The sequence below is a fragment of the Callionymus lyra genome, chromosome 2, assembly GCF_982586985.1.
Source record: "Callionymus lyra chromosome 2, fCalLyr1.hap1.1, whole genome shotgun sequence".
Taxonomy (NCBI): domain Eukaryota; kingdom Metazoa; phylum Chordata; class Actinopteri; order Syngnathiformes; family Callionymidae; genus Callionymus; species Callionymus lyra.
In genome coordinates this window covers 5,579,881-5,703,017 of record NC_141819.1, presented here as the reverse complement: position 1 = coordinate 5,703,017, position 123,137 = coordinate 5,579,881, and the positions used below count along the sequence as shown (strand labels likewise).

At 40.2% G+C, this 123,137-nt stretch overlaps 5 protein-coding genes and 1 long non-coding RNA gene across 6 annotated transcripts; 2 read left to right on the top strand and 4 right to left on the bottom strand.

The window, feature by feature from the left end:
• Positions 1-4,997: 4,997 nt before the first annotated feature.
• Positions 4,998-16,549, top strand: LOC148085155 (telomerase reverse transcriptase-like). The gene is made up of 16 exons (XM_087781602.1): positions 4,998-5,218; positions 6,894-8,088; positions 9,116-9,305; positions 9,947-10,100; positions 10,185-10,352; positions 11,438-11,593; positions 11,719-11,820; positions 11,944-12,029; positions 12,296-12,412; positions 12,507-12,578; positions 12,642-12,823; positions 12,970-13,056; positions 14,393-14,446; positions 14,582-14,723; positions 15,298-15,411; positions 16,489-16,549. Exons 1-16 carry the CDS (start codon positions 5,003-5,005, stop codon positions 16,547-16,549), a joined length of 3,096 nt encoding a protein of 1,031 aa, XP_087637728.1. The 5' UTR covers positions 4,998-5,002.
• Positions 16,550-17,645: 1,096 nt separating this feature from the next.
• On the bottom strand, positions 17,646-19,019 carry LOC148085154 (uncharacterized). Its single transcript, XR_015710486.1, has 2 exons — positions 18,510-19,019; positions 17,646-17,911 (listed from the first exon to the last, which is right to left on the bottom strand). It is a non-coding gene; the product is annotated as an uncharacterized LOC148085154 (long non-coding RNA).
• A 1,991-nt stretch (positions 19,020-21,010) lies between these two features.
• On the bottom strand, positions 21,011-79,805 carry LOC148085152 (NLR family CARD domain-containing protein 3-like). Its single transcript, XM_087781594.1, has 3 exons — positions 79,786-79,805; positions 67,460-68,974; positions 21,011-21,227 (listed from the first exon to the last, which is right to left on the bottom strand). The coding sequence occupies exons 1-3, from the start codon at positions 79,803-79,805 to the stop codon at positions 21,011-21,013; spliced, it is 1,752 nt and encodes a 583-aa protein (XP_087637720.1).
• Positions 50,058-56,313, top strand: LOC148085153 (telomerase reverse transcriptase-like). Its single transcript, XM_087785522.1, has 11 exons — positions 50,058-50,131; positions 50,211-50,306; positions 50,949-51,102; positions 52,423-52,578; positions 52,704-52,805; positions 52,929-53,014; positions 53,281-53,397; positions 53,492-53,563; positions 53,627-53,809; positions 53,983-54,044; positions 56,291-56,313. The coding sequence occupies exons 1-11, from the start codon at positions 50,058-50,060 to the stop codon at positions 56,311-56,313; spliced, it is 1,125 nt and encodes a 374-aa protein (XP_087641648.1).
• A 9,118-nt stretch (positions 79,806-88,923) lies between the features above and the next one.
• Positions 88,924-102,376, bottom strand: LOC148085151 (NLR family CARD domain-containing protein 3-like). Its single transcript, XM_087781582.1, has 5 exons — positions 102,373-102,376; positions 100,111-101,983; positions 95,602-95,778; positions 92,211-92,384; positions 88,924-88,972 (listed from the first exon to the last, which is right to left on the bottom strand). Exons 1-5 carry the CDS (start codon positions 102,374-102,376, stop codon positions 88,924-88,926), a joined length of 2,277 nt encoding a protein of 758 aa, XP_087637708.1.
• Positions 102,377-103,283: 907 nt separating this feature from the next.
• Positions 103,284-111,830, bottom strand: LOC148085150 (uncharacterized). Its single transcript, XM_087781571.1, has 5 exons — positions 111,751-111,830; positions 105,938-106,028; positions 105,786-105,869; positions 103,723-103,792; positions 103,284-103,301 (listed from the first exon to the last, which is right to left on the bottom strand). The coding sequence occupies exons 1-5, from the start codon at positions 111,788-111,790 to the stop codon at positions 103,284-103,286; spliced, it is 303 nt and encodes a 100-aa protein (XP_087637697.1). The 5' UTR covers positions 111,791-111,830.
• Positions 111,831-123,137: the final 11,307 nt, after the last annotated feature.

Genomic DNA, 123,137 nt, shown 5'->3' with positions numbered 1-123,137 from the left:
CTTCACAACAACACACACACTGATGATACAATAGAGTCACACAACACAACAACACACACACACTGATACAATAGAGTCACATGTCACAACAACACACACACACTAATGATACAATAGAGGGACACATCACAACAACACACACACTGATGATACAATAGAGTCAAACGTCACAACACACACACACACTGAACATACAATAGAGTCACACGTCACGACAACACACACACACTGATGATACAATAGAGTCACACGTCACAACACACACACACACTGATGATACAATAGAGTCACACATCACAATAACACACACACACTGATGATACACTAGAGTCACACATCACAACAACACACACACACTGATGATACAATAGACTCACACATCACAACAACACACACACACTGATGATACAATAGAGTCACACATCACAACAACACACACACACTGATGATACAATAGAATCAAATGTCACAACACACACATACACTGATGATACAATAGAGTCACACGTCACAACAATACACACACACACTGATGATACAAAAGAGACACAACAACATACACACTGATGATACAATAGAGTCACACCTCACAACAACACATACACACTGATGATACAATAGTCACAACACACACACACTGATGATACAATAGAGTCACACTTCACAACAACACACACACTGATGATACAATAGAGTCACAACAAAACACACACTGATGATACAATATAGTCACACTTCACAACAACACACACACTGATGATACAATAGAGTCACAACAACACACACACTGATGATACAATAGAGTCACACATCACAACAACACACACACACTGATGATACAATAGAGTCACACATCACAACAACACACACACACTGATGATACAATAGAGTCACACATCACAACAACACACACACACTGTGTGTCACACACTAATGATACAATAGAGTCACACATCACAACAATGGACGATGGACTACCTCACCAACAGGCCGCAGTATGTGAGGCTGCAGGACTGCAGGTCTGAGGTGACCATCTGCAGCACCGGGGTGCCTCAAGGGACAGTGCTGTCACCTTTCCTTTTTTCCCTCTACACGGCGGACTTTACCTATGACTCCAGCAGCTGTCACCTCCAGAAGTTTTCTGACGACTCGGCCATTGTGGGCTGCGTGTCTGGGGGGGGCGAGCTGGAGTACAGGTCAGTCATTAAGGACTTTGTTGACTGGTGTGAGAGCAACTACCTTTGCTTAAACACCGGTAAGACAAGGGAGATGGTGATTGACTTCAGGAAAAAGTCTCCACCACATCAACCGGTGAGCATCCAGGGCTCGGACATTGAGCTGGTGGACAGCTTCAAATACCTGGGTGTTCACCTCAACAATAAACTGTCCCGGTCCACACACATCAACGCCGTGTATAAGAAGGGCCGAAGTCGCCTCCACCTCCTGGGGAGACTGAGGTCCTTCGGAGTGTGCAGACCACTTTTAAGGACCTTTTATGACTCCGTGGTAGCCTCTGCTATCCACTACGCTGTGGTCTGCTGGGGAGCAGGCAGCACGGACCGGGACAGGAAGAGACTGAACAGGCTGGTCACGAGGGCCGGCTCTGTCCTGGGCCGCTCGCTGGACTCGGTGGAGGAGGTGGGAGAGAGGAGGACACTCTCCAGACTATCCTCCATCAAGGACAACGCTCTTCACCCACTGCACCTGACCGTGGAGGAGCAGCTCCTTCAGTGGCTCAGGCACCCCCAGTGTAGGACGGAGCGTTATAGAACGTCCTTCATCCCAACTGGTGTCAGGATATTTAACTCTCTACTTTAGATATCCTGATGCTAATCCGTAGCGTGTTTTTCTTCTTGTGTGTTTTTTTTTTTTTTTTTTTTTCCCGTTTTTATTTCTATTTCTATTTTATTTTATTCTATTTTATTTTGTTAATAGTGTTACATTTCTAATTTTTGTAAATAATTGCATATTCTTAAGATCGTTTTTATTTTATTTTGTATTATCTCTTTTATTATTTATTTTTCCTTGCACTTTATTTTTTTAAGCTGCGCTGTTGTGAAAGTGTGTTTCCCCTCTGGATGAATAAAGCTTTTCTATTCTATAACACACACACACTGTGTGTCACACACAGATGATACAATAGGGTCACACATCACAACAACACACACACACACACTAATGATACAATAGAGTCACACATCACACACACTGATGATACAATAGAGTCACACATCACAACAACACATCACACACACTGATGATACAATAGAGTCACACATCACAACAACACACACACACTGATGATACAATAGAGTCACACGTCACAACAACACACACAAACTGATGATACAATAGAGTCACACATCACAACAACACACACACACTGATGATACAATAGAGTCACACATCCCAACAACACACACACACTGATGATACAATAGAGTCACACATCACAACAACACACACACTGATGATACAATAGAGTCACACATCACAACAACACACACACTGATGATACAATAGAGTCACACGTCACAACAATACACACACTGACGATACAATAGAGTCACACGTCACAACAATACACACACACTGATGATACAATAGAGTCACACATCACAACAACACACACACACTGATGATACAATAGAGTCACACATCACAACAACACACACACTGATGATACAATAGAGTCACACATCACAACAACACACACACTGATGTTACAATAGAGTCACACGTCACAACAATACACACATCACATCAACACATAAGTTGACCTTCAAACATTAACAGTTTCTTACTCTTAGTTTCTCTAGACAAAGATACAAAAGTTTAACTCAAATATTTCTCTATGCTGACTAAACAGGTTTGTGAACTTCCGGGACAACCCTCTGACGCTGGACGTGACTCTGCCAGTTGGCAAGACGAAAGCTGAAGATGACGATGAGGAGGAGGAGGGAGAAGAAGAGGAAGACGACCGAGAGATGTTCGGCCGAGAGTTCATGCAGATGTACATCCGGGAGGCCAGGAAGAGATCGTACGCTGTTCTCAACATGCACCGTTCCAGTCGTTAGTATCAGCGTGTTTGTTGAAGAGCATGCTGTGTTCCAATGCTTCCAACACTCTTCAGCGAACACGTGTTATCAAGAAACCTTCCATTAGATTCTGCTACTGTCATGGTTGACGTCACATTATGTTGGTTCCAAAGCTCACAAAGTGTACGCTGACGGAGTGTGACGCGAGGAGGTTGAAAATGCTTAATTGGAATTTGATGTGTTAAAACTAGAATTTTGCAACTTAAACACACAGCTTTTGTTTGTTTTTTTTGGACTTAAGGTTGATCCATAGATTAAAGAACTTGATAACACGGTACATATACTGTATATATCGAGCTAGCACTGCCATGCTAGTGGCTACATTGATAATTCCATCAGAGTACATTGTTTATTTGCTCTTTACTTTTGTTCCCGATAAATGAAAAACATCCCAATTATTTATGAAACTTCACATCATAACATGACAAAACTGAACAGGATTACTATAAATGATCTTCATAATGTATGTTTATACTGTATATAGATACAATATATATCCATATTTTAACTTTTATATACGACATTTTCCTAATAATATATAACTTGTTGTACATTTTTGTTGTTGGTTGGTTGTCCTGCTAAAAGATTGAGTGTTTCTTTGGTTGGAAACTGGCTCTTTATGTAAAAGTTATTCTTTAATATGGTCAACATTGATCGTCTTAGTTTACATGAATAACACACAAGTAACTACAACTAGAACTTGAGACTTCATGCTGAGTGGTACATAACTTAACTCAAAGCATCACTGACTGTCACCTTAACCTGTGTTCATGTAAAAAGACTCAAATCAATATCATGGGTTGAATTAACCTGAAATAATATAAATGGCTCTAAATTAAAAAATAAGATTAATTTTCTTCTCGATGTTCCAGAGTCGACTGATTAAAGAAAATTCATTCTGTCCTGATTTTATTCTTACGCTGATTCTCTGGATGGATGGAAAGTTTTTGGTCTGTCGACAACCGATCCACACTAAGTCAAGACCTTTTTGTTCAAGAGGAAAATAATATAATCAGTATAACGTTACTTCTTGTTGTCATGGTAACAGCTCTATTTTTTTTTTACCAAAGTGAATCCTGCAGCTGCCCAGCACCGAGAGTGTCAGGTGGTCACACATCTGCCATGGTTGAGATGTTTTCACGACTTGGAAGATACTTTGTTCTATTTTTTTTTAAGAAATAAAATAGTGAAGTTAAGAAGCGACTGCTTGGTTTTAATGGAAGCATGTTGTCTAAACCCACACATATTGTTTTGATAGTTTAAGCGCTTTGTGACCCTGGTCTGGAAAAGCACTATACAAATACAAATGACTTACTTACTTGCATGGTTGAAAAAGTCTTTTTTTTTCACCCACTTTCTCTAAACTTGTTGAGCTACTGTGTGAATGACTCTTCAGGCAACAAAACAATAAGTTTGGAGTCATTTTAACACAAATACACACGTTTTTTTCAAAAGATACATTATTAAATTCATGTAATTAATTTTTCATATTTTTTTCTATGACGTCAGCAAGATTAAGCTTTTTTTTGTTGCATTTTTAAACATTAATTCAAGAACATGTAAAAATTATCTACTTTTTAAATTTGTATTACAAATTATGTTAGTTATCCAATAAAACAATGATTTAAGTAAATTTATATCTATTTCGAAATCTTTACTTTCCTCGGCTTTTTGATTAAACGCGACATATAAGAAATGCGTCATATTGATTCATATTAGTTTAAAGTATTAATAACAAACACAATCAACAAACGATAATAAAATAATAAAAACCGACTGACTTCGCCTGTTAGTATTAAGACTCCTGATTGGACGCTTTTCAGTAAGCGACACGCTCATTGGTTAATGATACGGCGGGTGATTTAGACGTCACCGGCGTCTGCAGAGCATTCTCTGCGGTAAACATGTCTTCTCCAGATCTGTCTCCAGCCCTCGACGTTCTCCGCGCCTTGTATCCTCACGTGGAGACTCTCGAGGAGTTCTCGAAGAGGATCAGGTTCTCGGAGGGACACGAACCGTCGCTCGTCCAGGACTTGGACTCGCGCAGCTTCAGAACCTTCGTTGAAAACATTTTCGTTTGTTTCGACGAGATTCCAGTCGAGACACCGAGCTGTGAGCAGGTGATGTACCTGTTCAGTCCAGGACTCGTTTGAAGAGCGACACCTATCGTCACGAATAGTGTTCGGATGGTTCGAGTACAACCTTTCAGCAAAACTAATTCAATTTGATATAAAGTTTCTTATGACAAAGTTAACTCGACACATGTTGTCGTTTAAGTCAGACTATAGTGGAGAAAAGAAAACTTCCTTTTAGAAGGCAGAAACCTAAAGCAGAACCAGACTCGTGCTGTGTCTCAAATCGCATACTTCTCTTAGTATACTAGAAGTTAGTATGCATCAGGATAGTGTACGTACTAACTAGTAACTAATCCTCCACAGATAGTAATGCTGTGTCTGAAATCGCATACTTGCGTACTCAAAGTTAGTATTTTTAGTGCATTAGTGCGTCTCAATTCTTATTATGCGAAATTTAGTGCGCCATGCACACTAAATTGGCGTACTAACACGCCCACAAAACTGAGTATAGTTCGATGGACACTATCCACCCTAAACGGCTCCATCTTAATGACGTTTTAAACGGAAGTTACGTCATATATATTCATATATATTCATATACTTATAGGTGTATTTTCAGCAGCAGTAGGAGGATAAACACGTCTTCGCTGCTGATACCAGCTTAAATATCTAGCGAATATTTATTTTCTCATATTTTTTCTTTATTTCATTTTCCAATCTTGCAAAACGTGCTGCCAGCAGGTGGCGATAGTGTTCAAACAGCTGGTTGAAATCATCGTTAAATAGTAGTAGAAGAAGAAGCTGTCGCGTCATTTCCTGTTAGTGTGTAGCAGCAGAGTTTAGGGTGGTTAGTGTCCATCGATCAATACTCAGTTTTGTGGGCGTGTTAGTACGCCAATTTAGTGTGCATGGCGCACTAAATTTCGCATACTAAGAATTGAGACGCACTAAAAATACTAACTTTGAGTACGCAAGTATGCGATTTGAGACACAGCATATGTTGACGGCCTCCTGCCATAAACGTAAGGAAGGATAGAACCAACAAATTGACAAACTAAAAGGAAGATGTCAACATGTCAACTGTATTCATAACACACACCAAACAGATACAACAAAACAACCTCCATGAATAAAGAACTGTCTTCACTCGCATAAAAAGATGTAATAATAAAGTGAAGACGCCATTTAAAAAAACATCAAATGTAGTTGTATGACAAGCATTACAACGTCTCCATGTTTTACCAGATAGTCGTTTATGTGAAGTGTTAGTTCAGCCAAAATTTAAATTTCACTCATTTGACTTTAACTTCTCAACCGAAAAAAAAAGATGGATATATCTATATTTTAATTTGTTGTAGAAGCTTCTAGTCTCTCAGCGCCAGCTATAGGTTAATCCTCATAAGCGCATTTAAAAACACTTTCTAAGGTCGAGGCTTCAATGCACGAAGATGAAGGCGAAGACAACTGAGCTCCAGCCGCTACATTAAAATGAACAAACATTTTTGTCTGTAACTCTAAAAAGAACAGATGACTCTGAAAATTATCCCAACATTAGTCGACATGAGGTCGAGTAGAAAGTGAGTGAATTTAATTTTTACTTTAAGTGAAAGTAAAAGGCAAAAAAGCGTTTATTATTATTTATTTTTTAATAAAAATGACATGCAAGTATATAAACATTGAAATGTAAATGTTATAACGATGTTGCTTATTGATTTCATAGATCTGTTCCCCATCTGAACTCCTGGCTTTCACCCTGAACACTTTGAAGAAGAAACAAAAGAGAAACGTCTTGACATTAGGCTATAGTATTGACGGCTCCACTCAGGGAGACCACACTATTGATCGCTTTCATTTCCAAAGTCATTTGTATCAAAATGCTGCCTATATCCGTTCTAGTGACCTGTGGATGAAGATCATTAACCGTCTGGGTTCTGATCTGTCGCGGTATCTGCTGGAGAACTGCTCCTTATTCATGGCCGTCCCCCCAACATGTCTCTTTCAAGTTTGTGGTGCACCCATCGATGAACTAGTTCCCACCCCAGAGACCAGCTCCAGGTTCTTTCCCCAGTCCTGGTCCAGGACAAAGAACAAGAAAAATTCAAAAACACCTTCAGCTCTAAGAAAGAAACCATGCACCAAAAATCCTCCAAGAACTAAAAACGATGGCAGATCTGCTCCCGACAAGAGAAAATTGTGTCGAATGAATGACGATGAAGTTACAAGACGTCCCGGAAAGAGGAGGCGATTGTGTGAAGTCTCCAGTTTAGAACCAGAGATAGTAACTGATTCAACATCTCTTGACGCCACACGTTTGGTTCCGGACCAAGAAAACGCCTCAAAATCGCCTCACGAAACTGTGCCTCCAGCACAAACTTTCATCCGCTCGCTGCAGTTTGCATACGGAGGCACCGGAATCCAAGGGTTCATCCTCAACAGGAAGAGGAGGACCGGGGATGTTTCCAGAGGATTAACTGGCGAAGATTTGGTCAGGATGGTTTTCCTCAGTGGTCCAAAGTGTCTCAAAGAACTGGGGAAAGACGAGAGGGAGTTGCCCAGGCGCTGGTTGTACATGGTCCCGTTGTTCAGCCAGCTGCTGAGACGGCACCAGAGATGTTCCTACACCAGATTCCTGCACAGACTGTGTCCACGAGTGAGGAGGGCGAGGGATGGGCGCGAGGACTTGAACCTCCTCCTTCGCCAGTGCTGTGCAGCTCACCGCGTCTCTCTGTTCGCGAGGAAGTGCCTCGACGCCGTCATACCCTCGGAGCTCTGGGGCTCGGAGGACAACCGACGACACGTCTACGTCAGAGTCGGACGCTTCCTGCGCAGTGGCAGGTTTGAGAAGATATCAGTCGAGGAAGTGATGTTGAAGATGAAAGTCAACGATTGCAACTGGTTGCAGTTCAACAAGACAGGTAATGAGAACAATTGAATAGTATAAGTTAAAAGAAAAACATGACGCTACTTCTTTAACTCATCGTATAAAAACAACCTGAGAATACAATCTTGCATGTTCCTTAAAGTATTAGATTTATCTCTCCTTTATCGTCATGGATTCATCAATCACAAGTTGAATCAATCCAAATTCCTTTTTGGCGTATTAGCTGCAGTAAAGATTTCTCACCTTTTAATAGCATCACGACCATGTTTTCAACTCATTACTTTATAAAGCTGCTCTGAGATCTGGGCGAACGAGAGGTTACAAGAGTCCATTATGACGTAATAATGGCACCACTCCTCCAGCGGTAGACACGCCCCGCTTTGTTTATACAACGAGTCCCTTGGAGCGAGTATTCTGGGGATTGATGATGCGCGGTGACAAACCTCCATGCTTGACCAATCACAGCAGAGTGGACGTCGTTATAGTCAACAAGATTTAATTTACAGAAGAAATATGCTCTTTAACACAAATAGTTTCTTGCAGAGAATCAGTGACTTTTAATGATGTTAGTAATAATCTCCCGATTGTTTGGATAACATGCGTATTTATATTACGTTTATGGAATAAAAGTGTTTCCTGTTTACATACATATAGTCATCATGTGATACTGAACGTGTGTTTTTCAAGGAGATGCTCAGATCACATGAGGAAAACCTGCTCTTGCTGAGCTTCAATTCAAACCTGTTCAGCTTCTGGTGGATCATTTTAATATGTTATCAAAACAAGCCTATATTTTCTGACACATTTTTCTAAATTGTCTAAAATAACTGATGAACACACGTGTATAAAACTCATCATGTTGTCGTAAATGAACAAGAATCATCAGTGTGTAGAAAGAGAAACATGTGTGTGAATACTTTAATATCCAGACATGTAACAACAAACATTGTTGATGCGTCTCTGATGTGAACTTCTCAGTGTGTACATTTTTAGTGTAAGTACATGAGGCCCCTGATGGTCGTCCTACCAGCTCTCATGCTGTCTTCACTCTTCCTGGACAGGAAGGATTCCCCCCAGTGAGCTGGCATATCGCACACGCCTGCTGGGTCACTTCCTGGCCTGGCTTCTTGGCTGTTACGTGACTGGCTTGGTCAGATCCTGCTTCTACGCCACTGAGAGAGTCGGACGGAAGAAAACTCTCAAGTTCTATCGCTACGATGTCTGGGCTGAATTACAGAACTTGGCTTTCAGGTGAACACAAGTGAAGGAACATTGCTGATGACGTCACAACTACAGTGTCCTGTACACGAGGACCGACATGAAAGTCATTCAATTATCTCAAGATTTAAAGGCTTGAAGTCTTGAGTCTGTGCTCGTTGTGTTCAATCAATCGACCACTGATCATAATCAGCAGATATCTGGGAACTGGGGTTTGTTTCAGATCAAAATAAATGATGACTGGCGGCTCATACTTTACCTCTTCCCACCTGCACAGGCTCTGCACAGGTGCACGGGAACAAACGACAACAAACATGTCTGCTGTGTAAAGGTTTTAAACTGTGTGTGAGAACTATGTGAAGTTCACTTGCTGCTCATGGAAACGTAAAAATACCTCGAGGAGGAAGCATTTTAAAATGATCCTGAAAGAAACTGGCAGCCAATGAAGAGTTTAAGAATCAGAGAAATGTGAGTTCTTCTACTAGAGCGGCTCAGAATTCTCGCTGCAGAGTTTTGATTTAACTGCAGGCGAGACAGATGCTTCTTAAAATGTTGAACATGTCTGTGGGTTATTTTTCCTCTTCTTCTTTTGCTTCCTTTTTCTTCAGCCTGAAGTCTTTTATAACGTTCTCCACTCAACAACTCTAAGTCTCATGTGTTTGTGCGACTTTTAGAAATCACGTTTCTAAATGCCAGCTGGAAGAGTTGAGTGCAGACGAGGTCGCGTCCCTCCCCAGTACAAGCGTCGTCTCCCGCCTTCGCTTCGTTCCAGAGACGGGTGGAATGAGAGCGATCACTGGGGTCATGGGGGTGAAGGTCAAAACACAGGTACAAATGTGTTTCACCTCTTGTTGATCCTCACTTGCACACATGGATGTGATGTTTATTGTTGGTCTCATCCTTCATGTCCAGTTTCACAGGATGCGTCTTCACGACTTACATGCAGTCTTGCTCGCCCTCGTGCGAGAGTCTCCGTCTCTCCTCGGCTCCACAGTTTGGGGAAAGAGCGACATTCACCGAGTTCTGTCCTCCTTCCTGCCATTGAAGGACAACAGAGCCGAACCCTTTTACTTTGTTAAGGTATCTTTGCTACACCTGGAGACATTGACTTAAAACATTATTTAAAGAGATCATTGGTAGATATCGGCTTATTAACTTGTATTTTTGGTACTAACAAATACATTTTTATTTCTAAATATATCATTTTCATTTGCAAGACTTGTAAATGAGTCTTTGTTATTGCATCTGACATGTGAATGTAATTTCACACACAGAATTTCAAGGTTTACCATTTACATTTTTTTTTCAAATGATATACAGTATATAAAAGTAAAAATGTATTTGTAAATGCCAAAATACAAGTTAGAAATATTAAATCGCTCGTACAACCATTAAATATTTTCAGATCACCCTCTGTGCATGTACACATAATTATGAGACAAAAATAAGCCCATAGTTACTAAGTATATATATATCATCAGTGTTGGGAGTAAAGGTTTGCTGTAACAAAAGCGTCTTTTTACTTCTATTTTTTATGAGATGCTTTTTATATCCATACATGATAGAAAGTTAGAACTCTATGTTATTACTTTAAAAGTGAATGAAGAATGGATACGTGAGTTGAACATCTGCATCTGCCACAAAAATGACCGTCAGTGCATTTAATCTTTTATTTCTATTTGTTTTTTTCTTTTATTGTTCTTACCTTTTTGTGTGATTTGTTTAATCACAGCATCCAAACTTACACTGACCCGTACACTTGTACAAATGTTTCTCTCTTACAAAAACTTTCCCTATTAAAAAGTAAAGAAACTGGGTTGTTTTTGAAAGAAGTAACTAGTAATTGTAACTAAGTTACTATTTTAAAGTAAGTCGCCCAACACTATTCATGATGTTACATTTGAGAGAAATTATTAATTTGTTTGTAACGAGGGACAAACATTCTGACTGTTTCCTGTGTGTAAATATAACATGATTATAATCAATATAACTTTATTGATTTTAGTGATGTTTGTCTATTAAAACAAGGCGTGTTTAAGATGTTTTTACATGACATTTATAACCAAATATTTATGGATTTGAAAATGAGCACAAAAGAGAAAAAAAGCTTCAACATTAGATTATTTTTTAACCTTTAACTCTGTTTGTGTTTTCACCTGAACAAGGCGGTTGTTAGTGGAGGTCACGACCCTCACGAGAAGCTTCAAGAGGTCATAGGTCAAGTGCTTTCATCAGTCGAGGACATGGTTTTCAACGTACGAACTTTTGCCAAAATCTGGGCCGACTCGGAAGAAGGTCTTCGGAAGACTTTTGTGCGAGAGGTGAGTTTACTGATCACAGAAACACAATGAAGTCAGAACTACATTAAATAAACATTAAATGTTCTTTTTATTTTCGTGTTGTGTCGTTGTGTATCTGAAGCGACTCATTTGTGTTGTGGAAACAGGCGACTATCATCCACGGAGCTGCAGGAACAGCCAACATGAAGAACTTTGTTGCGTCGCTGCAGAAAAGCAAGAAAGCTCATCACACTGTTCTGGTAGAGAAGGTAAGAATGACCTTGAAAGTATTTTCTTCATCGTAGTTTTCATTTTCTCCGGCTGTTACGCTGCATTTATCTGGAAACTATACAACAAGTCTGTGTTCGTCACTTCATCTTTATTTCTTCCAGCATTTCTCCACAGACGATTGTGTGAAAGAGCAGCTGGACTTCTTCACTGGGTTGTTGTCTGGGACCATCGTTGAGTACAGGAGGAGGTTAGTGTTCATTTTTAACTTTTCTTTCTGCTCAGACAGATTCAGTATCGACGGATGTGAGAGAAGCAGACGTGGACAGAAGAATGTTCTTGTCATTGTTGGACAGATGTTGAATTTTAACCTTAAATAATTCTCTTTATTTCAATAAATGCTTGGTCAAGAATCACTGACGTGTTCTGAGGGGATGTTTGTAGCCTCCATGTTTTCTGGCTTGATTTTCTCATCTTTACTTTACAACCTAAGATCAGATCTTTTTTGTCCTCCAGAATGTACCGTCAAGGTCAAGGTATTCCTCGAGGCTCTGTGGTGTCTAGTCTGCTCCGCTGCCTCTACTATGGTCACATGGAGAACACGCTGTTTCAAGATCTTCCTAAAAACAAAGTGTCCGTTTGTCGTGAAGTTGACAGATGTCATTGTGTCGTGTCGCCAGCAGGGGGAGCCAGTTCCGTATAACAACCTTTCTTTCTGTGTCTGCAGATGTTTGATGAGGCTGGTCGATGATTTCCTGTTGATTACAACAGACAAATGTCGAGCAAAGTCTTTTCTAACGTGAGTTTGACTTTTTACATCAACCATTTGAGCCAAATATAAACTTCTCATCTTTTTCACCAGGACTTTGCTCTCCGGGGTGCAGGAGTACGGACTTGTCGTCGACCACCAGAACATGACCAACTTCCAAACGTCACCAGGTCCCCATCCTACCATTGACGCCCTGCCCCGTCTCTGTCTCTTCCCCTGGTGTGGTTTGCTGCTGGACACTCAGTCGCTGCACGTGCACAGGGATTATTCAAGGTGTGGCTTCGACTATTTTCACTTCTACGATTCATAAAGTGTGTTTGAAGAAACATTCTGCTGAGTAACTGTGTGTGTTCAAAAAAGAGAACGAACCTGCTCAGCTCATACATTAGTGTGTAAGGTTGAAATATATTTGTTCTCACAGTTACAGATCTTCGTCTCTGCTACAGCCCCACACTGGGCTCTGACACATCAGCAACAGAGGAGAAGAAACTGATGATCGTCCTCACAGGTGATTGTATCTCTTCATGGACGTCAAGGTTTGGAAAGATCACTTCAGACACATGTAGCTCTGTGAGGTTAAAGCTCACTTCAGACACATGTAGCTCTGTGAGGTTAAAGTTCACTTCAGACACATGTAGCTCTGTGAGGTTAAAGTTCACTTCAGACACATGTAGCTCTGTGAAGTTAAAGTTCACTTCAGACACATGTAGCTCTGTGAGGTTAAAGTTCACTTCAGACACATGTAGCTCTGTGAGGTTAAAGTTCACTTCAGACACATGTAGCTCTGTGAGGTTAAAGTTCACTTCAGACACATGTAGCTCTGTGAGGTTAAAGTTCACTTCAGACACATGTAGCTCTGTGAGGTTAAAGTTCACTTCAGACACATGTAACTCTGTGAGGTTAAAGTTCACTTCAGACACATGTAGCTCTGTGAGGTTAAAGTTCACTTCAGACACATGTAGCTCTGTGAGGTTAAAGTTCAGTTCAGGGGGATTATTTTTCACAGTAATCTGTTCTTTAGAATTATAGGTTTGGAACTGAATTTCGGTTCTTTTGTGGCTCGACTGAAATAGTAGCGATTATCAAAACATGCTTCATATTTTTCGGCTCCTATGTGAGATAAAAACTTAATTCTGTGTGGATTTCTCTGAAGAAAATCTGAGGAAGACAAAGGCAGTGAACATTCATTTGTTACTTGTTAGCAAGTCTTTGTTTGAAATAGAAATTGTTTGTTTCTTCACAGAACTATCTTGAAGTGGACGTTACCTAAGATGAAAAATAAAGATTTGTACTATGTGTGATGTCATTTCCTTTCTGTTAGAATTGATCTTAAAATGGAACAATTGTATCGTGAAAAGAAGAAGAATAAATAGAAGAAGAATAACGAGCTTAAAATACAGATTCTTTTTTTTTAACAATCTTTTATGTCGAGGTTTCAATACCAGGTGGACCTCGTAAGAATACGAGTCAGAGGTCAAATATTGCATCAACTGTCGTAAATAATTCAACATCTTTTATCTCATCATTTAAAGGTAAATGTAAGAAATATAAACTTGTCTCAAAGAAAATATTAAAGTTTATTTCTTTGAGTCTTAAATAATGTATGTTATGTGTTTTTTAGAATGTTTCTAACTGTTAAAATTCTTATGAACATATACAAATAATTAAATGAATGCTAAAAGATGATCAAATATAAAGTAAGAGAATAATAAAGTATACTCTGCTTGATGCTAAGAACTTTTGTTCCTGCACACAATCAACATTCATGCAAACTGATTACTGAGACCAGCTCAACTCAGGTTAGAGTCAAATCACCGGTAGAATAAACATTTGTGTCTGTCTAGCAACCACACCTGAAGATGTGCACAAAAGGACCAACGGAGCCGGTGAGACCCCAGGTTGGAAGTGAAGACCGGAACCAACGCCCATGAGTGTGAGCTCCGCCCGTGAACATTTGAATTATTAGATTAAATGAGACAACAGGCAACTGTTCCAGCGGGACACCGCTTCATTGTCCTGCGCTGATTCGCTAGCTAAACCTAGCACTCAACCAATAGGATTGACCATTGAGTCAGACTCCCGCCTCCAGACTGAACGCTTGCACCCGCCTCTCTCTTCGTCCGACGAGGACGCCGACTCCCGACTGGGGAATACACACCAAAGGGACTCTATTCGGTTAAAAAAACGTTTTTGCTTGTGATTTTCATATCAAAAGTTTTTTAAGAAATAATTTAGGATATTATAACATAAGTATTCAGGCTTGACGAGGTGAGCACAAAGAGTGTGTTCATTGCGTTGGTGTTGGTAAAGTCCATTGGACTGATAAAAAATAAAAATATCAGGGTGATCTATGAGATGCCCAGACAACAGTAGCCCAAAGGACAGGTAACATAAACAAGAGCTTATGTGTCCTCTAGGGGAGGTTGATGTATGAATGGAATGAATGAACAGTGGACAGGATTGGTGACAATGATGTTCATCATTTGGGGATTCTTGGTACCATGTCCTGTTGTAAGAATGGGGGATGCCCCGATAACCGACACCGGAGGATATAAAAAAATCAAGTTAAGGGAATGTCCTGACCTGGATGAGTAGACAGACGTACACAAAAGATAAGTTTCATCAAACACATTCCCCTATCCGAAGAAACACACACGGATCAATACATGGGGAAAATCCCCATTTCTTTTTACCTTAATAAAATATTCATGGTCAGAGCTACTCCTGAATGAAGGTTATTTGTGTGTAGGTTGAAGAAGATGGACCTGGAGGACGTTGGAGAAGATGGACTGGGCTTGGGACATGGACGAAGAGGACCAACTGGAATACGAGGAGGAACAGTCGGACAGACTGAGGAGGAACAGTCAGAACGACTGAAGATGACGAGGATGGACTGGACTACTGAGCACGACGAGGGAAAGATGAATGACTACTTCAGAATGGGGCCCGAATCTTATGTCGCACAATAAAAAAAATCATATTGCAGGCAGACTATTATAGTTTCGGTCATACATATAGCGTGTGCAGGTGCATGATAATGATGTGTTGTTTGTAAGATGATGAATATTTGATAAAAGGGGTTATTGATAAAATGTTGCTGCGGAACAACCACTAATTAAAAAAATTGTGGAGTTGTTAGATTAAAATTGTTATAAACATATACGCCATACTTAAATGAATGCTAAAAGGATAATCAAATATAAAGTAAGACAATAATAAAATATACTCATGCATACTGATTACTGAGTGGAGACCAGCTCAACTCAGGTTAGAGTCAAATCACTGGTAGAATACCACACCTGCCTGGCAACCACACCTGAAGATGTGCACAAAAGGTCAAGGACAAACTGACCCCAGGTTGGAAGTGAAGACAGGAACCAACGCATAGCGAGTGTGACCTCCGCCTGGGAACATTTGAATTATTAGATTACAGGAGACAACAGGCAAGCTCTCCCAGCGGGACACCGGGAATCAGAACTTGAAAGAAAGATACGGCCGGAAGACCCGAACCCCTGGTCGGGGAAATGGATGTAAATAGCGCAAGCTTCCCGTAGCTCGACGGTATTCTGTTCTGGACTGTCAATTTGTTGAGTCGCAAGAAGAAGGACGCCTGGTCGATCGTGAAGGAAGCTTGTATTTCTTTTGCTTGGAAGTGGTAAATAGACAACCTGAACATACTCTGGATTGTTCCTTTCCTCCACAAATCGAAGTATAACACCTGGGACGGGAGTGACCGGTGTCTGTGCGCAGACTTCATGCTTGACTTTAAACAACAAAACTGAACTCGGTTTTTATACAAGCACACATCTACAATCAAAGTATTGACGTCAGAGCTAGATTATATGTACGAGAGTGGGGAGTTCTAGTGAATCCAGCTCGAGTACATGCTCTGTTGATTCAAGACATAGAGTTGCGGCTCATGTTCGTCCTTTCGTTATAGGCCCGTCCCGGGACAGTCACGTGGCGGGCCGAGGGACACCCCGACGTTCATTCGGTTCTGACAGAACATTATTCGGCTTGGAGTCGCCTGGTATTACTTCATTCCAGATGGCAGAGGGAAGTAATCAGGTGGGGCTATGCGCTCTAAACATGTTTTACATCTTTCATCTTTTTTTGTTACAAAAGAAACTTTGTTATACTTAACTTGTTATAAATATTAATTTCTCATAAATTACTCTTGTCAACTAATATGTAGTCTATAGAGAGAAGCTAGTTATCATCAAAGTCATTGACTTCTTTATTTCCTATAAATAGTCATTAAATGGGGTGTTGTTCAGAATAATCCTCATTATTATCACGTTACTAAAGGTAGAAAATAGTCACAATGAAATAGCTACACTAGCGCCACCAAGTGGCCACTGCTGCGAATAGATATAGAGAGTGTGTGCGTGCATGTGTAGGTGTGTGTGTGTGAATTATTTTGGACAGAAGATGAACAAAAATAAAGTGACCAAACCAGTGGATTTATTTGAAAACAAGATCAGGGAACATCAAAGTGAAGAGAGTGAGTGAACAGAATGTTCAAACTTTATTTAAATGTTCATTTTCACTAATTGTTTAGGCTTTCTTCAGCTGCCGATATGGAATTATCTCACCCTTTAATTCTAGAGTTCAGGTTAGCAAAAGTACAATTAATTTGTTTAAATACATGATGTTTATTAGTTTTGTTGAGAGATTTTCCTTCTTTGGTCTCAAAAGTTTCTCTTTGATTCACTGCTTCATAGCAAAAGCGTGACTACCCTCTAGTGGACAAGAGAAGTAAAATAACATTCTTGTGGCTTCCTCTTTTATAAAGCGATACTTGTGGAAAAAACATTGTAGTTTTACATTGAACTTTAACATCTAAATGATGAGTTTCCATGCTTTACTTTTAAAATCAGGATCTAAAAAGTGATTTCAAGACTTTACTGCAGGAATCCACAACTTTCTTTGCATAAGGATCAGTTCAATGTGGAAACTGTTGTCATGGAACGACTTCAGAAAACAACTATTAAAAATATATAATCACATGAGCAGCAAAACAATGAAGTATTAGTTGTATCTTTGAAATAGATTGTTCCTCTTCAGGTCAGGATGTTTCAAGAATGAGTCGAGCTGTAAAAATATAATCATGTATTGAAGTCATTTGAAGTTGATCAAACAGTCTGGAAGGAACATCTTAACATTCATCTTCTTGCTTGATCTGTAATTCTCTTCAAGTTATTTCCCTCTGTTTCTTCTGAGAGTCACTGTGGTAGTCACTCCTCAGTCGCAGCTTTTCAAATCTGTCAGGATGATCCAGATAATCCTGATCCTCCATCAAGTTCCTGTTGTCGTTGGACAGTAGGAGGCGCTGCTGTGTGTGAGTCCAGTGAGAGTGAAGACTGAGAGAAGAAGAGACATGAGGTGATGATGGTGGAAGAACGTTGTCTTGACGATCATATACTGATCCAAACTGAGACGAGTCAATGTTCTGTCAACATTCTTCTGAGAACTTGAGAGAAGAACCATGTGACTGAAACATCCCAGAATCATCTTGAATGTCAGATTTGAAGATGAAGTCAGCAGCTAAACTAGCATGTAGCTAACATGAGTCTAGTCTAGTTGTGATGAAGATGTTCAAGTGAACACATGATTCAATATGAAGTGATTCATGTGTGAAATGATGTTTAAAGTGACTCAACATTGTGAGTTGATGATCAAACTCACGTCTGATTTCAAATATTTGACAGAAATATTTCTTTGTTCTCCACTGACAGTCAAACTGAAACAATGTTGATGTTGAAGCTCCTGAAGAGTTTTGAGCTGAAGGACTTGAAGATTTGGAATCAGAGCTTCACTTGATACTGTAACTGTGAGTCTTTAACATCTGCACGTTTGTTCTGGAATCTTCTTCATCAAGTCCATGTCCACAAAGACCTTCAACTGCTGTGTCAGCAGATGAGCTTTGATGTTGAAGTCAATCCATGGAATCAAACTTACCATTCATGGATGAAGGTTTAACATATCTGGTCCACAGTCATCCAGCCTTGAGGAAGAAAGAGTCAGAAGATCAGATTCATTTGATTCAGATGTTTCATGAATATTGTTTCATTCTCAGTGGACGACTCAGTCATGACTGTTGATGACAACAAAGATGGATCTATAAACAGGCTGCTCAGTCTCAACTGTCTCCTTCATGCTTCCACTGGTGTCCAGCAGGAGAACATGGAGGAACTCAGAGTTTGGATTCATGTGCTCAGTTCAGATGAAGAGTCTGAGCATCAAATGTCTGAAGATCTTTGGAGTTCAGTCAGTGAGTTCTGCTGCTCTGTTCATACCTGAGAGTCTCCAGTCTCCAGTCTGGACTCTTCAGTCCAGCAGACAGCAGCTCCAGTCCTGGTCCTCCTGGATGATTCCTGCTCAGGTCCAGTTCTCTCAGGTGGGATGGGTTCAATGTCAGAGCTGAGGCCAGAGAAGAACAACCTCTCTCTGAGATCTGACACCATGACAGACTGAAATGAAGGAGAAACACTTTTAGAAACTTATCAGAACCAAGAGAAGATGATGTTCTGACCTGAGAGTCTCCAGGTGACAGTGTGGACTCTTCAGTCCAGCAGACAGCAGCTCCACTCCTGGATCCTGCAGCTTGTTGTGACTCAGGTCCAGTAGAGTCAGACTAGAGGACGGAGAGCTGAGGACTGAGGACAGAAGTGAACAACTTCTCTCTGACAGTTGACAGAAGCTCAGCCTGTGAAAGAGACGAGTTTCATCAACAAGTGACTTTTTCAATTTTCTATTTAAAAACAATCAACTATTTACTTTCATAAGATCATGGTCACATGTTTGTTTGAATATTTATCAGGTTGGTATAAATGAGGGTGAAATGTTGAACATGATGACAGAAACACAAACATGAAGAAGGAGTAACAACAATGTTGAGGTTGTGGTTTGTTGTTAAATATTTACTTTAGAAAAACAGACTTTCCTACAAACTAGTGAGACATCATTGATTTATGCTGAATTGTTGGAACATGAACAAGTATTTCAGTGAATGTTTTCATGTGATCAACTTGATCTTGATTAATCAAATTAAATTAAATAAAGTGTTTTTCAACATTCAGTTCATGAGCTGAAAATAAATAATACTTCAACAGGAAGTGACATTTATCAACACATCGTCTGCGAACAAGGAAATCTGGCTCAGTTGCTTCATCAACCAGGAAACAAGAGCTGAGACGACACTCGTCTAGTTTCTCTCCAGATATTAGAAACATGACATTTATTTCTATCTTCATTTCTCCTGAGAGACAAGAAACCAGATGAACTGTGGACCAGACATGAAGAGAGAAGATGATGTTCTGACCTGAGAGTCTCCAGGTGACAGTGTGGACTCTTCAGTCCAGCAGACAGCAGCTCCACTCCTGGATCCTGCAGCTTGTTGTTACTCAGGTCCAGTAGAGTCAGACTAGAGGACGGAGAGCTGAGGACTGAGGACAGAAGTGAACAACTTCTCTCTGACAGTAGACAGAAGCTCAGCCTGTGAAAGAGACGAGTTTCATCAACAAGTGACTTTTTCAATTTTCTATTTGACAAGAATTGAAAGAGTTTATTTATAGTTTAATATTGTTATTTTAGTAATAAATAAAATGAAAAAAAAAATAAAGAATCAATATTTTTAACAAGTGGCTTTTTTAATTGAATATACAAATGTGAAAGTGTTTAAAATCCAATATATAATATATTTTCAAATTATTTAATAAAATGATTCAGAAAATATTTCTATGGTTAAAAAAATACAACATTTTAATCAAAATTAAATGTTAAATTCAATCCTTCAATTCTCTGATGACACTGATCTACTTGCATAAGAAACAAAGCAAATGTTTTTCAATATTCAGTTCATGAGCTGAAAATAGATTCAACTGCTCCAACAGGAAGTGACATTTATACTGACGTGTACAAAATACTTATTAAGTGAACAAAGATCTGCAGTTTTTTTGTTTATGTTTTAAGTCTCCGTTGATGGTTGTTTTGACTCTGTTGGTTTGGACTGTTGCTGAATGAATTGGAGTCTCAGTAAAAGACATGACAAACAAAACTTATTGGCTTCAATGAACATTTATGAACATATTTAGCTTCAAAAGAAGCTTAAAGTAATTAAAGTAAGAGAAGAACAGAGACAACAACGGTGGAAAAAACAAACAATGAAAACAAATCAAAGACAAACCTCAAGATTCCACTCTAAAGTGTTTTGTCTTCTACGAGACAGATGACGCGAGAACACTGGATAAAGAATATGAAGGACTGTTGTTTTGATTATTATTCATTTTCATTTAAAGTTGACGCTTGTTTGTTTATCATTACAATGATTTATTAAGATGATATTTTTATAAACTACGTAACATCTTTACCTGCTACACAAACATACAAATGTATCTATGAGCTGCTTCACTGAAGAACAAAGTGATGACAGACTTTGACTCGTGTTTCCAGCTCTGACTTTACATTTGAGCTTTGATGATGTAGAAAAGATGATGTTCTGACCTGAGAGTCTCCAGGTGACAGTGTGGACTCTTCAGTCCAGCAGACAGCAGCTCCACTCCTGGATCCTGCAGGTTGTTGTTAGTCAGGTCCAGTAGAGTCAGACTAGAGGACGGAGAGCTGAGGACTGAGGACAGAAGTGAACAACTTCTCTCTGACAGTTCACATCTGATCAGCCTGTGAAAGAGACGAGTTTCATCAACAAGTGACTTTTTTCAATTTTCTATTTGACAAGAATTGAAAGAGTTTATTTAAAGTTTAATATTGTTATTTTAGTAATAAATAAAATAAAAAAAATTCAAGATTCAATATTTTTAACAAGTGGCTTTTTAATTTAATATACAAATGTGAAAGTGTTTAAAATCCAATATATAATATATATTCAAATTATTTAATAAAATGATTCAGAAAATATTTCTATGGTTAAAAAAATAGAATATTTTAATAAAATTAAATGTTAAATTCAATCCTTCAATTCTCTGATGACACTGATCTACTTGCATAAGAAACAAAGCAAATGTTTTTCAATATTCAGTTCATGAGCTGAAAATAGATTCAACTGCTCCAACAGGAAGTGACATTTATGAACTTATTTTGCTTAAAAAGAATCTTAAAGTAATACCTGACATGAATATTTTAAATTAAATACATGCAGTCGGACAAAGAGGACTATGAAGACGAACCCCTTTGATTTTATTATTTATTTTTATAGAACACATTTCCTGAGAAAAAGACAAGAGTTGACCTTTTGTATGAAACAGTAAAGTTAAATAAAGCTGCATTTTTATTGATGTAACCTTCGTGGTTTTGTTTCATTCAAGAAACTTCATGTGAATTTAAGATGAAGATTTTGTAGAAATCAGGCTCAGAGCTGCTGTGAAGGTCACACATGCTAACTTAAGTTTATTTTCTATATAAATAAATGTTGCGTACACATTCATTTGTGTATACGCAGTATAATTAATGAGGCCACATGTTTTAAATATGTTCTTTTGATTATTATTCATTTTCATTTAACGTTGACGCTTGTTTGTTTATCATTACAATGATTCATTAAGATGATATTTTTATAAACTACGTAACATCTTTACCTGCTACACAAACATACAAATGTATCTATGAGCTGCTTCACTGAAGAACAAAGTGATGACAGACTTTGACTCGTGTTTCCAGCTCTGACTTTACATTTGAGCTTTGATGATGTAGAAAAGATGATGTTCTGACCTGAGAGTCTCCAGGTGACAGTGTGGACTCTTCAGTCCAGCAGACAGCAGCTCCACTCCTGGATCCTGCAGGTCGTAGTTGTGACTCAGGTCCAGTAGAGTCAGACTAGAGGACGGAGAGCTGAGGACTGAGGACAGAAGTGAACAACTTCTCTCTGACAGTCGACAACATCTCAGCCTGTGAAAGAGACGAGTTTCATCAACAAGTGACTTTTTCAATTTTCTATTTGACAAGAATTGAAAGAGTTTATTTATAGTTTAATATTGTTATTTTAGTAATAAATAAAATGAAAAAAATTCAAGATTCAATATTTTTAACAAGTGGCTTTTTTAATTTAATATACAAATGTGAAAGTGTTTAAAATCCAATATATAATATATATTCAAATTATTTAATAAAATGATTCAGAAAATATTTCTATGGTTTAAAAAATAGAACATTTTAATAAAATGAAATGTTAAATTCAATCCTTCAATTCTCTGATGACACTGATCTACTTGCATAAGAAACAAAGCAAATGTTTTTCAATATTCAGTTCATGAGCTGAAAATAGATTCAACTGCTCCAACAGGAAGTGACATTTATGAACTTATTTTGCTTAAAAAGAATCTTAAAGTAATACCTGACATGAATATTTTAAATTAAATACATGCAGTCGGACAAAGAGGATTATGAAGACGAACCCCTTTTTATTGTTTATTTTTATAGAATACATTTCCTGAGAAAAAGACAAGAGTTGACCTTTTGTATGAAACAGTAAAGTTAAATAAAGCTGCATTTTTATTGATGTAACCTTCGTGGTTTTGTTTCATTCAAGAAACTTCATGTGAATTTAAGATGAAGATTTTGTAGAAATCAGGCTCAGAGCTGCTGTGAAGGTCACACATGCTAACTTAAGTTTATTTTCTATAAATAAATGTTGCGTACACATTCATTTGTGTATACGCAGTATAATTAATGAGGCCACATGTTTTAAATATGTCGTTTTGATTATTATTCATTTTCATTTAAAGTTGACGCTTGTTTGTTTATCATTACAATGATTTATTAAGATGATATTTTTATAAACTACGTAACATCTTTACCTGCTACACAAACATACAAATGTATCTATGAGCTGCTTCACTGAAGAACAAAGTGATGACAGACTTTGACTCGTGTTTCCACCTCTGACTTTACATTTGAGCTTTGATGATGTAGAAAAGATGATGTTCTGACCTGAGAGTCTCCAGGTGACAGTGTGGACTCTTCAGTCCAGCAGACAGCAGCTCCACTCCTGGATCCTGCAGCTTGTTGTCACTCAGGTCCAGTAGAGTCAGACTAGAGGACGGAGAGCTGAGGACTGAGGACAGAAGTGAACAACTTCTCTCTGACAGTCGACAGTTGTTCAGCCTGTGAAAGAGACGAGTTTCATCAACAAGTGACTTTTTCAATTTTCTATTTGACAAGAATTGAAAGAGTTTATTTATGGTTTAATATTGTTATTTTAGTAATTAATAAAATGAAAAAAAAAAAATCAAGATTCAATTTTTTTAACAAGTGGCTTTTTTAATTTGATATAAAAATGTGAAAGTGTTTAAAATCCAATATATAATATATATTCAAATTATTTAATAAAATGATTCAGAAAATATTTCTATGGTTAAAAAAACAGAACATTTTAATAAAATTAAACGTTAAATTCAATCCTTCAATTCTCTGATGACACTGATCTACTTGCATAAGAAACAAAGCAAATGTTTTTCAATATTCAGTTCATGAGCTGAAAATAGATTCAACTGCTCCAACAGGAAGTGACATTTATGAACTTATTTTGCTTAAAAAGAATCTTAAAGTAATACCTAACATGAATATTTTAAATTAAATACATGCAGTCGGACAAAGAGGACTATGAAGATGAACCCCTTTGATTTTATTATTTATTTTTATAGAACACATTTCCTGAGAAAAAGACAAGAGTTGACCTTTTGTATGAAACAGTAAAGTTAAATAAAGCTGCATTTTTATTGATGTAACCTTCGTGGTTTTGTTTCATTCAAGAAACTTCATGTGAATTTAAGATGAAGATTTTGTAGAAATCAGGCTCAGAGCTGCTGTGAAGGTCACACATGCTAACTTAAGTTTATTTTCTATAAATAAATGTTGTGTACACATTCATTTGTGTATACGCAGTATAATTAATGAGGCCACATGTTTTAAATATGTCGTTTTGATTATTATTCATTTTCATTTAAAGTTGACGCTTGTTTGTTTATCATTACAATGATTTATTAAGATGATATTTTTATAAACTACGTAACATCTTTACTTTTCAATTCTCTATTTGACAAGACTGAACTAGTTACATCATAAAATCACATATTGTATGAATATTTGAGGAAGGTTTGTCTAAATTAGGATCAGTTTGTTAAACACGATGACAAACACAACAATCATCAAAGAGTAAATCAAACATTCATGTTTAGTTCATATCATCAGAAATGTTTGAACAACTTACAGAACTTTGTTTGCAGCTTCAACCACCGGCAGAAGCCTCTCAAGAACCTCTTCTGAACCATATCTTGAGTATTTCTTCAGGTCAAACTCGTCAAGATGTTCCTCTGAGGACAGTAAGATGAAGGCCAGGGCCGACCATTGAGAAGAAGACATTTGACCATAGAGACCTCCTGATCTCAGCTGCTGTTGGACCTCCTCCACCAGAGAAGTGTCCTTCACTTCATTCAGACAGTGGAACAGGTTGATGATTCTCTCTGGAGACACATCCTCACTTATCTTCTTCTTGATGAGCTCTGCTGTGTTGTGATTGGTCCAGGAGCTACTTCCTGTCTGTGTCAACAAACCTGGAAGGAGACTCTGGCTGGTCTGCAGAGAAAGACCCAGAAGGAAGCGCAGGAACAAGTCCAGATGTCCATTTGGACTTTTTAGAGTTTCATCTATTGCTGTCTGGTAGAACCTTTCTGTTGGACTTTTGTTTTTCAACAATCTTGAAGGTTTGGATTTTAGTTTTGATTTCATCAGGTTGACTCCAGAGTTGATGAAGGTCTGGTGGACGTGAAGAGCAGCCAGAAACTCCTGAACACTCAGGTGGATGAAGCAGAACACCTTGTCCTGGTACAGTCCTCTCTCCTCTCTGAAGATCTGAGTGAACACTCCTGAGTAAACTGAAGCTGCTGAGATGTTGATGTCACACTCTGTGAGGTCTGACTTATAGAAGATCAAGTTTCCTCTCTGCAGATGCTCAAAAGCTATTTTTCCCAGAGACTCCATCATCTTCTTGCTCTCAGGATCCCAAACCGTGTCAGTCCCAGATCCTCCGTTGAACTTCACCTTCTTGACTTTGATCTGAACCACCAGGAAGTAGATGTACATCTCAGTCAGGGTGTTGGGCAGCTGTCCTGTCTCTGTGCTCTTCAACATGTCCAGAACTGTGGCAGTGATCCAGCAGAAGACCGGGATGTGACACATGATGTAGATGCTTCGTGACCTCCTGATGTGAGACATGATGCTGCTGGTCTGCTCCTCATCTCTGAACCTCTTCCTGAAGTACTCCTCCTTCTGGAGGTCATTGAACCCTCTGACCTCTGTCACCATGTCCACACACTCAGGAGGGATCTGATTGGCTGCTGCAGGTCGTGTGGTGATCCAGAGACGAGCTGAGGGAAGAAGATCCCCCCTGATGAGGTTTGTCAGCAGGACGTCTACTGAGGTGGACTCTGTAGCTTCTATCAGGGGCCGACTGTTGAGGAAGTCCAGAGGGAGTCGACACTCGTCCAGACCATCAAAGATGAACAGAACCTGGAGTCCTTCAAAGCTGCTGAGTCTGGATTCTCTGGTTTCAGGAAAGAAAAGATGAACAAGTTCCATCAAACTCAACTTCTTGTCTTTCAGCAGGTTCAGCTCTCTGAAGGTGAAAGGAAAGATGAAGTGGAAGTTCTGGTGGGCTTTGTCTTCAGCCCAGTCCAGAGTGACCTTCTGTGTCAGGAGGGTCTTCCCAATGCCAGCCACGCCCTTCGTCAGCAGTGTTCTGATTGGTCGTTCAGGTGAGGCTTTAAAGAGGTCTTCTTGTCTGATGGTGGTTTCTGGTCTGGTCTGGTTCCTGGTGGCTGCTTCGATCTGTCGGACCTCGTGCTCCTGGTTGACCTGGTCTGTGCCCCCCTCAGTGATGTAGAGCTCAGTGAAGATCTCATTCAGAGGAGCAGAGTTTCCTGCTTTAGCGACCCCCTCAGACACACTGTGGAACTTCTTCTGCAGGCTCCTCTTCAGTCGTCCTCCACACTCTGAAGCAAGACTTCCTGAATGAAGACATAAGTCACACGAGTCAGAAGATTGTAGAAGGTGAAAATGGAGTCAAATCTTCAGATCTGATGCAAGTGTTCTTCATCTTCATCATGTTTGTTCCCATGTTCTTACTGCTCCACAGACGCTCGGCCAGATCCTCCTCCTCCATGTCCTTCAGGAGATGAACTGTGATCTTCAGGAATTCTTCTCTGATGCTTCTCCACTTCTCATCTTCCTCCTCAGTCTGTGGAGTCTCTGGACTCACAAACCTCCAGACTCTCTTCAGCTCCTTCTGCATATAGTTGTAGAAGTTTCTCTCCAGTGACTGGAACAGAATCACAGAGAAGAAAGTCAGAGTGATAGTGGATCATCTCAAGAACCACAAAGACCAGAAGCTTTAACTTGGATTCAGCTGAAGGATGATGAACAGAAGGAACCTCTAGGATGAGGACCTCCTCTAGTTTATGAACATACCAGCCGTTTGATTTCCAGTTGTGAGGGATGTTGCTGACCAATGAGAAGCTCTGAGCTCTGATGGTCCACTCTGAGAAGAGATGAAATCAGACTGTAAATAAACTCTTGTCGTGTTGAAGGTTTTGATCGAAAGTAAACTAGAAGGTTCCTTTTAAAACCCACATACATCTCCATTAGAACTTAAATCTTACATATAATTTTGATAAAAATGATTCTTCTTGGTCTTATTCTTCAAAGACTCATATCAGTCCAGAATATCCTGGTTCCTCCTGCTGGATCCTGATGAAAACACAACTCTGATCAACTCTCATCTATCCTGGTATTCACCAGCTGAACCACTAGATGTCCTCACACTGCTGCACATGTCCACCTCTGCACTACAACTGTGAAAGCAACGTTTGAGGTTTTTAATTGTGTCTTTTTCTCCCCCTGCTGGTGATGTGAGTGAAGTGAAGTTCTCTGGTTTAATGTGTGTATGAACCTGGTAGACTCACACTTGTTCACTCTCACCTCACACCTGGAGACTCTTCACTTCCTCTGAAGTCCATCAATCTCCCCATTGAACGATCACTCTTCAGAGACACACAGCAGGGTTCTGGTCCAGATCTTGGTCCAGGTCCAGCAGGTTCTTGCTGCTGCTTTGATCTTGAACACAGAAGTAGAATGAGTGAGAATGAAGACATGGAGGTGCTAAAAATGGATCAAGGGATTGACTTTTTACGAAAGAACATGTTTTTTAGAAAGAACAAGCTGGACATATTTATTACATTTTGAGTTTATTTGACTTCCTTGAAAGAAGAGAAATGTCAACTGAACTTTAGTCTGAGCTTTTGTTGTTTAGTCTGTATCTTTTGTTTTTCTTTTCCTTCTTTTTTTGTCGTGTTTTTCTTTACGCTAGATCTGTAGTGCGCGTAATGACAGAACATTACGGTAGCAGTGATGAAGCGTGAAAGAAATGTCTGTGTTTACGAAGCTCCCGATATTAGTTCAAGTTGATGCTCCAGTGGCGTCACTAGCCTGAATGGATCATGACTAGAACCAACAGCTTTAAAGCAGGAGTTCAGGGATTGAGTCTCGTTGTTGATGTTTATAACTGTTATTTATTTATTGTGTTGTTGCTACAGCAGCAAACTTGCCATCCATTCACTTATTTATTTGTGTTCAGTGTTGTTGAGGAGATCGTTATTTGTGATCATTCTCTTGTGAAAAGCTTCAGATAAATGCATGTATACAAGCCAGGCTTTGGTTCAGTTTGTGGAGGTGCGCTCGGTTTACTCACCCAGTTGTCCAGGAGGTATTATGTGCTCACATAAGTTTAGGGTCTGCAGCCTCAAAAAAGAAGACACTGCTATGTGAAGTTGTGGCACAATTGGAGGCGAGTGTTTTTAACTCCACACTTTTAACTGACTTTAATGCAAATCTGGAATTCCAGAAAGACACGTAACAAGCCTCAACAACTTTCTACTCTGTAATAGTTAATAATAAAGTAGTCTAACAAATCTTAACAATTCTAAGGTAGAACATTCTTCAGAATAAAATACTGGTGTCAATAATGTGAGAATATAAATAATTTATAAATAAAATAAAATAAAATGGAGGAAGCCTATTTTGTAATGTTAATTATTAATTAAAATAATGCCTCTCGTTGTTGGCTAATGGCAAAAATATATAAATAATGTTTCAACACTGAACAAAAACAAATAAGTAAAATAAAATGAAAAAAAACACTATAAAAAAAACAGCAACAGGTAAATATAAATCACTTTGTACTTTCACACACAGAATTTTTTGAAGTTTTACAAATGTATTTTTGTTTTGTACATTAAAATAATATATTTACAAGTACAAATGTTTTGTCAATACAAAATAAAAGTTACAAATATTAATTTTACATTTGTGGATATCACAACACACGTGCAACCATTGAATATTTGCAGATCACCCTCTAAACAGTTACAAATATAAGTGAGACAAAAATAGCTCCGTAACCCATGAGCTTTTTAATTGTGTCTTTATCTCCCCCTGCTGGTGATGTGAGTGAAGTAAAGTTCTCTGGTTTAATGTGTGTATGAACCTGGTAGACTCACACTTGTTCACTCTCACCTCACACCTGGAGACTCTTCACTTCCTCTGAAGTCAATCAATCTCCACATTGAACCATCACTCTTCAGAGACACACAGCAGGGTTCTGGTCCAGATCTTGGTCCAGGTCCAGCAGGTTCTTGCTGCTGCTTTGATCTTGAACACAGAAGTAGAATGAGTGAGAATGAAGACATGGAGGACAATCTTGGAGGTCCTTGTCTCACCTCTGAGTGCTGGTCTGTTCATCGTGCTCCTCACACTGAGGGTATTTAAAGGAGTCTCTGTCCTCACCATGAGTCTCAGCAGGTTCTTCACCTTCACACAAACACACTCGTGACATTCTTGTCAACATCAAAAGTTGTTGTGTTACATTTGTATTTTACACATATTTTCATTTCACTTTTAACACAAATCCTTTCCAACATTTCAAATGATTGATGTTGAAATAATGCAGCTCTTCACTTCTTCCTCCACTGACACTCGTTGTTCACATGAGAGGAAAACACACATATTTCACGTGTTTCTGTTCAACTGAGGAAATAATATTTTTTATCTTCAAACGTCACAGAGTGAGTAGAGAAAAGATGAAGAAGTTCTCAGAGACTGCAGTTTTTCCTTTTCAAGAAGAGTTTCTTGATCTGAACGAGAGTTTCCAGCAGAAATATCCTTGAATATAGAATTGAGTTTGTTGATACCATCTTGTGTGTTAATGTATTATCATCAGAAACAGCAGAACTAACAAGTGTGAAGAACTATTTTCTTCCTCAGCAGGAAGTCAAACTGTTAAGTTGTCATAAAAGAATCTTATCTGTTGATCTCTGTCTGCACCAGTTCAAAGGTCTTACACACACACACACACACACACACACACACACACACACACACACACACACACACGCACACACGCACGCACGCATGCACGCACACAAACACACACACACACACACACACACACACACATACACACTTACACGCACACACACACACCTACACGCACACACACACACACTCACACATAGAACAGCACGCACACACGAACACAGAAAAATCCACAAATGCACACAAAGACATAACACTTACATCCACACAAACACACAAACACACACACACACACACACACACACACACACACAAAAACACACACACACACACACACACACACACACACGCACAAATGCACACACACAAAGAAATAACACGCACACCAACACACACATGGAAAAAAGCAGACACAAAAAATAACACACACGTGGAAAAACGCAAACACACAAAAAAAAACCACACACACTCACACACAGATTTTCTGCGTCATCATTTGTAGATTGAGCTGCAGTTGTTTAAAAACATCAACATGGATCGTCTCGTTGTGATTCATTTCATTTCATCAACTGCTGACTTGTGTGAGAGTCAGAGAGTCACTGACCTGTCTGCAGCTTTCTTCTCTGTGGTCTCAGGTCCATGTTGGAGCAGAATTCAGCTTCTTCTGACCAGAACTGATGGAACAAGACACTGATCAACTCCTTCTGACGCTGGTATCAAAGATCAGGACTGAAATAAAAGTATGTGGAGATCATGTGACTCAGAAGTCTTTAATGATTAACATTCGATGATTATCTTTCACCTCCAGGATCATAAAGATCATTAGATGTTGAAGGACCAGAGAAGACTTTGGTTCTTTTCACTGTTTAACAAAATATAAAATATAAAACAAAAAAGAAAATCTATGTAATATTATTATTATAATTATTATTATCAATATAAGAAAAAGAGGTTCCAGCAAATCTCAAGAGCAACAGTGACCAGGAAAACATCATCTGAGGCAGAAACCTCAAACAGAACCAGACTCCTTGTGAACGACCTTCACAAGGCCATAACACAATCCTCAGGATTATGAATGAAGAATCTCATTACAGTATTCACAAACATGAAGTGACGATGTTTTAACGGATGTGACGCATCACGTTCAAAAACACAACTTAAGCCAAAAAACACTAAATTAAAGTTATCGTTGTTTTATCGAGATCAACGACCATTTTGTTTATTCATTTACAAAACACAAATTTTAAAAGTCCCTGGAAGATATGTTTAGTGAAGTCCTTCCATGTTGTTTTTGCTATCAACTGAAACACCAACAGGCCTCGGTTTACGACTACTATGGAATGCAGACCCTCCCCCATCAATCTACTGGCATCAGAAGGTTGGCCATTCAGATGAGAATGACCAGAGAACCATTACCACCAGATGACCCTTCAGAGTATTATTCAAACTAGTGTTTCATAATTAGTTAATTAAAATAAAATCATTAATTATTATCCACATAAATTTAATAGTTTCCTTTCCAATGAACACAACTTTTCTCTTGTGAAGAGATCATTCAGAGAAAAGGATTTATTTGCAATGGAGCGAGCATTCAACATGCTGATGTGCAGCGCTGATGACATCACTGAGGCAGTGACAGTAGAGCACAGCAGGACCTTTCGAAGGCTAGTCCAGCAGAGTATAAAACAACGTTTCACTTTATTTTAAAACATCGTCTTTTTGTAAATACTGTAATAAGAACTGAAAAATTATCATTTGTCTCTGCCTCGTTGCTGACAGAGTAAAAGAGGCCAGTGCTCGTGGGAAGAACTACTGACAGGGTGTAGAACCTATTGTCAGTTAGAGGGATGAAGAGAATGAACGGAGAACAAGTATTTTATTCAACTTTCGCTCAGCTTCATGTTCATGTTCATTCTCATTAAATAATCATTTTATTCTAGAATGTTCTTGTCATTGATGAACCTTCAGAGTCAGCAGATTGTAAGATTCAAGATTCAAGAGCAGCTTTATTCGCCAGTACATATTGGTAAACATACGTGGAAGTGTTCGTGGTTGTGGACAACTTTGGAATTTGTAACAAAAATTTGAATAGGTGTAAATAATATAATCAAAATATACAAGACAAATAATAATAAAAATAATAAACACAGTGCAAAAACGTCAACAGTGCAATTAACTTTTCAAGAAAGTGTTCTTGTGGCGGGGGGTTCTTGTCTGTAGCGCCTCAGGGGAGGGGGCAGAAGAGGGAGGATCCGGGGTGAGTCGGGTCTTTGATGATGATCTCTTTCTCGTCGTGAACTCATTCAGTTCCTGGAGGGCAGGGGGGCTCCAATGATCCGCTCTGCAGTCTTCACAGTCCACTGATGTCTCCTCCTGTCCTGCTGTGTAGCCGCTGAGAACCACACAGTGATGGAGGAGGAAAGCAGCGACTGGATGACTGCACTGTAGAAGTTCATCAGCAGATGCTTTGACAGGCCGTGTCTCCTCAGCTAACGCAGGAAGTACATCCTCTGCTGGGCCTTCTTCAGGATGCAGGTGATGTTAGCCTCCCACTTCAGGTCCTGGGGGATTGTTGTTCCAATGAACGAGAAGAGAGTCCACAGCTGCCGCAGGGTTGCAGTTGATGGTGAGGCATAGGGTTGAGGGGTTGCCTCCCGAAGACCCCTGTCATCTCCACAGTCTTGAGCGTGTTCAGCTCCAGATATATCGTGCTGCACCACCGAACCAGCCCCTCGACCTCGAGGATCAGGAGGATGACGGTCGTGTCGTCTGCAAACTTCAGGAGTTTGACGGCAGGGTGGAGAGGTGCAGTTGTTGCACATGAGTTAACCGATCAGGTGTCGGCTTAAACAAGCAACACCTGACTGATAATTAGTTGATTACTGTCTTCAGATGCCTGATTGGTTCAACTATATGTCCTTGACTGGTTGGAACAAAAACCTGCACCGTTTCGGCCCTTTTCTGGACCAGTTTGACACCTGTGGTGTAGAGGGAGAAGAGCAGTGGAGACAGGACGCATCCCTGGGTGGCGCCGGTGCTGATTGTCAGTGTGGTGGAGGAGACCATGCACTATCGAAAATAAAATGTATTTATTCTATTTATAACATATTTGCACTATTGTTAACTTATTTGTGTTTATACTTTATGTACTGTACATTAATTATTATATGTAATATTTATAATGTTATTTATTTATTCTGTTTATACTATTTTGCACTATATCTAACATATTAATATTTATATTTATACTTTTTATATATACATCTCTCTGCTGTGTTTTTTAACGGTTGCCAAGCAACGGAGTTTCGTTGCCAGTTTTACTGCTGTGTTTTCTTTGCAATGAGAATAAAAGGAAGTCTAAAGTCTAACTTGACCGGTCAGAACCAGACTCGCTCATCGTTGATCTGTTAAAAGCTCTGAAGCTTCTTTGATCGTTCAAGGAAAGACAAAAGTCAAATAAACTGTGGAACAGACGTGAGAGAAGGAAGAGTGATGACATCACAGGTTAACTTTGTCACCTCTGACCCCGAGTGACTCTTATTTCAAGTCAATCAAAAATACTTTCTTACAATCATGGTAACTGACAGGTGTTGATGTTATTGCTGTGACTGATGTTTGTTCTGCACTGTCCTGGTTTGTCCTTGTCTTGGATTACTGTAGATTATTCATTTATATATACTTCATAAAACGCTTATCTATGACTCTGAGCCTGCACCGGTCCAAAGTTCTGGCTTCCAAAGGTTCACTTCTCAGCGGATTGTTGTCTTGGCTATATTTATTTATTTAGACAAGTTAACAATATGGTCTGTGTTTTTCTTGGTAGGGGGAGCTGAGAAGTTTCTCCCAATATACAAATCTTTGGACATCATGGAACCGTGAAGTTCAGTAATAATGATATGTTAGTTGTTACATTAAGCCCAAAATAAATTGACTGGTGTTCATGTCCACAGTGAGTGAAAGTAAAAGTAGCTGCTGCTTCTGTCTGATTCAATGAAGCCCATCAGGTGTAGTCTTGAAGCAGTATAGTAAGTAAGTAAGTAAGTAATTTGTATTTGTATAGCACTTTTCCAGACCAGGGTCACAAAGCGCTTAAACAATCAAAACAATATTCAATAAAGTATATACTTTAAAGATCAAGATAAAACTGAGAACACAACAGGAGTTCCAGAAAATCAAGGAAAAGCCTGAACAAATAGAAACGTCTTAAGATGTTTCTTAAAGGAGTCAATAGATCATCAAGAGCAAAGAGAGAGAAGATCGTTCCAAAGCTTAGGAGCAACAGCCTGAAAAGATTTCTCTTCTCTGGTCCGGAAGTTCAGGAACCATCAGTAGATTCTGATCCACAGACCTCAGAGCCCGAGCTGGGGTGTAAGGCTGGATCAGATCACTGATGGAAGGTCTGACCATGAATAGATCTGAAAGTAAGAACCATAATTTTAAAGTTGATCCTGAAAGAAACTGGAAGCCAGTGAAGAGTTTAAAGGACCGGAGAAATGTGAGTTCTTCTACTAGAGCGGCTCAGAATTCTCACTGCAGAGTTCTGAATCAACTGCAGACGAGACACATCCTTCTTGTTAAGACATGAAAACAAACTGTTACAATAGTCCAGACGAGAAGAAACAAACGCATGGATTATAAGATCCAGATCATGTTCCGACAACATTTTCCTAAGTTTAGAGATTTCTCTCAGTTGAAGGAAACAGTTTCTGGTCAATTTTCTTCAGTGTTGAACAAGAGACATGTCTTTATCAAATACAACACCCAGGTTTCTCAGGCTCAGTTTGACAGACTGACCTAAGTCACCCAAGTACTGACTCAACCCTGGAACCTTATCATCATGAGCAATCACCAGAGTTTGTGTATATATATAATATATATATATAATATATATATATTAAGTATAGTGAGTTCGATGAATATTCTTACATTGGATAAGCTGTAAATGTTTTTTTTTGTATTCTTAATGAAAACGTTGTTACATATAAGACTCCATTCTGAGGTTGGTATGCACATAGAAGTGTCTGCCTGGTTCAGTACCCAATATATTTTGGATATTATTGTCTTTGTACTGGGGATGTGTAGTATTTTATTCACTGGAATGGAATCTTCTGACGATAAATTTTTTGTAATTATTGGTAAAATTGTAGAATGCATTTGCATATATTCTAAAAAGTGTGAATTTGTCAAGTTCAGAGAAGCCTATGAGCGAGTTTTTGTCGTACAATATGGTACAAGTGTGTAACAACCTTTCCCTTCCAGCTGCTGAAGTTAATCATTTTTTTGTTGATAGTGAGATCTGGGTTCAGCCAGATGGGTGAGCGGATTGAAGGGGCTATTTTTTTGTGAGTTTGTGATTTTTAAGGTTCTCAAACAAGCCTTTAAGGTTGTGTTTATGGTCAGAGTTTTAAAACATTGGTGATTTTTAAAGGTTCGAGTGGTAAATGGAGGATCTGATAGCAGTAGGTTGTTACAATGAGCTTGTTCTGTGTCAAGCCAGGGAGGGTCAGACTTTGGATCTTTTAGCCAAAAAGATGTTTCTTAAAGGAGTCAGTAGATCATCAAACACAGAGGGAGAGGAAGATCGGCCGCATGACCAACTCAATCAGCTGTGTTGGATTCCACTTATGTGTTGACCGATCTGCGCCGACAGATTTCATCTTGATGAGGTAAGAATATAAAGGCTAATCGTCGCCCCTATAAGGGCGATGAGGGCAGCTGGTCCCATGTTTGGCCTCCCTTTTTTTTTCAGCACCGGAGTGTCATGGAAATGATGCATCATGGAACCATTATCAACGGGTTTTCTCGCCATCCTGGGACCTGTCGGGGTCACAGCACTACCGATAAGACATGTGGGCTCAGGATCAGTTTTGAGATGGGGCTTGATCACAGGTTGAAGGGGCCACCTAATGGTTTGGGAGATGAGTTGCCTATGGGTGGCGCCTTTAAAACCAGCCCTCTTCTGGACAGGTATGGATGTGGGCCGAGAAACTTTTTCGGACTGAGAGTCATCAGCCATTGGTTATTCAGCTACATGAACACGTATGATGGAGTACCAAGACTAACTTGTCTCAGAAACAAGTTATTTCACTGTGCCTGAAAGGAGCTGATTTTGATAGTGTTGATAGTAGAAATGGTGGTCGGTCACTGCTAATTTTGATGGGGTTGATAGTAGAAATGGTGGTCGGTCACTGCTGATTTTGATGGTGTTGATAGTAGAAATGGTGGTCGGTCACTGCTGATTTTGATGGTGTTGATAGTAGAAATGATGGTCGGTCAGTGCTGATTTTGAAGGTGTTGATAGTAGAAATGGTGGTCGGTCACTGCGGATTTCGATGGTGTTGATAGTAGAAATGGTGGTCGGTCACTGCTGATTTTGATGGTGTTGATAGTAGAAATGGTGGTCGGTCACTGCTGATTTTGATGGTGTTGATAGTAGAAATGGCGGTCGGTCACTGCTGATTTTGATGGTGTTGATAGTAGAAATGATGGTCGGTCACTGCTGATTTTGATGGTGTTGATAGTAGAAATGATGGTCGGTCACTGCTGATTTTGAAGGTGTTGATAGTAGAAATGATGGTTGGTCACTGCTGATTTTGATGGTGTCGATAGTATAAATGGTGGTCGGTCATTGCTGATTTTGATGGTGTTGATAGTAGAAATGGTGGTAGGTCACTGCTGAATTTGATGGTGTTGATAGTAGAAATGGTGGTCGGTCACTGCTGATTTTGATGGTGTTGATAGTAGAAATAATGGTCGGTCACTGCTGATTTTGATGGTGTTGATAGTAGAAATGGTGTTCGGTCAATGCTGATTTTGATGGTGTTGATAATAGAAATGGTGGTCGGTCACTGCTGATTTTGATGGTGTTGATAGTAGAAATGGTGGTCGGTCACTGCTGATTTTGATGGTGTTGATAGTAGAAATGGTGGTCGGTCACTGCTGATTTTGATGGTGTTGATAGTAGAAATGGTGGTCGTTCATTGCTGATTTTGATGGTGTTGATAGCAGAAATGGTGGTCGGTCACTGCTGATTTTGATGGTGTTGATAGCAGAAATGGTAGTCGGTCACTGCTGATTTTGATGGTGTTGATAGTAGAAATGGTGGTCGGTCACTGCTGATTTTGATGGTGTTGATAGTAGAAATCGTGGTCGGTCACTGCTGATTTTGATGGTGTTGATAGCAGAAATGGTAGTCGGTCACTGCTGATTTTGATGGTGTTGATAGTAGAAAAGGTGGTCAATCATGGTAACTGTTGATGTTATTGCTGTGACTGATGTTTGTTCTGTACTGTCCTGGTTTGTCCTTGTCTTGGATTACTGTATATTATTAATTTATATATACTTCATAAAATACTTATCTATGACGCTGAGCCTGCACCAGTCCAAAGTTCTGGCTTCCAAAGGTTCACTTCTCAGCGGATTGTTGTCTTGGCTATATTTATTTATTTAGACAAGTTAACAATATGGTCTGTGTTTTTCTTGGTAGGGGGAGCTGAGAAGTTTCTCCCAATATACAAATCTTTGGACATCATGGAACCGTGAAGTTCAGTAATGATGATATGTTAGTTGTTACATTAAGCCCAAAATAAATTGACTGGTGTGCATGTCCACAGTGAGTGAAAGTAAGAGTAGCTGTTGCTTCTGTCTGATTCAATGAAGCCCATCAGGTGTAGTCTTGAAGCAGTATAGTAAGTAAGTAAGTAAGTAATTTGTATTTATATAGCACTTTTCCAGACCAGGGTCACAGAGCGCTTAAACAATCAAAACAATATTCAATAAAGTATATATTTTAAAGATCAAGATAAAACTGACTTAAAAAAGATAAAAAAGACTCAGCACCCTAAGGATCCCAGCTGCTACAGACCTGTGGCCTTGACATCCCACCTTATGAAGGCTCTGCAGCGGCTGGTCCTTAGTTACCTGAGTCCTCTGGTGCGCTCCTCCATGGATCCGTTGCAGTTTGCCTACCAACCTGACATCGGCGTGGAGGACGCCATCATCTTCCTTCTCCACCGAGCTCTTTCTCACCTGGAGTCGCCTGGAAGCACTGTGAGGATCCTTTTCCTGGATCTAAGCAGTGATTTCAATACCATCAGGTCAGACATCCTGAGGGACAAGCTGGAGCTGTCTGGAGCGGACACTCACCTCACGGACTGGATTGTGGACTACCTCACCAACCGTCCACAGTTCGTGAGGACCCGGGATGGTGTTTCGAGGACTGTACTGTGCAGTGCAGGGGTCCCCCAGGGAACAGTGTTAGCACCGTTCCTCTTTTCACTGTACACTGCAGACTTCCAACACCTGTCTCCCACCAGTCACCTGCAGAAGTTCTCGGACGACTACGCCATCGTCGGCCTCATTAGGGACGGGGATGACGGGCCGTACCGGGGACTTGTCCAGGACTTTGTTGACTGGTGCCTGGAAAACCACCTTCAGATCAACTCCAGCAAAACTAAGGAGTTGATTGTGGATTTCCGGCGGTGTCCCTCCATCTCCCCCTCACCACTGAACATCCAGGGACAGGACATTGAGATTGTCACGTCTTACAAGTTCCTGGGTGTTCACCTCAACAACCGCCTGGACTGGGTGGATAACACTGCTGCTCTTTATAAAAAAGGGCGGAGTAGACTCTACCTGCTCCGGAGTTTGACGTCGTTTGGTGTCCGGGGGCCACTCCTGAAGTCATTCTATGACTCAGTAGTGGCCTCTGCCATCTTCAACGGTGTGGTCTGCTGGGGGAGCAGCATGACAGCAAAGGATAGGGCTAAACTGGACAGCCTTATTAAGAAGGCCGGTTACGTCCTAGGGCGCCCCCTGGATCCTGTGGAGGAAGTGACTGGAGGGAGGATGCGGAGCAAGCTGGGCTCCATGAGGAGGAACTTGTCTCACCCTCTCCAGCACACACTGAGGGCATTGAGGAGCTCCATCAGTGATAGGATGCTCCATCCCCGGTGTGTGAGGGAGAGGTACCGCAGGTCTTTCCTTCCTGCTGCCATCAGACTCCACAACAAGAACACACCAAGATAACTATTTAACTGCACCTCTTGTTATTTATGTAAATATGATTGTGTATATATTATATAGCGCAGATTTATCTTTTATTCTATTTAGATTTTCTTTCTCGTTTTTATTTCTGGGTGTTTTTATTTCTCTTGCTGTTGTTAAACCGAATTTCCCCTCGCGGGACTAATAAAGGTTTTCTGATTCTGATTCTGGTTCTGATTATTTCATTTTGTTGATTATTTATTTTGTTTTTAACGTCCTTTCATTGTTCACTTCATTTCATTTATGCTGAATGTCTTGATACATGTATATATATATATATATTTTTTTAAGATATTTGTTTATTGACTTTTTACATAAAACAACCAGTACAGCTCAACAGCGTAAATGGAATGATACACAGAAAATAAAAAAAAATATGAATGAAGAAAATGTCCATCAGAAGAAGAGAAATAACATTTCTGCTGCTGTAAAAATAAAAGTATACATATATATCCACACACACTCAAACATATACAGTATATTCATAAAAAAAATGAAAAGATGTAAGCTGACACTGCCGGGGTCTTGTTGACACTAAGAGAGAAATTTGTTTTGATATAGATTTAACAAAGTCGTCATTTGACAAAAGACGGTTGTTAAACATCATGGAGTGCGGCTGTTATTCATATCTACACAATGTATTGTCATAGTGACCGGAGCATGATCTGAAATAACAATTGCTTCATATGTGGTGGATTTTATCTCAGGCAGAAATCGGTTGTCAACAAGAAAATAATCTATACGTGTGAAAGTGTGGTGGACATTTGAGAAGAATGAATAGGCTTTAGCGGTGGGATTTTGATATCGCCAAGGGTCAATTACTGAAAATTGCTCCTTAAACATTTGGATAGTTTTGGCCGACCGTGAGGGTAAACAACTTCGACTAGAAGAGCGATCGAGTTTTGGGTCTAGCCAGCAATTAAAGTCTCCAAATGTAGGGAGGTGCGAAGATATGTCTGGTAAATTAGAGAATAAGGATTTAAAGAAGTCCTCGTCATCCCAGTTTGGACCATACATTGATGAGCATGACTGGAGTGTGGCACAGTTTCCCAACAACAACAAGATAACGCCCGTTTGGATCCGTGATTGTTCTTGTGCATTCAAAGGGGACTGATTTGTGCCACAGAAGAGTCACTCCCCTGGACTTGCCGTGGAATGAAGATGATAATTCTGACCAATCCAACTGCACTTCAGCTTTCTTTGGTCTGAATTTTTAAGATGAGTCTCTTGTAAATAGACAATTTTTGCTCCTAGATGTTTAAGATGGTGTAGCACCTTACTGCGCTTGATGGGATTGTGGAGGCCTTTGCTATTCCAGCTGCAAAATTTTAACTCACCCATAGTTTCTACTGTCCTGTTAGATGCCATTATGTCTGAAGAAAGTTATGCATAATGCTTGAAAGACAGGAAATAATAAAGATAAATAAGCACACAAAGTGGTGAAGATGCGCACTGATGGCGGACCAGGCATGAATATCAAACACAGAACAAAAACAATCCCGTAAAACAACATAACCCAAAACCCACCCTCCTTGGCAGAAGTGACCCCCAAACGAGACACGCCCAAACCCTAACAAACACACTCTCTTGGCAGCTTTCATACCCTCCACTACAAACTGCTGCTCCTAACTGGATTGTGACAATAACACAAGTAAATATTAGTCTCACACCTCTTGAACAAACAAAACTTTACGCAACAATAAATAAATATACATGTATATATATATTTATGTGAGAATGATAATCTATATAAACAAGATATATTTAACACAAAAACTTTATAGACAACAACTCACTCTGAGAACTTCTTGTGGTCAACATTCAAATCAGAATATTTGCTCCCCCACAACGACTCAAGTGTTTGGATCCACCACCTTCTTCAGGTGTTTCTTAACGAAGTCAGATGCAGCTGCTGGTCCTGGAAACGATGCGTTATCACATCAGATGTTGTGATCCTGAGAACCGCCTGAAGAACAAACTTGATGCAAGAGTGCAGAGCTTCACCTCCGTGATGCTGCTCGTCTCCTAGCAACCGCGGGTGGATAGCATGAAGAATGGTTTGCCCCGGTAGAGAAGACGAAGAATGGTTTGCCCAAGTAGAGAAGACGAAGAATGGTTTGCCCCAGTAGAGAAGATGAAGAATGGTTTGCCCCAGTAGAGAAGATGAAGAATGGTTTGTCCCGGTAGAGAAGACGAAGAATGGTTTGCCCCGGTAGAGAAAATGAAGAATGGTTTGCCCCGGTAGAGAAGATGAAGAATGGTTTGCCCCAGTAGAGAAGACGAAGAATGGTTTGCCCCAGTAGAGAAGATGAAGAATGGTTTGTCCCGGTAGAGAAGACGAAGAATGGTTTGCCCCGGTAGAGAAGATGAAGAATGGTTTGTCCCGGTAGAGAAGATGAAGAATGGTTTGCCCCGGTAGAGAAGACGAAGAATGGTTTGCCCCGGTAGAGAAGAAGAAGAATGGTTTGCCCCAGTAGAGAAGATGAAGAATGGTTTGTCCCGGTAGAGAAGACGAAGAATGGTTTGCCCCGGTAGAGAAGATGAAGAATGGTTTGCCCCGGTAGAGAAAATGAAGAATGGTTTGTCCCGGTAGAGAAGACGAAGAATGGTTTGCCCCGGTAGAGAAGACGAAGAATGGTTTGTCCCGGTAGAGAAGACGAAGATTGGTTTGCCCAGGTAGAGAAGATGAAGAATGGTTTGCCCCTATAGAGCAGCTGAAGAATGGTTTGTCCCGGTAGAGAAGATGAAGAATGGTTTGCCCCGGTAGAGATGATGAAGAATGGTTTGTCCCGGTAGAGAAGATGAAGAATGGTTTGCCCAGGTAGAGAAGATGAAGAATGGTTTGCCCCGGTAGAGAAGATGGAGAGTGGTTTGCCCCGGTAGAGAAGATGAAGAATGGTTTGTCCTGGTAGAGAAGATGAAGAATGGTTTGCCCCGGTAGAGAAGATGAAGAATGGTTTGCCCCGGTAGAGGAGATGAAGAATGGTTTGCCCCGGTAGAGAAGATGAAGAATGGTTTGCCCCGGTAGAGAAGATGAAGAATGGTTTGCCCCGGTATGGGTTGTCCCGGTAGAGGAGATGAAGAATGGTTTGCCCCGGTAGAGCAGCTGAAGAGTGGTTTGTCCCGGTAGAGAAGATGAAGAATGGTTTGCCCCGGTAGAGATGATGAAGAATGGTTTGTCCCGGTAGAGAAGATGAAGAATGGTTTGCCCAGGTAGAGAAGATGAAGAGTGGTTTGCCCCGGTAGAGAAGATGAAGAATGGTTTGCCCCGGTAGAGAAGATGAAGAATGGTTTGCCCCGGTAGAGAAGACGAAGAATGGTTTGCCCAAGTAGAGAAGACGAAGAATGGTTTGCCCCAGTAGAGAAGATGAAGAATGGTTTGCCCCAGTAGAGAAGATGAAGAATGGTTTGTCCCGGTAGAGAAGACGAAGAATGGTTTGCCCCGGTAGAGAAAATGAAGAATGGTTTGCCCCGGTAGAGAAGATGAAGAATGGTTTGCCCCAGTAGAGAAGACGAAGAATGGTTTGTCCCGGTAGAGAAGACGAAGAATGGTTTGCCCCGGTAGAGAAGATGAAGAATGGTTTGTCCCGGTAGAGAAGATGAAGAATGGTTTGCCCCGGTAGAGAAGACGAAGAATGGTTTGCCCCGGTAGAGAAGAAGAAGAATGGTTTGCCCCAGTAGAGAAGATGAAGAATGGTTTGTCCCGGTAGAGAAGACGAAGAATGGTTTGCCCCGGTAGAGAAGATGAAGAATGGTTTGCCCCGGTAGAGAAAATGAAGAATGGTTTGTCCCGGTAGAGAAGACGAAGAATGGTTTGCCCCGGTAGAGAAGACGAAGAATGGTTTGTCCCGGTAGAGAAGACGAAGATTGGTTTGCCCAGGTAGAGAAGATGAAGAATGGTTTGCCCCTATAGAGCAGCTGAAGAATGGTTTGTCCCGGTAGAGAAGATGAAGAATGGTTTGCCCCGGTAGAGATGATGAAGAATGGTTTGTCCCGGTAGAGAAGATGAAGAATGGTTTGCCCAGGTAGAGAAGATGAAGAATGGTTTGCCCCGGTAGAGAAGATGGAGAGTGGTTTGCCCCGGTAGAGAAGATGAAGAATGGTTTGTCCTGGTAGAGAAGATGAAGAATGGTTTGCCCCGGTAGAGAAGATGAAGAATGGTTTGCCCCGGTAGAGGAGATGAAGAATGGTTTGCCCCGGTAGAGAAGATGAAGAATGGTTTGCCCCGGTAGAGAAGATGAAGAATGGTTTGCCCCGGTATGGGTTGTCCCGGTAGAGGAGATGAAGAATGGTTTGCCCCGGTAGAGCAGCTGAAGAGTGGTTTGTCCCGGTAGAGAAGATGAAGAATGGTTTGCCCCGGTAGAGATGATGAAGAATGGTTTGTCCCGGTAGAGAAGATGAAGAATGGTTTGCCCAGGTAGAGAAGATGAAGAGTGGTTTGCCCCGGTAGAGAAGATGAAGAATGGTTTGCCCCGGTAGAGAAGATGAAGAATGGTTTGCCCCGGTAGAGAAAATGAAGAATGGTTTGCCCCGGTAGAGAAGATGAAGAATGGTTTGCCCAGGTAGAGAAGATGAAGAATGGTTTGCCCCGGTAGAGAAGATGAAGAATGGTTTGCCCCGGTAGAGAAGATGAAGAATGGTTTGCCCCGGTAGAGGAGATGAAGAATGGTTTGCCCCGGTAGAGAAGATGAAGAATGGTTTGCCCCGGTAGAGAAGATGAAGAATGGTTTGCCCCGGTATGGGTTGTCCCGGTAGAGGAGATGAAGAATGGTTTGCCCCGGTAGAGCAGCTGAAGAGTGGTTTGTCCCGGTAGAGAAGATGAAGAATGGTTTGCCCCGGTAGAGATGATGAAGAATGGTTTGTCCCGGTAGAGAAGATGAAGAATGGTTTGCCCAGGTAGAGAAGATGAAGAGTGGTTTGTCCCGGTAGAGAAGATGAAGAATGGTTTGCCCCGGTAGAGATGATGAAGAATGGTTTGTCCCGGTAGAGAAAATGAAGAATGGTTTGCCCAGGTAGAGAAGACGAAGAATGGTTTGTCCCGGTAGAGAAGACGAAGAATGGTTTGCCCCGGTAGAGAAGATGAAGAATGGTTTGCCCCGGTAGAGAAAATGAAGAATGGTTTGCCCCGGTAGAGAAGACGAAGAATGGTTTGTCCCGGTAGAGAAGACGAAGAATGGTTTGCCCCGGTAGAGAAGACGAAGAATGGTTTGCCCCGGTAGAGAAGACGAAGAATGGTTTGCCCCGGTAGAGAAGACGAAGAATGGTTTGTCCCGGTAGAGAAGACGAAGAATGGTTTGCCCCGGTAGAGAAGACGAAGAATGGTTTGCCCAGGTAGAGAAGATGAAGAATGGTTTGCCCCGGTAGAGAAGATGAACAATGGTTTGCCCCGGTAGAGAAGATGAAGAATGGTTTGTCCCGGTAGAGAAGAAGAAGAATGGTTTGCCCCGGTAGAGAAGACGAAGAATGGTTTGTCCCGGTAAAGAAGACGAAGAATGGTTTGCCCCGGTAGAGAAGACGAAGAATGGTTTGCCCAGGTAGAGAAGATGAAGAATGGTTTGCCCCGGTAGAGAAGATGAAGAATGGTTTGCCCCGGTAGAGAAGATGAAGAATGGTTTGCCCCGGTAGAGGAGATGAAGAATGGTTTGCCCCGGTAGAGAAGATGAAGAATGGTTTGCCCCGGTAGAGAAGATGAAGAATGGTTTGCCCCGGTATGGGTTGTCCCGGTAGAGGAGATGAAGAATGGTTTGCCCCGGTAGAGCAGCTGAAGAGTGGTTTGTCCCGGTAGAGAAGATGAAGAATGGTTTGCCCCGGTAGAGATGATGAAGAATGGTTTGTCCCGGTAGAGAAGATGAAGAATGGTTTGCCCAGGTAGAGAAGATGAAGAGTGGTTTGCCCCGGTAGAGAAGATGAAGAATGGTTTGCCCCGGTAGAGAAGATGAAGAATGGTTTGCCCCGGTAGAGAAAATGAAGAATGGTTTGCCCCGGTAGAGAAGACGAAGAATGGTTTGTCCCGGTAGAGAAGACGAAGAATGGTTTGCCCCGGTAGAGAAGACGAAGAATGGTTTGCCCCGGTAGAGAAGACGAAGAATGGTTTGCCCCGGTAGAGAAGACGAAGAATGGTTTGTCCCGGTAGAGAAGACGAAGAATGGTTTGCCCCGGTAGAGAAGACGAAGAATGGTTTGCCCAGGTAGAGAAGATGAAGAATGGTTTGCCCCGGTAGAGAAGATGAAGAATGGTTTGTCCCGGTAGAGAAGATGAAGAATGGTTTGTCCCGGTAGAGAAGATGAAGAATGGTTTGCTCCGGTAGAGAAGACGAAGAATGGTTTGCCCCGGTAGAGAAGACGAAGGATGGTTTGCCCCGGTAGAGAAGACGAAGGATGGTTTGCCCCGGTAGAGAAGACTAAGAATGGTTTGCCCCGGTAGAGAAGATGAAGAATGGTTTGCCCCGGTAGAGAAGAATGGTTTGTCCCGGTCCATCAGTCCCACCAGTCAGATATTATTGCTCCTCCAGTCGCTTCACCTGCGGTCAGGTGTTCACGGAGGCCTGGAGCTCCGAGGTCGTCGCCATGATCCCTAGCAGCGTGTTGTAGATCCAGGAGGGTCTGCTGGTGTTTTCTTCTCTTTCAGCGGCTCAATGCACTCGCTCACTTCTCGTTGTACTGCTGCGATCTCAGAGCGAACAGTAGCCAGTGAAGAGTTTTGAGGAAGATGTTGCTTCTAGAGAGTCCATCATGGCTGCAAAAGTTGGCTGCTAAGCGGGCGTTCATGTTAGCCTCCGGGGCTTTGCTGCGCCTGCTCTCGACGCTTCTGTTTTCTGACGAGTCCATGACATTGTGGATGAAAAAAAGTTTCAAAAATAAATTGGAAGAATCTGTTGATGTCTTGTCGCTGTTTTCTGTGGTTATAGTTCGCAAAAATATGATATAAAATGAGTCACAATTCCAGGAGCCGCAGACAAACTCGATTCTCATTTCTGTACAGTATGAACATGAACTCCTCAGATGAACTGACCAACTTCTAAACTCTTCTCTGAGGAACATCTCTGCGTCTGGCAGCTGATAAAAACATGTCTAAAGTCCACCATCAACACTGTTGCTGGAGCCATTCTTGCAGGTTCTGTTGTTGTAAAACATATTCTGTCGACGGTAATGGACGACCTATGATGACGAATCTGCTTTTAAGGGGAGTCCCATTTCTAAGTCCTCAGATGAACCTCATTCCTTAGTTTTGAGGATTGATCTTGAGGACTGAGGAAGACTGCTGAGGAGATGAATGTAATTGGACCTAAAGTCAGTTCAGACATAAGGACATTGGTCTGGTGCAGTTCAAGAAAAGCAAGAAAGATCATCACGCTTTTCTGGTAGAGAAATTATAGTCTGTGTTCATCACTAAATCCATATTTTGGAAATTGTGACATTCAGAGGAAAATACCTTTAAATGACTAATGTGAAATAAATACACACATACAGTGGAGAGAACAAGTATTTGATACACCCCTGGTTTTTGAAGTTTTCTCACTTAAAGCATGTAGAGTCAGTCATTTGTATCAAAGTTACTCTTCAACTGTGAGGACAGAATCTAGAACAAAAATGCAGAAAAATCAAAGATGATTTAAAAAAAAAATAATTTCCATTTAATTGCATGACATAAGTATTTGATACATCAGACGAACAGAACTCAATATTTGCTACAGAAACCTTTGTTTACAATAACAGAGATCAGACGTTTTCTGTAGTTCTTCAGCAGGTTTGCACCACTCCTCCATACAGACCTTCTCCAGAGCCTTCAGGTTTCAGGGCTGTCTCTGGGCAACACGGGCTTTCAGCTCTCTCCAAAGATGTTCAATAGGATTCAGGTCTGGAGACTGGCTAGGCCACTCCAGGACCTTGAGATGCTTCCTACGGAGCCACTCCTTCGTCGCCCTGGCTGTGTGTTTGGTGTCGTTGTCATGCACTGCAGGATTTTAATCCATGACGGCGGAGTGTGTTACTGATGGTTTTCTTTGAGACTGTGGTCCCAGCTCTACTCAGGTCACTGACCAGGTCCTGCCATGTAGTTCTGGGCTCATCCCTCACTGTCCTCATGATCCTTGATGCCCCACGAGGAGAGATCTTGCATGGAGCTTCCAGACCGAGGGAGATCGACCGTCGTCTTGAACTTCTTCCATTTTCTGATAATTGCACCAACAGTTGTTCTTCTCACCGAGCTGCTGGTCTATTGTCCTGTAGTCCATCCCAGCCTTGTGCAGGTCTACAGTTGGATCCCTGATGTCCTTGCACAGCTCTCTGGTCTTGGCCATTGTGGAGAGGTTGGAGTGTGTGGACAGGTGTCTTTTCTACAGGTGATGAGTTCAAACAGGTGCAGTTAAAGCAGGTAATGAGTGGAGAACAGCTTCTTAAAGAAGAACTAACAGGTCTGAGCCTAAATTCTTACTGGTTGATGGACCATCAAATACTAATGTCATGCAATACAATGGAAATTAATGATTTAAAAATCATCAACTATGATTTTCTGCATTTTAGTTTTAGATTCTGTCCTTCAAAGTTGAACCTTTGATACAAATGACAGACTCTACATGCTTTGTAAGAGAGAAAACTTCAAAAATGTATCAAATACTTGTTCTCTCCACTGTAAATGTCTAAATCAATATCCAAATACGTGTATATTATATTTAAAAAAAGCAAACTACCTGAAACTCTTTCACCAGGTTGTCGGTTCGCTTCCAGGTCGGGAGGATGACCTTCATGTGTGGAGTGTGTATGTTCTCCTCGTGTTGTGTGGGTTTACTCCGGACACTCCGGTTTCCTCCCACAGTCCAAAAACATACAGAGGTTGATGGAGAACTTGGGGAAAATAAGTCCGTATGTGTCTTTGTGTTCCCTGAGACAGACTGGCCTCCTGTCCAGGATGTCCCCGCCTCTCGCCCCTAAACTCTGGGATAGACTCTAATCTATTTCTTCATGCTGTATTTCAGTTATTTTCCAGAATGCTTCTTTCCATCATAGTCAAATACACCCCAGGTGTGTCATTATTAGGTAATATAATATGTTTGGATGTAGAGACATTAAGGGGAATACAAGTTAGAAAATATTTTAAATACTGTAAAACAGATAAATAAAGAGTATTTCCTAATTCTCTATTCTATGGAATACCATGAGTGACACAATTAGTGAATAATAAAGTGTTTGTAAATAACCACATCCAGGGGAAAAGACTATTAAATGGCTATTGTGAAATAAATACATGCATAAATGTGTATTTCTGGTATTCCATACATCTAAACACGTTCTTTCTGTTTCTCTCATCGCCTCCTACTGTCCGGAGTCACAAACAACATATCTGTCCATCATTGATATCAGACAAACATTTGCTGTTTACATTACATCTTCTGTCTGTTTCTTTTTTAACAAATAAACATGTTTCCTGTCATCATACTTCAATATTCACTTTTCTTTTCAGTCATTTGTTTTAGTTTGTTTCTGAGCGATTAGTTAATAATTTTCTCATGTAGTTAATCCTGCCATTAAAGCTCTTTCTTACATTTTGAACTCGTCATATTCTCTATTGTTGATTCTTCTGGGATCCGCTCTGATGCCTTCACTGCTCAGGATGTCTCCCACAAATGTCAGTTCCTTCACTCCAAGCTGTCATTTCTCCTTATTCAGCTTCAAATATGTATTTCTGTTCACTTCAAGAACGTTAACAGTCTCATGTCATGTTCAGCGCTTGTGTCGTCCATTTATTATTATTTCCGTCTCTTTCCAGGGGCTCATAGATGGTGTGTGTTGTCTTGTCAAACACCTCAGATACTGAAACTATGACAAACATCCTTTGAGTTTATATTTGCTTTATGAACTGTTGGATTTATAGTTTTATAGTGAGACGAGTGCAACACATGCGTATTTATATTACGTTTATGGAATAAAAATGTTTCCTGTTTACATATGTAACGATTCTAACCACTAGCCCGGGGAGTGACAGTGGGCTGGTGTTAATCAGTACACAACAACGCCACTTTAGGCCTTACACCTCAAGATATAAACCCACGACCCTACGCGTAGAAACCTCTGACAAATGAATACAGGCACAAACACAAGTACCAGAAAATATAGTTTATTGCTTAGCCAGACAGGGCAGCGAAGGCCTTACAACTGACATAGTCCCCAAATAATCATAATTGAAATCAACAAAACACAGTTAGTAATTATAACAGAAATAAAGGGAAAACCAAAAACATCACACATTGACTGGACAGAAATGACAAGTATGAACACTACTTCAGTTGAACACCTCGCTACTCCGAAAAACTAAAACAAAGTGCTAAACCTAAACAAAAGAACCCACAGGAAATAAACACATTAACACAATATACAAGTCTCAAAGTTGAACCAAACCTAAATAACTGTATAGCGAACAGAATAACTAACCCAAACTAAACACAAAGAGGCAAGGCAGGGCATAGTATCTGCTCATCCCTAAAACAAAAGAAAGAACCCAATTGTGAAGAGAAAACAATAACTAATTTAGATCACTGTGTTGGACTTTGAGTCAATGGAATACCATACCAAGTAGTGGAGAACAGGACCACACGTCCCAGAACCTGACCGTCACGACACAGGAGAGGAAGACTGACTCACTGACTTTATAGTTAAAGACCTCATTAACTAATTGGCTTCACCTGCGTAGGGAGTGGAGACAAAGAGAATGTAAACAATCATTTTCATAACAAACCAAAAATAACCATCCGGTTACACATACATATAGTCATCATGTGATACTGAAAGTGTGTTTTTCAAGGAGATGCTCAGATCACATGAGGAAAACCTGCTCTTGCTGAGCTTCAATTCAAACCTGTTCAGCTTCTGGTGGATCATTTTAATATGTTATCAAAACAAGCCTATATTTTCTGACACATGAACACTCGTGTATAAAACTCATCATGTTGTCGTAAATGAACAAGAATCATCAGTGTGTAGAAAGAGAAACATGTGTGTGAATACTTTAATATCCAGACATGTAACAACAAACATTGTTGATGCGTCTCTGATGTGAACTTCTCAGTGTGTACATTTTTAGTGTAAGTACATGAGGCCCCTGATGGTCGTCCTACCAGCTCTCATGCTGTCTTCACTCTTCCTGGACAGGAAGGATTCCCCCCAGTGAGCTGGCATATCGCACACGCCTGCTGGGTCACTTCCTGGCCTGGCTTCTTGGCTGTTACGTGACTGGCTTGGTCAGATCCTGCTTCTACGCCACTGAGAGAGTCGGACGGAAGAAAACTCTCAAGTTCTATCGCTACGATGTCTGGGCTGAATTACAGAACTTGGCTTTCAGGTGAACACAAGTGAAGGAACATTGCTGATGACGTCACAACTACAGTGTCCTGTACACGAGGACCGACATGAAAGTCATTCAATTATCTCGAGATTTAAAGGCTTGAAGTCTTGAGTCTGTGTTCGTTGTGTTCAATCAATCGACCACTGATCATAATCAGCAGATATCTGTGAACTGGGGTTTGTTTCAGATCAAAATAAATGATGACTGGCGGCTCATACTTTACCTCTTCCCACCTGCACAGGCTCTGCACAGGTGCACGGGAACAAACGACAACAAACATGTCTGCTGTGTAAAGGTTTTAAACTGTGTGTGAGAACTATGTGAAGTTCACTTGCTGCTCATGGAAACGTAAAAATTCCTCGAGGAGGAAGCATTTTAAAATGATCCTGAAAGAAACTGGCAGCCAATGAAGAGTTTTAAGAATCAGAGAAATGCGAGTTCTTCTACTAGAGCGGCTCAGAATTCTCGCTGCAGAGTTTTGATTTAACTGCAGGCGAGACAGATGCTTCTTAAAATGTTGAACATGTCTGTGGGTTATTTTTCCTCTTCTTCTTTTGCTTCCTTTTTCTTCAGCCTGAAGTCTTTTATAACGTTCTCCACTCAACAACTCTAAGTCTCATGTGTTTGTGCGACTTTTAGAAATCACGTTTCTAAATGCCAGCTGGAAGAGTTGAGTGCAGACGAGGTCGCGTCCCTCCCCAGTACAAGCGTCGTCTCCCGCCTTCGCTTCGTTCCAGAGACGGGTGGAATGAGAGCGATCACTGGGGTCATGGGGGTGAAGGTCAAAACACAGGTACAAATGTGTTTCACCTCTTGTTGATCCTCACTTGCACACATGGATGTGATGTTTATTGTTGGTCTCATCCTTCATGTCCAGTTTCACAGGATCTTCACGACTTACATGCAGTCTTGCTTGCCCTCGTGCGAGAGTCTCCGTCTCTCCTCGGCTCCACAGTTTGGGGAAAGAGCGACATTCACCGAGTTCTGTCCTCCTTCCTGCCATTGAAGGACAACAGAGCCGAACCCTTTTACTTTGTTAAGGTATCTTTGCTACACCTGGAGACATTGACTTAAAACATTATTTAAAGAGATCATTGGTAGATATCCGCTTATTAACTTGTATTTTTGGTATTTAAAAATACATTTTTATTTCTAAATATATCATTTTCATTTGCAAGACTTGTAAATGAGTCTTTGTTATTGCATCTGACATGTGAATGTAATTTCACACACAGAATTTCAAGTTTTACCATTTACATTTTTTTTTCAAATGATATACAGTATATAAAAGTAAAAATGTATTTGTAAATGCCAAAATACAAGTTAGAAATATTAAATCGCTCGTACAACCATTAAATATTTTCAGATCACCCTCTGTGCATGTACACATAATTATGAGACAAAAATAAGCCCATAGTTACTAAGTATATATATATCATCAGTGTTGGGAGTAAAGGTTTGCTGTAACAAAAGCGTCTTTTTACTTCTATTTTTTATGAGATGCTTTTTATATCCATACATGATAGAAAGTTATTACTTTAAAAGTGAATGAAGAATGGATACGTGAGTTGAACATCTGCATCTGCCACAAAAATGACCGTCAGTGCATTTAATCTTTTATTTCTATTTGTTTTTTTCTTTTATTGTTCTTACCTTTTTGTGTGATTTGTTTAATCACAGCATCCAAACTTACACTGACCCGTACACTTGTACAAATGTTTCTCTCTTACAAAAACTTTCCCTATTAAAAAGTAAAGAAACTGGGTTGTTTTTGAAAGAAGTAACAAGTAATTGTAACTAAGTTACTATTTTAAAGTAAGTCGCCCAACAATATTCATGATGTTACATTTGAGAGAAATTATTAATTTGTTTGTAACGAGGGACAAACATTCTGACTGTTTCCTGTGTGTAAATATAACATGATTATAATCAATATAACATTATTGATTTTAGTGATGTTTGTCTATTAAAACAAGGCGTGTTTAAGATGTTTTTACATGACATTTATAACCAAATATTTATGGATTTGAAAATGAGCACAAAAGAGAAAAAAAGCTTCAACATTAGATTATTTTTTAACCTTTAACTCTGTTTGTGTTTTCACCTGAACAAGGCGGTTGTTAGTGGAGGTCACGACCCTCACGAGAAGCTTCAAGAGGTCATAGGTCAAGTGCTTTCATCAGTCGAGGACATGGTTTTCAACGTACGAACTTTTGCCAAAATCTGGTCCGACTCGGAAGAAGGTCTTCGTAAGACTTTTGTGCGAGAGGTGAGTTTACTGATCACAGAAACACAATGAAGTCAGAACTACATTAAATAAGCATTAAATGTTCTTTTTATTTTCGTGTTGTGTCGTTGTGTATCTGAAGCGACTCATTTGTGTTGTGGAAACAGGCGACTATCATCCACGGAGCTGCAGGAACAGCCAACATGAAGAACTTTGTTGCGTCGCTGCAGAAAAGCAAGAAAGCTCATCACACTGTTCTGGTAGAGAAGGTAAGAATGACCTTGAAAGTATTTTCTTCATCGTAGTTTTCATTTTCTCCGGCTGTTACGCTGCATTTATCTGGAAACTATACAATAAGTCTGTGTTCGTCACGTCATCTTTATTTCTTCCAGCATTTCTCCACAGACGATTGTGTGAAAGAGCAGCTGGACTTCTTCACTGGGTTGTTGTCTGGGACCATCGTTGAGTACAGGAGGAGGTTAGTGTTCATTTTTAACTTTTCTTTCTGCTCAGACAGATTCAGTATCGACGGATGTGAGAGAAGCAGACGTGGACAGAAGAATGTTCTTGTCATTGTTGGACAGATGTTGAATTTTAACCTTAAATAATTCTCATTATTTTAATAAATGCTTGGTCAAGAATCACTGACGTGTTCTGAGGGGATGTTTGTAGCCTCCATGTTTTCTGGCTTGATTTTCTCATCTTTACTTTACAACCTAAGATCAGATCTTCTTTGTCCTCCAGAATGTACCGTCAAGGTCAAGGTATTCCTCGAGGCTCTGTGGTGTCTAGTCTGCTCCGCTGCCTCTACTATGGTCACATGGAGAACACGCTGTTTCAAGATCTTCCTAAAGACAAAGTGTCCGTTTGTCGTGAAGTTGACAGATGTCATTGTGTCGTGTCGCCAGCAGGGGGAGCCAGTTCCGTATAACAACCTTTCTTTCTGTGTCTGCAGATGTTTGATGAGGCTGGTCGATGATTTCCTGTTGATTACAACAGACAAATGTCGAGCAGAGTCTTTTCTAACGTGAGTTTGACTTTTTACATCAACCATTTGAGCCAAATATAAACTTCTCATCTTTTTCACCAGGACTTTGCTCTCCGGGGTGCAGGAGTACGGACTTGTCGTCGACCACCAGAACATGGTGACCAACTTCCAAACGTCACCAGGTCCCCATCCTACCATTGACGCCCTGCCCCGTCTCTGTCTCTTCCCCTGGTGTGGTTTGCTGCTGGACACTCAGTCGCTGCACGTGCACAGGGATTATTCAAGGTGTGGCTTCGACTATTTTCACTTCTACGATTCATAAAGTGTGTTTGAAGCAACATTCTGCTGAGTAACTGTATGTGTTCAAAAAAGAGAACGAACCTGCTCAGCTCATACATTAGTGTGTAAGGTTGAAATATATTTGTTCTCACAGTTACAGATCTTCGTCTCTGCTACAGCCCCACACTGGGCTCTGACACATCAGCAACAGAGGAGAAGAAACTGATGATCGTCCTCACAGGTGATTGTATCTCTTCATGGACGTCAAGGTTTGGAAAGATCACTTCAGACACATGTAGCTCTGTGAGGTTAAAGTTCACTTCAGACACATGTAGCTCTGTGAGGTTAAAGTTCACTTCAGACACATGTAGCTCTGTGAGGTTAAAGTTCACTTCAGACACATGTAGCTCTGTGAGGTTAAAGTTCACTACAGACACATGTAACTCTGTGAGGTTAAAGTTCACTTCAGACACATGTAGCTCTGTGAGGTTAAAGTTCACTTCAGACACATGTAGCTCTGTGAGGTTAAAGTTCACTACAGACACATGTAGCTCTGTGAGGTTAAAGTTCACTACAGACACATGTAGCTCTGTGAGGTTAAAGTTCACTTCAGACACATGTAGCTCTGTGAGGTTAAAGTTCACTTCAGACACATGTAGCTCTGTGAGGTTAAAGTCCACTTCAGACACATGTAGCTCTGTGAGGTTAAAGTTCACTTCAGACACATGTAGCTCTGTGAGGTTCAAGTTCACTTCAGACACATGTAGCTCTGTGAGGTTAAAGTTCACTACAGACACATGTAACTCTGTGAGGTTAAAGTTCACTTCAGACACATGTAGCTCTGTGAGGTTAAAGTTCACTTCAGACACATGTAGCTCTGTGAGGTTAAAGTTCACTTCAGGGGGATTATTTTTCACAGTAATCTGTTCTTTAGAATTATAGGTTTGCTACTGAATTTCGGTTCTTTTGTGGCTCGACTGAAATAGTAGCGATTATCAAAACATGCTTCATATTTTTCGGCTCCTATGTGAGATAAAAACTTAATTCTGTGTGGATTTCTCTGAAGAAAATCTGAGGAAGACAAAGGCAGTGAACATTCATTTGTTACTTGTTAGCAAGTCTTTGTTTGAAATAGAAATGATTTGTTTCTTCACAGAACTATCTTGAAGTGGACGTTACCTAAGATGAAAAATAAAGATTTGTACTATGTGTGATGTCATTTCCTTTCTGTTAGAATTGATCTTAAAATGGTACAATTGTATCGTGAAAAGAAGAATAAATAGAAGAAGAATAACAAGCTTAAAATACAGATTCTTTTTTTGAACAATCTTTTATGTCGAGGTTTCAATACCAGGTGGACCTCGTAAGAATACGAGTCAGAGGTCAAATATTGCATCAACTGTTGTAAATAATTCAACATTTTTTATCTCATCATTTAAAGGTAAATGTAAGAAATATAAACTTGTCTCAAATAAAATATTAAAGTTTGTTTCTTTGAGTCTTAAATAATGTATGTTATGTGTGTTTTTTAGAATGTTTCTAACTGTTAAAATTCTTATGAACATTTATGCATAATTAAATTAATGCTAAAAGATCAAATATAAAGTAAGAGAATAATAAAGTATCCTCTGCTTGATGCTAAGAACTTTTGTTCCTGCACACAATCAACATTCCTGCAAACTGATTACTGAGACCAGCTCAACTCAGGTTAGAGTCAAATCACCGGTAGAATAAACTGCAGCTAAGGACTGCTGACAGGTGTAAGTCCAGGGGATTGGATGACATCTATTGACCTGACCAACGCATCATTTGAAGTTTCGATAGTCAAATACTTGCGTTTCGCCCTCGAGGATCAAGTGTGTCAATACACTTGACTCCCGTTCGGCTACTCTCTGGCACCCAGGACCTTCACCAAGTGTGTGGAGGCAGCACTGGAACCAATGAGAGCAAGTGGGGTGAGGATCTTGACCTATCTGGATGACTGGTTGATCCTTGCCAGGTCTCCGACTGACAACACAGTTGCTGGAAGCTTGGCGTCATGTGATCACAGCAGGCGCTGTTATGTCCCTCCTGGGGCTCATGGCAGCAGCTCACAAGGTGGTGCGGCTGGGCTTGCTGCATATGAGGGACCTCCAGAGATGGTTTGGTCATCTCAAGCTAGATCCAAAGCAAGACCAGGGTCGGGTTTTGCAGGACATCAAATTTTGGAATTAGGTTGTGTCCTTCATTACACTCTGGTGTTCACAGACGCATCTCTAACATGGGGAGGCATCTCAGGTCAGATCTACGCCAGTGTACATACACATGAACTGGATAGAGTTGAAAGCAATTCACAACATTCTGCTTCACCTCTCTCCCCAACTGTCACAGTCCAATGTCCTAGTGATATCAGACAGCTCCACCGAAGTGGTCTTGGTTCGGTCACCCGGTGGCGGACCTCTTCGCCAATAGGGGGAACTTCAAATGTCTTCTTTGGTTCTCCCTCAGGGCCTCTGATTGCCCCCTACTAGGCGTGGATGCTTTGGCCCACTCGAGTTGGCCGGCCGGCTACTGTTGGCCTTCCCTCCTCTGTGACTCCTCCTCCCCTTGGTTTGGAGAGCGAAGCAGGAGAGTAAAGAAGGAACGTTCCAAAGCTTAGGAGCAACAGCCTGGAAGGATTTCTTTCCTCTGGTCCTGAATCGTGTGCGAGGAACCATCATCAGATTCTGATCCACAGACCTCAGAGCCCGAGCTGGGGTGTAAGGCTGGATCAGATCACTGATGGAAGGTCTGACCATGAATAGATCTGAAAGTAAGAACCAGAATTTTAAAATGATCCTGAAAGAAACTGGAAGACAGTGAAGAGATTTAAGGATCAGAGAAATGTGAGTTCTTCTACTTGAGCGGGTCAGAATTCTGGCTGCAGAGTTCTGAATCAACTGCAGGCGAGTCAGATCCTTCTTGTTTAGACATGAAAACAAATGGTTGCAATAGTATGGATTTAGAGATTTTTCTCAGTTGAAACAGTTTCTGGTCAGTTTTCTGCAGTGTTGAACAAGAGACATGTTTTTGTCAAATACAACACCCAGGTTTCTCAGGCTCAGTTTGACAGACTGACCTAAGTCACCCAAGTACTGACTCAACCCTGGAACCTTATCATCAGGAGCAATAACCAAAGTTTCAGTTTTTTCCACATTTAGCTGCAAAGTGTTTTCACTCATTGTTTGATTTCTAGCAAACAATTGACTAAGTTCAGCCTCTGGGGCTCAGTTGGATCAAAAGAGCAGTAGAGCTGGATGTCATCAGCAAACATCAAGAAACATGTTAAGAAACATCAGGAAATCTCTGAATGATTTTTACCCAGAGGAATCAAGTATGTTTGTGTTAATGTTGTAGACATTCTGCAGTGAAACCAGGAGACATCAGGGAAGAAAAGTTTGAATCAGAAAATTGGTCATTCATGACACATTTTATTATAACAGGAGTCTTTTTGAACTTTTCTTCTTTCATTGATACCAGAAACATTTTCTGTATGAATTTGATGAATAAACATGTTGCCAGTCATCATACTTCAATATTCACTTTTCTTTTTAGTCTTTTGTCTAAGTGTTTGTTTCTGAGAGATTAGTTAAGAATTTTCTCGTGTAGTTCATCATGCCATTAAACCTCTTACACTTTGAACTCCTCATATTCTCTATTGTTGATTATTCTGGCAGTTTATGACGGTGAACACAAGAACTTGGACGACACCAGCTTTACCGATTCATATCTTCACCTGGATGAGTGGAAAGATCATCTTTGTTTGGGGTCGTCTGTCAGAAAAAGGTAGTTTCTGGATGCCCAGTGTGAAAGTGCCTCAACAACACTATCCACTACTGGGTATCCGCAGTCAGGGTGGTGGCTGCCCCCCACATATGTAGATGGCAGGGTGGGTAGGATAGGTAAGACCTGCAGGCTTTGTCTCTTAGAAGTTAGTCTGCTGGAAGGATCATTAGTTTCCCTCGGCGGGTACTGACAGAGGATACGACGTGAACGCTGATCCATTGACCCCCAGGATGCCATTAATACGTAAATTTATATTGTTTTTTTTGTTCAAAAGAAACTGTTTTATTAATATTACTTTCTTATACATTACTCTTGTCAACTAATATGTAGTCTATAGAGAGAAACTAGTTATCATCAAAGTCATTTACTTCTTTATTTCCTATTAATAATCATTAAATGGGGTGTTGTTCAGAATAATCCTCATTATTATCACGTTACTAAAGGTAGAAAATAGTCACAATGAAATAGCTACACTAGCGCCATCAAGTGGCCACTAATGGGAATAGATATAGAGAGTGTGTGCGTGCATGTGTAAGTGTGTGTGTGTGAATTCTCTTGGACGGAAGATGAACAAAAAGAAAGTGACCAAACCAGTGAATTTATTTGAAAACAAGATCAGGGAAAATCAAAGTGAAGAGGTTTAGCAAAAGTTCAATTACTTTGTTTAAATACATGATGTTTATTAGTTTTAAAGAGAGATTTTCCATCTTTGGTCTCAAAGTTTCTCTTTGATTCACTGCTTCATAGCAAAAGCGTGACTACCCTCTAGTGGACAAGACAAGTAAAACAACATTCTTGTGGCTCTTGTGGCTTCTTTTATAAACCGATACTTGTGGAAAAAACATTGTAGTTTTACAATAAACTTTAACATATAAATGATGTGTTTCCATGCTTTACTTTTAAAATCAGGATCTAAAAAGTGATTTCAAGACTTTACTGCAGGAATCCACAACTTTCTTTGCATCAGGATCAGTTCAATGTGGAAACTGTTGTCATGGAACGACTTCAGAAAACAACTATTAAAAATTTATAAAAACACGAGCAGCAAAACAATGAAGCATTAGTTGTATCTTTGAATAGATTGTTCCTCTTCAGGTCAGGATGTTTCAAGATTGAATCAAGCTGTAAAAATATAATCATGTATTGAAGTCATTTGAAGTTGATCAAACAGTCTGGAAGGAACATCTTAACATTCATCTTCTTGCTTGATCTGTAATTCTCTTCAAGTTATTTCCCTCTGTTTCTTCTGAGAGTCACTGTGGTAGTCACTCCTCAGTCGCAGCTTTTCAAATCTGTCAGGATGATCCAGATAATCCTGATCCTCCATCAAGTTCCTGTTGTCGTTGGACAGTAGGAGGCGCTGCTGTGTGTGAGTCCAGTGAGAGTGAAGACTGAGAGAAGAAGAGACATGAGGTGATGATGGTGGAAGAACGTTGTCTTGACGATCATATACTGATCCAAACTGAGACGAGTCAATGTTCTGTCAACATTCTTCTGAGAACTTGAGAGAAGAACCATGTGACTGAAACATCCCAGAATCATCTTGAATGTCAGATTTGAAGATGAAGTCAGCAGCTAAACTAGCATGTAGCTAACATGAGTCTAGTCTAGTTGTGATGAAGATGTTCAAGTGAACACATGATTCAATATGAAGTGATTCATGTGTGAAATGATGTTTAAAGTGACTCAACATTGTGAGTTGATGATCAAACTCACGTCTGATTTCAAATATTTGACAGAAATATTTCTTTGTTCTCCACTGACAGTCAAACTGAAACAATGTTGATGTTGAAGCTCCTGAAGAGTTTTGAGCTGAAGGACTTGAAGATTTGGAATCAGAGCTTCACTTGATACTGTAACTGTGAGTCTTTAACATCTGCACGTTTGTTCTGGAATCTTCTTCATCAAGTCCATGTCCACAAAGACCTTCAACTGCTGTGTCAGCAGATGAGCTTTGATGTTGAAGTCAATCAATGGAATCAAACTTACCATTCATGGATGAAGGTTTAACATATCTGGTCCACAGTCATCCAGCCTTGAGGAAGAAAGAGTCAGAAGATCAGATTCATTTGATTCAGATGTTTCATGAATATTGTTTCATTCTCAGTGGACGACTCAGTCATGACTGTTGATGACAACAAAGATGGATCTATAAACAGGCTGCTCAGTCTCAACTGTCTCCTTCATGCTTCCACTGGTGTCCAGCAGGAGAACATGGAGGAACTCAGAGTTTGGATTCATGTGCTCAGTTCAGATGAAGAGTCTGAGCATCAAATGTTCAGTCTGAAGATCTTTGGAGTTCAGTCAGTGAGTTCTGCTGCTCTGTTCATACCTGAGAGTCTCCAGTCTCCAGTCTGGACTCTTCAGTCCAGCAGACAGCAGCTCCAGTCCTGGTCCTCCTGGATGATTCCAGCTCAGGTCCAGTTCTCTCAGGTGGGATGGGTTCAATGTCAGAGCTGAGGCCAGAGAAGAACAACCTCTCTCTGAGATCTGACACCATGACAGACTGAAATGAAGGAGAAACACTTTTAGAAACTTATCAGAACCAAGAGAAGATGATGTTCTGACCTGAGAGTCTCCAGGTGACAGTGTGGACTCTTCAGTCCAGCAGACAGCAGCTCCACTCCTGGATCCTGCAGCTTGTTTCTACTCAGGTCCAGTAGAGTCAGACTAGAGGACGGAGAGCTGAGGACTGAGGACAGAAGTGAACAACTTCTCTCTGACAGTCCACAGTCGCTCAGGCTGTGAAAGAGACGAGTTTCATCAACAAGTGACTTTTTCAATTCTTTATTTAAAAACAATCAACTATTTACTTTCATAAGATCATGGTCACATGTTTGTTTGAATATTTATCAGGTTGGTATAAATGAGGGTGAAATGTTGAACATGACGACAGAAACACAAACATGAAGAAGGAGTAACAACAATGTTGAGGTTGTGGTTTGTTGTTAAATATTTACTTTAGAAAAACAGACTTTCCTACAAACTAGTGAGACATCATTGATTTATGCTGAATTGTTGGAACATGAACAAGTATTTCAGTGAATGTTTTCATGTGATCAACTTGATCTTGATTAATCAAATTAAATTAAATAAAGTGTTTTTCAACATTCAGTTCATGAGCTGAAAATAAATAATACTTCAACAGGAAGTGACATTTATCAACACATCGTCTGCGAACAAGGAAATCTGGCTCAGTTGCTTCATCAACCAGGAAACAAGAGCTGAGACGACACTCGTCTAGTTTCTCTCCAGATATTAGAAACATGACATTTATTTCTATCTTCATTTCTCCTGAGAGACAAGAAACCAGATGAACTGTGGACCAGACATGAAGAGAGAAGATGATGTTCTGACCTGAGAGTCTCCAGGTGACAGTGTGGACTCTTCAGTCCAGCAGACAGCAGCTCCACTCCTGGATCCTGCAGGTCTAAGTTGTTACTCAGGTCCAGTAGAGTCAGACTAGAGGACGGAGAGCTGAGGACTGAGGACAGAAGTGAACAACTTCTCTCTGACAGGAAACAGAAGCTCAGCCTGTGAAAGAGACGAGTTTCATCAACAAGTGACTTTTTCAATTTTCTATTTAAAAAAAAAAAAAAAAATTACGTCTGTGTTTTGAAGAGGTAAAAAATATTTATATTTTAATGTTGTAGTTTTGAAGAGGTAAAAAATATTTATATTTTAATGTTGTAGTTTTTTTGTACCTCTTCAAAACTATAACATTAAAAAATTGTTGCCCAAATGTGTAAAATGTTGTTTTTTGAAGGCTCGAAAAAGTTGTAAAATATAAATATTTTGTACCTCTTCTTAATGTTGGAGTTTTGAAGAGGTAAAAAAAAGAAAAAAAAAAAAGAATATTTTAAAGTATTTTTTTTTTTTTTTTTTTTTGACGTCTTCAAAACTACAACATTAAAATATATATATATATATATATATATATATATATATATATATATATATATATAAATATATATATATATATATTTAAATGTTATATATTTTAATGTTGTAGTTTTGAAGACGTCAAAAAAAAAAAAAAATACAACTTTAAAATATTCTTTTTTTTAAATTAAAATATATATATATATATATATATATATATATATATATATATATATATATATATATTAACTCTTCAAATCTACAACATTAAAATATAAATATTTTTTACCTCTTTTTTTTACCTCTTCAAAACACAGACATTATAAAAATGCTGGTATGGAATTATAAATTAAAAAAATCGAGATTCAATATTTTTAACAAGTATCATTTTACATTATTTTTTAAACGTGTATAAAATCTAATATATAATATATATATTAAACTATATGTCTGAAAAAAAAATTCCTTTATTCAATGAAAACAAAACCAACCTTTCAATATTTAAATTATTGAATTAAATTATTCAAAAAATATTTCTATGGTTAAAAAAATACAACATTTTAATAAAATTAAATGTTAAATTCGATCCTTCAATTCTCTGATGACACTGATCTACTTGCATAAGAAACAAAGCAAATGTTTTTCAATATTCAGTTCATGAGCTGAAAATAGATTCAACTGCTCCAACAGGAAGTGACATTTATACTGACGTGTACAAAATACTTATTACGTGAACAAAGATCTGCTGTTTTTTTGTTTATGTTTTAAGTCTCCGTTGATGGTTGTTTTGACTCTGTTGGTTTGGACTGTTGCTGAATGAATTGGAGTCTCAGTAAAAGACATGACAAACAAAACTTATTGGCTTCAATGAACATTTATGAACATATTTAGCTTCAAAAGACGCTTAAAGTAAGTAAAGTAGTTTTGTTTCATTAAAGAAACTTCATGATAAATTGAAGAAAAATGTAAGAATGATGCGATTAGTCGACTTAATGGTTGAATATTTGGTGAGCAGTCGACTGTTAAAATAGTCGTAGACCTCATGAACAACAGATGAACCATAAGAGAAGAACAGAGACAACAACGGTGGAAAAAACAAACAATGAAAACAAATGAAAGACAAACCTCAAGATTCCACTCTAAAGTGTTTTGTCTTCTACGAGACAGATGACGCGAGAACACTGGATAAAGAATATGAAGGACTGTTGTTTTGATTATTATTCATTTTCATTTAAAGTTGACGCTTGTTTGTTTATCATTACAATGATTTATTAAGATGATATTTTTATAAACTACGTAACATCTTTACCTGCTACACAAACATACAAATGTATCTATGAGCTGCTTCACTGAAGAACAAAGTGATGACAGACTTTGACTCGTGTTTCCACCTCTGACTTTACATTTAGAATAGAATAGAAAAGAATAGAAAAGCTTTATTCATCCCCAGAGGGGAAACACACTTTCACAACAGCGCAGTTTAAAAAAATAAAGTGCAAGGAAAAAGAAATAATAAAAGAGATAATACAAAATAAAATAAAAACGATCTTAAGAATATACAATTATTTACAAAAAATAGAAATTTAACACTATTAACAAAATAAGATAGAATAAAATAAAATAAAATAGAAATAAAAACGGGAAAAAAAATAAAAATAAAAAAAAGCTGGCCAGCTCCTCCACGGTCAGGTGCAGTGGGTGGAGAGCGTTGTCCCTGATGGAGGATAGTCTGGAGAGTGTCCTCCTCTCTCCCACCTCCTCCACCGAGTCCAGCGAGCGGCCCAGGACAGAGCCGTCCCTCGTGACCAGCCTGTTCAGTCTCTTCCTGTCCCGGTCCGTGCTGCCTGCTCCCCAGCAGACCACAGCGTAGTGGATAGCAGAGGCTACCACAGAGTCATAAAAGGTCCTTAAAAGTGGTCTGCACACTCCGAAGGACCTCAGTCTCCCCAGGAGGTGGAGGCGACTTCGGCCCTTCTTATACACGGCGTTGATGTGTGGACCAGTTCAGTTTATTGTTGAGGTGAACCCCCAGGTATTTGAAGCTGTCCACCAGCTCAATGTCCGAGCCCTGGATGCTCACCGGTTGATGTGGTGGAGACTTTTTCCTGAAGTCAATCACCATCTCCCTTGTCTTACCGGTGTTTAAGCAAAGGTAGTTGCTCTCACACCAGTCAACAAAGTCCTTGATGACTCACCTGTACTCCAGATGCCCCCCCCCCAGACACGCAGCCCACAATGGCCGAGTCGTCAGAAAACTTCTGGAGGTGACAGCTGCTGGAGTCATAGGTAAAGTCCGCCGTGTAGAGGGAAAAAAGGAAAGGTGACAGCACTGTCCCTTGAGGCACCGCGGTGCTGCAGATGGTCACCTCAGACCTGCAGTCCTGCAGCCTCACATACTGCGGCCTGTTGGTGAGGTAGTCCATCGTCCATGCTGCCAGCTGTGTCCCAACTCCTGCGTCCTCCATCTTCTTCCTTAGCAGCGCCGGCTGGATGGTGTTGAAAGCACTTGAGAAGTCAAAAAACATGACTCTCACAGTGCTACCGGCGGCTTCCAGATGGGTCAGTGCCCGGTGCTGCAGGTAGATGACGGCGTCGTCCACCCCCATCTTTGGCCTGTAGGCGAACTGCAGCGGATCCAACGCAGAGCTCACCGTCGTGCGTAGCTCGCGGAGTACCAGCCTCTCCAAGGTCTTCATCAGATGGGAGGTCAGGGCGACTGGTCTGAAGTGGCTCGGCTCCTTCGCGTGTACCGCCTTGGGAACCGGAACCACACAGGAGGTCTTCCACTGGACCGGGACCTTCTCCAGTTTGAGGCTCAGGTTGAAGATGTGTGTGACCAACTCACAAAGTTGATCAGCACAGTCCCTGAGCAGTCTGGGGCTGAGTCCATCTGGTCCAGCAGCTTTCCTGATCTTCAGTCGCCTTAATTCTCTCCTCACCTGTTCAGATGTAACGGAGAGAGGTGGCTGTGGGGGGTTGGGCAGCTGAGGCAGTAGGGCTTGTTGGGGGGGAGAAAGGTGGCTTGGAGGTGAGAACAGTTGGGGGGAGGGGGCTGAAGCAGGGGAAAAACAGCTTTGTGAAGAGTGGGGGGCAGAGGTGGAGGGGGGAGGGGGGCCCTGATCAAACCGGTTGAAATACTGGTTAAGTTCAGTGGCCCATCTTTGGTCTCCCCCTGCTGTGGCTCTGGCTCCACTCTGGCCATGACCTGAGATGTTCTTCAGGCCTTTCCACACATCCCTTGTGTTGCCCTGCGCCAGTTGCTCCTCCAGTTTCCTCTTGTATTCCTCCTTGGCCATCCTGATCGCCTTCTTGAGCTCTCGCTGGACCTCTTTAAGCTCCTCTCTGCTCCCTGAAGCAAACACCCTCTTCTTCTTGTTCAGCAGAACTTGAAGTTGAGGGGTCACCCATGGCTTGGTGTTGGCAAAGCACCGCACCTTGCGGGTCGGCGTGACGTTGCCCTCACAGAACTTTATGTAATCCGTGGAATGGTCATTGAAGGTGTCGATGTCATCACCATGAGAGAACCAGTCCAGTCTGTAGACTCAAAGCAGTCTCTCAGCCTCTCCTTGGCTTCATCATTCCACATCTTAACAGTTATTTTCTGTGCAGGCTGTCTCCTCACCATGGGAGTGTATTCAGGTCGCAGACGTATCAGGTTGTGATCAGAGCGGCCGAGGGGGGGCAGGGCGGTGGAGGTGTAGGCACCTTTGACATTTGCATACAAAAGGTCCAGAGTCTTGTCCTCCCGGGTGTGGCACTTCACGTATTGTGTGAAGGTGGGAAGAATGGAGGAAAGTGAGACATGGTTGAAATCTCCGTTAATGAGCAGGAGAGAGTTCAGGTGTTTGAGCTGCAGGTCCGACACTGAGGCGCTCAGCCTCTGGCTCGCTGCGGCTGCGTCCGCAGAGGGAGGAATGTAAACAGTGAACACAATCACATGTGAGAACTCCCTCGGGATGTAATACGGGCGGATGCCCACCGCAACAAACTCTATGTCCTTAGTGCACACTTGTTCTTTAATGGAGACATGAGCTGGTTCGCTCCATCTCTCATTAATAAACACCGCCACTCCTCCTCCTCTCCTCTTTCAATCCATGTCCCGGTCCGCACGCACCATCTTAAACCCCTCCAGGGAAACAACAGAGTCTGGGATCTTCTCCGTCAGCCAGGTCTCCGTGAAACATAGAAGGCTGCTCTCCCGGAAATCTCTCTGATGCCGGGTCAGCGCAGCAAGCTCGTCCGTTTTATTCACGATCGAACGTACATTTCCCATGATGATCGATGGAATAAAGGGACGGAACCTACGTTTCTTCTCTTGTTTCATCCGACCTGCTCTGCATCCGCGTCTTTTTCTCTTGATTTCCACGGGAATCGTCCATTCCTTGTGAGAGAGAGAGCGGTGTTGCGCAACCCCAACAGCTGATCCCTGGTGTAAACAATAGACCCGCTGAGCGTGTCTGCCGACGGAGTTCCCAAAAGTGACGAAAATAGCAGAAAACCGTATGCAAAAGTTGTAAAAGTGGTCTCGTTTTGTGCACAACGGCAACAAAATCCGACCACTCTAAAGAAAAAATTAAAAAGACGCCAAAAAAATGGAAAAAGTGTAATAAAAAGTAAGAAGAAAGAGGGAGCTGTTGTAACCAGCTGCTGCTCGTGCGGCGCCATTCTACAAAAAAAAAAAAATTGAGCTTTGATGATGTAGAAAAGATGATGTTCTGACCTGAGAGTCTCCAGGTGACAGTGTGGACTCTTCAGTCCAGCAGACAGCAGCTCCACTCCTGGATCCTGCAGGTTGTTGTCACTCAGGTCCAGTAGAGTCAGACTAGAGGACGGAGAGCTGAGGACTGAGGACAGAAGTGAACAACTTCTCTCTGACAGTCCACAACTGATCAGCCTGTGAAAGAGACGAGTTTCATCAACAAGTGACTTTTTCAATTTTCTATTTGACAAGAATTGAAAGAGTTTATTTATAGTTTAATATTGTTATTTTAGTAATAAATAAAATGAAAAAAATTCAAGAATCAATATTTTTAACAAGTGGCTTTTTTAATTTAATATACAAATGTGAAAGTGTTTAAAATCCAATATATAATATATATTCAAATTATTTAATAAAATGATTCAGAAAATATTTCTATGGTTAAAAAAATAGAACATTTTAATAAAATTAAATGTTAAATTCAATCCTTCAATTCTCTGATGACACTGATCTACTTGCATAAGAAACAAAGCAAATGTTTTTCAATATTCAGTTCATGAGCTGAAAATAGATTCAACTGCTCCAACAGGAAGTGACATTTATGAACTTATTTTGCTTAAAAAGAATCTTAAAGTAATACCTGACATGAATATTTTAAATTAAATACATGCAGTCGGACAAAGAGGATTATGAAGACGAACCCCTTTGATTTTATTATTTATTTTTATAGAAAACATTTCCTGAGAAAAAGACAAGAGTTGACCTTTTGTATGAAACAGTAAAGTTAAATAAAGCTGCATTTTTATTGATGTAACCTTCGTGGTTTTGTTTCATTCAAGAAACTTCATGTGAATTTAAGATGAAGATTTTGTAGAAATCAGGCTCAGAGCTGCTGTGAAGGTCACACATGCTAACTTAAGTTTATTTACTATAAATAAATGTTGCGTACACATTCATTTGTGTATACGCAGTATAATTAATGAGGCCACATTATTCATTTTCATTTAAAGTTGACGCTTGTTCGTTTATCATTACAATGATTTATTAAGATGATATTTTTATAAACTACGTAACATCTTTACTTTTCAATTCTCTATTTGACAAGACTGAACTAGTTACATCATAAAATCACATATTGTATGAATATTTGAGGAAGGTTTGTCTAAATTAGGATCAGTTTGTTAAACACGATGACAAACACATCAATCATCAAAGAGTAAATCAAACATTCATGTTTAGTTCATATCATCAGAAATGTTTGAACAACTTACAGAACTTTGTTTGCAGCTTTAACCACCGGCAGAAGCCTCTCAAGAACCTTCTCTGAAGCACAGTATTTCTTCAGGTCAAACTCGTCCAGATGTTCCTCTGAGGACAGTAAGATGAAGGCCAGGGTCGACCATTGAGCAGAAGACATTTGAACATAGAGACCTCCTGATCTCATCTCCTGTTGGACCTCCTCCACCAGAGAAGTGTCCTTCACTTCATTCAGACAGTGGAACAGGTTGATGATTCTCTCTGGAGACACATCCTCACTTATCTTCTTCTTGATGAGCTCTGCTGTGTTGTGATTGGTCCAGGAGCTACTTCCTGTCTGTGTCAACAAACCTGGAAGGAGACTCTGGCTGGTCTGCAGAGAAAGACCCAGAAGGAAGCGCAGGAACAAGTCCAGATGTCCATTTGGACTTTTTAGAGTTTCATCTATTGCTGTCTGGTAGAACCTTTCTGTTTGACTTTTGTCAATTTCTGTCAGTTTGGATGTTAGTTTTGATTCCATCAGGTTGACTCCAGAGTTGATGAAGGTCTGGTGGACATGAAGAGCAGCCAGAAACTCCTGAACACTCAGGTGGATGAAGCAGAACACCTTGTCCTGGTACAGTCCTCTCTCCTCTCTGAAGATCTGAGTGAACACTCCTGAGTAAACTGAAGCTGCTGAGATGTTGATGTCACACTCTGTGAGGTCTGACTTATAGAAGATCAAGTTTCCTCTCTGCAGATGCTCAAAAGCCAGTTTTCCCAGAGACTCCATCATCTTCTTGCTCTCAGGATCCCAAACTGTGTCAGTCCCAGATCCTCCGTCGAACTTCACCTTCTTGACTTTGATCTGAACCACCAGGAAGTAGATGTACATCTCAGTCAGGGTCTTGGGCAGCTGTCCTGTCTCTGTGCTCTTCAACATGTCCAGAACTGTGGAAGTGATCCAGCAGAAGATCGGGATGTGACACATGATGTAGATGCTTCGTGACCTCCTGATGTGAGACATGATGCTGCTGGTCTGCTCCTCATCTCTGAACCTCTTCCTGAAGTACTCCTCCTTCTGGAGGTCATTGAACCCTCTGACCTCTGTCACCATGTCCACACACTCAGGAGGGATCTGATTGGCTGCTGCAGGTCGTGTGGTGATCCAGAGACGAGCTGAGGGAAGAAGATCCCCCCTGATGAGGTTTGTCAGCAGGACGTCTACTGAGGTGGACTCTGTAGCTTCTATCAGGGGCCGACTGTTGAGGAAGTCCAGAGGGAGTCGACACTCGTCCAGACCATCAAAGATGAACAGAACCTGGAGTCCTTCTAAGCTGCTGAGTCTGGATTCTCTGGTTTTAGGAAAGAAAAGATGAACAAGTTCCATCAAACTCAACTTCTTCTCTTTCAGCAGGTTCAGCTCTCTGAAGGTGAAAGGAAATATGAAGTGGAAGTTCTGGTGGGCTTTGTCCTCAGCCCAGTCCAGAGTGACCTTCTGTGTCAGGAGGGTCTTCCCAATGCCAGCCACGCCCTTCGTCAGCAGTGTTCTGATTGGTCGTTCAGGTGAGGCTTTAAAGAGGTCTTCTTGTCTGATGGTGGTTTCTGGTCTGGTCTGGTTCCTGGTGGCTGCTTCGATCTGTCGGACCTCGTGCTCCTGGTTGACCTGGTCTGTGCCCCCCTCAGTGATGTAGAGCTCAGTGAAGATCTCATTCAGAGGAGCAGAGTTTCCTGCTTTAGCGACCCCCTCAGACACACTGTGGAACTTCTTCTTCAGGCTCCTCTTCAGTCGTCCTCCACACTCTGAAGCAAGACTTCCTGAATGAAAACATAAGTCGAACGAGTCAGAAGATTGAGGTGAAAATGGAGTAAAATCTTCAGATCTGATGCAAGTGTTCTTCATCTTCATCATGTTTGTTCACATGTTCTTACTGCTCCACAGACGCTCGGCCAGATCCTCCTCCTCCATGTCCTTCAGGAGATAAACTGTGATCTTCAGGAATTCTTCTCTGATGCTTCTCCACTTCTCATCTTCCTCCTCAGTCTGTGGAGTCTCTGGACTCACAAACCTCCAGACTCTCTTCAGCTCCTTCTGCATATAGTTGTAGAAGTTTCTCTCCAGTGACTGGAACAGAATCACAGAGAAGAAAGTCAGAGTGATAGTGGATCATCTCAAGAACCACAAAGACCAGAAGCTTTAACTTGGATTCAGCTGAAGGATGATGAACAGAAGGAACCTCTAGGATGAGGACCTCCTCTAGTTTATGAACATACCAGCCGTTTGATTTCCAGTTGTGAGGGATGTTGCTGACCAATGAGAAGCTCTGAGTTCTGATGGTCCACTCTGAGAAGAAGAGATGAAATCAGACTCTAAATAAACTCTTGTCGTGTTGAAGGTTTTGATCGAAAGTAAACTAGAAGGTTCCTTTTAAAACCCACATAAATCTCGATTAGAACTTAAATCTTGTCAAACTGTTTATTTTAAATATTTTGATATAAAAATGATTCTTCTTCGTTTAATTCTTCAAAGGCTCACAACAGTCCAGAATATTCTGGTTCCTCCTGCTGGATCCTGATGAAAACACAACTCTGATCAACTCTCATCTGTTTCTATCCTGGTATTCACCAGCTGAACCACTAGATGTCCTCACACTGCTGCACATGTCCACCTCTGCACTACAACTGTGAAAGCAACGTTTGAGGTTTTTAATTGTGTCTTTATCTCCCCCTGCTGGTGATGTGAGTGAAGTGAAGTTCTCTGGTTTAATGTGTCAGTTTGAACCTGGTAGACTCACACTTGTTCACTCTCACCTCACACCTGGAGACTCTTCACTTCCTCTGAAGTTGATCCATCTAGGCATTGAACGATCACTCTTCAGAGACACACAGCAGGGTTCTGGTCCAGATCTTGGTCCAGGTCCAGCAGGTTCTTTCTGCTGCTTTGATCTTGAACACAGAAGTAGAATGAGTGAGAATGAAGACATGGAGGACAATCTTGGAGGTCCTTGTCTCACCTCTGAGTGCTGGTCTGTTCATCGTGCTCCTCACACTGAGGGTATTTAAAGGAGTCTCTGTCCTCACCATGAGTCTCAGCAGAGTCTTCACCTTCACACAAACACACTCGTGACATTCTTGTCAACATCAAAAGTTGTTCTCGCCTCATAGTGTAAAAACTATAATCAATATTATTGTGTTTTTGCTTTATTTGTCTGTGATGTATTATTTAAACTGTCTGCATCTTTGTTGAGGACTACAGATGGAAACTATCATTGTGCTAAATCTGGTGCAGCATCTTTTTAATGTAACTGAACATTGTCCTTTTAAAAAATAAACTGAACTGAACTAAATAGTTTCATAATGTCCTGTTTTCATTAGAGGAAACCAGAATTCACTTCACATGTTCTGCGCCCTCTACAGGCAGGGTTAGATGGAGCAGAGGTATCTTCTATCCACAGACGCAGATGGAACTATGAAATGAGGCGTCCACTATCCAGCATTAGCAGCTTCTCTGCTCGATAAAATCTCTTTCCACACTGAGATCTCAGGCTTTCTGGTCCTTGTTTTTGAGCCATTAGAGCAAATCTTCCTAAAGAAAGTCCAGCCCTTTTCTTCAACCCCTCCTGTCGGCACTCACCTGAGGGACCAGACCATCTCATCAGCTCCACCTGCCTGCAATTATTGAAGGAGAACAATAGGCTGCTTGGAGCTCCAGTCTTCTCCTTTCTTGTGCTGTGTCTCAAATCGCATACTTGCGTACTCAAAGTTAGTATTTTTAGTGCGTAAGTGCGTCTCAATTCTTAGTATGCGAAATTTAGTGCACCATGCACACTAAATTGTCACTAAAACGCCCACAAAGCTGAGTATGGTTCGATGAACACTAACCACCCTAAACGGCTCCATCTTAATGACGTTTTAAACAGAAGTTACATCATATATAATTTACATATATATATATATATATATATATATATACTTACAGGTGCATTTTTCAGCAGCAGTAGAATGACACATCTTCGCTGCTGATACCAGCTTAAATATCTCGCCAATATTTCGATTCTCATATTTTTTCTTTATTTCCTTTTCCAAACTTGCAAAATGTGCTGCCAGCAGGTGAGACATACTATCTGTGGAGAATTTGCGTACTTGTTAGTATGTACACTATCCTGATGCATACTAACTTCTAGTATACTAAGAGAAGTATTCGATTTGAGACACAGCATTGGTGTTTTTTTCAGTGCGCCCCCTACAGACGTGTCATTACAGGCTATTGCACTGCTGGCTTGTTGTAAATCAGTAACTTAAAGAACTGTAGTGATGATGATGATGATGATGATGATGATGATGATGATGATGATGATGATGATGATGATCCAGATAATGATGATTATAATGAAGATGATGATGATGATGATGATGATGATGAAGATGATGAAGATGATGATGATGATGATGATGATGATGATGATGATGATCCAGATAATAATGATGATGATGATGAAGATGATGATGATGATGATGATGATGATGATGATGATGATGATGATAATGAAGATGATGATGATAATGAAGATGATGATGATGATGATGATGATGATGAAGATGATGATGATGATGATGATGATGATGATGATGATGATGGTCTGATCGTCTCTGAGCTTCATTAGAATTTGTGGCTCACGTGCGCAACACGCCTTATTCTTACTATGTTTTTAAAATGAAAGTGTTTTCTTTGCATGTAGTTATTATGTGATGGTGTATTTATACAAGTGTGTTTTTAAGGATATAGCTCCGATCACGTGATCACATGAAGGAAACCGGCTTTAGCTGCTTTCATTCTGCAGCTTCACTTTGATATAACTGACTGACGTGATGTTGTTTCACAAGAACGTCTGTGACTCTCGTAGAGAAGACTTGAAGGATCCCACTGTGTTTGTTATGTTATAAAAACAATCTTATAATTCCTAATCCTTTTTTCTAATTGTGTGAAATGCCTGGAAAAAAACTCAATATAAATCGATCATGTTGTCTTAATAAATAAAGATAATTATTTTAGTGAATGAACAACATATTTTGAAGTTTGCAAATAATTTATTATCCACTCATGTGTCTACAAACATGTGTTTATTTTCAATCAATATTGATATTAATGTGTCTCTGATAAACATGGATCTGAGCAGTAAATATGTACATAGGACACCTTCAAACCTGTCAGGAAGTCAAGTTTCACGTCATTATTATTCTTGATAATTATTAAATTTGCTGCACACACACTGAAAGAGAAGAGAGCTCTGATTGGCTGATGTGCATGTCACATGGTTATTGCACCGATTGCTTATCTTCTCGTAGATCGCGACCGACTGTAAGGCAGCTCTGGTCTATATTAACAATACACACTCACACGATTACACTCCCAGTTACTACAACAGCACAGACACGAGATAATGGTATATTATTTGCTGATAAAGAAAATTTATAGACAAATTAGTCACTGGTCTTCTGACCAGAACTAACCAAACAAGACACTGATCAACTCCTTCTGACGCTGGTATAAAGGGTTGGACTGAAATAAAAGTAAGTGACTCATGAAACCGGTCTTTCTTGTTAGACTGTTACCAAGCCTTGTGTTCTGGTTCATTGTCAAGATTTTATTTACTGTACGCGCTTTCATTTCTCTCCTGCAGGGAATTAAAAGAAAAAATATAGATATTTTCTGAGGATTTCTACAGAGGAGGTCTGTAACCTAATCAACGCCATATTCAAGGATAGATTCGACATGGACGGTTTCTTCCCTCATTGTCTTGTTATTGAAGATATCGCCTGTGATGTTGATGAAATGTTCTGGACTGATCCAGATAATCCCTTATATTTTCACTGCTGGATTTTCTTTTCTTTTTTGTTATTTCCCCCTTTTATTTTTTATAGTATCTTTTCTCTTGATTGTGTTTTTTTTGTTTTGTTTTTTTTGTATTATGAACAGTACTGTTGTAGCATGGCACCGGTGAACAAGATGAAACCCTTCTTTTGCTCGTCCGACGTCCTTCCTTGTAGGCTCTTTATTAAGGTTTTTCATGTAATTGGCCCCTGGGTTATGTAAGGAAATGACAACTTTACTGTAATCAATCATCTATATTTAACACACATTTCAAATAGTCACTTGATAAACTGATAATCTTACATGTTTAATTCATATTAAATAATCCTATTCTTGCATTGCATTCACTTAAACCAAACTCAGGTACACAACTCAAAGGCCGAGGTCACAAAGCCTCACACACACAGAAAGATTAAACAATCCCAGACTCCCAGAAAGTCTCTGGACACCTGTTTGAGAACTCACTCTGAAGGACACAACAGTCCAGCAATTCGCTGGGAATAAACTCTCTCCAGAAAACAACAACCTTCAGTAAGTTTCCACTACGATCACGTGCCACGGCCATCTTAGAATCAAGTGTTTACAGTTACTGACCAATCCTACATTCACATTTGACTAGAGGCGTTAACCTGAATATTCTACTATAAAGATCCACCATTTTGTCTGATCTTTGCGTTCTGGCATTCGAAGACGTCTGCGATAGATCTCTCTGCTTGCTAGCGCCCGTGTGCACGTAAGTTTGTCTCTGACTTTTGCATATTCACTAAACAAGCATTTTTCTTAAACTCATTCATGTGTCTGTCCTTCATTCCACCACCACGTACGAGGCTGGGGAGGGGTCAGTTCCTCGGAACACAGAAAACCCTAACAGTTACCAAAATGGTAAAGCTCCCCCTTTCCACAGGGGGTTTCCCCAATGCATTTAAACATGCCATTGTGGAGCCTTTACTCAAAAAACCAGGCTTAGACCCAACTGACCTCAGTAATTTCAGGCCTATTTCTAAGCTCCCTTTCTTGTCCAAGATCTTGGAGAAGGTGGTGTCTGAGCAGCTGTTCCTGGATTAGAGCGACATCCATGAGAAGTTTCAGTCTGGCTTCCCTAAACATCACTCTACGGAGACAGCTTTACTGAAAGTGTCCAGTGACATCATGATGTCAGCTGACTCGGGTAAATTCACTGTTCTGGTTCTCTTGGATCTGTCGTCAGCCTTTGACACAGTAGATCACCAGATCCTGCTGAGAAGACTGAGGGATGAAGACTGTCTGGGTCTGTGTTACAGTGGTCCTCGTCATACCTTTCTGGGCAGTTTCAGTGTATCTGCCAATCAAACAAGGTCTGAATCATCTGTTGTGTGGAGTCCCTCAAGTTCTGTTTTGGGTCCTTTATTATTTTTGCTATACTTGATTCCCCTCGGTGAAATCATTCAGAGATTTCCTGATGTTTCTTACCATACTTTCGCTGATGACATCCAGCTCTACTGCTCTTTTGATCCAACTGAGCCCCAGAGGCTGAACTTAGTCAATTGTTTGCTAGAAATCAAATAATGAGTGAAAACACTTTGCAGCTACATGTGGACATAATTGAAACTCAGGTTATTTCTCCTGATGATAAGGTTCCAGTGGTTCGGCGCACATACTACCGTACCAGGAGAGGAAAATCCTTCCGGACTGTTGCTCCTAAGCTTTGGAACGATCTCTGCGTTTGATGATCTACTGACTCCTTCAAGAAACATCTGTGTTTGATGATCTACTGACTCCTTCAAGAAACATCTGTGTTTGATGATCTACTGACTCCTTCAAGAAACATCTGTGTTTGATGATCTACTGACTCCTTCAAGAAACATCTTAAAACATTCTTATTTGTGCTTTTCCATGATTTTCTGGGACTACAGGGTTTTTCTTACGTGTCTTGATCTTTTAAAGTATATATTTTAACTAATGTTTTTGATTGTCAAAGCGCTTTGTGGCCCTGGTCTAGAAAGGCGCTTTACAAATAACATTTTCTTACTTACTTGTAATTAATTCTCGTTTTTTCCAAATTGCGTTAAATGCCTGGAAAACAACTCCATAAACGTCATGTTGTCTTAATAAATAAAGATCATTAATTAAGTAAATGAGAAACATATTTTTAAGTTTGCAAATAATTTATTATCCACTCATATCCACTCGTATCTACAAACATGTGTTTATCTTCGATCAATATTGATATTAATGTGTCTCTGATAAACATGGATCTGAGCAGTAAATATGTACATAGGACACCTTCAAACCTGTCAGGAAGTCAAGTTTCATGCCATTACTATTCTCGGTACATATGAAATTTGCTGCACTCACACTGAAAGAGAAGAGAGCTCTGATTGGCTGATGTGCATGTCATATAAATGAATTGCGCCGAATGATTCTCTTCTATTTTCTCTCATATCATCATATTTATCACATTTTATTATGTCACGGCTCGACCGGTAGCTTGTGACCGACTATAAGGTACTTCTGGTCTATATTAACAATACACACTCACATGATCACACTCACAGTCACTACAACAGCACAGACACACAATAATAGTATATTTTTTGCTGATAAAGAATATTTATAGACAAATTAGACACAGTGGTTGAAAAAGACTTAATTCTTCACAACTGCCTCATCAGGAAGTTTAACAAATATGCACGCACACAAACACACCCAAGCACACACACACCCACACACCCCCCCCCCCACACACACACACACACACACATACACACACACACACACAACGCGCAAACACACACACACAAGCACACACACGCACATATTAAAGCACAGACACAAATATACATACAAAACAAATACTCACATGTACAAACACACACAAATACAAAGTATACAAACACACACACACACAGTTGTTTGATTGTGGTGAGATTCAGATTTTCTGTGTCATCATTTGTAGATTGAGCTGCAGTTGTTTAAAAACATCAACATGGATCGTCTCGTTGTGATTCATTTCATTTCATCAACTGCTGACTTGTGTGAGAGTCAGAGAGTCACTGACCTGTCTGCAGCTTTCTTCTCTGTGGTCTCAGGTCCATGTTGGAGCAGAATTCAGCTTCTTCTGACCAGAACTGATGGAACAAGACACTGATCAACTCCTTCTGACGCTGGTATCAAAGATCAGGACTGAAATAAAAGTACGTGACTCATGAAACCGGTCTTTCTTGTTAGACTGTTACCAAGCCTTGTGTTCTGGTTCATTGTCAAGATTTTATTGACTGTACGTGCTTTCATTTCTCTCCTGCAGGGATTTAAAAGTAAAACAATATATCATTTCTGAGGATCTCTAGTTTCTTTGTCCAAAAACAACATGAACCCCTTTATCTTCATAACCATGGTTCTACAAATTATTCTTTCCGTTTACTCATTTATTGTCATTGCAACTAGTACAATGAGAAAAAAATATGTGCTCTCCACACAGCAGGGGGCAGTAGGCCTCGTCTGTAAAAGGCCTCACTTTCCACTAACAAGGCAACTTTTAGAGTCAGGAAAGCTGAAGTCTGCTGGACCCACTTGTAAAAGGTGTTGCACCCATAGTAACTATGTTACAGTTTTTTGTATTGCATGAACACTAAAATCAAAAGTCATACACAATTATAAAAACCTTATACTTGAGGAGCAAAACTCCAGCCCAGATGAAAACAACTATAAGCACAATGTCAGCTTCACACTTTTTGCAAATGACTGCACACAGAACAATTGCATGCAAACACACTTGTATCCATTACACACATATGCATATCAGCACGTCAGTGTGTCAACATTGATTTTACTAGTTTTATATCCACCTTTATCGTCACTTTTGACTGTTCATATTGCAGTTTTAATTGGTTCTTACTTGAAACTGTTTCATTTGGACATCACGACTCCCGGCTACATGCTAGTCATGGACACGTCAAACACCGTCGACTCTTCGGCGCTTCAAGGTCAGAGTCAGAACCTGCTCAAGACTCAGGACTCATCCATTTTATTGACACAATCGACTCTTTTAATTTATCACAGATTATTGATAAACCAACACACATGGTTTTATACACACTGGCCTCAACCCATCCAAAGTTTCACTGAAGGATATCTGAGTGTCGGACCATAAAGCTGTTCTATTAACAATGGACCTGGTTACTCCATCCCCCGAACTCCTCCGACTCACTCGCTCACATGTTTTTAACCCTCACTCAACATCCTCCTTCACAGAGCATTTTACTCCTGCTTTTTTAACAGCTTTAATCCTGAACCTCCCGGTTTTGTCAAAGACTTTATCCAAGATGAAAAGCACTCTCAGTGTCATTCCCACGAAAAATTTTAAAGGATGTTTTCAACACAGTTTTACACATTTTATTCAGCTCTCTTCTACCCAGTTCTTTTAAACATGCTGTGGTCCAACCTCGTTTGAAGAAACCCAGCCTGGACCAGTTTTTACTCATTTTAGATCAATTTCTAAACTCCTGTTTTTAGCCAAAGTCTTAGAAAAGGTGGTGTCCCTCCAAATTTTATATTTTATGTCTTCATGTAATTTATTTGAAAGATTTCAATCAGGTTTAAGATCCGGTCACAGTACAGAGACTGAACTTTTAAAAGTCACTAATGACTTGTTTTTAGCTGCTGATAAAGAGGAAAGCGTGATTTTCATTATTTGAGATTTTACTGCAAACTTCGACACTGTTGACCACAATATTTTAATAGATCGTCTTAACTCTTGGGTTGGCATCAGAGAAACTGCACTGAGGTGGTTTTCTTCCTCCCTATTAAACAGAACCTTTGCGGTCGCCATGGGATACACCTCAAGTTCTACAGCCAGTGTCTCCTGTGGTGTACCTCAAGGGTCCGTTTTCTTACTTTTATTCTTTTAATACTTTCCTTTTTATTAAGTTTCTCCACACTTTACATAATTTAAATCTCCAAACACATAAAACAAATATAAAAACAAACAAACACACAAATAAATAAACTAGACAAAATAAAACATACAGGTTTCAAATGTCCATCATTCAAATCCAAAAGTCATTTAGGAGTGATAGTATCAAATGAAGTCCATTTTTTTTTCAATCGCCGGGTCCACAGAGTTTCTTTCAGTCTGAGTTTCAAGGTCAATTGCTCCATGAGTCGTATTTCCCTCATAATGTTCATCCATTGATGCAAATCAGGAGCTTCTGCTTTGAACCAGTTTCTCGTAACTTTTTTACATGCAACCAACATTATTCACATTAGATACACATTATATGACATAACACATCGTTTATATTTCCCAGGTACATCGTTTTTTTAAAGTGTTTGGCACAGAATAGACAAGAATGGTTCCAATTGTTCTATTTACATTCTCCCAGAATATAGTTATTGTTGTAAATTGCCAAAAAATGTGATCATGATGGACACCCTTCTCTCCACACATCCTCCAACATGTATCACCTGATTCGTCAAATTTGCTTTTTATTCTCGGAGTAATAAAGAGTTGAAAAAGAGTGAGTTGTTCTCAAACATTTATATATGGCGCTAATATCTCTGAATTGTGTTCCTCTGTATGTATTGTAGATCCATTCAAGCAGTCCTCCTGGGTCCTCGTGCTTTGTATCTGCTTTACATAGTAGCCTCTTATTTGCAAGTATCGAAAGAAATCATCTTTAACTAGTCCAGATCGTGTTTTAGCTCCTGGAAACTCATTAAACCCTTTTTAGTTATTGTACAAATTGCTGTTATTCTTTTGTTTTCCCAGTCTTTGAATCTCATATCGTGTTGGTTTGGTTTGAATTCATCATCATATGACACCCAGTTTAGGTTTTTTACTTCTTTTTCCTGCTTTTCTTGTTGGATTATTTCAAACCACTCTTGTAAAGTGTGTAGAGTGAAAGGATCAAGAATATTGTATAGTTTTCTTATGATTTTACTGTTACTAGAAGTGATCGGACCGGGATGTCATTTCTTTTTGATTCGATATCCTTCCATTTTCATCAAAGGTTTCATCAAACCAACTGATCTTCTCAGTTGTGCTGCGTAAAAGTAGTCCTTGAGATTGGGAAGCCCCATCACACCTTTTTCTTTGGGTAATTGGATTGTTGTGTATTTTATTCTCGGCTTTTTGTCCATTCCAAATGAATTTTGTTTTGTGTAGAGTTGACTATTTGGATTGTTCGTCTAATATTATCTCGGGCTACACGTCCTGAGATGAAGACAGTTTGGTCCGTTTTAAACAGAGTTGACATTATTTTTCCATCTTTTTTTTAAATAATGGATGTATATATTTAATAATCTACATTTAGTGCAGATATCGGTCTATAATTTCCATAATTTATTTGTCTTTTCCTTCCTTTTGGATCACTGAGATTATAGCCTCAGAGAAGACTGTTTTTAAGAGTTGAATTAAACAAGCGTGTGGAAAACAAAACGTAAATAAATAGTTTATTGTATCCTATATACTTATATATATCATTATATACTACTGTACACAATCCCTGTTACCTGATTATGTCGCTCTCCATGTAGGCCTTGATAGTTGTTACTACATTTTGTAATACATGAGAGACAACATTTCTGGTACTACTACGGTACTAATACTGTTATTTTCATACAATATTTTGTTATATGTGTGATCAATTTCTTGTATTGAAATTTTCTTACCCCTCAATGGAAAATCTTTCCATGAGCCTCCAGCACCACCACCTCCTGATGGAGGGAATATCATTCTTTTTAATAAAAAAATGGTTATATAGATGGTCGTGACATTAGTTGAGTTAGCTGTGACTTCAGTATAGACAACTTACTCCAGTGAAAATAAATTCACTCTTGGTACAGATGGAGAAGGCATACTACGGATTTGATGAACAGTCATTTGGTTATTGAATAGAAAACATTTAATGAGGAAATTGCAACATTCTACCATAATCATGAAAATTCCACAGCTGGTTCCATCTGCCTGTACTGGAAAATGCTGAAAATAGGTGTCATGTTTAATAATATCTGTCTTATACAAATGATATCAAACAACAGATACAGTGAAGTCATGGCCAAACATCTCTGTCCAATCTTCTGTAGTAGATTATAGCCCTTAGACCAGGGGTCGGCAACCCGCGGCTCCAGAGCAGCATGCGGCTCTTTGATCACTCTGATGCGGCTCAGCAGTTGAAAATAATGAATGAGTATTTAATTCAAATGTATTTGATTTTAGTTCATTCATTTTCAAAATGTAATTCTATTAAGATTATTATGGCGATCATATAAAATGTGTTAACATATTTTTGTCGCTCTTGATACACGTCACAACCTCCAATGTGCGACACCCTCCAGTGTCTGGTTACTTTAACTTTTCCACCCCAGGTAGGCTTACTATGGAGAATTCAAAGAAAAGAAAAGTGTCTGAAGAAAACAGAACGTTCAATGCTGCGTGGGCAGATGCATTTGCTTTCACTGCTGACGAGACTGGTTTACCTGTGTGCTTAATATGCAATGAGAAACTCGCTAACAACAAAAAGTCAAATGTCGCCAATTTCCAAAATAAACACGCAGCATTTGCTCAAAAATATCCGGATGGAAATGAGAGAAAAAAAAGCTGTTTCTGAACTGACACGGAAGGTGATTTGAGCAAAAATCACTTCAAGAAGTGGATGAAGTCTGCAAATATAAGTACATATGCTCGTTTTGTTGCAGCTCAGGAAATAGTAAGGCAGGGGAAGCCGTTTGCAGATGGAGATATTTAAAATAATCTTTCATTAAGATTTCAGAACATCTATTCACAGACTTTAAAAACAAGAGTGAAATTGTACAGAAAATCAAGGATATGCCCCTCTCTGCAAAAACTGTCAAAGACAGAACCATACAAATGGCAGAAGACATCACCAGACAGTACATTAAAGACATCAATTCAGCTGTTGCCTACTCAATTGCCTGTGATGAATCCAAAGACAAAGGTGATATTGAACAAATAGCGCTGTTCTGCCGGTATGTAAACTCTGCTGGGCCACAGGAAGAAATGATTGAGTTGATACCACTAAAATGCCAAACACGGGGGGAGGACGTCTGTGAGGCTGTCTTGAATTGTTTAAGAGCCAAAGGAATAAACACCGCCCACCTGGTGTCAGTGGCTACAGACGGGGCACAGAGTATGACAGGAGCGCACAAGGGCTTTGTGGCTTTACTGCAGAAGTTGCTGGACAGAAAGTTGCTGACTTTTCACTGCGTCCTGCACCAAGAGGCACTGTGTGCTCAAACATTTCCTCCAAAATGCACAGACGTAATGAATGTTGTCATTCAGATTGTCAATAAAATAATGGCGAAAGGTTTAAATCACCGTCAGTTTCGTTCGTTGCTGGACGAGCTGGAAAGCACATATTCTGATCTCCTGTTGCACAACAAAGTCCGGTGGCTGTCTAGAGGCGAGGAGCTGAAACGCTTTGCCGCGTGTCTGGAAGAGGTGAAAACATTTCTGGGCAGCAAAGGGCTCACATATCCTGTGTTGGAACAGCCAGAGTGGCTGGAAAAGCTACACTTCATGGTAGACATGACAGCGCACCTGAACACGCTAAACACAGCTCTTCATGGGAAAGGACACACAGCCCTGTGCATGTTGGAGGAGGTTTTGGCTTTCGAGCGCAAGTTGACAGTGCTTGCCAGAGATTTACAGAAAGGTACACTGTCACACTTCCCCAGTTTGAGTGAGTTCAAAAAAGCTCACATTGTGAATTTAGAGTATTTACATTCTGCAGTCATTGCAATGCAAACATCGTTTGGGAAATGATTCAGTGAGTTCAGAGGAAAAAACACATTATCCTTCCCTGTCACTCCCCTCAGCCTCGATCCATCCCTGTTGAATATGACAGCCTTTCCAGGTGTGAGTCCACCTGATCTTGAAATGGAACTGGCTGACATAGCCAACAAAGACATGTGGGTGTCCAAGTTAAAGCGCCTGACAGCGGACCTTGAAGATGTTTCACGCCAGAAGGCCGTTCTTGCTCAGAATCACAAATGGTGTGATATTGAAAACCTCCCCAAACCAGACAAACTTGTGTTCGAAACTTGGAACGCTATCCCCGACTTTTATGTGGACATGAAAAAGTATGCACTTGGAGTCCTGTCGATCTTTGGATCCACATTTGTATGTGAGCAGGTGTTCTCCAACATGAACTTTATTAAAAACAAACATCGCACACGCCTCACAGATGAGAGCCTACAATCCTGTGTGAAGATAAAGGTCATACAGCCCTGATGTGGAGACGCTATGCGCTGCGGTTCAGGAGCAGAAATAACATTGACCAAGTATGATAAATGATTTAATTTCCTATAATTTGGCAAATATTCACATTTTTTAATTGTTCAGTGAAATAGACATTTTATTATTCAGGTTGGCAGCTGACGGCACGGCGCCAGTAGAAGGATGACGGCACAGAGAGAGAGGACGGCATTTTTGGTTCTCTGCCAGTGGATAATTGAAGTTTGGCGTTTTGTTTTTTCATTACTACAAGGAGGACTTAAATAGTATTTTACCTAACCTTCAGTCGTTCATTGATTTCATAAATTTAACCCATAATAGTTTGTTTATACATAGCACAAAGCAAAAAAAACTTTATATGCAGTGTTATTTCATTTTAAATTTCAAAAGAGTTTTGTGGCTCCCATTGTTTTCTTTAATTTGTGAAACGGGTCACAAACTTTTATTTTCAGAACAACTCATTTCTGGTAGATTTAACTTTAAAATTGCCTCTAGGTAAACATGACCTGAAGAAAAGAAGCACCACCTTTGAGTCTTAGTCCAAAGTAAGTAAGTAAGTAATTTTTTATTTATATAGCGCTTTTCTAGACCAGGGTCACAAAGCGCTTAAACAATCAAAACAATATTCAATAAAGTATATACTTTAAAGATCAAGATAAAACTGACAACACAACAGGAGTTCCAGAAAATCAAGGAAAAGCCTGAACAAACAGTCTGGAAGGATTTCTCTCCTCTGGTCCTGGACCGTGTGCCAGAAACCATCAGTAGATTCTGATCCACAGACCTCAGAGCCCGAGCTGGGGTGTAAGGCTGGATCAGATCAGTGATGTAAGGAGGAGCCTGACCATGAATAGATCTGAAAGTGGAAACTATTACATTTATATCGATAATGATTAATTCATTGGAGTTATTAATTAACTATGAAACACTACTTTGAATCAATCTCATTTACTGAAGTCACTTCGTGTTGTTGTGATTAATGTTCTTTACTGAGTAAGAGGCTCTTAAATTGATTATACAAACATATGAAAAATTGGGTCCGGTCCTGGTCCTTTGTTGCAGGCTGGCAAAGATCTCCCTTGACCGAGTTGGCGTAACTGTCCAGAGATGTATCTTTACTCGGTGCAAGGGGTCACAAGTCTTTTCTGGAAGAGCAGTTTGGTTGCTTGGTTCAGGCTTGCTTGGCTGGCTGCAGGAGATTGGGTTGCAGCTTGCTTGTGTCTTGAGAAGCTATGGTCAAGCTGGGAAGCTTCTCTCACCAAGTTGCAGGAAGGGAAGGGGCAGGAGTCAAGAACGGGGTCAAAGACAGGAGAGGATGGGACCCCAAGAGTGACAAGCGTGTCAGGAGTGTAAGGACCAGAGAGTCAAGAGCATGATTTGTATCACGCACTGCCTCTTTAAGCTATTCAGTCTTGACCCAGGATTGATGCGCTGTTACTGATTCCTCACCCCCCATTGGCTGGAGATGAATGAACCACTTGAAGTTTTATTGTCAAAATAATTGTGTGATGTGTTTAAAGCTGGATTATGTGCTGGACAAAGGGGCCCCAGCAGAAGAAGTTATAGTGAGGGACGCCGACATCTGCCTCTGAAAAGAGCATTTTTGGAGCCTTGGTTGCAACATGTAAACGGAAAGCAATGTAGGTTCAGATTTATTTTATTACTTTTGGTTCATCTTTGTTGGAAATGATGTATTAGGTTTAACCCGACTGCAATTATTTTTAACTTATACAATCTGTAGAGATCCTGCTCTACTAAACGTCTGCAGGACCTGAATTCACCAATTTAGTTTCAGTAAAATAATTAAACAATAAAAGTTCCACAAGTAGTTCAATCACAAATAAATGTACTTATAAAAGACAAAGACAAACAAAAATACTCTCAATTTAAACTAGACTTGTCACTCGATCTAAAACACAAAATAATGAACAGTTTGTCCATCATTATTGAACATTAATGTTGCAGGCCTGAATCGTAGCTCAGGTGCGGTAAGACCGGATACGATGGGGCCGCTTCACTCCGCAAAGCAATCAATAAAAAAGTACCCAAGTGTCTGATGGATTTGGGGGAGGCTTCCATGTCGGGGGGGACTTGGAGGTGGTCAGTTGGCTCAGGTGGATTGGATATGTGGCTCCTTCAACTCAACTCAAATGCCGGATCTTTGATGATCTCTGAATGTCGGGCTGACAGAAAATCATCATCCAGCTTTTCTCGTTCCTTTTGGTTGCTCACAAACTCATCGGATCGTCAGTTGTCCTCCATCCAAACTCTTGAAAACGGCATTTAAAAGTCCCGGGCTGTGTCCCATATCACGCACTTCTCTGTGTGCACTGGTTTATAGTACACATTAAGATGTGTATGTGTAACCAATGTGGAAAATGTAGGGTTGATAGCAGTGAACTATCAGTCCAGTAAATAAAATAATTATGGACAGAAGAACATTCATCCACCACATACACAGTAGAGAAAATAAATATTTATATTATATTGTCTCCTACTCTAAACTATTATAAAAATATAAACAAAATATACTTTCACGAAGTATTCAATAATCAAACAAAAACAAAATAGCCTCCTTGGCTGGAAAATGTATTGTCTTCAAACGAAAAATAATATTGTCTGTTTGTTGTGCTGACGAGCAAAATAAAAGTGCATAGAGTGAGTATCAATCCTGAAATACTCTAGTTTGTCCTGGAAGTCTTTGTGGAACAGATGTTTACTCGTCCTCCTTCGGTGACAATCAGGAACCAGCAAAGAACAGTGAAGTTCTAGGAGTGACAAGCGAGTGTTTCAATAGAAATGCAGGAGCGATGACACGTGTCTCAGTCTCTGAGCCGCTGAAGCATCTCAACACCACGCGATAACAAAATATAAAGTTCAACTCACTTTCAAACAAAGTGAAACAGTACAATATAAAATACTGTTGAGAAAATGTACACTTGCATGAAGTTACAAAACAATGTTCAAGCTTCATACACATAAACGTAAATAGTTGCTTCGATACAACGTTCATTTATACACAGAATTATAAACAGAAATATGAACAATAATATAAACGTATTGTTTAGGCTCACCTAGGAGTGACAAGCAAGTGTTTCAATAGAAATGCAGGAGCGATGACACGTGTCTCAGTCTCTGAGCCGCTGAAGCATCTCAACACCTGAGTCTCATCAGTGGAACACAAGTAAAACAATGACCGTCTTAAAGCGACAGTGTCTTAATGCGATACAAACATCGAAAAGCAATAAAACACAAAAATAACAACTGGGTTGAATTATATTATTCCAGTGAAAATAATTGAAACATAAAACACCAAATAAACGGCTGGGTTACATATGTACTTGGCCAGTGCTCAAATTTGGCCAGTGTAGTACTGTCTCGAATAAAACTCTGCTGCTACACACTTGTAAATGACTCGACAGCTTCTTCTTCTACTACTTTTTAACACTGACTGAAACCAGTCGTTGAAACACTATCACTGACACTTGACAACACTTTTATACAATTGAAACAAGTCAAGTTGTGTTTCATTGTGTTATTACTGTTGTTGTGTTGTGTGACATTTACGTCGGTATCTGCTCTGAAAACGGTCGTCAGTGACGTAGCTTCAGTTTAGCTTCAGTTTAGCTTCAGTTTAGCTTCAGTTTAGCTTCAGTTTAGCTTCAGTTTAGCTTCAGTTTAGCTTCATCTACGTCACTAAGATGGAGGTCGTTGAGGGTGGAAAGTGTCCATCGATCTACACTCAACTTTCCCAATTCAGTGCAGATTGTGGACTAGATTTTCGCACACTGATAATTGGGACACACTTGTGCACTCAAAATATTAAGTGTAAGTGCAGAAGTGAACAATTTGCGTCAATTCGCCGCTCCATGTCACTCAATCATGGGAACATGAGAAACACAGCTGTCAATCATTCCATCAATCCAAAATAAACATTCATAAATGAGTTAAATTGTCCATCATCTGATAATAATACATTTAAATTAGGCACAACAAAATGTACATGATTAAATGTTATCAATAGGTTACTTAAATAAAATATCTTATTTGCTGAAAAAAAGTTCATAAAAATCCTACAAAGCAGATATTTTCTTTTCTTTGCTGATTTTATTTTTTCTTTCTTTTTTGTCTGATTGAACAACTATTTTGACGGAGCTGTTTCATGTCAGATCTGCTTCCTTTTTAACACAGTTGCACCGAGCAATGCAACGCTACGAGTACTCGCTCTCCGAACCTGATGCATGCGCCGATGGACCGGTGCTGCTCGACCCATCCCAGGTGTGTAATGTGGCCTTCTACAGAGACAACCTACTGCCCCCTGCTGGCGAGTTCGTCCATCTTTCTCAGCGACGAGGCTGAGGCTCGAGACATCATCCATAGCGACAGCCTGTAGAGGGTGTAACAGCATTTGTAGAACCACGGTTCTACAAATAAAGGGTTCATCTTGTGTTTGGGTCGGTCTGAACAATGAAACTAGAGATCCTCTCAAAAGAAACATTAAATAAAATCTTTTCTTTTTACTTTAAATTAATATAGTGATGTGTTGATGAAGCTTCATGAAACAGTGTCATTATTTCCTGAGTCCACTAGATGTCACTCTTTGCTCTGTAAGCTGAGACCCTGAAGTATAAACCCGGTTCAGCAGTGCAGTGTGGGGGTCCCACTCCTCCAGGAGGGACTGATCTGTGAAAAATATGACCCTGCTTCATGAAGCTTCATCGACACATCAATAGATCTAATATTGCTGGCGCTACAGAAGGCTGAACATATTTGTTTCTGGCTCCCTCTACTGTTAGAGATAAATACTTTTTTAGGTCAGTTTTATCTTCCTTAGAAGCTTAAAAGCCATAATAGAAAGAATGTTGTTTGTTTGCCAGTGTAAAACAAGGGTAAATGTTTATTTTTTAGTTTTAAAAAGGTGTATTCATGTATTATGATGGATACACAGAGACAAGCGAGGAAGAGTTTTGTTGTTTCCTTCTGTCTGCAGGAGCTGAACGAGTCATCACCCTCAAGATGGAAATCCCCGGCTCCATAACTCCTCTCATCCAGGAGATGTTGGAGAACTCTGGAGGCCTGGAGAGAGGCAGCTCTGCCCAGCTCTACCAAAGCAGTCCAGCCACACAATCGGCGTAGTGACGGCCGACAAAGTTATATAAATACATATAGATATGAACTATGGTGTTTGACATGAGGGCGACTGAAAACCTTTTCTGAGATGAGAAACTGTTGTATCCCTTCACTGTTTGGATCTTTTCGTACCACCGAGAGTATTGAGGAAGATGTTTGGCTTTGATGTCACGTGTACATTATTCTGATGAACACAAAGAGCAAACAGAAGTTATTTCCAGTCCTCACATGTATGTGCACAAAAAGAAAGTCTCTACGAGTGTCACAGTCTATTCCAGGTTGTTGTCCACGTATTGTTTTGTGCTTCCAGACAAATGGAAAACAATGATTGTATGATATGGTCACAGGTCTTTTCAAGAAATCCAGTTCATGAAGATTCATTATAAAGGGGATATGTATATAAGTTGTATTAATTTCTGCAAAACTATGAAGAGTTTTAGGCTTCACTTGATTTTTAAAAGAAAAAACCTTTTATGTGTTTTGTTCATAGGTTTGTGATTCCAGGAAATACATTTTACTGAAGGAAGTTTTTGTGTTCGACTAAATACTGGACACTTAACTAATCACCGGCTGTTCAGAATGAGGCGTTCACGGTTCCCCCCCTTTTGTTTTGACGTACAGTAGGTATGAACAAGTAGCACTCCAGTCGGGGCATATCTTTCTGGTCATGTAGCAGACAGAGACGGAGTCTGGAAGTGTTGAGGTGGATCACATCTCGGGCTCGGACGTTCCTGTAGCAGCTTCATGATATTGATCCATGTGAAGAGTGGTGTACATACACACTGTATTGAATACAAGTGATTCTCAAAAGCCTCTATGTGGGTCCGTGTCATGTCGTGGTGGGGAAAACTAGATTGTAGTGGTCCCTCTGGACGGGGGATCGTGAAGGTCCTTCTGATATTTGTCCTCACGCATCGTCCCCTGTGTTAGAAACATGCAGGATCCAGAGCAACCTCACACCCTGTGATACACTTGATGCCAAAACGCCTTCACATCATCTTGACCATCGTTACTGTACACACACCAATGTCTCAGGAAGGAATCATGTTGTGTGCTTGGCCTGTCCATTGTATATGTTCTGTGCTGCCCCCCCACTATGTCACTAACACACACACCTCTGCTACTGAGCCCCTGTGTTTCAAATCACTCAGACCAGAAGTTGTGCAGAGAGACTCCGACCCTGAACATTATGGTCTCACCATGTGTGGAGTCTCTCTACGAGTCCTTATTTCTTCTTCTTTTTTTTTGTACAGTCAAAGCTGCTTTCATTTAGGACTTAACATGTCCAGAACAACTTTTCTCTGCACAGCTGATCTGGAAGAGAAACGGACGCACCTTCGCTTTGAAACATATGGAATATGTTGCAATTTTGTCAAGATTATCAAGAGACTTTGATTTTTTTTAAAACCCAACATTTAATGATTATTGTTGTGTCGTGTGAATCACTTTTATAACTACATTCTGCTGTATTTGAGTCTCAAGTGTTGCCTTCAGTTTCCTCCAGCAGGAAAGAATGTTGCTGTTGTTTCTTCTAAATAATGAAAAAATAAAACATCAGGTCTATATAAAGTGCTGAAATTAAACACATAATAAACTATTATATAAGTACTATATGATTCACCAACACATGTCATCTTCAGGGTGTGACACCCCTGATGTCAACACAAAGGACGATGTGTCAGTTAAAGGATAAAGAAAGACTAAAATGCTGCTAATTGTAATCTGAGAGAACATCGCTCCCTCTAGTGGTGATTTAAGATAATTCACTGTCCTGTCAATAATTCTGCAAGGACTAAGATAAGTTTTCCTCGCTGCAGGGATGGAGTGAACCACGACAGGTGATGATAGTGACTCGTGTTTTATTTATTGACAATGGCTCTATCTAGTGGTGCAACTGTAGATTACAGTCAATGTTTTACAATCCAACTCTTGAACACATCACAGGAAGTAAATACCTGTTGTTTGTAATAATGGAGCTGTGAAAATGGAAAACTAATTATTTTCAATCCTGTTATATATTAGAGGCTTCAATAAGCACCACTGTTGTACGGCGTGTTCTTCTTACTCTGACATGCTGGTCATCCAAAACTAGTGATGGTGAGATGAAGCTTCACTAACAGTGTCATCATGTTTAATGCTCAGTAGGTGGCGCCTCCGTTTCAAAATGATATGAGGTTTAATCCAAGTGTTTATTATTAAATATTTGAATATTAAATATATTTATTTAAGTTCTCAGGCTCAGCTCCAGCTAGTGTTTCCTCATCAAACACATTGAAAGTGTCAGTGCACAAGTGCAAGATTTACACTGAGAGACTGAGATCTTTCACTACAAACACATTTAAAATATAGATTAATTTAAGTGTTTTTATGATCATTTCTTCTCATGTGGAGCTTCAATCCAAGAGTTACAGTCGAGTAGTCTGGAGGTATTTGGATGTTTTCAAGTGTCTTTTTGGACGAAGATGAAGACGAAGACCACTGAGCTCCAGTTGCTACATTAAAATGAACAAACATTTTTGTCTATAACTCTAAAAAGAACAGATCACTCTGAAAATAATCCCAACCCTTAGTCGACATGAGGGCGAGTAGAAAATGAGTTCGAATTATTACTTCAGACGTGTGACATAAAAAGACAAGAAAAGACTTAAAACATCACATGATTCCAGAACTGTTGTAATAGTTTTATTTGACCTACTATTACATGATTGAGTAAATAATGTTGAATACGTTCAACTGTTACTTTAACACACTTTCATTTGCAGTTAATGAAGGAAGAAAAACTCTCTAAACTGGATCAAGATTGTCTCACGATACATTTGTCAAAGTGTAGATTCACTTGTCGATTATAACATTAATGATCAGTTTATAAAATATAATATAGTGTGATTTTGAGAATATTGTGCAAAGAACTGTATGTTTTGAAGCTGTTTGACTAGAGGATTGAATTTTTTTGATCTTTTTTAATTCATGTTTCTCTCGCTCTGTTCCTCTGATGACATCATTTCTAGGCGACAGATGAGATGAAGTCAATCTGTCACGATCATGTTTAGCTACTGTTGAGAAGTACAGTTTGAAAAAATAACCATTAAACCACTTACTTTCAGAGTAAAAGAGGTTTAACTAGAGAACGATCATAAAAGTCACAAACAAACGTGAAACAAATCCAGCAGGTATATTAGGAAACATTTGACTTAATAACATATTTTCTTGTGTTTCTTCTGAGAGTCACTCTGATAGTCTCACTTCCTCTCCACCTCCAGTCGCAGCTTTTCAAATCTGTCAGGATGATCCAGATAATCCTGATCCTCCATCAAGTTCCTGTTGTCGTTGGACAGTAGGAGGCGCTGCTGTGTGTGAGTCCAGTGAGAGTGAAGACTGAGAGAAGAAGAGACATGAGGTGATGATGGTGGAAGAACGTTGTCTTGACGATCATATACTGATCCAAACTGAGACGAGTCAATGTTCTGTCAACATTCTTCTGAGAACTTGAGAGAAGAACCATGTGACTGAAACATCCCAGAATCATCTTGAATGTCAGATTTGAAGATGAAGTCAGCAGCTAAACTAGCATGTAGCTAACATGAGTCTAGTCTAGTTGTGATGAAGATGTTCAAGTGAACACATGATTCAATATGAAGTGATTCATGTGTGAAATGATGTTTAAAGTGACTCAACATTGTGAGTTGATGATCAAACTCACGTCTGATTTCAAATATTTGACAGAAATATTTCTTTGTTCTCCACTGACAGTCAAACTGAAACAATGTTGATGTTGAAGCTCCTGAAGAGTTTTGAGCTGAAGGACTTGAAGATTTGGAATCAGAGCTTCACTTGATACTGTAACTGTGAGTCTTTAACATCTGCACGTTTGTTCTGGAATCTTCTTCATCAAGTCCATGTCCACAAAGACCTTCAACTGCTGTGTCAGCAGATGAGCTTTGATGTTGAAGTCAATCAATGGAATCAAACTTACCATTCATGGATGAAGGTCTAACATCTCTGGTCCACAGTCATCCAGCCTGGAGGAAGAAAGAGTCAGAAGATCAGATTCATTTGATTCAGATGTTTCATGAATATTGTTTCATTCTCAGTGGACAACTCAGTCATGACTGTTGATGACAACAAAGATGGATCTATAAACAGGCTGCTCAGTCTCAACTGTCTCCTTCATGCTTCCACTGGTGTCCAGCAGGAGAACATGGAGGAACTCAGAGTTTGGATTCATGTGCTCAGTTCAGATGAAGAGTCTGAGCATCAAATGTTCAGTCTGAAGATCTTTGGAGTTCAGTCAGTGAGTTCTGCTGCTCTGTTCATACCTGAGAGTCTCCAGTCTCCAGTCTGGACTCTTCAGTCCAGCAGACAGCAGCTCCAGTCCTGGTCCTCCTGGATGATTCCCGCTCAGGTCCAGTTCTCTCAGGTGGGATGGGTTCAATGTCAGAGCTGAGGCCAGAGAAGAACAACCTCTCTCTGAGATCTGACACCCTGACAGACTGAAATGAAGGAGAAACACTTTTAGAAACTTATCAGAACCAAGAGAAGATGATGTTCTGACCTGAGAGTCTCCAGGTGACAGTGTGGACTCTTCAGTCCAGCAGACAGCAGCTCCACTCCTGGATCCTGCAGCTTGTTGTCACTCAGGTCCAGTAGAGTCAGACTAGAGGACGGAGAGCTGAGGACTGAGGACAGAAGTGAACAACTTCTCTCTGAAAGTCGACATCTGATCAGCCTGTGAAAGAGACGAGTTTCATCAACAAGTGACTTTTTCAATTTTCTATTTGACAAGAATTGAAAGAGTTTATTTAAAGACAAACTCAACTATTTCCATTGATAAGATCTTCAGTTGTGGTTTGTTGTCTGCTTCCTCTCTAATATAGTTCAGTCAAAGTTTCTTTCAAATCTTTGATACCAACTATTGACACGTCATTGATTCATGCTGGACTTTTGAACATCAACAAGTGTTTGATTGAATGTGTTCATGTTATGGTTGATTTGATGTTGATGGACCAGATGAAGAGAAACTATGGAAGTATATCAGTGCCATCACATTATTGAATGGTTTCAACCTTTCAAATGTTGAATTACTTTTTTTAAAAATTGAAGATTAAATAATTAAATGCTTTGTATATTAAATGTTTTATTAATTTAATTGAATAATAAAAACAATATTTTTTTCAACCATATAGTTTGACCACTCTCATATTGTTATCAATAAGTATCCTTTTAAATTCATTATAAAAATGTCAAAGTGTTTAAAATCCAATATAAATTGTAACCCTGGAGTTTTGAAGAGGTTAAAAAACATTTATATTTTAATGTTGTAGTTTTGAAGAGGTAAAAAATATTTATATTTTAATGTTGTAGTTTTGAAGAGATAAAAAATATTTATATTTTAATGTTGTAGTTTTTTTGTACCTCTTCAAAACTATAACAATAAAAATTGTTGCCCAAATGTGTAAAATGTTGTTTTTTGAAGGCTCGAAAAAGTTTTTGGTTCCTCTTCTTAATGTTGGAGTTTTGAAGAGGTAAACAAAAAAAATATTAACGTCTGAGTTTTGAAGAGGTAAAAAATATTTTTATTTTAACGTTGTAGATTTGAAGAGGTAAAAAATATATATATATATATATATATATATATATATATATATATATATATATATATTTAAATGTTGTAGTTTTGAAGAGGTGAAAAAAAATAAAAAAAATAATGATGTTTTAAAGTTGTATTTTTATTTTATTTTTTTTATTTTTTACCTCTTCAAAACTACAACATTAATATATATATATATATATATATATATATTTTTTTACCTCTTCAAATCTACAACGTTAAAATATAAATATTTTTTAACTCTTTTTTTTACCTCTTCAAAACACAGACATTTTAAAAATGCTGGTATGGAATTATAAATTAAAAAATCGAGATTCAATATTTTTAACAAGTATCATTTTAAATTTATTTTTTAAACGTGTTTAAAATCCAATATATAATATATATATATTAAACTCTATGTCTAATTTTCTTTTCCATTATTCAATGAAAACAAAACCAACCTTTCAATATTTAAATTATTGAATTAAAAATTTCAGAAAATAATTCTATGGTTAAAAAAAATACAACAATCAATAAAATGAAATGTTAAATTCAATCCTTCAATTCTCTGATGACACTGATCTACTTGCATAAGAAACAAAGCAAATGTTTTTCAATATTCAATTCATGAGCTGAATATAGATTCAACTGCTCCAACAGGAAGTGACATTTATCAACTCGTCATATTCAAAGTAGGAAATCGACACTTTTCTCTCTTAATGTTTGACCTTGAAAATGTTGAAAACCATGATCAACTTGATGAGACTGATTGTTGCAACAGTCACATGTCAGGAGAATGATCACAGATACCATCAGCACAATGGATTCAACAAGAAATGGAGACACATGTGTTCAGTGTGAAGTGAAGTAGTTGTAGATGAGCCTCACAAATCATTGGAGAAAGACATTTCTTACCAACATGTTAGTTTTCACACCCGTATATAACCTGAGCACAAATATTGATATTTTCTTACAACACACTTGGTTGTCACGTCAATACTTCATCTCTCCTGTCCTGTTTGTGGGGGCGCTAATCCTCTAAATGAGGGTGAAGAAGTCGTAACCAGCGGCTGATGAAGATGACGAGTTAACAATAGTGTCAGTACACGATGAGGGCAGCCTACACTGTACAAAAACAAACAACTCACCACACATGGATTTCCTAAATGTTACAAAATAAAATGTTCATATCTGGATCTACTACCTGAAAGAATCAATAATCAAACAGAAATATCTTCTTCACATTTGAAGTTAATCTTACAGCAAATGACATCAACTTTCATTGATCTCTTTACATCCACCACACATGATGACTTTAACCACGTCTTTAAAATGATCATCAATATATGATTTGACTGTTAACTGATGCTTTTACAAAACTATACTTTCTATACGTGAGTGTCAGTGAAATTAAGTTATTTATAATCGTATTATTGATCTTTATTTTATAATGATTTTATTCACACAGTTGCAACAATAAATTCAAGTAAAAACAGTCATTTATTGTAAACAATTGACTTTGAAATGACTCGTTAATGTGGTTCAGTTAGTCAAAGTCACCACTCTGAGTGTTTTCTCTGTCACAAGACAAATATATTTATGATTCCTTTAATGATACTGACGTGTACAAAATACTTATTAAGTGAACAAAGATCTGGTGTTTTTTTGTTTATGTTTTAAGTCTCCGTTGATGTTTGTTTTGACTCTGTTGGTTTGGACTGTTGCTGAATGAATTGGAGTCTCAGTAAAAGACATGACAAACAAAACTTATTGGCTTCAATGAACATTTATGAACATATTTAGCTTCAAAAGAAGCTTAAAGTAAGTAAATAGTTTTTTTTCATTAAAGAAACTTCAAGATAAATTGAAGAAAAATGTAAGAATGATGCGATTAGTCGACTTAATGGTTGAATATTTGGTGAGCAGTCGACTGTTAAAATAGTCGTAGACCTCATGAACAACAGATGAACCATAAGAGAAGAACAGAGACAACAACGGTGGAAAAAACAAACAATGAAAACAAATCAAAGACAAACCTCAAGATTCCACTCTAAAGTGTTTTGTCTTCTACGAGACAGATGACGCGAGAACACTGGATAAAGAATATGAAGGACTGTTGTTTTGATTATTATTCATTTTCATTTAAAGTTGATGCTTGTTTGTTTATCATTACAATGATTTATTAAGATGATATTTTTATAAACTACGTAACATCTTTACCTGCTACACAAACATACAAATGTATCTATGAGCTGCTTCACTGAAGAACAAAGTGATGACAGACTTTGACTCGTGTTTCCACCTCTGACTTTACATTTGAGCTTTGATGATGTAGAAAAGATGATGTTCTGACCTGAGAGTCTCCAGGTGACAGTGTGGACTCTTCAGTCCAGCAGACAGCAGCTCCACTCCTGGATCCTGCAGGTTCCAGTTGAGACTCAGGTCCAGTAGAGTCAGACTAGAGGACGGAGAGCTGAGGACTGAGGACAGAAGTGAACAACTTCTCTCTGACAGGAAACAACTGCTCAGCCTGTGAAAGAGACGAGTTTCGTCAACAAGTGACTTTTTCAATTCTTTATTTAAAAACAATCAACTATTTACTTTCATAAGATCATGGTCACATGTTTGTTTGAATATTTATCAGGTTGGTATAAATGAGGGTGAAATGTTGAACATGACGACAGAAACACAAACATGAAGAAGGAGTAACAACAATGTTGAGGTTGTGGTTTGTTGTTAAATATTTACTTTAGAAAAACAGACTTTCCTACAAACTAGTGAGACATCATTGATTTATGCTGAATTGTTGGAACATGAACAAGTATTTCAGTGAATGTTTTCATGTGATCAACTTGATCTTGATTAATCAAATTAAATTAAATAAAGTGTTTTTCAACATTCAGTTCATGAGCTGAAAATAAATAATACTTCAACAGGAAGTGACATTTATCAACACATCGTCTGCGAACAAGGAAATCTGGCTCAGTTGCTTCATCAACCAGGAAACAAGAGCTGAGACGACACTCGTCTAGTTTCTCTCCAGATATTAGAAACATGACATTTATTTCTATCTTCATTTCTCCTGAGAGACAAGAAACCAGATGAACTGTGGACCAGACATGAAGAGAGAAGATGATGTTCTGACCTGAGAGTCTCCAGGTGACAGTGTGGACTCTTCAGTCCAGCAGACAGCAGCTCCACTCCTGGATCCTGCAGGTCTAAGTTGTTACTCAGGTCCAGTAGAGTCAGACTAGAGGACGGAGAGCTGAGGACTGAGGACAGAAGTGAACAACTTCTCTCTGACAGTCCACACCAGCTCAGCCTGTGAAAGAGACGAGTTTCATCAACAATGACTTTTTCAATTTTCTATTTGACAAGAATTGAAAGAGTTTATTTAAAGACAAACTCAACTATTTCCATTGATAAGATCTTCAGTTGTGGTTTGTTGTCTGCTTCCTCTCTAATATAGTTCAGTCAAAGTTTCTTTCAAACCTTTGATACCAACTATTGACACGTCATTGATTCATGCTGGACTTTTGAACATCAACAAGTGTTTGATTGAATGTGTTCATGTTATGGTTGATTTGATGTTGATGGACCAGATGAAGAGAAACTATGGAAGTATATCAGTTCCATCACAATATTGAATGGTTTCAACCTTTCAACTGTTGAATTACTTTTTTGAATAATTGAAGATTAAATAATTAAATGCTTTGTATATTAAAGGTTTTATTAATTTAATTGAATAATAAAAACAATATTTTTTAATTGAGTTAAGTTTTTTTTCAACCATATAGTTTAATATTGTTGTCAACAAGTATCCTTTTAAATTCATTATAAAAATGTCAAAGTGTTTAAAATCCAATAGAAATTTTAACCCTGGAGTTTTGAAGAGGTAAAAAATATTTATATTTTAATGTAGTTTTGAAGAGGTAAAAAAAAAAAAAAAATAATAATATTATTTTAATGTTGTAGTTTTGAAGAGATACAAAATATTTATATTTTAATGTTGTAGTTTTGAAGAGTTAAAAAACATTTATATTTGAATGTTGTAGTTTTGAAGAGTTAAACAATATTTATATTTTAATGTTGTAGTTTTGAAGAGTTAAAAAATATTTATATTTTAATGTTGTAGTTTTGAAGAGGTAAAAAATATTTATATTTTAATGTTGTAGTTTTGAAGAGTTAAAAAATATTTATATTTTAATGTTGTAGTTTTGAAGAGGTAAAAAATATTTATATTTTAATGTTGTAGTTTTTTTGTACCTCTTGAAAACTATAACATTAAAAAATTGTTGCCCAAATGTGTAAAATGTTGTTTTTTGAAGGCTCAAAAAAGTTGTAAAATATAAATATTTTTTACCTCTTCTTAATGTTGGAGTTTTGAAGAGGTAAAAAAAAAAATAATAATAATAATATTTTAAAGTTGTATTTTTATTTTATTTTATTTTATTTTACGTCTTCAAAACTACAACATTAAAATATATATATATATATATATATTTTAACTCTTCAAATCTACAACATTAAAATATAAATATTTTTTACCTCTTTTTTTTACCTCTTCAAAACACAGACATTATAAAAATGCTGGTATGGAATCATAAATTAAAAAAATGGAGATTCAATATTTTTAACAAGTATCCTTTTACATTATTTTTTTAAACGTGTATAAAATCCAATATATAATATATATATTAAACTATATGTCTAAAAAAAATTTCCATTATTCAATGAAAACAAAACCAACCTTTCAATATTTAAATTATTGAATTAAATTATTCAAAAAATAATTCTAAGGTTAAAAAAATACAACATTTCAATAAAATTAAATGTTAAATTCAATCCTTCAATTCTCTGATGACACTGATCTACTTGCATAAGAAACAAAGCAAATGTTTTTCAATATTCAGTTCATGAGCTGAAAATAGATTCAACTGCTCCAACAGGAAGTGACATTTATACTGACGTGTACAAAATACTTATTAAGTGAACAAAGATCTGCTGTTTTTTTGTTTATGTTTTAAGTCTCCGTTGATGGTTGTTTTGACTCTGTTGGTTTGGACTGTTGCTGAATGAATTGGAGTCTCAGTAAAAGACATGACAAACAAAACGTATTGGCTTCAATGAACATTTATGAACATATTTAGCTTCAAAAGAAGCTTAAAGTAAGTAAAGTAGTTTTGTTTCATTAAAGAAACTTCATGATAAATTGAAGAAAAATGTAAGAATGATGCGATTAGTCGACTTAATGGTTGAATATTTGGTGAGCAGTCGACTGTTAAAATAGTCGTAGACCTCATGAACAACAGATGAACCATAAGAGAAGAACAGAGACAACAACGGTGGAAAAAACAAACAATGAAAACAAATGAAAGACAAACCTCAAGATTCCACTCTAAAGTGTTTTGTCTTCTACGAGACAGATGACGCGAGAACACTGGATAAAGAATATGAAGGACTGTTGTTTTGATTATTATTCATTTTCATTTAAAGTTGACGCTTGTTTGTTTATCATTACAATGATTTATTAAGATGATATTTTTATAAACTACGTAACATCTTTACCTGCTACACAAACATACAAATGTATCTATGAGCTGCTTCACTGAAGAACAAAGTGATGACAGACTTTGACTCGTGTTTCCACCTCTGACTTTACATTTGAGCTTTGATGATGTAGAAAAGATGATGTTCTGACCTGAGAGTCTCCAGGTGACAGTGTGGACTCTTCAGTCCAGCAGACAGCAGCTCCACTCCTGGATCCTGCAGCTTGTTGTCACTCAGGTCCAGTAGAGTCAGACTAGAGGACGGAGAGCTGAGGACTGAGGACAGAAGTGAACAACTTCTCTCTGACAGTCGACATCTGTTCAGGCTGTGAAAGAGACGAGTTTCATCAACAAGTGACTTTTTCAATTTTCTATTTGACAAGAATTGAAAGAGTTTATTTATAGTTTAATATTGTTATTTTAGTAATAAATAAAATGAAAAAAATTCAAGATTCAATATTTTTAACAAGTGGCTTTTTTAATTTAATATACAAATGTGAAAGTGTTTAAAATCCAATATATAATATATATTCAAATTATTTAATAAAATGATTCAGAAAATATTTCTATGGTTAAAAAAATAGAACATTTTAGTAAAATTAAATGTTAAATTCAATCCTTCAATTCTCTGATGACACTGATCTACTTGCATAAGAAACAAAGCAAATGTTTTTCAATATTCAGTTCATGAGCTGAAAATAGATTCAACTGCTCCAACAGGAAGTGACATTTATGAACTTATTTTGCTTAAAAAGAATCTTAAAGTAATACCTAACATGAATATTTTAAATTAAATACATGCAGTCGGACAAAGAGGACTATGAAGACGAACCCCTTTGATTTTATTATTTATTTTTATAGAACACATTTCCTGAGAAAAAGACAAGAGTTGACCTTTTGTATGAAACAGTAAAGTTAAATAAAGCTGCATTTTTATTGATGTAACCTTCGTGGTTTTGTTTCATTCAAGAAACTTCATGTGACTTTAAGATGAAGATTTTGTAGAAATCAGGCTCAGAGCTGCTGTGAAGGTCACACATGCTAACTTAAGTTTATTTTCTATAAATAAATGTTGCGTACACATTCATTTGTGTATACGCAGTATAATTAATGAGGCCACATGTTTTTCAATTCTCTATTTGACAAGACTGAACTAGTTACATCATAAAATCACATATTGTATGAATATTTGAGGAAGGTTTGTCTAAATTAGGATCAGTTTGTTAAACACGATGACAAACACAACAATCATCAAAGAGTAAATCAAACATTCATGTTTAGTTCATATCATCAGAAATGTTTGAACAACTTACAGAACTTTGTTTGCGGCTTGAACCACCGGCAGAAGCCTCTCAAGAACCTTCTCTGAACCATATCTTGAGTATTTCTTCAGGTCAAACTCGTCCAGATGTTCCTCTGAGGACAGTAAGATGAAGGCCAGGGCCGACCATTGAGCAGAAGACATTCGATCAGAGAGACGTCCTGATCTCATCTTCTGTTGGACCTCCTCCACCAGAGAAGTGTCCTTCACTTCATTCAGACAGTGGAACAGGTTGATGATTCTCTCTGGAGACACATTCTTCTTACTTATCTTCTCCTTGATGAGCTGTGCTGTGTTGTGATTGGTCCAGGAGCTACTTCCTGTCTGTGTCAACAAACCTGGAAGGAGACTCTGGCTGGTCTGCAGAGAAAGACCCAGAAGGAAACGCAGGAACAAGTCCAGATGTCCATTTGGACTTTTTAGAGTCTCATCTATTGCTGTCTGGTAGAACCTTTCTGTTTGACTTTTGTTTTTCAACAATCTTGAAGATTTGGATGTTAGTTTTGATTCCATCAGGTTGACTCCAGAGTTGATGAAGGTCTGGTGGACGTGAAGAGCGGCCAGAAACTCCTGAACACTCAGGTGGATGAAGCAGAACACCTTGTCCTGGTACAGTGCTCTCTCCTCTCTGAAGATCTGAGTGAACACTCCTGAGTAAACTGAAGCTGCTGAGATGTTGATGTCACACTCTGTGAGGTCTGACTTATAGAAGATCAAGTTTCCTCTCTGCAGATGCTCAAAAGCCAGTTTTCCCAGAGACTTTATCATCTTCCTGCTCTTATGGTCAGAAACTGTGTCAGTCCCAGATCCTCCGTCGAACTTCAGCTTCTTGACTTTCAACTGAACCACCAGGAAGTAGATGAACATCTCAGTCAGGGTCTTGGGCAGCTGTCCTGTCTCTGTGCTCTTCAACATGTCCAGAACTGTGGCAGTGATCCAGCAGAAGATCGGGATGTGACACATGATGTAGATGCTTCGTGACCTCCTGATGTGAGACATGATGCTGCTGGTCTGCTCCTCATCTCTGAACCTCTTCCTGAAGTACTCCTCCTTCTGGAGGTCATTGAACCCTCTGACCTCTGTCACCATGTCCACACACTCAGGAGGGATCTGATTGGCTGCTGCAGGTCGTGTGGTGATCCAGAGACGAGCTGAGGGAAGAAGATCCCCCCTGATGAGGTTTGTCAGCAGGACGTCTACTGAGGTGGACTCTGTAGCTTCTATCAGGCGCCGACTGTTGAGGAAGTCCAGAGGGAGTCGACACTCGTCCAGACCATCAAAGATGAACAGAACCTGGAGTCCTTCAAAGCTGCTGAGTCTGGATTCTCTGGTTTCAGGAAAGAAAAGATGAACAAGTTCCATCAAACTCAACTTCTTCTCTTTCAGCAGGTTCAGCTCTCTGAAGGTGAAAGGAAAGATGAAGTGGAAGTTCTGGTGGGCTTTGTCTTCAGCCCAGTCCAGAGTGACCTTCTGTGTCAGGAGGGTCTTCCCAATGCCAGCCACGCCCTTCGTCAGCAGTGTTCTGATTGGTCGTTCTCTGTCAGGCGAGGCTTTAAAGAGGTCTTCTTGTCTGATGGTGGTTTCTGGTCTGGTCTGGTTCCTGGTGGCTGCTTCGATCTGTCGGACCTCGTGCTCCTGGTTGACCTGGTCTGTGCCCCCCTCAGTGATGTAGAGCTCAGTGAAGATCTCATTCAGAGGAGCAGAGTTTCCTGCTTTAGCGACCCCCTCAGACACACTGTGGAACTTCTTCTGCAGGCTCCTCTTCAGTCGTCCTCCACACTCTGAAGCAAGACTTCCTGAATGAAGACATAAGTCACACGAGTCAGAAGATTGTAGAAGGTGAAAATGGAGTAAAATCTTCAGATCTGATGCAAGTGTTCTTCATCTTCATCATGTTTGTTCACATTCACGTTCTTACTGCTCCACAGATGCTCGGCCAGATCCTCCTCCTCCATGTCCTTCAGGAGATGAACTGTGATCTTCAGGAATTCTTCTCTGATGCTTCTCCACTTCTCATCTTCCTCCTCAGTCTGTGGAGTCTCTGGACTCACAAACCTCCAGACTCTCTTCAGCTCCTTCTGCATATAGTTGTAGAAGTTTCTCTCCAGTGACTGGAACAGAATCACAGAGAAGAAAGTCAGAGTGATAGTGGATCATCTCAAGAACCACAAAGACCAGAAGCTTTAACTTGGATTCAGCTGAAGGATGATGAATAGAAGGAACCTCTAGGATGAGGACCTCCTCTAGTTTATGCACATACCAGCCATTTGATTTCCAGTTGTGAGGGATGTTGCTGACAAATGAGAAGCTCTGAGTTCTGATGGTCCATTCTGAGAAGAAGAGATGAAATCAGACTGTAAATAAACTCTTGTCGTGTTGAAGGTTCTGATCAAAAGCAAACTAGAAGGTTCCTTTTAAAACCCACTTTCATCTCCATTAGAACTTACATTTTGTCAAGCTAAGATGTTTATTTTAAATATAATTTTATAAAAATGAGTATTCTTGGTCTTATTATTGAAAGACAACTCTGATCAACTCTCATCTGTTTCTATCCTGGTATTCACCAGCTGAACCACTAGATGTCCTCACACTGCTGCACATGTCCACCTCTGCACTACAACTGTGAAAGCAACGTTTGAGGTTTTTAATTGTGTCTTTATCTCCCCCTGCTGGTGATGTGAGTGAAGTGAAGTTCTTTGGTTTAATGTGTGTATGAACCTGGTAGACTCACACTTGTTCACTCTCACCTCACACCTGGAGACTCTTCACTTCCTCTGAAGTCAATTACTCTCCTCATTGAAGCATCACTCTTCAGAGACACACAGCTGGGTTCTGGTCCAGATCTTGGTCCAGGTCCAGCAGGTTCTTGCTGCTGCTTTGATCTTGAACACAGAAGTAGAATGAGTGAGAATGAAGACATGGAGGACAATCTTGGAGGTCCTTGTCTCACCTCTGAGTGCTGGTCTGTTCATCGTGCTCCTCACACTGAGGGTATTTAAAGGAGTCTCTGTCCTCACCATGAGTCTCAGCAGAGTCTTCACCTTCACACAAACACACTCATGACATTCTTGTCAACATCAAAAGTTGTTGTTGCCTCATAGTGTAAAAACTTTAATCAATCCTTTCATAATGTCTTGTTTTCATTAGAGGAAAACAGATTTTACTTCACACGTTCTGCGCCCTCTACAGGCAGGGTTAAATTAAGCAGATGTAACCCAGTGTTCTTCATCTTCATCATGTTTGTTCACATTCACGTTCTTACTGCTCCACAGATGCTCGGCCAGATCCTCCTCCTCCATGTCCTTCAGGAGATGAACTGTGATCTTCAGGAATTCTTCTCTGATGCTTCTCCACTTCTCATCTTCCTCCTCAGTCTGTGGAGTCTCTGGACTCACAAACCTCCAGACTCTCTTCAGCTCCTTCTGCATATAGTTGTAGAAGTTTCTCTCCAGTGACTGGAACAGAATCACAGAGAAGAAAGTCAGAGTGATAGTGGATCATCTCAAGAACCACAAAGACCAGAAGCTTTAACTTGGATTCAGCTGAAGGATGATGAACAGAAGGAACCTCTAGGATGAGGACCTCCTCTAGTTTATGAACATACCAGCCGTTTGATTTCCAGTTGTGAGGGATGTTGCTGACCAATGAGAAGCTCTGAGTTCTGATGGTCCACTCTGAGAAGAAGAGATGAAATCAGACTGTAAATAAATTCTTGTCGTGTTGAAGGTTCTGATCAAAAGCAAACTAGAAGGTTCCTTTTAAAACCCACTTTCATCTCCATTAGAACTTACATTTTGTCAAGCTAAGATGTTTATTTTAAATATAATTTTATAAAAATGAGTATTCGTGGTCTTATTATTGAAAGAAAACTCTGATCAACTCTCATCTGTTTCTATCCTGGTATTCACCAGCTGAACCACTAGATGTCCTCACACTGCTGCACATGTCCACCTCTGCATTACAACTGTGAAAGCAACGTTTGAGGTTTTTAATTGTGTCTTTATCTCCCCCTGCTGGTGATGTGAGTGAAGTGAAGTTCTCTGGTTTAATGTGTGTATGAACCTGGTAGACTCACACTTGTTCACTCTCACCTCACACCTGGAGACTCTTCACTTCCTCTGAAGTCCATCCATCTCCCCATTGAATGATCACTCTTCAGAGACACACAGCTGGGTTCTGGTCCAGATCTTGGTCCAGGTCCAGCAGGTTCTTGCTGCTGCTTTGATCTTGAACACAGAAGTAGAATGAGTGAGAATGAAGACATGGAGGTGCTAAAAATGGATCAAGGGATTGACTTTTTACGAAAGAACATGTTTTTTTTAGAAAGAACAAGCTGGACAAATTTATTATATTTTGAGTTTATTTGACTTCCTTGAAAGAAGAGAAATGTCAACTGAACTTTAGTCTGAGCTTTTGTTGTTTAGTCTGTATCTTTTGTTTTTCTTTTCCTTCTTTATTTGTGGTGTTTTTCTTTACGCTAGATTTGTAGTGCGCGTAATGACAGAACATTACGGTAGCAGTGATGAAGCGTGAAAGAAATGTCTGTGTTTACGAAGCCGACGATATTAGTTCAAGTTGATGCTCCAGTGGCGTCACTAGCCTGAATGGATCATGACTAGAACCAACAGCTTTAAAGCAGGAGTTCAGGGATTGAGCCTCGGTGTTGATGTTTATAAGTTATTTATTTATTGTGTTGTTGCTACAGCAGCAAACTTGCCATCCATTCACTTATTTATTTGTGTTCAGTGTTGTTGAGGAGATCGTTATTTGTGATCATTCTCTTGTGAAAAGCTTCAGATAAATGCATGTATACAAGCCAGGCTTTGGTTCAGTTTGTGGAGGTGCGCTCGGTTTGCTCACCCAGTTGTCCAGGAGGTATTATGTGCTCACATAAGTTTAGGGTCTGCAGCCTCAAAAAAGAAGACACTGCTATGTGAAGTTGTGGCACAATTGGAGTCGAGTGTTTTTAACTCCACACTTTTAACTGACTTTAATGCAAATCTGGAATTCCAGAAAGTCACGTAACTTTCTACTCTGTAATAGTTAATAATACAGTATTCTAACAAATCTTAACAATTCTAAGGTAGTACATTCTTCAGAATAAACTACCTGGTGTCTATAATGTGAGAATATTGATTGATAAATAAAACAAAAAAAAAGGAGAGGTAGCCTATTTTGTAATGTTAATTATTAATTAAAATGATGCCTCTCGTTGTTGGCTAATGGCAAAAATATATAAATAATGTTTCAACACTGAACAAAAACAAATAAGTAAAATAAAATGAAAAAAACACTATAAAAAAAACAGCAACAGGTAAATATAAATCACTTTGTACTTTCACACACAGCATTTTTTGAAGTTTTACAAATGTATTTTTGTTTTGTACATTAAAATAATATATTTACAAGTACAAATGTTTTGTCAATACAAAATAAAAGTTACAAATATTAATTTTACATTTGTGGATATCACAACACACGTGCAACCATTGAATATTTGCAGATCACCCTCTAGACAGTTAAATAATAGTGAGACAAAAATAGCTCCGTAACCCATGAGGTTTTTAATTGTGTCTTTATCTCCCCCTGCTGGTGATGTGAGTGAAGTAAAGTTCTCTGGTTTAATGTGTGTATGAACCTGGTAGACTCACACTTGTTCACTCTCACCTCACACCTGGAGACTCTTCACTTCCTCTGGGTTCTGGTCCAGATCTTGGTCCAGGTCCAGCAGGTTCTTGCTGCTGCTTTGATCTTGAACACAGAAGTAGAATGAGTGAGAATGAAGACATGGAGGACAATCTTGGAGGTCCTTGTCTCACCTCTGAGTGCTGGTCTGTTCATCGTGCTCCTCACACTGAGGGGATTTAAAGGAGTCTCTGTCCTCACCATGAGTCTCAGCAGAGTCTTCACCTTCACACAAACACACTCGTAAGATTCTTGTCAACATTAAAAGTTGTTCTCGCCTCATAGTGTAAAAACTTTAATCAATCCTTTCATAATGTCTTGTTTTCATTAGAGGAAAACAGATTTTACTTCACACGTTCTGCGCCCTCTACAGGCAGGGTTAGATGAAGCAGATGTAACCCAGGTGAAATTAGCCTTAGGTTAATAAATAGTTAATAAATTAGAATAAATAAATACACGAAATTCATCATTTAAATAAGTTACATTACTGACATTAAAACATCTAAAATAGATAAATACGATTTAAAACATTATTTCATGGCGTGGTATTTTGTTGTTTTTCATTGGTTAAGAGGTTGATATCCATTAGCGAATCACAGCGCTGATAGTTGGTGATGCAGAACCGAATCCAGGAAGTGAGAGCAGGTGCGCTCGCTCGTGTAGAACTCCGGAGAAGAAACCGTTAAGAGAAGAGCAAACACGATTTATTTTCCTATTGCAAGTGTTTTCTTTACCTTTCTGTCTATGTCGATAGACTGTGGTTTTGTTTACCGTTTTAGTTTTGAGTCATTGACGAAATTTGCGGAGGAAAAGTTTTTCTTTTGAAGATCAAGCACCCAGCGCGTGCTCGTGAACAGTGGATGGCGAGCTAACCCAACTAGGAGCTACGACTGAACTGTATGTTTTTGACGTTGGAAGAGACACTTTACTCTCGTGTTTTGGGAGAGTGGACATCGCGTTCCCGTTGTTAAAGTTTTTCCCCCCTTTCCCTGCCGAGGAATACTCTCCAGGACCGCGGTAAGACTGTTCCGGTTTAAACCGCATTTTCCCCTCTGGATTACGTGAACAGTGCGTGGACTGCTTCGCGCTGTTGTGTGGAAGGGTAACGGTTTCCCTTTTACCTGCTAACGGACTGTTTAGCACTAAAAACTGATTGAATAGACACTTGAACAGTTTATTATTTTATGTTTCATACTATGGTGCATATCTTGAATGTTTTGAACTGAAATGTTGATTGCAACTGCATTTTCTCATGTGGGTTTTGTGAGATGCCCTGTGGTTCATGGTTGTAATACTTGAAAGAAACTAGTTTTGTCTAAATAACTTCAAACTTACTGGATAACAATTCAAACTAGAATACAAAAGAGCTCTGAAATAATAACTCGACTACTGAAACTAACTAAGGTTAAGTTAACTAGAGACTGAAGGATTCAAAAAGGTTTCTTAATCTAAAAGGTAACTGAGTAAAACTCAGGTTCTTCGAATTCATTTTGCATTTATGCGAATGTTTGTGTTCCTATGTTGTATGTATGTCATGTCTGTAAATGTCTAAAGGATCCATTTTCTAACTACTATTTTCATTCTCATTAGATAAAGCCGGCAATCTAAACTAAACTTTTGGTCTGTGATGTTTTCTCTTGTCAATCATTATTTTAGCCAATTTACTGCTCTTCCTACGAACCTAGTTTCTAGTCCCACAACAACTCACTATTAATATTTGTAGTAAGTGCTACACTGAGGTATCTTCTATCCACAGACGCAGATGGAACTATGAAATGAGGCGTCCACTATCCAGCATTAGCAGCTTCTCTACTCGGTAAAATCTCTTTCCACACTGAGATCTCAGGCTTTCTGGTCCTTGTTTTTGAGCCATTAGAGCAAATCTTCCTAAAGAAAGTCCAGCCCTTTTCTTCAACCCCTCCTGTCGGCACTCACCTGAGGGACCAGACCATCTCATCAGCTCCACCTGCCTGCAATTATTGAAGGAGAACAATAGGCTGCTTGGAGCTCCAGTCTTCTCCTTTCTTGTGCTGTGTCTCAAATCGCATACTTGCGTACTCAAAGTTAGTATTTTTAGTGCGTAAGATCGTCTCAATTCTTAGTATGCGAAATTTAGTGCACCATGCACACTAAATTTTCACTAAAACGAAAATGATGATGATGATGATGATGATGGTCTGATTGTCTCTGAGCTTCATTAGAATTTGTGGCTCACGTGCGCAACACATGCACTTATTCTTACTATGTTTTTAAAATGAGAGTGTTTTCTTAACAATCTTATAATTCCTAATAGTTTTTTCCTTATTGCGTGAAATGCCTGGAAAACAACTCAATATAAATCGATCATGTTGTCTTAATAAATAAAGATAATTATTTTAGTGAATGAACAACATATTTTTAAGTTTGCAAATAATTCATTATCCACTCATGTATCTACAAACGTGTTTATTTTCAATCAATATTGATATTAATGTGTCTCTGATAAACATGGATCTGAGCAGTAAATATGTACATAGAACACCTTCAAACCTGTCAGGAAGTCAAGTTTCACGCCATTATTATTCTTGATAGATATGAAATTTGCTGCGCTCACACTGAAAGAGAAGAGAGCTCTGATTGGCTGATGTGCATGTCACATGAATGGTTATTGCACCGATTGCTTATCTTTCGGTAGATTGCGACCGACTGTAAGGCAGCTCTGGTCTATATTAACAATACACACTCACACGATTACACTCCCAGTCACTACAACAGCACAGACACGAGGTAATGGTATATTATTTGCTGATAAAGAATATTTATAGACAAATGAGTCACTGGTCTTCTGACCAGAACTAACCAAACAAGACACTGATCAACTCCTTCTGACGCTGGTATAAAGGGTTGGACTGAAATAAAAGTATGTGACTCATGAAACTGGTGTTTCTTGTTAGACTGTTACCAAGCCTTGTGTTCTGGTTCATTGTCAAGATTTTATTTACTGTACGTGCTTTCATTTCTCTCCTGCAGGGAATTAAAAGACAAAAAATATAGATATTTTCTGAGGATTTCTACAGAGGAGGTCTGTAACCTAATCAACGCCATATTCAAGGATGGATTCGACATGGACGGTTTCTTCCCTCATTGTCTTGTTAATGAAGATATCGCCTGTGATGTTGATGAAATGTTCTGGACTGATCCAGATAATAATATTTTCACTGCTGGATATTCTTTTCTTTTTTGTTAGTTCCCCCCTATATTTTTTATAGTATCTTTTCTCTTGATTGTGTTTTTTTTTGTTTTGTTTTTTTTGTATTTTGAACAGTACTGTTGCAGCATGGCACCGGTGAACAAGATGAAACCCTTCTTTTGCTCGTCCGACGTCCTTCCTTGTAGGCTCTTTATTAAAGTTGTTCATGTAATTGGCCCCTGGGTTACCAAAATAGTAAAGCTCCCCCTTTCCACAGGGGGTTTCCCCAATGCATTTAAACATGCCATTGTGGAGCCTTTACTCAAAAAGCCAGGCTTAGACCCGACTGACCTCAGTAATTTCAGGCCTATTTCTAAGCTCCCTTTCTTGTCCAAGATCTTGGAGAAGGTGGTGTCTGAGCAGCTGTCTTTGTTCCTGGATCAGAGCGACATCCATGAGAAGTTTCAGTCTGGCTTCCGTAAACATCACTCTACAGAGACAGCCTTACTGAAAGTGTCCAGTGACATCATGATGTCGGCTGACTCGGGTCAATACACGGTTCTGGTTCTCTTGGATCTGTCGTCAGCCTTTGACACAGTAGATCACCAGATCCTGCTGAGAAGACTGAGGGATGAAGACTGTCTGGGTCTGTGTTACAGTGGTTCTCATCATACCTTTCTGGGCAGTTTCAGTGTATCTGCCAATCAAACAAGGTCTGAATCATCTGTTGTGTGGAGTCCCTCAAGGTTCTGTTTTGGGTCCTTTATTATTTTTGCTATACTTGATTCCCCTCGGTGAAATCATTCAGAGATTTCCTGATGTTACTTACCACATTTTTGACATCCAGCTCTACTGCTCTTTTGATCCAACTGAGCCCCAGAGGCTGAACTTAGTCAATTGTTTGCTAGAATCTAGATCTAATAATGAGCTACATGTGGACATAATTGAAACTCAAGTTATTTCTCCTGATAATAAGGTTCCAGTGGTTCGGCGCACATACTACCGTACCAGGAGAGGAAAATCCTTCCGGACTGTTGCTCCTAAGCTTTGGAACGATCTCTGTGTTTGATGATCTACTGACTCCTTCAAGAAACATCTGTGTTTGATGATCTACTGACTCCTTCAAGAAACATCTGTGTTTGATGATCTACTGACTCCTTCAAGAAACATCTGTGTTTGATGATCTAATGACTCCTTCAAGAAACATCTGTGTTTGATGATCTACTGACTCCTTCAAGAAACATCTGTGTTTGATGATCTACTGACTCCTTCAAGAAACATCTGTGTTTAATGATCTACTGACTCCTTCAAGAAACATCTGTGTTTGATGATCTACTGACTCCTTCAAGAAACATCTGTGTTTGATGATCTACTGACTCCTTCAAGAAACATCTGTGTTTGATGATCTACTGACTCCTTCAAGAAACATCTGTGTTTGATGATCTACTGACTCCTTCAAGAAACATCTTAAAACGTTCTTATTTGTGCTTTTCCCTGATTTTCTGGGACTACAGGGTTTTTCTAACGTGTCTTGATCTTTTAAAGTATATATTTTAACTATTGTTTTTGATTGTCAAAGCGCTTTGTGGCCCTGGTCTAGAAAGGCGCTTTACAAATAACATTTTCTTACTTATAATTGCTTCTCGTTTTTTACAAATTGCGTTAAATGCCTGGAAAACAACTCCATAAAGATCATGTTGTCTTAATAAATAAAGATCATAAATTAAATGAATGAACAACATATTTTTAAGTTCACGAATAATTTAATATCCACTCATGTATCTAAAAACATGTGTTTATTTTCAATCAATATTGATATTAATGTGTCTCTGATAAACATGGATCTGAGCAGTAAATATGTACATAAGACACCTTCAAACCTGTCAGGAAGTCAAGTTTCACGCCATTATTATTCTTGATAAATATGAAATTTGCTGCACACACACTGAAAGAGAAGAGAGCTCTGATTGGCTGATGTGCATGTCACATGAATGGTTATTTCACCGATTGCTTTTCTTTTATTTTCTTCTTATATCATATTATATTATGTCACCGCTCGACCGGTAGATTACCACTACCACTACAACAGCACAGTCACACAATAATAGTATATTATTTACTGATAAAGAATATTTATAGACAAGTTAGTCACAGTGGTTGAAAAAGACTCGATTCTTATCAACTGCCTCATCAGGAAGTTAAACAAATATGCACGCGCACAAAAAAGGGGCGACATAGCTCAGATGGTAGAGTGGTTGCCTGCAGTCCAAAAGGTTGCAGGTTCAATCCCAGCTCCAGACGTGTCGTTGTGTCCCTGAGCAAGACACTTCACCCTGATTGCTCCTGATGGTGAACTTGGCGCAAGTGTGCATGCCTACTCCCATCAGTATGTGTGAATGGTTGAATTTCCCCTCGCGGGACTAATAAGGGATTCTAAAAAAAAAAAAAAAAAAAAAAAAAAAAAAAAAAACACCCAAGCACACACACACACACCCACACACACACACACACACAAGCACACACACGCACATATAAAAGCACAGACACAAATATACATACAAAACAAATACTCACATGCACAAACACACAAAAATACAAAGTATACAGACACACACACACGTCAGGTGTTTGATTGTGATGAGATTCAGATTTTCTGTGTCATCATTTGTAGATTGAGCTGCAGTTGTTTAAAAACATCAACATGGATCGTCTCGTTGTGATTCATTTCATTTCATTTCATCAACTGCTGACTTGTGTGAGAGTCAGAGAGTCACTGACCTGTCTGCAGCTTTCTTCTCTTCTGTGGTCTCTGGTCCATGCTGGAGCAGAATTCAGCTTCTTCTGACCAGAACTGATGGAACAAGACACTGATCAACTCCTTCTGACGCTGGTATCAAGGGTTGAACTGAAATAAAAGTATGTGACTCATGAAACCGGTCTTTCTTGTTAGACTGTTACCAAGCCTTGTGTTCTGGTTCATTGTCAAGATTTTATTGACTGTACGTGCTTTCATTTCTGTCCTGCAGGGAATTAAAAGTAAAACAATATATCATTTCTGAGGATCTCTAGTTTATTTGTCCTAAAACAACATGAATCCCTTTATCTTCATAACCATGGTTCTACAAATTATTATTTCCGTTTACTCATTTATTGTCATTGCAACTAGTACAACGAGAAAAAAAAGATGTGCTCTCCACACAGCAGGGGGCAGTAGGCCTCGTCTGTAAAAGGCCTCACTTTCCACCAACAAGGCAACTTTTGGAGTCAGAAAATAGAAAAATAGAAAAGCTTTATTCATCCCCAGAGGGGAAACACACTTTCACAACAGCGCAGTTGAGAAAAATAAAGTGCAAGGAAAAAAGAAATAATAAAAGAGATAATACAAAATAAAACAATCTTAAGAATATACAAATTATTTACAAAATTAGAAATTTGACACTATTAACAAAATAAAATAGAATAAAAATAAAATAAAATAGAAATAAAAAAATAAAATAAAAAGCACACAAGAAGAAAAACACGCTACGGATTAGCATCAGGATATTTAAAGTAGAGAGTTAAATATCCTGACACCAGTTGGGATGAAGGACCTTCTATAACGCTCCGTCCTACACTGGGGGTGCCTGAGCCACTGAAGGAGCTGGCCAGCTCCTCCACGGTCAGGTGCAGTGGGTGGAGAGTGTTGTCCCTGATGGAGGATAGTCTGGAGAGTGTCCTCCTCTCTCCCACCTCCTCCACCGAGTCCAGCGAGCGGCCCAGGACAGAGCCGGCCCTCGTGACCAGCCTGTTCAGTCTCTTCCTGTCCCGGTCCGTGCTGCCTGCTCCCCAGCAGACCACAGCGTAGTGGATAGCAGAGGCTACCACAGAGTCATAAAAGGTCCTTAAAAGTGGTCTGCACACTCCGAAGGACCTCAGTCTCCCCAGGAGGTGGAGGCGACTTCGGCCCTTCTTGTACACGGCGTTGATGTGTGTGGACCAGTTCAGTTTATTGTTGAGGTGAACACCCAGGTATTTGAAGCTGTCCACCAGCTCAATGTCCGAGCCCTGGATGCTCACCGGTTGATGTGGTGGAGACTTTTTCCTGAAGTCAATCACCATCTCCCTTGTCTTACCGGTGTTTAAGCAAAGGTAGTTGCTCTCACACCAGTCAACAAAGTCCTTGATGACTGACCTGTACTCCAGCTCGCCCCCCCCAGACACGCAGCCCACAATGGCCGAGTCGTCGGAAAACTTCTGGAGGTGACAGCTGCTGGAGTCATAGGTAAAGTCCGCCGTGTAGAGGGAAAAAAGGAAAGGTGACAGCACTGTCCCTTGAGGCACCCCGGTGCTGCAGATGGTCACCTCAGACCTGCAGTCCTGCAGCCTCACATACTGCGGCCTGTTGGTGAGGTAGTCCATCGTCCATGCTGCCAGCTGTGTCCCAACTCCTGCGTCCTCCATCTTCTTCCTTAGCAGCGCCGGCTGGATGGTGTTGAAAGCACTTGAGAAGTCAAAAAACATGACTCTCACAGTGCTACCGGCGGCTTCCAGATGAGTCAGTGCCCGGTGCTGCAGGTAGATGACGGCGTCATCCACCCCCATCTTTGGCCTGTAGGCGAACTGCAGCGGATCCAACGCAGAGCTCACCGTCGTGCGTAGCTCGCGGAGTACCAGCCTCTCCAAGGTCTGGGTGACTGGTCTGAAGTGGCTCGGCTCCTTCGCGTGTACCGCCTTGGGAACCGGAACCACACAGGAGGTCTTCCACTGGACCGGGACCTTCTCCAGTTTGAGGCTCAGGTTGAAGATGTGTGTGAGCAACTCACAAAGTTGATCAGCACAGTCCCTGAGCAGTCTGGGGCTGAGTCCATCTGGTCCAGCAGCTTTCCTGATCTTCAGTCGCCTTAATTCTCTCCTCACCTGTTCAGATGTAACAGAGAGAGGTGGCTGTGGGGGGTTGGGCAGCTGAGGCAGTAGGGCGTGTTGGGGGGGAGAAAGGTGGCTTGGAGGTGAGAACAGTTGGGGGGAGGGGGCTGAAGCAGGGGAAAAACAGCTTTGTGAAGAGTGAGGGGCAGAGGTGGAGGGGGGAGGGGGGCCCTGATCAAACCGGTTGAAATACTGGTTCAGTTCAGTGGCCCATCTTTGGTCTCCCCCTGCTGTGGCTCTGGCTCCACTCTGGCCATGACCTGAGATGTTCTTCAGGCCTTTCCACACATCCCTTGTGTTGCCCTGCGCCATTTGCTCCTCCAGTTTCCTCTTGTATTCGTCCTTGGCCATCCTGATCGCCTTCTTGAGTTCACGCTGGACCTCCTTAAGCTCCTCTCTGCTCCCTGAAGCAAACACCCTCTTCTTCTTGTTCAGCAGAACTTGAAGTTGAGGGGTCACCCATGGCTTGGTGTTGGCAAAGCACCGCACCTTGCGGGTCGGCGTGACGTTGCCCTCACAGAACTTTATGTAATCCGTGGAATGGTCATTGAAGGTGTCGATGTCATCACCATGAGAGAACACGCTCCAGTCCGTAGACTCAAAGCAGTCTCTCAGCCTCTCCTTGGCTTCATCATTCCACATTTTAACAGTTCTTTTCTGTGCAGGCTGTCTCCTCACCATGGGAGTGTATTCAGGTCGCAGACGTATCAGGTTGTGATCAGAGCGGCCGAGGGGGGGCAGGGCGGTGGAGGTGTAGGCACCTTTGACATTTGCATATAAAAGGTCCAGAGTCTTGTCCTCCCGGGTGTGGCACTTCACGTATTGTGTGAAGGTGGGAAGAATGGAGGAAAGTGAGGCATGGTTGAAATCTCCATGAGCAGGAGAGAGTTCGGGTGTTTGAGCTGCAGGTCCGACACTGAGGCGCTCAGCCTCTCGCTCGCTGCGGCTGCGTCCGCAGAGGGAGGAATGTAAACAGTGAACACAATCACATGTGAGAACTCCCTCGGGATGTAATACGGGCGGATGCCCACCGCAACGAACTCTATGTCCTTAGTGCACACTTGTTCTTTAATGGAGACATGCGCGGGATCGCTCCATCTCTCATTAATAAACACCGCCACTCCTCCTCCTCTCCTCTTTCCATCCATGTCCCGGTCCGCACGCACCATCTTGAACCCCTCCAGGGAAACAACAGAGTCTGGGATCTTCTCCGTCAGCCAGGTCTCCGTGAAACATAGAAGGCTGCTCTCCCGGAAGTCTCTCTGATGCCGGGTCAGCGCAGCGAGCTCGTCCGTTTTATTCACGATCGAACGTACATTTCCCATGATGATCGATGGAATAAAGGGACGGAACCTACGTTTCTTCTCTTGTTTCATCCAACCTGCTCTGCATCCGCGTCTTTTTCTCTTGATTTCCACGGGAATCGTCCATTCCCCTGGCTTCGTCTCCATATCCCTCACTTTGACTGGGTGAACTCTAGTGTACTGGGTTGGAGTCCTCATTGTCATTCACAGTGTCTCCGTTCTGCGCCCACTACCTCTCGTCCTCCGCTTCCCGTTTCTCCCCCTCCTGATCTTTCCTCCGTTCCTCAGGAGTATCACAGTTTGGGTGAGGTTTTTAGCAAGGAGAGGGCGCTATCCCTACCACCACACCGTCCCTATGACTGCGCCATCGACTTACTTCCTGGTTCTTTACTCCCCTGTAGTCGACTGTACAAGGTTTCTCGTCCTGAGTTTCAGGCGCTCGACACCTATATCGGGGAGTCGCTGACGGCCGGTTTGATTCGCCCCTCTTCTTCGCCTCTTGGTGCAGGGTTCTTTTTTATAAGTAAGAAGGACAAGTCTCTGAGACCCTGCATTGACTACAGGGGGTTAAACAACATAACCATCAAGAATCGCTATCCCCTCCCACTCATAGATCCCTCTTTTGATCCACTGAACAAGGCCAGGGTCTTCACCAAACTGGACCTTCGAAGTGCGTATCACCTAGTTCGGGTTAGAGAGGTTGATGAGTGGAAGACGGCATTTAAGACTCCCCTAGGACACTTCGAGTATCTAGTCATGCCGTTTGGCCTGACCAATGCGCCAGCGGTTTTCCAGAGACTCATAAATGAGGTCTTAGGGGACTTCTTGAATGATTTTGTGTATGTTTATCTTGATGATATCTTGATCTTTTCCAGTTCCCGTGAGGAACACACCAGCCATGTCCGCCGCGTTCTCCAACGGCTACTAGAGAACCGACTCTTTGTCAAGGCAGAGAAGTGTGAGTTCGGAGTTCCCACCGTGAGTTTTTTGGGTTTTATTTTAGGGCAAGGTCAGCTGCAGCCAGATCCCGTGAAGGTAGAGGCAGTTTCCCAGTGGCCAGTGCCTGTTAGCCGCAAGCAATTGCAACAGTTCTTGGGCTTTGCAAACTTTTACCGTAGGTTCATCCGGGGTTATAGCCAGGTAGCCGCTCCACTAACCCAGCTTACCTCCACTAAGAGCCCTTTCATCTGGTCCGCCAAGGCGGAGGACTCCTTCAACCGGCTGCGCTCGCTGTTCTCCTCCGCCCCTATCCTACGACACCCTGACCCGGTCCGTCAGTTCATCGTGGAGGTGGACGCTTCGGACACCGGCATAGGAGCAGTGCTGTCTCAGAGGTACGCCAAGGACAACAAGGTGCATCCCTGTGCATTCTATTCCCGGAAACTGTCTCCAGCTGAGCGCAACTATGACATTGGCAACCGGGAGCTCCTGGCGGTGGTGGCGGCACTTCAGGAGTGGAAGCATTGGCTGGAGGGCTCAGAGGTACCCTTTCTGGTTTTAACGGACCATAAGAACCTGCTCTACTTACAGGAGGCCAGGCGCCTGAACTCCCGCCAGGCCCGTTGGGCCCTGTTTCTAGGCCAATTTGACTTTGCCCTGACTTACCGCCCAGGAGGTAAGAACATTAAGCCTGATGCCTTATCTCGACAGTTTGCCCCTTCCCAGGAGGGTCTGGCGGATGAGACCATCCTCCCTAAGCGGTGCTTCATCAGGGCAGCCAGCTGGGACATAGAGAGGGTAGTTCAGGAGGCTCAGGAGAGTGACCCAGGACCTAGCTCTGGACCGCCTGATAGACTCTTTGTTCCGCAGCCAGCTCGTGCCCAGGTGCTTCAGTGGGGACACAACCACAGGGTAGCGTGTCACCCAGGCGTTTCAAGGACTCTATCGTTTCTAAGACAGAAATTCTGGTGGCCGGAGATGGCACGCGATGTCAAGGAGTTTGTGGCTGCCTGTGCCACGTGTGCTCGCGGAAAGTTCCCTCGTCGCCCCCCCGCTGGACTCCTGCGACCCTTACCTGTGCCGAGTCGCCCCTGGTCGCACATCTCAGTGGACTTCGTTACCGGTCTTCCTCCATCCATGGGTAGGACGGTAATCCTTACGATAGTGGATCGCTTCTCCAAGATGGCTCACTTCATTCCGCTGATCAAGTTACCGTCGGCATTGGAGACAGCGGACCTGCTGGTCCTACACATTTTTAGACTCCATGGCATTCCAGTGGACATCGTCTCAGATCGTGGACCCCAGTTCTCCTCGCAAGTCTGGAGAGCATTCTGCAAGTCCCTGGGGGCTAGGGCCAGTCTTTCGTCAGGCTACCATCCGCAGAGCAACGGACAGACGGAACGGGCTAACCAGGACCTGGAATCAGCACTACGCTGCGTGTCGGCGCGTCACCCCGCCTCCTGGTGTCAACAGATCCCCTGGGTGGAGTATGCCCACAACTCCCTGACGTCTTCAGCCACTGGTATGTCGCCCTTCCAGGCTGCCTACGGATATCAGCCACCTCTCTTTCCCTCTCAGCTCTCAAGCTGCGGTTCCCTCTGTCCGGGCCCACCTACGACGTTGTCGCTCTGTCTGGCACCACACCAGGGCTGCTTTGTCCCGCACCGCCATCCGGAATCAACGCCTCGCTGACAAGCACCGTGTGCCAGCCCCTATTTACTCACCTGGCCAGAAGGTCTGGCTCTCCACCCGGGACCTCCCCCTTCCAGTGGAATCCCGTAAGCTGGTTCCAGGTTCGTAGGTCCCTTTGAGATTGAGAGGATCATCAATCCCACGGCCATGTGCCTCAAGCTCCCCCCTTCGCTCAAGGTCCATCTAACTTTCCACGTCTCACTCCTGAAGCCTGTCGCCTCTAGTCCTCTCAGTTCGCCCGCCGAGCCTCCACCTCCTCCACTCATCATCGATGACCATCCCGCTTATAGAGTCCATAAGATCCTGGAGGTTCGCCGTAGAGGTCGGGGATATCAGTATTTAGTGGACTGGGAGGGCTACGGTCCCGAGGAGCGCTCCTGGATCTCCCGCTCACTCATCCTGGACCTCTCCCTCCTCCGAGACTTTTACCGGGAGCACCCGGAAAAACCGGGTAGAACGCCTGGAGGCGCTACCTAGAGGGGGGGGGGGGGTACTGTCATGTGTATGTTCCTTCCTGTTTTATTTTGAAAGTGTGTTTCCGTTTTTGGTTCGTTTCCTCTGTTTTGTCTTGACAGACGCTGGCAAGTGCGCGGCTGGGGATGATTGAATGGCGGGTTCTTCCTACTCAAGAGGAGCGTCTCTAACCGGAAGAACTCGCCAGAGTATTTAGTTTCCTGACCAGGTTGGCATCTCGATCTCGCTCCGCTCTTGATACTCTGAACAATCTGTTTTTTGAAGACTCCTGACGTTGTCAGCACTTTTAGTTGCTCACGTGAGTCTTTTTCCCTTTTGTTTTAGTTGCTGTGCGAGACCCCGATCTCCAGCCGTGTTCCTGCCTCCGTCCCGAGCACCTGTCCTGTTTTTTGTTCCGGTCCCTTCCGACCGTTTTTGGACATTAAAATACTTTTTTGTTCCGAACGATTACTCCGTGGATTATTCACTTCCGCATCTGGGTCTCCTGCCGTGTTCGACTCGTGACAGTAACACAATCATCAGGATTATGAATGAAGAATCTCATTACAGTATTCACAAACATGAAGTGACGATGTTTTGACGGATGTGACGCATCACGTTCAAAAACACAACTTAAGTCAAAAAACACGAAATTAAAGTAATCGTATTATTCAATGATTCATTCAACAACATGCAACTCATGTTTAATATCAAACCATCATCATTTCTCTTATAATGACACATTTACAAAGACATAGGGACACATTTGTTCTTCAACATGTATTACATATAAATGAATAGATCACCTTCTTATGTCTGATTCATATTTACTTTAATTCAAGTGTAAAGCTGTGTTCAGCACATATTTATTCTATTAAAAAGTTAAATTCATTTTTCAAACTTTAAATTCTGGTGATTTAAATAACTTTAATGGAGGTTTTCTGTCAAAAATATTTTGGGGAAAATGAGATCCTTCTAGATGGTAGAAGAAGCTGTAGTGTCAGCGATCAAAACCATCAGAAACCTCGTCACGTCAAAACACATTTATATGAAGGTCTTTGTTTTGTTTGCAATGATTCAAAGGTTGGTTTAGTTAGTATCACGTCTTTTATAACCAAACACATTATTGTTGATCTAACGACACACACACACAACGACACTGACACACACTGGAAACAAAACATCACTCATTGTCACAATAATGTCTAAATAAATTGTTTCTTCTTCAAATCCATTATTAAGTTGTGTTTTGTAATGAGTGCACTTGTGCAAAACTGTCGCCCAACTCTGTCAAACAAGGTTTTACTTTCATTTAAAACATGGTCAGGTTGTAAATACTGTAATAAAAAGTGAAGAGTGATGGATTGTGTCGTTGCTGACGCAGTAAAAGAGGCCAGTGCTCGTGTGAAGAACTACTGACAGGGTGTAGAACCTATTGTCAGTTAGAGGGATGAAGAGAATGAACGGAGAACAAGTATTGTATTCAACTTTGGCTTCATGTGTTAACCTTTTCTTTCTTCGTTTCCTTTTTTATTCGTACTTGAACTGAGAGGTTCACACAGTCGTGTGAGTCTAAAACTTATGAAATAATCCTTTTATTCTAGAAGGTTTGTCATCATTGATGAACCTTCAGAGTCAGCAGATTGTAACCGTAAGAACTTGACCGGTCAGAACCAGACTCGCTCATCGTTGATCTGTTAAAAGCTCTGAAGCATCTTTGATCGTTCAAGGAAAGACAGAAGTCAAATAAACTGTGGAACAGAGAGAACGTGAGAGAAGGAAGAGTGATGACATCACAGGTTAACTTTGTCACCTCTGACCCCGAGTGACTCTTATTTCAAGTCAATCAAAAATACTTTCTTACAATCATGGTAACTGACAGGTGTTGATGTTATTGCTGTGACTGATGTTTGTTCTGTACTGTCCTGGTTTGTCCTTGTCTTGGATTACTGTAGATTATTCATTTATATATACTTCATAAAATACTTATCTATGACTCTGAGCCTGCACCGGTCCAAAGTTCTGGTTCCTCTGGACCTTAACAACTGGCTGTGACTCGACCTTTACTGTCAGAATCTGAATCAGTAACATTTGTTGCCAGTGGTGTAAACACAACATAGGAACTGTTTGTGTTGTCAGTACACAATAAAATAATGCATTAAAATAAGACACATTTGCACCAATGTTTGGATTCATACAAAACAATCTTGACAGGAGAATAAACCTCTGCAGCATCTCTGACTCTGACTTACACACAAAATCACTGCATCAACAAACACTCATCACAGCAGCTCACATGTAAAAACTGCTGCACCTTTATTTCTACATTTATGGTAGATTGACAGAGTTATACGAGGAAGTACCTGAAAGATTGAACTTCTGATAGTCATTGTCATATTAATGTCTTACAACCTCCAAAACATCTTGAAAAAAAGATGAACATCTAACATGCATTTTTCCTCAAGATGGTGGCAGCAGCTCAGTGGATTATTAAAGCTTCTTTCTTCTGAGTCAAAGCAAATGATTCTCATTTCTGTACAGTATGAACATGAACTCCTCAGATGAACTGACCAACTTCTAAACTCTTCTCTGAGGAACATCTCTGCGTCTGGCAGCTGATAAAAACATGTCTAAAGTCCACCATCAACACTGTTGCTGGAGCCATTCTTGCAGGTTCTGTTGTTGTAAAACATATTCTGTCGACGGTAATGGACGACCTATGATGACGAATCTGCTTTTAAGGGGAGTCCCATTTCTAAGTCCTCAGATGAACCTCATTCCTTAGTTTTGAGGATTGATCTTGAGGACTGAGGAAGACTGCTGAGGAGATGAATGTAATTGGACCTAAAGTCAGTTCAGACATAAGGACATTGGTCTGGTGCAGTTCAAGAAAAGCAAGAAAGATCATCACGCTTTTCTGGTAGAGAAATTATAGTCTGTGTTCATCACTAAATCCATATTTTGGAAATTGTGACATCCAGAGGAAAATACCTTTAAACGACTAATGTGAAATAAATACACACATACAGTGGAGAGAACAAGTATTTGATACACCCCTGGTTTTTGAAGTTTTCTCACTTAAAGCATGTAGAGTCAGTCATTTGTATCAAAGTTACTCTTCAACTGTGAGGACAGAATCTAGAACAAAAATGCAGAAAAATCAGATGATTTTTAAACAATTAATTTCCATTTAATTGCATGACATAAGTATTTGATACATCAGACGAACAGAACTCAATATTTGCTACAGAAACCTTTGTTTACAATAACAGAGATCAGACGATTTTTGTAGATCTTCAGCAGGTTTGCACCACTCCTCCATACAGACCTTCTCCAGAGCCTTCAGGTTTCAGGGCTGTCTCTGGGCAACACGGGCTTTCAGCTCTCTCCAAAGATGTTCAATAGGATTCAGGTCTGGAGACTGGCTAGGCCACTCCAGGACCTTGAGATGCTTCCTACGGAGCCACTCCTTCGTCGCCCTGGCTGTGTGTTTGGTGTCGTTGTCATGCACTGCAGGATTTTAATCCATGACGGCGGAGTGTGTTACTGATGGTTTTCTTTGAGACTGTGGTCCCAGCTCTACTCAGGTCACTGACCAGGTCCTGCCATGTAGTTCTGGGCTCATCCCTCACTGTCCTCATGATCCTTGATGCCCCACGAGGAGAGATCTTGCATGGAGCTTCCAGACCGAGGGAGATCGACCGTCGTCTTGAACTTCTTCCATTTTCTGATAATTGCACCAACAGTTGTTCTTCTCACCGAGCTGCTGGTCTATTGTCCTGTAGTCCATCCCAGCCTTGTGCAGGTCTACAGTTGGATCCCTGATGTCCTTGCACAGCTCTCTGGTCTTGGCCATTGTGGAGAGGTTGGAGTGTGTGGACAGGTGTCTTTTCTACAGGTGATGAGTTCAAACAGGTGCAGTTAAAGCAGGTAATGAGTGGAGAACAGCTTCTTAAAGAAGAACTAACAGGTCTGAGCCTAAATTCTTACTGGTTGATGGACCATCAAATACTAATGTCATGCAATAAAATGATCATCAACTGTGATTTTCTTCATTTTAGTTTTAGATTCTGTCCTTCAAAGTTGAACCTTTGATACAAATGACAGACTCTACATGCTTTGTAAGAGAGAAAACTTCAAAAATGTATCAAATACTTGTTCTCTCCACTGTAAATGTCTAAATCAATATCCAAATACATGTATATTATATTTTAAAAAAGCAAACTACCTGAAACTCTTTTACCAGGTTGTCGGTTCGCTTCCAGGTCGGGAGGATGACCTTCATGTGTGGAGTGTGTATGTTCTCCTCGTGTTGTGTGGGTTTACTCCGGACACTCCGGTTTCCTCCCACAGTCCAAAAACATACAGAGGTTGATGGAGAACTTGGGGAAAATAAGTCCGTATGTGTCTTTGTGTTCCCTGAGACAGACTGGCCTCCTGTCCAGGATGTCCCCGCCTCTCGCCCCTAAACTCTGGGATAGACTCTAATCTATTTCTTCATGCTGTATTTCAGTTATTTTCCAGAATGCTTCTTTCCATCATAGTCAAATACACCCCAGGTGTGTCATTATTAGGTAATATAATATGTTTGGATGTAGAGACATTAAGGGGAATACAAGTTAGAAAATATTTTAAATACTGTAAAACAGATAAATAAAGAGTATTTCCTAATTCTCTATTCTATGGAATACCATGAGTGACACAATTAGTGAATAATAAAGCGTTTGTAAATAACCACATCCAGGGGAAAAGACTATTAAATGGCTATTGTGAGATAAATACATGCATAAATGTGTATTTCTGGTATTCCATACATCTAAACACGTTCTTTCTGTTTCTCTCATCGCCCCCTACTGTCCAGAGTCACAAACAACA

Coding starts and splice junctions, on each gene's coding strand:
- LOC148085155 (XM_087781602.1), top strand. CDS start 5,003: ATGTCTTCTCCAGATCTGTCTCCAGCCCTCGACGTTCTCCGCGCCTTG. Junction 11,821..11,943: donor ACACTGTTCTGGTAGAGAAG/GTAAGAATGACC, acceptor TATTTCTTCCAG/CATTTCTCCACAGACGATTG. Junction 12,413..12,506: donor GATCTTCCTAAAAACAAAGT/GTCCGTTTGTCG, acceptor CTGTGTCTGCAG/ATGTTTGATGAGGCTGGTCG.
- LOC148085153 (XM_087785522.1), top strand. CDS start 50,058: ATGAGGCCCCTGATGGTCGTCCTACCAGCTCTCATGCTGTCTTCACTC. Junction 52,806..52,928: donor ACACTGTTCTGGTAGAGAAG/GTAAGAATGACC, acceptor TATTTCTTCCAG/CATTTCTCCACAGACGATTG. Junction 53,810..53,982: donor GTGCACAGGGATTATTCAAG/GTGTGGCTTCGA, acceptor TCTCTGCTACAG/CCCCACACTGGGCTCTGACA.
- LOC148085152 (XM_087781594.1), bottom strand. CDS start 79,805: ATGGAGAGCGACATAATCAG. Junction 68,975..79,785: donor ATGGAGAGCGACATAATCAG/GTAACAGGGATT, acceptor ACGACCAATCAG/AACACTGCTGACGAAGGGCG. Junction 21,228..67,459: donor AAAGCTGCAAACAAAGTTCT/GTAAGTTGTTCA, acceptor TCTCTTTCACAG/GCTGATCAGATGTGAACTGT.
- LOC148085151 (XM_087781582.1), bottom strand. Junction 92,385..95,601: donor TGTCACCTGGAGACTCTCAG/GTCAGAACATCA, acceptor TCTCTTTCACAG/GCTGATCAGATGTCGACTTT. Junction 88,973..92,210: donor TGTCACCTGGAGACTCTCAG/GTCAGAACATCA, acceptor TTTCTCTTCCAG/ATCAGCTGTGCAGAGAAAAG.
- LOC148085150 (XM_087781571.1), bottom strand. CDS start 111,790: ATGGACCAGAGACCACAGAAGAGAAGAAAGCTGCAGACAG. Junction 105,870..105,937: donor GAACAGACCAGCACTCAGAG/GTGAGACAAGGA, acceptor TCTGTGTTCAAG/ATCAAAGCAGCAGCAAGAAC. Junction 103,793..105,785: donor GAAGAGTCTCCAGGTGTGAG/GTGAGAGTGAAC, acceptor TCTTCTTCTCAG/AGTGGACCATCAGAACTCAG.